General features: G+C 42.2%; 3 protein-coding genes and 3 long non-coding RNA genes across 9 annotated transcripts; 3 read left to right on the top strand and 3 right to left on the bottom strand.

Annotated features, from left to right (window-relative positions):
- Positions 1–7,632: 7,632 nt before the first annotated feature.
- Positions 7,633–10,756, bottom strand: LOC311427444. 2 transcript variants are annotated; one of them, XR_014687366.1, is made up of 3 exons: positions 10,459–10,756; positions 10,145–10,286; positions 7,633–7,854 (listed from the first exon to the last, which is right to left on the bottom strand). It is a non-coding gene; the product is annotated as an uncharacterized lncRNA (long non-coding RNA). The 2 variants fall into 2 exon arrangements; XR_014687367.1 differs by lacking the exon at positions 7,633–7,854 and adding an exon at positions 7,972–9,156.
- Positions 10,757–38,130: 27,374 nt separating this feature from the next.
- Positions 38,131–50,634, bottom strand: LOC311427184. Its single transcript, XR_014687240.1, has 4 exons — positions 50,493–50,634; positions 47,460–47,539; positions 45,399–45,490; positions 38,131–39,238 (listed from the first exon to the last, which is right to left on the bottom strand). It is a non-coding gene; the product is annotated as an uncharacterized lncRNA (long non-coding RNA).
- On the top strand, positions 50,302–60,339 carry CCDC112 (coiled-coil domain containing 112). Of its 2 annotated transcripts, XM_084504346.1 has the most exons (10): positions 50,308–50,388; positions 51,004–51,122; positions 52,942–53,063; positions 54,845–54,934; positions 56,300–56,375; positions 56,971–57,361; positions 58,203–58,619; positions 59,285–59,380; positions 59,544–59,659; positions 59,744–60,339. In XM_084504346.1, the coding sequence occupies exons 1-10, from the start codon at positions 50,320–50,322 to the stop codon at positions 59,772–59,774; spliced, it is 1,527 nt and encodes a 508-aa protein (XP_084360472.1). In that variant the 5' UTR covers positions 50,308–50,319; the 3' UTR covers positions 59,775–60,339. The 2 variants fall into 2 exon arrangements, with proteins under 2 accessions (XP_084360473.1, XP_084360472.1); XM_084504347.1 differs by lacking the exons at positions 59,285–59,380; positions 59,544–59,659; positions 59,744–60,339 and having other exon boundaries at positions 50,302–50,388; positions 51,007–51,122; positions 58,203–58,881.
- On the top strand, positions 59,912–97,435 carry PGGT1B (protein geranylgeranyltransferase type I subunit beta). The gene is given in 10 exon segments (XM_084504349.1): positions 59,912–60,066; positions 65,410–65,528; positions 73,525–73,592; positions 81,121–81,272; positions 84,133–84,265; positions 89,652–89,697; positions 91,226–91,410; positions 91,684–91,792; positions 96,728–96,859; positions 96,862–97,435. Coding segments are annotated over 10 exon segments (1,116 nt in total). The 5' UTR covers positions 59,912–59,941; the 3' UTR covers positions 96,909–97,435.
- A 15,981-nt stretch (positions 97,436–113,416) lies between these two features.
- On the bottom strand, positions 113,417–114,386 carry LOC311427785. The gene is made up of 2 exons (XR_014687561.1): positions 114,336–114,386; positions 113,417–113,917 (listed from the first exon to the last, which is right to left on the bottom strand). It is a non-coding gene; the product is annotated as an uncharacterized lncRNA (long non-coding RNA).
- Positions 114,387–116,651: 2,265 nt separating this feature from the next.
- TRIM36 (tripartite motif containing 36) lies at positions 116,652–135,500 on the top strand. 2 transcript variants are annotated; one of them, XM_084504433.1, is made up of 10 exons: positions 116,652–116,852; positions 117,500–117,734; positions 124,799–125,124; positions 129,151–129,297; positions 130,415–130,510; positions 131,415–131,668; positions 132,279–132,403; positions 132,554–132,847; positions 133,137–133,434; positions 134,965–135,500. In XM_084504433.1, the coding sequence occupies exons 1-10, from the start codon at positions 116,826–116,828 to the stop codon at positions 135,317–135,319; spliced, it is 2,157 nt and encodes a 718-aa protein (XP_084360559.1). In that variant the 5' UTR covers positions 116,652–116,825; the 3' UTR covers positions 135,320–135,500. The 2 variants fall into 2 exon arrangements, with proteins under 2 accessions (XP_084360559.1, XP_084360558.1); XM_084504432.1 differs by having other exon boundaries at positions 124,781–125,124.
- The last annotated feature ends 8,312 nt before the right edge of the window (positions 135,501–143,812 follow it).

Below are 143,812 nucleotides of genomic sequence, written 5' to 3'. Positions count from 1 at the left end.
CAGGTCTTTCTGCTTCTGCCCTGCCAGCACACCAACTGTGCTGACTTGCTGAGGCACAGCAGATAATATCATCTGCAGCTCTTCAGCAGGGTCCCACAGGCATAAGAGACGTAAAATGTCATTGCCAGAACGTAGGCATGAATAAAAATAATTGCCCTGATTTCTCTGCCATAACAATCATAATTTCTAATATAAATCACATTAACCTCCTTCCTCTCATAAGAGCTGTTTTAACCCTTAAGTGAGAAAGAAAAGTGACAGACTTCAACATATGGTGTTTTAAAACTAACCAGTTCTCCTAGAGTTCTCTCCTCTTACTTCATTTTGCTGATCCTGCAAACCTTTATAAGTGACCAGCTTCCTTTCAGAGCAGCCTGGGGTGGCCAGGTATCCCCACCCGTGCTCCGGAGCAGGCCAGGTGTGCCCCACCACCTGCCCGGGACGTGGGTTCAGCCATCCCCCTGCTGCTTTACACCAGCCTTCCAGTTGTTGGCACCCATTGCGCACTGAGCACGCGTTTTCTAGTGGAGCAGCTGATCCCTGTGCCAAGCATGCACTCGAGCACCCGCCGCCAGCTGCACCACGTGCTGGTTCATGCCGTACCCCTTTAGGTGCTATATTTGGCTGCCCTGTCACTCACTAGCACAGGTGTCTCGTGGAAGACCCAGTTAGTCCTCTGATGGACTCCAGACCTCCTTCTCGCTGGCCCATTATCCACTTGTTTACCAGTTGCACTCTCAATCACACCACTGTATTAATTGCAACCTCCCAATAATTAGGTTTCCTGTTCTTCAGGCTTGCACTTGAGCCAGTTCAGGCTATTATTTCAGCCTGCAGCCACACAGAGATGAAGAACAAGCGCTGCCAACTCGCATCACATGCTGAGCAAAGGCAAAGGGAGCAGATTTCCTGGGAAAGCCACAAAGTGCTGTGAGGGCACTGGGCACTGTGGAGCTCAGGCTCTAAATGCCACCCCTTCTGCACAGACACCCCCACCCAGGGGGAAATTAAACCCCATCCCTCCCAGATCTTTGAACAATGGACAACACATTAATATTTTCACAGAGCTTCTGCACTCCATTAGAGGTTTGATTTTAGAAGCTCCAAAATCACAAATGCAAAGGGACGGAAACAAGGCAAGACCTGCAGGAACTGAGATTTCCCAACCCATTTGCTAACTATATCACCAGTGTGGTCTAGTCACATCTCCAGCATCTTCAGTATTTATTTTACAAATGCAGGAAATACAAGATCTTCTGGAAATCTGGAAAGCTTTTCACCTTTTCTGTTGTTGTTGTTCCTTTAGCAAATAACGCCATTCACAAACAGTTGCTATATATATATTCCTTCTGATAGGAATCATTTGCCATAGCATTTTATTCCTTTGGAAATGTATTTATTTCCAGTAGGGATAATTTGCAATAAACACATTTTATTTCACTTTATTTGTCACATTGAAAAGACTCTCAGGCTTGGATATTTTCCTGTTCTTGTGTGAAAATTTGTGGTATTGTTCAGGTTTTGAAAATACTGGAGAATGTATTCAATGCTAAATTAAGGCTATTTACACTCAACCACACCCCCACCATGCTCACCATCTACATTACCAGGCTTCCTACACCTTGAGTGTTTATGCCAATGAAGTTGGTGGAGCAACTCTTTCTGCCGAATGAAATCTCACTCATTAAGCAGCAATTTGTTGTTATATTTATCACTAGTTTTCTCACTGAGCAGACCCCGCCATGTGTCCCAGAAAGTACCTGTGGTTTCTGTTGGAGCTTGGCTTTTTTTGCTGTAGTGAAGCTCTGACCTCACCAAAGCCTGCTGTGCATGTTCTCCATGGAGCACTGAGTGAGAGCAGAGACAATTCCAGTGAATCTTCTGGGTCAGATGAGTCTGCAATTATTCCAGCTCTGGCAAACAAACAGCAGCATGGTAGGCCACCAAGGCTGGGAACATCAGCGTGGCTGACACAGGAAAATACCAACCCCTAAAACTGGCAAGGGTGCCATGATGGGGCAGGTGCTGGGGACACTGGGTGTAACCACATGCAATGGGTTGTGCTGGAGTGTGAGGTACAAAGAAGTGGCAAGGACCATTAGAGCCCAGGCAGACCAGCTGGTGGGTGAAGGAGGGGTGGAAGTCATTCTTCATAGGAGATCTCAGCTCTATGGTTACAATGTCTTTAGAAATGCGTCGTTATTCACTGCTAAAAAGAGCCAAAAAAAAAATTAAGATAATGGTGCCTGCTTTAGTTCTGGTTCTGCAAAAATGAAAAATTGAATTTTGGTCTGAGCACACTCCCTGCTCCTACCAAATATGCAGCATGTTTCCTACTCACCATATCTGCTACAGCACCTTTGAGTTTCTTTTTAAATACCCCTCTTACTGGAGGAGTATTTAAAGGTGCACCTGGTCAGTTGTGCTATGGTGACATTCACATAATCACAGAACTACAGAATATCTTGATTTGGAAGAGACACACAAGGGTCATCAAGCCCAGCTCCTGGCTCCACACATGAGCATCCAGAAATTAAATCACTGAAACCCTATTTTTAGGCATCAGGATTTGACCCAATCTGTTCCTTCTCCCTTGTTACCATATGCTCTGGTTACTCCAGTTGGCCACTTCCTTCACTGCACCAGTTCCATCTTTCCAGCATTTCCACCTACATTGCTCTAACAGTTGTGAGGAGCACGCATTTTGGATCTCACTTGCTTCTGTGAGGCTGGTTTGAGCTCTGAATGCCACACAGGCTGAATGCCTGAATGAGCTCTGAATGCCACACTGGTAACACTGCAGTACCAGCAGAGCATTTGTTCAGCTCTGCGCTCAAGACAAGACCTGTGGCCTGGTTTTGCCAATGTCTGAGCAAACCACATATATATGATTTGGAGGCAGAAGGGAACCTGCTTGCCAGACAGGCTCAGCTTGGTTGCATCTGCTACTGCTCTTGCTCTTCCAGATCGTGGCTGTTTTCTTTCTGATGTTTTGTTTTGTTTTGGTTTGTTTTTTTTAATTTTTTTTTAAATTTATCATTATTATTTTAAAGTTAATTCTTTGCCTTCAGATTTCACAGAACCCCAGAACAGTAGATCACAGAAGGGCTGAGGCTGGCAGGGACCTCTGAAGGCACCTGCTCCAATCCCTGCTCCAGCAGGGCCACCTGCCAAGCTGCCTCCCAGCTGAGTGGCCCCAGCACGTCATGGTGCCCATGGTGTCTCCTCTCCATGTGCAGGACTTTGCACTTCCCCTTGTTGAACTGCACGAGGTTCCTGTCAGCCTGTCTCCAGCCTGTCCAGGTCACTATGGATATCAGCATGACCCTCTGGCGTACCAGCCACTCCTTCCAGTTTTGTTTTCTTGGTGGTTGCACAAATAGTGAGCCATTTATTTTTCTGCACTACTGGAGCCCCAACAACAAGCTGGGGCTCAGCTGAGTCCTACTGTCATGTTGGCAGTGAACTGAGAAACCAGGAGCAGCCACTTTTTTTCTGCTTTCTTCCACAACGGACAAAACTATGAATGGTGGGGTCATCTCTTTGTGGGGACTACTGCCCATAAGCCACTCCTCCTTGCCTGCAGTATGAGACATGCTCCTAGGGAGGTTATTTTCACCTGTAGAAGTATGAAAAAGAAAATCTTCAATGTCGGTAGAAAATCCCATTTCCATTCTTATCAACCAGAGCTGCTACCTGTCTTTATCCTGCAGTGCATCTTGGGTTCAATGCAGTCATGCCGTGTAGAGAAGGCTTAACTGGTGGAACAATAGAAAGGTCACAACAAAAACCATAAAATGATCACAGCTCCATGGGAACCAGTTACTAAATCTTTTTTTAAAAAAATCTACATACATCAGCACTGAGCAAAGAGCAGTCCCTTATTTCAAAAAGTCATTAATGTACAGAGTACCAGAAGAAGCATTTTATTAGCACATTGGTTTTTTTCATATAACAATTTTACAGCCTAAATGCACTTCAGAAGCAATTATCTCTTGTAATTTCAGCTCTGGATATAACAGAGACAGAATAAATGTCTCCATAATTAATGATAGTTTAAAAACTTCTGCACCAGCAGCTCTTTGCCTGCAAGTCCCTTCACTTGCTGCTCATGTCCCCAGCCTGCTGCAGCTCAGGCTTGCCAAGGGGCTGTGTGGCTGCTGGCTCTGCTGGCCATGTGCCCAAGTTGCTCTGGGGGCATCCCCTCTCCTGCCATATAGTGCTTTACAAATCCCACCGAAATTCAGATGACTCTCCACCAGGATGTGGGTGCTGGTGGAAAGCTGCCGATGCCTTTATCCCAGCAGTGCTCTCAACCAGAAAGGCTCTGAAGGCAAGCACCACTCCTGCCCTCTGGGCACAGCACGGGCAGTGAAAGTTAGTCTTTGTTAACATCATCTTTGTCCAACAGGGTCTAAAACTACCATGTAATCACCCATTGTATTTTAACTGCCATGTAGCCACGTTCTTTATGCACCTTTTCCTTTAGGCCTTTTCTGTGCTGGGACAGAGGGCTCACTCGTGGGTGTCAGTCCCATGCCTGCCTGGGGGCACTGCCTGATGTGCCTGGGGGCACTGAGATGGAACTGATAATTACTTTTTCTTTTTCTTTTTCTTACGAAAGCTGTTGTGAAAACTGGGAAGTTGTTTTACACAAAACAGTGCATTAAGCCCCTACTTTTGCAAGTGCACAATGTTCTTAGGCTATTCTATGACTGAGCATTTGTTGTTAACCAAATTAGTGGTTGCAAACGCAAGGCAGGAATGCAATGAGCATCTGGTGCAGCAAAAATCAACTGGAGTTGGAACAACCTGTTGTGATCTGTAACATTCCTACAGGAAAGGGTAGAAGTCACAAAGGGCTCGGAGCTACTTACAGAGGTAAATGTTGGGTTACCATACACTTAGCTAAGATAACATGAACAGAAAAGTGCAGGGTGAAAAAACAAATTCCTCCAAGTTTCTAAAGACACTGAGATATAAAAGAGGTTGCCTGGGTTTATTCTCAGCTGCTCCTCTTCACAGGGACAAATCAGCAAACACACTGCTGTGTTGTCTGTGCTTCACGGAGCACTACTCAGAGAAGGTCTGTAATTATTTCACTCAGAGTCTTCCCTCTATGGAGGGAGCTGAAAAACAGCTGCAGCAATTGCAGTGAGAAATTGGACTGAGGGGAGAGAAAAAACAGGCAATCACTGACTTCTTCTCTCACCTGTTTGCTCTAATGATACTGTGTGGCTTACAGGCATGCTCGGGATAACTAGGTGGCTCCCTGAACTGGGTATTTACTCCACACAGCCGTGGATCACACTGTAATGATGAGGTGAGGTCAGAGCAGATGCCTGGTGCAGATAAGGCTACTTTGATCCTCTGTAAAGTCTCACTTTTGTCACAGAGCAAAGAAGGCTGAGGCCAGACGCATCCTGAAGGCAAACAAACTGGTGACTTTCCACCCATTGGCTCCCAGGAGCCCGGGGAAGGCTCATTTTATAAAAATGTGCCTGCTGCATGCAGGTTTAGGCTGTGCAGGTTGCTGGTGTCAATGCCATAGTGCAGCACTGCGGCAGAGCTCATCTGCCAGGTGTCAAGGAGGGATGTATTTCTTTTCTTTGAATGAAGCTTTTCCCTGCTGGCATGCAAGGGAAAAGGCCCTTGCAAAGCACAGCTCATACCAGAGCTGCAGGCAGTAATGATGAAGAGTGCAGAGGTGTGTTATAGAGGTGCAAAAACCAACAGGTTTTGTTTGGACAGACAGGAGAAGGCCTGAGCAGAGGTAGGTATGTGCTTATATCTGGGTGGTATTTCCATTTCTCCTTTAAATATTTGGTCTTTCTTAACCATATCACACTGTTAGAATTGCTATGCTGAAGCTGTTGTTAACACCTCTCGGCTAATTACCAGCTTCTCCAACCTGTATGTAGCGTAGGTTTGCCCTCCCCTGTCTCTCCTCAGTTCTCCCAATACAGGATTATTTTGTGTGTGTGTGTGACGTGGCACCCCTCCGCTGCGGAGAAGCCTCCACACGGTATCCCCATGGGGTTTCTTCCCTCAGAAGCTCTAGCAACTTTCTCTCTCTGTTTTTGTACTTCAGCTCTATTCTCGTTCAATCTTTTTATTTTTTATGATGTTGCCAAGCAAGGCACTGCAGCACTGAAAGCTCCTCCAGCTCTCATGTTCCTCTCAGTTGTGACACTTACTCTGTGAGCTTTAAATACCTGTTTTTGTCTTTACCCCACTGCACTGAGCTTATTAAACGATTCCGCTATCACTGCCATGTCAAAACAAGTCCTAAAGCTCATGCAGTGGAAATCCCTTGGTTCTTTCCTTTCATAGTAGTCGTTTCATTTTACAAAAGAATTCATTAAAGCAGTATTTCTGCTTACAGTATCTATGTTAACTTCAGCATTCTTCCCTCTTTCTCTGATCAGTGCTTTCACAACTTCCTGTGCCACTGAGGTAACGTGTCTTGTCCATTCATCTGCTCTCATGCTCAAAACCACATCTGATGACTGGCTGTGCCAGGACTCCCTAAATTTCTCTGCTGTTACCTTCATCAAGTTTTGTAATGAAACTCCAGTGGGTAAATTCCTCATATAAATATCCTTCTGTATCTTGGACAAAATGTTTACATCCTTACTAGCTGCACGGTTTGCACCAGTATACAGAGTTTCATCCAGACTGGGCTAGTACAAAACATCCATGAAGATCTGGAGCTGCTTGTTGCACAGAGCCTCCCCTGAGCACAGAGACGACCCTGAAGAAATGGGATGAGGTAGGGGTGCAGAGCCCTTACACCTGGAGGGACTCCTTCTCCAGCCACTGGGTTGTGGCTCAGCCCAGCTGTGATGTTCATGCTGGGAACTTCTCAGGTGGTCTCTTAATGCAGGTGCAGTTTTGTTTCCTTCTGGGTGGTGACACATTTCTTAGACAAGGTGGGCTGACTTCTAGATGCACTGTAGATTAGGGAGCTGCCAAATTTAAGCACTGACCTTTAGCTTTCCTACCGCCTCCACTGATGCACAATTTAGTTTCACTCATAGTGAAATTAGCAGAATTACCCTGGGTAAGAACTGAAAACATTTCCATCAGTCACGAATCTAGCAAACAGGCTGATTTGGTGTTTCACTTGATGTATTTTAGAGGAAAAAACATCACTGCAGCCAATTTGGAGGCAATTTGTCAGCTACTCTTGTTTGCTGTATGAGTTTAAATTACTAGACATGTTTGCTGAGGTTCATAATATTTTTTCCTCATGGTGTGGAAAATATACCTCTTAAAAATATTATAACTAAATGTTTTGATTTAACTTTTTCTGCTTGAGGAAAAAAAAAAAAAAAGATATACTTAGGCTTTAACTAAATGTGTTCAACCTAGTTATCAACAGTATAGCCAGGGAGACTAAGTTAGTGGTGAAGTTAATGTTTAACTAATCTGAACCGTAATAAAAATCTGGAAATTAGGCAGTACTTCAGTGCTGTGACATTTGTACTGTAAAAATTCAGGTATGAATGATAACTAGAGGTTCAGCTCTGATTCTAATAATCCTTATTAATAGGTGGCTGCACAAATCTCTAGGCTGTGACAGCACAGTGAGTCACTAATGCTTTGTGAACATGTGATGAGTTTATTGGCTTCATTGGATTGAACCCCTGTTATTTGTTCTTTGACAATCCTTTCTTCCAAACACCAATATTTGTGCATCAGAGAAGGTCTGGGAGGTCTGTGCAGTCATTCATCTGAAGCGTGATGCTCAACTGGTGTAGCTGGCTCACTGCCATTCATTCCTCCTTGCTGCATGGCTTTCAAGCAGCCAGTCCCTGAGCACAAGCTTCAGTAAGCCTTGGGGAAGCAGTGCTGTGAAAAACGGATAGCAATGAGCCAAAGAGCCTACTCAGGAGTAACCCATGAGTTAAATCAGCTTTAATGAATGCACACAGAAAAAAAAAATACAATTAATTCCTAAATCTTGAATCTGAATAACATCTCAATTCATTAGGCAAGGCAAAAACAAGTAAGTCATTCAAATAGGATATGTTTATTTAGCAGAGAGAAATCTCCAGCATTGTTTTTGTGGTAGAGTTTGTCACAGATTGGCTTGCTAAACATCTTCTGAGCTGTACTGATATCTTCAGTTTTTATATTTGTTAACATTTTTGTAACTCTTTCCTCACAAGATTAACCCTAAGTTTACTCATCCTCTGAGTTATTTGTAGTATTGTATTATTTTTTTTCTTTATTGCCTACTTAATTATGAGCCATTATATTCAAATACAGATCTTAATAATATTTGTGAATAACCTATTGAGCTAATAGTGGCTCTGCAATACCTTATATCTTGTGGCTAAAATCCTGAAACATCTGGGTCTGACTTTCATCCCATTTTTCCTGGGGTAAATCTCTAACTGGCATCACACATTGTGTCAGCTCCTTACTCATACTGGATACATAAATCTCAAAGCTGCAGAAGCACTTCTTTTCACATTGCAGGAGCCTCAAAGCCATCTCCCTTCCTGCTAGATACACAGCTGTGCCATGGAGGCCCACGTCCCATGGGCTGTGACCCCACGGGCATGATGCTTTATGTGCCTGGCACCTGGCAGTGATCCCACAGCAGAGGATGTTGCTGCACCCGCTGGTCTCAGTTGTTTAGACGACATAGTAGCATCAGCCTCATGCTGTGATTCCTCGTATTATCTAAAACTAAAGCTCCTAGGCTAGATGCTCAAGGCCTACATGGTTTGGCTTGAGCATCTGGAGGGTTGAAATTGATAATGACAGTCAACCCCATCTGCTCCTGAGTTTGGATGACAACTTTCACCAGAACATCCACTTAAAACACTCTCTGAATTATGCTTGCACAGGGAAGTCAAACTAATTGAGCAATGGGATGTCAATCCATGTGGCTGTGAGAGGGACTCCAGCCTTGGGATCCTCCACGTGTATGACCTTGCTGTAGCTGCAGGGCCCTGTGTCCTGGGAGGGACTGATCAGTGGAAGCATCCCAACCTCCTCTCTGTGCTGCTTGTGGTGCAACTTCTGTGAAATGCAAGAATCCCTCTTCTTAGACATGTCTGCTGTGCTTTTAGCAGAGTTGGATTTTTCTGGTAACATGTTAGCAAACCAACCGTGCGTCAAACTTGGAGAATAATTGGCAGCCTATAAGTGCAATTTAAAAATAAAAAAATAAATATTAAACATATCTCGTTGCTGTTTTAGAGGACCACATTAGCTTCAGTGAAGCATGAAAGAGCAAATAATAAAGGTGAAAAGCAAGTCAATGTATGTAGGTGGCTAAATGGAATTAAACATGTGATTTTGTGACAGGGGGTATGGATATGAATCACAAACCATGCTGCCATTTTAAAAATGAATGGCGCAGTGAAATAGACCACACTATCATTTTAAATGACATAAATGGGGCTTAACCTTGTTTCTTTCTATCAACATTGATTGATTATAACTTTTTAAAGAAGTAGTTAATTGCTGGGAATGCATTTTGCTCTGTTTTTCAGAGCACACTGCTGATGAAGTATATGATGAGTCACCTAATTGAACAGAGATGTGTGTCATTATATAAGGGGAAAAATGGATTAGAATTACCACCCAAATGCCAATGTGTATTTTGATTTTGATTACAATAAATAGACTTTGGGATGTTTTATTTCATTAATGTAAAATATAAGCAGGCTGAAAATTTGGCTAGGCTGAGAGATTTTGGACATCAGTTTAAAAATAAACAGACAAACAAGGAAGAAACAATACTCCTGCATCTTCTAGCCCACTGAAAATCTGAATGTTCTCTGGTATTTCTGATATGGGAAAGAATAAAGTTCTCCTCCCTTTTCTCAACCACTTGAAGAAGCTGGTATTTCCAAAACACCCACCGAGAAGATGCTTGGAGAGCAAGTGAAGTTGCTAGTACAATTTCCAGGCACTAAAGCTGAGTATGTTTAAAAAAAAATAAAAAAATACGTGTGAACTGTAGCCCTCAGGTGAACACGCAAGCAGTGCAGCTACTTGCGTTATGTGGCTAGGTGTGCACATACCACAGGGTTAATGCTAAAGGCAGTGCCCTATTATCCTTTCAGTAAATCCCTGCCTGATAATGATGTCAGAGCCATTAAAATTAACAAACTGCCCTTACCTCACGAAAGCCATGAGGTAGAAGCAAAACTCATTATACAGCATTTCCCAAGGAGCAGGAACAGTTCTTTCTGCACATGGAGACGTTCAGCATGCTGGCACCGTTCCACAGGGCCTGGAGGTTGCCACCAGTGAGCCTGCCCCTGCGGAAAGCACACCCTGAAGTTACTGAGGACTGACCTTTCTGCACTGGACCAGATGGCCCTGGCTTTGCCCAGCATGTTCTCTTTCTGATATGAGTGGAAAGCACCCAGGGTTTTAGGACGGGCCCTCTGGGCCTGTGGGTGGGGGGCTCAAAGCAGTGCTGCTGCTCACCTTTCTCACTAGACGTTGCCCAGGCTGACTCCTGGCTCTCTATTCCTTTTTATTCCCTGGAATAAAAAACAGTGTAAAAACTCCAAGTTTTAGCCCACAGTCAATTACCTCTGCTGGCACAACCAGCTTTCATCACTCTGGAGGCTGCCACGTGTCCTGGTGGCACTGGGAAGGCCCACACCAAGCAAATGCAGGCATCCTGCTCAGACACTGGAGGGGGCAGATGAAGGGGGTCAGTGGGAGAGGGGACATCCCTCTGTAAACTCTGTTTCTGTAGGAAACTACAGCAAACAGTGCTTGGACGTGGAGGCCTGGCTTTGCTGCTCCAACAGCTTTTTCTCAAGAATTTCTTCTCCCAACAAGGGAGCCAGGGCTGCGGGCTGCCCACCCTCCCACCGCCCTTTCCCCCATAGGAATAAATCCTCCTGGGGAGTTTCCACTTGCCAGGCTTCAGGCTGACAAGGACCTGCTCTAATATAGCCTGGGCTCCTGCAGACCACTCTTCTATTAATACCTTCTTGGTTGTTCCAGGGTTTATGGCCCCTGATACTTCTCAGTAAGTTATATTTATTCGGTACATATATGACGCAGCAAGTTTGTAGAAAGCCACAGCTGCATAAACAGTCTGTAGGGATCAACTGGTTGAATCCAACTGAGCTCTTCAGCCTGCTTTGAAAGGAGCTTGTACTTGTTTATACAAATTATTGTTCAGAATAGCAAAACTTACCTTGGAGTGTCTAATGTTCAAGAGACAGAGAAGGAGAACATAAGGGCATTCCTGGGCAAAACTGCACACGTAGCTTGATTCATTCCTACATAGATACCAAACCGCCCACGAGAAACATTGAAAGAAAACATCGGACGAAAGCCGTGCTGAAAAATGCATGTAGGAATCGGGTATGTGTGCAGGCCAGGGTTATGTCAGTGTGAAAGCATTTGTGCCTGGAAATACTGACTTGTGCATACAGCAAGGAACACTTGCGTGCAAACAGAGACAGCCAGACGTGCGCAGGCTTTGCACAGATCTTGTAGGGCTTGACTTTCATATTAGCCTGACCTAACCTATAAATACCAGGATCGAACTTCTATATTAATGATGAAATGTTGCTTGTTTTAGAATGTGATTAGTTTGATTGGTTAATTAAAAATAATAACAATTTGACAGCTGCCAATTAGGAAATTAATTAGTCACATGGTGAAGTCTCACTTCTCCATGTGAAGAAGCTGACTTCAAGTTGTCTTGGAGGAGACTGGCTTTCTGCCAGAACCAGTGAGTATGATCATACAAAAAACAGACTCTGATTATTGATGAGTACTTTTCTTTTGAATAACAGGAGGTCTGTACCCTCAAAGAAATAATTAACTACAGCCTCTTCATAATAGATATCCACCCTCCCTCCTTCAGCACAACAGAGCTTCTGTGAGCTTCTGTTCATCAATACCAAAAAAGAAATGCATGAGAACAAAATTAATTAGAATAAGCAATACCAAAAAAATAAATGCACGAGAACAAAATTATTTAGGGTAAGGAAAGCTAGTCCTTTGTTGATGTGATTTGTTGGTTTAACCTCCTTTGTTCTCTAGTGCATTACATAGTGGCCTGAAACTGCTGCTCTTTGGCCAGTAAGTGAAACAGTGAAATGTCCTACCCACCTGCATCATCCCAACAGCAAGCTACAGTTAGGAAAAATGCAATTGCTCTTGGAGCTCCATGGAAATAAACCACTGTGCTTATGATTAAGTCAAAAGTGTACTAAGAACCAATGCAGCTTCATAAAAAAAACATGCCACCATACAGGGAACAGCTCTTGGTGGCTGTGAGGTGCAAGGTACCAAGTACAGACAATGTGTTAATTATAATATTGGGAATGCAAATACACAGGTCAGCCTGGTGAAAGCCCAGGAAAACAGAGACCCTTGTGATGTTAGTGCAAAAATTATGTGGGATTTATGAGCTAGCAGAAATGACAATTTCCAGAATTGAGCTAGTCATGTGTATTACTCATCTGTACCCAAAGCTCACCACGAGAACGGAGGGGAAGATCTGCCCCTGTATGTGCATGGATGTATCACGGTGCCATATACCTAAGTGGGCAGTGATGTACAAGTGAGCACCCCAGGTGAGCTGCTGTGCCTGCCGTATTGCCTGAGATCACCTTCAATGTGAAATGCTGCAACGACTTCACCGTGGACAGCAAACCTTGTGCAAGTACTGGGACAGGAAGAATACCTAATTAAAACCGTGAAGAACAGGATTTAGGCAGGCAGAATGTAATCCCTCAGTCCAGGCTTACAGTTAAAAGTGATGGCTCATTCTCTGTCTACATGGAAAGTCTGAAGGGATAATGATGTGGCTGGCATCTCTGGTGAAAGGTCGTGCTTCAGAGTTATGCAGTGGGCGTAGACGTAGGACTGGATGGGAGGGAAATAGGCAATTTGCCACACCTCTGGAACTGTTTTTAAAGCACACATGCTTAATGACGCAAACAGGTTCTTGGCTCCAGATGGTGCATGCCAAGTGAGACTGTCAGTCAGGACAGGTATCAAGACAAGTCTCTATTACAGCTTATCACAAATCTTTGTAAAGTCACGTTCAACAAATTTGAAGGGCCTATAGAAAAGCACAGTTTACACAGTGATTCCAGACATTGTTAGTAGAATGCTAGTTTCTTTTTGTTGTTTTTTTTTGTTTGTTTGTTTGTTTTCCCCACCCCAAATTTAAGAACATAAATCAATCTGTGGATATTTCAAAGAACCTACTGAAGCTGCAGGGAACCAAAACCTCCAGCAGTCAGATAACAAAACCACGATCTTGTCAGCATTTTGTATCTGGCATCAGTGTATCCGTGTGCTTTGAAGATGCAAACATATTCTGTCAAAGTACAGGCCAATGCCAATGCCACCTGCCCTTCTCCTCTCTTCCAAGCATCAGCTCAGTGGCGCGGTGGCAAGAGATTACCTGGTATTTTAGTCACTAGGAAGATAAAAGGGGGTTGCAGGGGTGGCCTTTGTGAGAGGAGATCTGTATCCCATTGGAAGGACTGTCACTGGAGCAAACATGAAGGATGGCATCCCATCGGAGGGACCCCATGCAGGATGAGGGGAAGAGCATGAGGAAGAAGGAGCAGCAGAGTGGAGCTGTCGAGGACTGACCACAGCCCCTGCACCACTTGGGGGCAGGAGGTGGAGGGGCTGGGAGTGAAGCTGGGCCTGGGAAGAGGAGGGGTGGGAGGAAGGTGGTTTTAGTTTTATTTCTCACCGTTCTACTCTATTTTTAACTGACAATAAATTAATCTTCTCAAAGTTGAGTCTGCTTTGCCTGTGATAGTAATTGGTGAGTGATTTCACTGTCCTTATCTCAACCCACAAGGTTTTAATTGTATTTGCTGGGGAGGGGGCGAGAGAGAGAGTCTGGGTGGGCACCTGGCAGCCCAGGTCAACCCGGGACAGCAAGGTAATGGCTGGAGACACACAAACGTACTCACACACATTATTGTAGCTGAAAGGAAATGATTCATTTCCAATCTGTTACCCAGTTCTGACACCTGTTTCTTAGAAAACAAGCTGATCCCATGCCCTTTATCTGAGACGTACTCTCTTTGATCCTCCAGCAGAAGAGCGATGGAGCCTGTATTAAAAATAACAGGAGGTCAGATTTCCAGCCATGGCAAGCCAGAAGCAGCAGTGCTGTGTGGATGGGGGGGAGCAGGGATAATGCCATGACAGGTGTGTGTGCACAGCCTGGCACGTTCCTGCCCTCTGAGGCTCCTGGCAGCAGCAGGCAGAGCGTCTCTCTGGCCCTGGGGAGATAAAAGCACAGGTTTTGTACCTGTTGGTGGGTACAGGGGTAACAGCGGGTGCTTGCTTTGATGGTCAGGCAAACAGTAAGCTCAGCTTTCAGTGTGGCAGGGCAGCAACCCTGAACACTTTGTGACAGCTTTGTAAAAAAAAAGGCACTGCCTGGACTGATGTAGCAACAAGGTGATAACAACAAGGCAGCTCGTTTGAGAGTTGGTAGGGGAAGATTAGGGCAAGGAAATGCAATGTAATAGTTCCAAGGGTGACAAGATTATGAGCTTAATACTGTAATTAATTTTTTATTCTCTAGATAATAAATATAAAATTGATCTTTTCTTACAACCTGTCGTAAGCAGGAAAGAAACAGAACAATGTTGTCCTTGTACCCTCATGGGGCTTGGCACTTCCCACCCTTCAAGAAAGGCACAAGAATTTGTAATTTTGGGTTGATATGCCAACCTGTGATGGATGAAACTAGCTCTAAGGATCTTCTGAAAACCTTCCTGAGGTAGAAAGAAAATTTGTGCTGGCCTCACCAATCTCATCAGACTCCCTTGGCATCTTACACAGGTAAAGTCTTTGAAACACTTCTTTGGTAGTCTATGCTGTGTGAGTTCCAGGTAAAGTTGTCACCGAAGGATGGCAACTCTGCAGCATTTTATATTCCTGTGGGCTTTGTGCCTAGAACCAAGAGGAAAAGGAAAGGGTTAGGCTGTGGTGAGCACAGGCAACATCCTCTTAACAGACCTCTGTGATTACTCAGGTGTACAGCCTTTTACCAAATATTTCTTCAACCATGTAGTACTCCAGTTCTGCCCTCCAAGCAAAGGAGCCAAATCACTGCCCAAGGCCTGTTTTGCACAAGCAAGGCTTCTTGAGGCAGGGGTGTGGAGTTTGTAGCGAGCCTCCAGCAGTGCCACAGGGAAGGCAAGCTTCGTCCCTGGCTGCTCTAAACCAGTCCCTCACCCTGGCAGGACTCAGGATGTAGTAAATCTTTACACTTTTACCACCGTCTGGGATTGAGATATGGATGGACTTGGTGTCAGATTAAGTCTGGGAATGATACACAGAACTTCTTTAGCCACCTGGGAAAAAACAGAGGGAATAAGGACCCTGCAGTGCCCTAAGTGGGGCTGAGCTCCTTTCTGACATGGGCTGGCATGCCCTGCACTGTTATCTGGGTCTGCCCAACTAAATTGGTTGCTGAGGGTATGGCTCATAATGTATTTCTGAATAGGCAGTGCCTCAGATGATAACTTAATGAGTACAGGTATTTACCTCTCTTTGCTATAGAGCGCTGATGTGATTTTCAGTTTATTTAATTTTGCTCAATTAATTCGCAGGCACATCTGTGTGAACTTCTTCAGGTAACAGGATCAGTCCTGCAGAATTAAGTATGTCAGCTGTGTAATCTTCCTGAATCGTTTTGAGAAGCTATGGCCTTCTTGTGCAACTAATAAACCATACCCAATATATCTCATCCACTTGGACTAATGCAGATACAGGACCCAACAACTCATCTTCTGCCTTGCGTCCTTGAGTCTCTTTCACTCTGCTGAAACCACAATTTAAAGTCCACAGATCTGTTTTAGATCCTGTTCTCAAGAAGTCAAAAGCCTGTTGGGTTCCCTGTGCTGGTATGTATGGAAGAAATGACTGCACTTTGCTTTTGTGCACTCTGTGAGCCGTGGTGAGGCACAGGCTATGAAGACTGGCCTTTTGGTGGTGTCACCATGTAGTGGAGCTTTCTCCAGAGATTTAGCACCACGTTGGGCATTCATGATGGTCATAAAATATTTGGCTTTGTTTCAACATTCATGCAAATTACTTTTTTTTGTTTTGTTTTGTTTTGTTTTTAAGAAAGTTTAATGTTTCACATTAGGAGTACTCCCAAATACCTCACAGAAAGCACTCTAGTTTACAAACTCCTAGCAAAATTATAACTCCTACTGTGTGCCCTTTCTTTCCTCAGCTTCACACCAAAGGGACATTCAGGACAAACAGGAGCACTTATTTTGCTTGAAGAACTTGCTTTTCACAGATACATATTTTCCACTGCAGCTGCCACCACTATCCTGGGATTAAACAATCATTTCAAACAATTGAAAAGTACAAGATGACCTTTTGTTTTCCCTGTACATAAATAAGTTTTCTCCTTAAAATGCATGCTAGCTAGAAAAATATGACTTTAGTCTAATATGTCTCCAATGTCTGTTGCTCAGGTTGATAGTAGATTATGTTGAATGCAGAATTTCTGCTTATGCGAGCTCTCCTTCCCTGCAGGAAAACAAGCTAATTGCCTTGTCATTCCCTTTGTAATAAAGAAATCACAGTAACAGACAAGAACAACTCCCACATATTAAGAAAATAAAAATACAAATAAAATTAGTAGAACTCAAAGAGACAGGATCTTCTTGGGTGTGCAGCAGCTTCAGAAGCCTCGGACTCCAGCTGCAGTGGACACACAGATGGTGTCTGTGCCCAGCAGGACAGTAAGTGCATATGGGGAGGGGGAGGATGGAAGCTGATGACTTTGGCAAGAAGGCTCTTGCTTCACCAGAAGGCCTGCAGCTATGGAACAAACCACTGCCCTTGAGGCCGAGGAGGAACCAGCCATGCTCTCAAGCAAAGTTTCAGAACCACACGAGACCCTGAACCATGCAGGACCATCAAGAGGACGTGATGAAAAGCAAGTGACAGCAGTGGGCATCAGAGGGCAGAGACACCCGCCTGACAGCCTGACCTGCTGCCTTCAGACATCTGCTGCTTCCTGGGCACAGGATTGTGGTGCTGTGGGGAGACTGATGAGGCTTATCCAACCATCTGAATGTTTTCTATGATGTTGCTTCATGTGGCCACCAATGCCACTGCCAGGGGCAACCTGCACAGTATCTAAAGTGGCTACAGTGCTCTGGGGAAAGTAGTCAAGGTGGCCCAGGTGATGCTTTCCTCAGTCCTTCTGGTGAGGGGAAGAGCTGTGAGGAGGGCACTGTTCTCTGTCAACAACTGCCTGCACAGCTGATGTCAGCAGCAAGATTTGCTTTCTGTGAACAAGGGAGCCTGTCTGAGGATCACCACCTGTTTGGGAGAGATGGGATCCTCCTCGTGAAGTCAGGCAATGATATTTCACTGGAACAATGGCCAGCCCAGTGAGGAGGGCTTTGAAATAGGAATGACAGGGGAGGGAGAGAGCCACCAACCTCCCTGTGGGGCACTGAAGTGCAGGGTCCAGAAGCAGAGGGCCTAGAGTGGTGTGACAGGAAGGGACCACAAAATCAATAAAACAGGGCTGAAGCAGGGCTGCCGTCAGTGTTCACAAGGAAAATTTTATTTGGCACCATTATTAACAAACAAACAAAACCTGATGCTTTCTGAGAAACCAGCATGCTGGGGTGCCCCTTTGCATGTACTAATGCAGTTAATATACATAATGAGTTAGAGGTTTTAGACTGAGGTTGCAGAACTATGATCTCATTAGGATCATGGAGACGTGGTGGGATGCTGTGGAAGGATTCAGACTGTTCAGGAAAGATGGGAAGGGAAGATGAGGAGGGGGTGTTGTCCTTTATAGGGCAGGGTAGTTGGAGTACATGGATCTCAGCCTGGGGATGGGTGAGGAGCCAAGTGAGAGCTTACAGGTAAGGGCTAAAGAGCAAATGAGTATGGGTGGAATTGTAATGGGTGCTTACCGTAGGCCACCTGCCCAGGAAGTACAAGTGGATGAGGCCTTTGCAGACAGCTACTAGCAGTCCCACATTCAAAGGTCCTGATCCTCATGGGAGACTTCATCCAGCCTGATGTCTACTCCAGCAATCTCAGACGTCCCTGGAGAACAACAGTGATATCTTCCTGACCCAAGTGATTGAACAGCCCATGAGGAGAGGTGCTCTGCTGGACCTCATGCTCACCAGCAAGGAGGGGCTCATTGGCGATGTGAAGGTCAAGACCATGAGATGGAGGTATTCAGGGTCCTGAGAAGGGGGAACAGGTCTGAAAGCAGGATCACAACCTTGGATTTCAGGAAAGCAGACTTTTTTCTTTTCAGAGACTTCCTTGGGATAAAAGAACTCCCTGGAGGGAAGAAGGGCCCTTTGATCTTCAAGGACCATCTCCTCCAAGTTCAAGAATGGTCCATTCCAATGAGCAGAAAGTCTGGAAAAAATACTGGGAAGCCTGCATGGGTGAACAAAGAGTTGACCAAACTCAAGCTCAAAAGGGACCAAAAGACCTCTAGAGTCCCTGCTAACCTTAACAGTTCAGTGATGCTGTAAATAAAGCCAAGGTAAAAAAGATACTGTGTAATGTTTCTTCTATATACCCCAAAACCACATCTCCGCTTCTCAAATAGAATTGTAAAAGATTTCACATAGTGAAGAATAAACAAAAAGGAGGGAACTGGCATGTGACAAGAAGTGCGCAGTGACTAACTGCACTCATCTAATGTAGATGGTTGAGGACATTAAGGCAGCACAGTTGGAGTTAATGAAGAGTTCCAGTCATGATAAAATGTATGCATACAGGTTTCTTGCCCAGTACTTCTCTTGTGAGTACTACACAATTACTCTGCAAATATTCTTCAGTTTAAGTTTGTCTCTAATCCCTTGGTGTTGATGCTAGATCTATTATTTCTCCAGTGACTTTCTCCAAACTTTAGAAAGCCCAAAACTCCAGGCAGATTCTCAAACCCCTTTAAAACAAAAGCAGCATAGCACTTAAAAAAAAAAAAAAAAAAAAAAAAAGAAAAGTCTTTTGTTCAAAGGTATAACTATCTATTTAAACTAACAATTATTATACAATTATTATTTCCAATAAAAGAGGAAGATTTTTTTTTCAGTGCAGAGGGTCAACTGCTAAACTAAACATGATGAAGACCGAAGTCCACTTTTATTAAGTCTGGAGGAAGCTCCTCAGACAGTGCTGGCACATGTATGCTGTGGTGTGACCAACATGATCCGACATTTTGAAGGCCCAAATGGACTGCCAGAGTTCAAGGACCAGAGGAAATATCTCCAAACAGCCACTTACTAGTGTATGTGCTGCCTTTATTTGGGTGTCAGCACTAAACAAAGATTTTTGGCTGTGCAAATAAACATTTTTAAGAAAACCCCATCCACTACAGTCACTATTTTAAGAAAACCCCATCCACTACAGTCACTATTTTTCTGCCAGTGAGGGGTCTTTGTCTCACACTTTGGTCTTTGCCAAGATTTCTTCTCTTTCCTGCTCCTCTAACATAAGTACATTTCAGCTTTTACATAACAAAGGTAAAATTAACATACGAAAAGAAGAGTTTACATGCTACAGTATTGTTTGGTGGAATTCTGGTCTAGTGGTAAAAAGAAAAGTTAATGTCACAACTGATATCTAGTATTTTGCATAATATTAATAACAACATAACCCCAGCAATGCTATTATTACTATCAAGTGTGACTAATTAGATACATAAAAATAGCTTTTCTTATCTCTAGAATGCATTTAGATTCCTAAAATACCTCTTTTATTTCAGATGTTGAGTACTGAACATGTGAGGCAATTTGACAGCTAAGAGGATCACTTGTCAGTGAAGACTGGGTAATTTTTGCAGAGCTGTGGGTATGAGAGAGGTGTTTTGCAGCCTGACTGGGTTTGTACGGTGCCCAGGGGACTGAGCTCCCCTGCCTTGCGGTTTGTTCTTGCCGACAAAATGCAAATCTGAAATCATTATGCTTTATGAGCCCCTGAGGACCAAAAGCTGCAGGGTCCCCCTGGTGCAAGGGCACCACACAGATGGGCAGACACCAACGCCCTCACTACAAAAACAATGATCTTGGCAGTTCATGATTAACACTAGGAGCAGTCTCTTCCACAAGTCTCTGCTTCCAGGTCTCCCAGGGCAGGCCGGAAAAGCCCTGGTGCGCTATCTCTTGCTGAATTCAAAAGGGCTTTGGGATGCATGGAACAAGAAGGATGGTTCTGGAAGAAGGAATGGCACCCCAGGTGTAAATTGAAACGGCTCCCTTGATTTCAGCAGGACTGCAGCAGTGTACACCAGCAGACTGTCTCTCTCACTGTCTCATCCAATTTAGCCTGGCAGTGCCAACGTTGTTAACAGTGTCGTTGAAATGTCTGATAGCAGGCAGAAAAAAAAGTGTGCATTTAAAAAGTGTGCATAATTTTAAGCACTTGTGTATGTCAGTGTCTAGAACGTGATGTCAAGGAAAAAAGAAAAAAAAAAAAAAAAAGGAACGAAAGAAGAAAACCTAATAAAAACTCCCAGACTTCAAATTCCCTTGACTTTTTCACTGACTTTTACTGACAGCCTTTTTCTGATGCCTTTTTTATTTTTTTTAAGTGACAGTAAATTTATTGTGGCTGTCACCACAGCAGGTGATTGGTATGCTGTACGCACTGGGGAATGGGAAAGTGGTGGGTGACAAAACTGTACTACTGTGCATAATTGTGGACTGGAGCAGAGCAGGCTGCCAGAGAGCTGCAGCAGGTCTGAAAACGCTCCACTCCTTCCCTCTCCTCCACACTTCTTCCAGTCCTCCTGCTATTTCAAGGGTGCTTCAAGATTGCCTCAGCCCCTTGTCAAAGCTCTGCCTAAAAAGTAATTTTCATATCACATCCTTCATGGTAGAAAAATGAAAAAACAAAACAAAACAAAACAAACTTCTAATGCATGTGCTAACACAGGCAATTATTCCCTTGGTGCATGGTGCTAATTATTAATGATTTAAACCCACTTAGCACCTTGGGTATCAATTTCTGCTGCTTTCTGCAGTGGGTATGAGCCCTTTCCCACCGAGTCTGATGGTTTTATTCAACGGAGTTATTCACATGCTGTGGCAGAGTGAAAAATCAATAAGGGCTTATTTTTTTTTTTCCCCTTCCTGAGATTTGTTTTTAACTACAGGTTGAAAAAACAAAAAACAAAAAAAAAATCACCAACCCTGCCCTTTCCACCATCCCTCCCCAAGAAAAAGCACCAAACACTGCTACTGACTGACTACTGACAGCCATAGCTGTTATCAGTAGCTGTCAGAAAGTTTGCCTTGGTTTTAAGCCTTTAGATTTTTTTTTTTTTTTTGTCAAAGACATTCAGTATAATAAATTACTGCAATTTAGTATAATAAATGGGAGTCTGCTTTGTATATTTCATGGGCACTCACTACCACCTCTAATCTCCCTCTCCTTTTAACGTACGAAAAACGTTTTATTGAGTGGGAGGTGGCAAAGATTATCTAACATTTAACCTTACCTGTCAGTCTCCCCCTGTTTGAGGGTAAAGTTTATTCTTGTGGGGAGTCATGCTGATTCCAGTAAAATCCATTTGCCTCCGCTGGGAGCACCCAGTTCAGCAACTGCAATGAGGACTGCATCACCTGTTTTCTGCCTCATTTTTTTCACTTGTTTTTTTCACCAGGGATGAGGCTTTTTTGGACATCTGAAGGATATGTTGTAGGATCAGGAGATATCCACTCAGTTGTTACCCTTTCTTAATTTTCCCAGATTCCCATGCAAATAGGACTTATTTTCACTTGACATAAGGAAAAAAGGAAAGGACCACCCGTGGCTTTCCTGTACAGACCTTTTCCCATCTGCTGCACTAAAAAGAATGGATTTCAGCTTTATGCAGTACTTCCATTTTGCATTCCCAGGTGCTTTACAAAACGATAATGAACAAGTTCAGTGCAGTGGCTCTAAAGGCAAAAAGCAGGCAGCCACTGACACGTCGTTTACACATCATTCTACAGTGAGACTTCCCTCACCCTCCAAATTCTCTGTTGCTTGACACATTTTCTTGTCATCTGAAAACAGCTATTTCTGTCCCCAGGAAGCCAGGTGTTGCCACAGCTCTGGGAGCCCCTCGCCCTTATCTACCTCCTGTCCATGCCCAACCCTGGCTCAGGCTGAGCGTCACCTCCACTTTCCGTGCTGCAAGACTCCTGGTTGCACCCACCACCACCCTGAAGCTTCCAGCACAGTGTGCTGCCAGGTGGGTGGGGGACATACATTTTTCTTGGGTCCAGAAACATCTCTGGCAGGCTCAGTAATGCCAGTTTGCATTGCTGGTAACACCAACACTTACATCCCAGGGGCAGCTGCTGTATGTCGCGTCAGTGCTACTGTTGGGGACAGTCCCTGACAAATTCTACAGAGTGATTCAAAAGCTTATAAAAGCATGGGTTTCAGTAAAATCCTATAGGACTTCCCTATGCATATAATTTTTGCGGTGCTTAAAATGTCTCAGTCTGGTCCTCAGGCTTGGTGATAGATAACATCATACAGTAGAGTGTGGGGAAGCTTTATTTTTGGTGGCTTTAATCAGCACTGCTTTAAATATATTATGCAGATGAAGGATGATGCTCATAAGCAAGCACAGTCCTCCTAGTCATAGCATGCATTTGCCTTGGTACGTATCCTAATTGGGAGTCCTTTAATGACAGCGAAGTTTTGCTGGAAAAGGTCAGAATATAACTGCACAGCTCAGAAAATTCGAGCAAAATCCCAGTCCATCGGCTTCCTTCTTTCCTGTGCTGTGCACTGTTCATCTCCAGGCAGGATCACGCTTCAGCTTTCAGCTGCCTGTTCTCTTCCTGCCACTCCCAAATAACAGCAGAACAGCCTCCCTCTTCCCTAATTGAGCTTGGCTCCGGTGATGCTGAGTATGTCACATTTTGTCAGAGAGTTTATAGCTATTGGCATTCAATTTGCCAGAAAGAAACACTTCAAACAAAACCAGTGCATTGTGCATGCAAGCAGCAGGAAAGGCATTTTGGACAACATGGTGGTTGTGTCTGCAGCCTGCACATCTTCCCAGCTGTGAAAGCACACCTGGGTGTTGCTGACTCCCAGAGGAACAGTCCGGGAGGTAGGAGAGAGGAGGGAAAAAACCTCTGCATCACAAAGCGTGAGATGGGGAGTGCTGCTCCATCATGTGGATCACCCATCATCTCAGTTCATGAGGTGCTTCCTTTTTACATTGGCGAGCAGCTATGAGGAGTGTCAGAGCACAGGTGGTGGTGCTCTGCTGCAAGGCTGGCCTTCAGGCATTGCAAGTGAGAGGGGGATGTGATACCCCTCCCAGAATCCAATCCTGAATCTCACTTTATTCAGAATGAGGAAGGGAATTAAAGTAATGACAGTGTAGTTTTATTTTTCTTATTTTTTTTTTTAAGAGAAAATAAAAGCATATTTATTCTTGTCACAGATGTGAAGAAAATCTGGAAAATACAACCCGAATACTGCCCTAAAGGTTAAAAAAATGAACCCAGGGCCCAGGCTGTATTTTAATCCCCTGATATTTTTTCTAGTTAATTATATTATTGTGCTGGGTTTTGCAATTTTGAAACACCTGGGATGAGCAGTTCTCGTCTGCACCAGCCACAGGGCTGTGCTGCATGCAGCTCATCCCCCTCCTTTGGGTTTTGCTCAACAAAGATGTGCACATGAGGACAGTGAGGCAAGTCCAACTCTGCTTGTGCCTCCTGGGGCCTCAGGTGAGGAGAGGTGTGGTGAGAGGGAAGGGCAGAAGGAGTCTCAGCTCCCCCCTTCAGCCCCCTGCTGCCTCAGGAGCAGCAGTACCAATGCTCAGCTTTCACACGCAGCAGAGCTGCTGCAGCTCCTGCCTGCATCCTCAGAGGTGTTTTTGCTTGGTTTTGTTCTGGGTTTCCACAGCCAGCATCTGGCAGACGAGTGCTCAAGGTGCTGACAGGCTGCACTTCACACTGGGTCTCACCACACACCTCTGGCTGCTCCCTCAGATGCTGCAGACTATATAAATGGATAAATTATGATACAGGTGAGACCACCTGTAATTCAGGGCCATTTGTACTTTCTTCTGGCTGCAGAAGTGAGAGAAAGGGCTGAATGACAAGAAATGATTGAAAACAGGCTCTGAAAATGAGGGAAGTCATCCCCAGTTGAGCTGAGGCCTCCTACGGTGTCTGTAAGGTGTGCTGACACAGAAAGTCATCTGCTGGGGCTCAAGGCCACACACCTGGAGAGGAGGGCCTGCAGGAGCTGGTCCCAAATGAACCCAGCAGGCTGCCCCTGGGTAAGCTTCGTGCTCTTATCAGAGCTGGATATTCTCTTCTCCTGAACACAGAAAGCAGTAACAGGAGTTTCCCAGTCCCACCACTCCTTCAGTGGTGCTGTTCTAAGAATGGGGCTTGTCAGCTCCTATCTGTGAGTGCCCTGCACAAACTGGGTCTTTGCAATGGGGCATTTTTTGACTCAAAGTCATACAGTGGCTGGGCTAAGCAAAGTAAGTACCCTGGGCTGACTACTAATTTGATTTTAGTTCCACATTTTGGTTCATCTGTATCCACACAACTGCTGGAGCTGGTCACTGATCTGAGAACTGATCAGGGAAGTCCTGGCTGTGCAGTATGGATCTTTGCTTTCTTCTTCACAAATGAAGTAGAACCTAGCCCAGAACATTCAAAAATCATTGACTTTTGACAACTCCTTGTCAACAGAACAATGGGATTCACTTTAAGGTCATTAAAATAGCAGAAGCTCCTTCTACCTCCTCCTAAATTCCCAGTCCTCAGTAGATGCCCAGGTTTCCCTCACACTGGAGGCCTGACAACTCCCTGAGCTTGCAACCAGAGAGTCGTACTGCCACCTTGTCACCTGCTGTCATTTGCCTGCAAGGGGCGTGCATTGCATGACTGCCCACAGACAGATGGATGGAGGGCACACAGGGGTGCACCACGCCACCATCAGTGCTGACTGGCCACCTGATGCCAACCCTCCTCCCACCAAAGCCAGTGCAATTTTTGTGCCTGTAGAGATACCGTGTTTATATTCAGACCATTTTAGGCTTGTGTTCTGCCGTCTGCCTGAGAGCAGTGTATGCATACATGTGCATATGAACAGGCATATGTGTGTGTGTGTGAACCTGCCAGGTCTGCCTAGAGCCAGGGCCGGGCAGCTCTTGCCCTGTCTACTTCTCACCCTGCAGGTGACACCACAGAAAGACATGCAGGTACTCGGGCAACCTGGTCTTTTAGTAGATTATACTCTCATCCCTGGACCAGAAAATCTATCTACAGAAAATTTTAACTGTATATGCCAGTCTCAGGCACACTGCAGAGCTTGTGTGTGTGCATGCAGTCTTCTGTGTGTGAGTGCGTGCTGTGGGGAATACTAAAACACAGTGCTTTAAAACAAAGAAGACATCTTTTTCTTATACCAATTAGCATTAAGATGCTGTATTTCTTCTTGTTTTCTTATTTACTTCTAAAAATAAGCTATGGAGACTCACAGACAGCTCCTGGGCTGTATTTTTTGCCACTTTTCCTAAGCCTAAGAGTTTGTCTGCTCTTGAATATTCATTGAAACAATAACTCTCAATAATGATGATGGTTTTACATTTATAAAAAAGCAACAAAACAAAAAAACATTGCCAGGCCTTGCTCAGCTACACAAAACAAATTAAGGGAGCTAGTTATCCATACCACTTGACTAAAAATTTCTTCTCATTTTTACATGTAACACAAGCACCCTGCTGCAATGGAAAGCTCCAGACTGAAACATTTTTCCTGGCATTTTGGCAGTTCTCACTTCTTGGTGGCAGCAAGTAAACTGCAGTGAAAACATGAGGAGAAATTGTTCCTTTGTGGTTCTTTTGAGTTTACTGGATGCTATTTCAGTATTTTTCCCCCAGCACTTCTTATTCTTTGCCTAACCAACCTAATTATTAATTTTCTTTTCATTACTGGTGGGCTTGAACTAGCAACTTGCATGAAAACATGTCCAGACTCAAGCCGTTTGCCATAATCTCATTTTAAGAAATGATCCAGCTTTATGGAGACAAATTATCAGTCTGTGATTCATCATTGTGATTTTAATGGGCAAAAATTACACCTGCAAATGAAAATCCTGTTAAGAACTAGGGTGCTTGAGACCGTGATCTAAATTTTGCAGCGTGGGTTCCACTTTGACATTTTTCATATTCTTACAATGGCTTATCTGGGTGAGAAAATAAGTCCCTTGGACAAGCAAAATGACACAGATAATTTGGTTTAGCTTTTTAGAAGATAAGTTGCCTGTGTGTGCTCTGTTTCCTTGGATACTAGAGATTTCACATCACAGTTCAGCCACACACACATTTTCTATTCCATTACAACTTGGAATATGAATGAAAAATCCTCTGAAATTGTTGAGGCGCTAGCAAGACTTGAGGTATAACTTCATGCGGAAACATCCCTGACAGGATCAGATAGCAGTGGACAGGTAAAGCTGAAAGTTCATAACTTGTGCAGGTCTCTCAGCTGTGCTCTGCCTTAATTTTCAAAGCAGGGAAGACTTGCATGGTGATATTTTCTATTCTTCATCATTCTGTAGCTGTAGATGTTTTGCTTTTGGCACCGACCCGGATGACAGATCAAAATATGACAAACAAATTATACCACATGGAAAGTTTGGACTAAAGGCCAGGCCAGTGCAATTTTCAAACCAGTTTTCAAATCGCCTTGCACAATTGTAGTTGTGTGATACAAACCAGAAGCTCCATCCTCAAAGCTACATTGAGGTGTGCAGGTTGACCTACTAGTATTTTGAACTGGTTCAGAGATGGATTCACACTTTCCAGTTGCTAGTATGATTATAGAATCTCTGAATATTTGTCCACCATTTTCTACATCTTTTGCATATCATGGGTACTTTCCCCAGATAGATAGATTTCCAACTAACTACAAGTCATAATAAACTACAAGTAATAACAAAACAGCATCTTTCAAACTATCAACAGATAACCTTTAATGAGAATTGTTTTAGTCTGGATGAAAAGGCATGGAAGGGATTGCAAAACCTGGCGAATACTTGTAGTGATTTTTATGTTTAGTTAGACTTTAGTTAGACTTTTTTTAGATGGACTTTTCCTATGGATTTGTTGAGTTATTTTGTGAAACCCAAACAGCACTTACCATTCACAAAATCTTGTAGCAAGAAGTCATACAAGTTAATTGTGCATTGTGCTTTATGGTTTGGGTGATGGAGCACTAGAACAGATTGCCCAGAGAGGCTGTGGAGTCTCCTTCTCTGGAGATATTCAAAGCCTGCCTGGATGCCACCCTGCACAATGTGATCTCTATGTGATCTCTAAGTGGCAGGGGGGTTGGACTGGATGATCTTCAGAGGTCCCTGCCAACCTCAAGCACTCTGTGATTCTTTAATTTGGCAAAAGCCCACTTCCTTTTGCTCATTGGAGCCTGCCTATGTTTATTTTGGTCAACGTCTCTGAGTTTTGTGTCAGAAGAAAACATGAATAATGTCCAGCTCCCTGACGTCACTCAAGATTTTACAGACCCTTGAATTTGCTCCTTGCTAGGCTGAAGGTTCCCAAGTTGTTTGAACTGTTGTTGTAGAAAAGTTGTATTCTAGCTTCAAAAATCTTGTCAGTCTTCCCTGTAAATTTTCAATTCATTGACTGTCTTTCTGAGCTGTTTCTACCCAAATGCACTGTTCAGGATGCAGATGCATCATAGAGTGGCATGATGGCATTCCCTCTTTAGTCCTTTACCTTCTTCCGAACAACTCAGATCTACCTCTGCTTTACCATTGCTGAGAACTAAGTGGATATTTTCTCTGGATGCACCTCAGCTTCTACAAGTCCTTTTCATGTTGCCAAAAGGAGACACACTTCATCATTAACTTCCTCACTTCAATCTCTAAATTAATACAATGAATTAGGTATTAAAACCTTGTCTGACAGAATCTGCAAAGAGAATTTTAGGCAGAATACAGCAGAAAGTCATTATTTATGTTCAAGTCTTGGCAAGATACTGATTTTTCTTGTGCTGCTCTCCGAATTTTTTTATTTTCTCTTCCAACTGCCAGTTCAGGCCCACAAAGCTTTTTCTCCATCTCTTTGCATTTCAAGCTTCCTTTGGAAAGAAGGGAACATGTGGGAGCTGGGGGTGCCAAGGCTCTGCACTGATTACTGAATTCTGAAGACAAAATGCCATTACAGGTGGCAGGATTTTGTTTAAGTGCTGGGGTATATGTTATCTCCTTCTTCACATCAGTGATCGCTGATGCTTGGTGATGAATGTTTTTGCTGACATTCTGCCAGGGTCTCTCCACCAGCAGTGCCTGCATGTCCCTTGTGCACAAGGATTTTAGTCACACTGGAGGATACTCTTGGGATGCAATCTGGCAGATTTGGAGCCACTTGGCAACAGCAGTATCTGCCTAAAGGGGGCAAAGGGCAGCATCAATGAAGACACTGTAGAGAGAGGCTCTAACAAATCTTCCTAGCTGGATTCCCAGATGTGTTGTTGCCCATGGAGTAGGAATATGGTCTGGGAGAGACCTTGGTGGCCAGCCTCCTGCTCCGAGCAGGACTGCTGCTGGCACTAGGGCACAACTCTTTTTACCAAAAGGCATCAAGCCTCGCAATGACTCTCAAAGCAGTAATATTCTACAAAACGCACTAGGAACCATTTCATACCTAGGCTCACAAACCTTATTTTTATAATTTATATCACAGAAGAAGTCCTAACAAGGATGACAGCCCCCGTTGTGCTAGAAGAATGAAGGTCTGTGGTTAGAGAGGGCTCCTGCATTGGGAAGGCTGTTTAAAGGCAGGATCATTAACTCCGATCCCCTCCCAGCAGAGCAACTTGCTTCATGACTAACGCTCAGCATGGCTAAGTGGCACAGCTAGAGTTCTTGGCAAAGCAACATATGGTGTTTTCAAGCATTGTATGTGTTTCACAGCATATGTTTTCCACTCTGCTACCCTGCAACACTTCAGGGCACCTCTTTGCTCTGTTTACCATTGCTACGTTAGTCCTCCTTACCTTTGTTTTCAAATGTTAATTATTTATGCTACTGATGCTACAAATTTATAACACAAGCATAGATATACCTGTGTATACATCATTTTGGAGGATTTCTGATAATTAAGACTCCAAACTGTGTAAAAGCTTTCTGATGCCAAACTCTGCTGTTACTTTCTGTCATATTGTCTGTGTTACTCACGAGTCGGGGACTTTTGTGCAAAGCACTGAGGCCTTGGTTTTGTGCCAGCCAGAAGCTCAATGCATTTTTTTGACTGCTTTGGATGAACAGCATTTTCATTTTCACAAGTAGCCTTGACATAAATAGGCTTGGTTTGGAGTCAGGCAGAGAGAGATATGCATGTGGAGGAGTAAAGCCAAGCCATTGCAGGCAGCTCCCCTGCCAGTACAGTGTGTTTACTCGGGGTACCTTGTTTTGCCCTCTCAGGAACAGCCACTGTGATATTTTCTCCACACTCTAATGAACCAGGCCCAGAACAATCCCTGTGAGTCATCAGTTTCTATTTGCACAAAGCTGGTGTTAAATGAAATGCAAGGCTGGGACACATAGCCTGTTTGTGTCCACAGCACCGACGCCACAGAGAAATGCAAGGCTCTGGGGGGGTCTGCAGGAGGGCAGGCTGTGCTGGGCTGATGAAGTGGATGTGGGCTTGCCAGAGCAGTCATGTGGCTGTAACATTTGTTCTCCTACTGCACCGGTGTCCCGTTTATTTCCTGAGTATCCACTGATGAACAAGGAAGGCTTTTTATGCTGGTGTCCTCTCAAATCTGCTAAGCTTCTCACACTCTGAACGTGAAAGAGGACATAAAAGCTGAGCAGGAGTCTCTGACAGATGTACTAATGTTAACAGGCACACTACTCTGGGGAAAATGAGGACCTTTGTGGTTTTTTGAAAAGTACCTGCTGCCCAAATAATTGAAAAATTATTAATACGTGATAACAAATCCATCACGAAAACTAAATAAATGCAAGGTGCCACTCTCTGCTGTGTGCCAGCTGCTCCATCCTCGTTCAGCCATGTCACGCAGCTCTCCAGCAGCCACATGCTGCTCTGGGGAGGCCCCTCATGTGCAGCGAGTCCTGGCACTGCCTTTGCCTCTCCATTCTTGCTCACTTCAGAGAGGGAGGCAAGAACCAAGGGACCCTTTTGCACCCAGAAATTCTTGAACTGATGAAATTGTCCTCGGGTGGTCCTGATAGCAGCCACAATGCACAGATACCAAGTGCGAGCTACATTTTGGTGGGATGAGACCTACCCCACAGTGAGCAGATGGCAAAAGTGGCCCAGAAAACTTTGAACCTTGATCTTTGCAGCATATATCCTAGATATCAAACCCTCAGGCCTTCTTAGGAGAGCACGAAAAACACAGGAGCCTCATGACCTTGGGGAAGTCAGGATGGCCATTGCCTAAGTCCTGACTGCAGTAACGTGAGGAGCTGGGGTCCCTCTCGAAACTCTCAGGAGGTCTGGCTGGCCATGGCCCCAGTCCTGCAGCAGTCACAGTGGTTTCCAGCCTCTCTTCTGATGCCTTTTAAATCTCTCAGGATGGAAATTAAATCTCTCAGGAAGAAAGTAAACATTCATGCTTGAACTAAACCAAACAACAACAACAAAAAACACTACATGTTCTAGTGGGTTCCCCAGTCATGTATTCTATGAATGAATCTATCTTCCATTTTTAAGGGAGAACAGTTGAAGAGGAATAAAACACAAAACTAAATCAAATGGAACCAAATCCAATTAGATAGTGTCACTGCTGGTTCAAACTCAAACTGAACCATTACTTTTGACTGCTCAAAAAAGCCATACAGGCCTGTTCAGTTCACACAGACAGCTTTGTTTCCAGAACTCAAGTTTCTTGATTTTTCAGATATGGAAATGGCAAAATCTAGATTGCTCAGTCACTACAGTATATGCTTCTGAAGTTTCTGCTTTCTTCTTGGTTTACGTACATTTGCAATGCTTTGTAAATATATAAATATACATATATGCATATTAACTCTTAATTCAAGTTTAATTTGAAATGTGTCAGATCCCCACAGAAAAAAATAAAAGGTTCATGATGTGAACAATTCCAGTAACCTGGTTGTGTTCCCTTATAGCTGATCAAAGTTCATTTTATGTTCAGGCAGCACTTTATGTCAACCGCTTGCTTCACTCACTAGATAAGCTTCACAAACGACATGATGCGATCAAAGCACAGTGAGTTGGGCAATGGCACTTGTTGATGCACATTCCATCTGATAAACGTACGCTTGTACTTGTGCGAAGTTCATTTTCTGCAAGTCTGAGCTTCATAGCCGAATGGTACTTCATTTTCCCACCTCAAAAGCACAGGGCTTGCTTCTGTCCTGCCTTTTATATGTGTCAACAAGGAATGCATTTGTGATGTAAACAAAATCAGGAGCATCTTCGTTCAGACCAAATGGTGACCTCCTTTTGGTTTCCCAGTAGAAAACAGCCTAGTAGGTCTGCAGAGAGCAGCACACAAGCAGTGCCGCCTACATAGAGTCTATTTCTGGATGGATTAGCCACATGCATGCCAATCTTAAACCATAAATGCGCCTATGGTTTACTAAATATCAGATGTTGGAAAAATACCCTGTAATAATAACACTAGCAATACCATAATAATACCACATTAATGATAATGTTACAAAATTAATAATAATAATTCCACATAATAATAGTAATGCCACATAAATAACAGACATTGGAAAAAATCAATACAAAACTGTCTCCCCATGAAAAAGGAACTGACACTGACTAAATGTGTGATACATATATACACACACATTCACCCCAGGCTAGCTTTGCCTGGCTGGTCTATTTTAGCACACTCTACATATTTCTTTTCCACTTAAAGCCAAAACTCTGTGGTGTATGGGTTACTGCAGGCTCTTCCTGTGATTCTCCTAAAGAGCTTTTTTTTTTTTTTTTTTTTTTTTTTTTTTTTTTTTTTTTGTCAGAGGAGCTCATCAGCCTTCTGAAATGGAACAACAACATTCAGAACATTCAGCAACTTCTACATTGTTTTAGAAAAAAACTCCTTTGTTTGGATGGAAAGGATGTAAAGGAAAACACATACTTAAAACTAAACACTAAACACATGCTTAAGGTTTTTTCTTGTGGCAGGTCCTCATGGCTTCCCCATCAGCTGAGGATGTTTCTTTTGTTGGAAAACTAGTGTTTAATTCCTTCATTTTTCTATAAAAATAAATACACCTAGTCATCAGTAAATATGTAACCATCACAGCCAGACCCCTAAAACATTATTTATGGAGCTCTAAGCATCTTCAGAATATAAATAGGTTATAAATAGCAGGTCAGTACCCACCAATATGTACTGGTGGTTTTACCAACATGCGATGATCATCTTCTGGACCATCCACAGGGCTCTCAGAGGTAAGCTGCCAGACCACTGCCAGTGATGCTGTTGGAACCACTGGGCTGAGTGAACAGGCAGCAAGTATTCACAGCTCCACAGACAAGGAATTTCTGAACTGATGACTTCTTTCTTCCTCTGAGACTTTTTGACACAGTGGACAGAGATTTCCCATTATTTACGTTGGAAAGACTATCAAAATTGCATGTGGGAAACAAAACTTGTAGACCTTTTTTAAGCCATGAATTTGTCACTCTGAATTATTAAAGTGACTTTTTCCCACAGTCTGGAGCTGCATAGGCAGCTTTAACAGGTGAAATGGCATCTATAGCACAACTGCTGTGTGTAATTTGAAAGGTACACCATGAAAATGCCTTTCTAAAGAGATCTCAACATTCAGCCCTTAGAAATGTTACAAGACTGAAGCCTCAATGCAATGATACTCATAGCAATTGTGGATTACTTGGAGAACATATTTAGATTCATTTGAAATGTCTTTCCATTAGGAAGAGAAGGACAGAACAGTATGAGGCTTTGCATTTAGGTCCAAGTATCTGAAGGATTAATACCTTCACTTTTATGTTGTGTTATCTTAACCTAAGAAACAGACTGTCTTTTTGAGAATAAATGAAATTCTCTAATGAGAAAAAAAAAAAAATGTATACAAAATCAGGAAAGGCATTACCATAAAAATATGCATTCCAATTTCCAAGTTTCAAATTGCTTTACCCGTCCTAGCTTTTACTCAGGCTAATCTCTGTGTGAGCATGTCTGAAGATTGTGTATGTAACTCTGGTAAGGTCCCGTGAATTTACTTGCACAGGAGATGCAAAATGACAGGTATCTTTATTTGGTACTTATATCACAACTTTATAAGCCTGCTATGAAGAGGTAGAGATTGTTATTATTTGCTGAAGTAACATTCCTTGAATGCTTTCTAGCTACTACTTGAGTCTAAGGACATGTTGTAATAAAGCCATGAAAAGAGAATTGCTGCACCCAGAACATGTTGGATCAGGCCCTCCTGATACGTTCTCCGATGCCACAACATTTGAGGCAGCACTTGAATAGACATGGCTATTTATTTATTCATTTTTTTTTCTCACTGACACTGCATCTGCCTGTGTCAAGCTCGCTTTGTGGCTGCAGTCCATAATCCCCCAGCTAACATTAAACCAGCTCTAACTAACCACTGGGAAATTAGTGTGACTCCTCAGGTTTCAGCAACTTAAATAGGATTTCTGGCAGATCTGTGCATGTCAGGTACATCCTGCTGCAGCTGCACTGCTGTCGGTACCCAAGGGCTTAGCATGCAGAACAGAGCCCTTAATTGTTTAGTCACTAGCTATTGAGATAACCAGACCAACTGTGTAGATGTCAACAGGATAATAACAGCCAAGAGATGGTGCTGATTAAATCAGAGAAGCCCACTGTGTGCCCAGGAAATGCATGCTGTGAGGCTAGGGAAGTGTCAAATATACCTGAAAGTTAAAACTCTGTTATCGGTTCTTCAGTCAAGCTAGAGGAAGATACTCAGCACATTTACAGCCTCCTAAGGCAGCAGAAAAATTGAGCTGAAACATATCATTATATGCATGCCACAAACTGTATTCAATTCTGAGGGAATTGAAACAATCCATATTCAAGTATTTATCCTAAGTAATTTTTTTGTTTTACTAAGGAAAGCTAGGTTTGGCCTCCAACTTCTTGCTCTGCTGGCACCCAAGTTCTGAGCTTAAAGAGATGTCTTGGGCTGTTCCCTGTAGCAGTCGATAGAACCTCTCTGTAGAGGTTCCCCTTGATAGAGAAATCCATTTCCCAGCCATTTTTCTTCAGAAATTGAATTGCTTCTTGATTTGTTTATGTATTTATTTATTTATTCAGAGAAAAAAGGCAGGATATCTGTCCCCTCTTTTCCTTTTCCCCCAGCTATTTGAAAAACCATACATGTTGTTTCAGATTCAGGCTTTTATTTTTCCTTTGGAAACAATGTAAATTGGATAGGAACAAGAGAAAGAAGTGTTCCTGTTGCTGCCATTACAACTGTTTGAAATGCAGCAGACCTCTTGCTCCTATGGAGGTGCAACAAGTTGCTTATTAGCCACTTCATTAAATCCTTACAGAAACTGAGAATAAAAAATTCTTTGCTGTTTGGTGTAGAGAAAGATAAATATTAAAAAAAAAAAAAAAAATCATTTCCCAGAGAAGCACGGGCAAAAGAAGCATTCTTGCAAGTCCAAAGTGTTTATTCTGGGAAGCTCTGCTCTCTTTAAAATTTCAGAGCTCCAGTTTCCCTTGGGGAACTTTTGCAGATTAATTGACCTAATGGTAAAGGACTGGCGAGCGTTATCTACAACCTCAATTCAACCCTCATTGGAGTTAATGGATTTACTACTGACATTAAAGAATGCAGGATGGAGCCTGCAAGGCCACCTCTCACGGCACACAGGACTCCAGACAGCGCCGTGGGACACGGCTGCCTGGGCTGGAGTCGGGTGAGAACTGCCTGAACATCTACCTGGGCTTTCTGCTGTGCTTCTTGAGAGCCCTACCCACTCATTGTGCCTATCTCAGTCCTAACTTACAGCTTATTTCATGTTTGACCTAAGCTCTGAAAGCTGAAAATGTACCCTCGCTTGGTCCGTGCCTGTGCCTCGTCTCTCTCAGGAAACATTGCCATCCAAATGTTTGCTGGTCTACGAGCCCCAGCCAGAAAAAGCATACTTTTGCTGGCAAGTCTTCCAGTGTAGACCAGCTCTAACAAACAGTGCCCTGATCTTTGCCAGGGCCTCTGCTCATTGCTGCAGTGCTGACAAAAGCAAGAGGAAGAACGTGGAGCTAAAACTGCTGATATTTGTCTCTCCCTTCATTTGCCCAGCTGAAGAGGGCTGACAACACCTCATCAGCAAAAATCCTCTGAACTGTTGAGGATAATTTGAATAGGGTCTTGTTTAAAGAACGCCTATTATAACTACACATCTGACTACTTTTATTATTTTGTGCCCAGAAAATGAAATGCTGAAAGGATATGAGGGCATTGACATGTTTACCCATTTGGAAAAAAATATCTCCCAGAAGGAAAAAAGCTTAAAGGGCTCCAGATGGTAAAATAAAATCCTTTTTTTTTTTTTTTTTTTTTTTTTTTCAGTTAAAGAGATCAATAAGTGAAATTAACAGATGCCATTCATAGCAGAAGTTACATGATGGGGCAGACAAGAGTGGAGCCCTTTTCTGCAAACATCTGTTAGATGTACAGGCTGGTAAGGAAAAGATACCTGGCACGTGTATACTCAGCATGTTTTCAGTCCATTCCTTTGCTCTTGTCCTGATGTGAGTTTCCAGGCAAAGGCAGGCACTGTGCTGTATGGTGGTCATTTTCCTGTCAGCTCTGACTGTGTTTTACCAGCTACCCTTCCCTTCCTATTTCCCTCTCTGCTTTTCCCTTCAGAAGCTCAGTCAGTACCTCTAAAGGATTTGCAACACGCAAGGGCAGAGGGTGAGTCTTGTCTGCTACAACTGTCTCACATGACATGAATATTATCATCTTATGGGGACAATAACTTCTGTAATTGACTAGTTTAACACATTTACTATTTTAGTGTATATTTAAATTTATTTCTTTTTACACTGCAGCAGTAAAAACAAAAAGTAAGAAAGCAAAGGCCCATGTATTTATTTAGATAATGTAAGCAGCTGTTTAAGCATTGTAATGTTTGATGTATTTTAGAGCAGATATCGTTGCTTTTGTTTAGATATCATGGAATAACATCCTAAGTATCCTAAGTATCCTAATATTCTTCTTTAATAAAAGGTTCTGAAAGACATTTAATATATCGACAAAAGCCAAGAAAATGATAATGCCCCCAAGACTAATAAAACAGATTATTTGGACTGAAGATTTTAATTTTCCTCTTCCTGATCACATCAATACTAATCTAAGGTGTTATATTCTTACTTTTATACAGCCAGAACTTTAAAAAGTACACAGAAACCAAACTTTTGCTGGTACCAGTGAGACTTAGAGGCCTGTACATTTCAGGACTGGGCATAAAAATTTCATTAGGCAAAAGTGCAAGCTATCAGTCCAAGTCAAATTAGATTATTTAATTGAATGTTATATCAATATCAGATTATTCCTTACTTCTATTTTCCAGAAGAGAACTAAAGTTTATGCAGCCTTAATTTTTTATATTGATCCTTACGTTGGATGGTATTTTATTCAAAACATAAATACTGTTATGCTCTAGTCTGCTTATAATCTAGGCGATTATGATGATAACAGCAGTTAAAACTCCCTAATTCTGTATGCACCAAGTGTTTTCAGTCTGGTTTATTTAGACTAGCTGGGATATGGCTATGTCATTAATATTTTTGGAGTGCACAGTGTTCTGGAGAAGTTCTGCAAGCAATGCATAAAATCTGTAATACTGATCCATCCTTGGCTTTTCGACAACTGGGTTTTGCTCAGTCATTTCAATTTAAAATGTAGCAATTATTGCTTAAAATCAAATTTTCAATTATATTCACTACGAGTAGTGGTGCAGATGTAGGGAAATACACGATTATTCCTGTTAATAGTCCTGGTAATCAGGGGAAGATCTCTTTTAGTTTAAGCAAGGAGCAATTGAATTTGGAGCACAAGAGGCCAAGTTGGTTATACCACCCACAGTGCAGATTTGAATGGGAATAGGAACACAGCCCTTTAGAAGTCTTGTGCACAATAACATGCCCAAACTCATCTTAAAAGTGTATTTTTCTACTTGTTATGGGTATTAAAAAATATGATCCTCATATGCTCTTAGCATAGGCATCTGAGACTCAGTAGGTGTTGTCTATGTTTTCAAGTAAAAAGTCAACAATTCTTTTGACATAAAGTCCACAATTGTATTTCCCAAATACCACTTAAACACAATAAAAGGTACTTTAATTTAATTATTTCTTGCTTCCCATAGCAGACCAGTTCTGTAAAATTATGTAACACACTGAAATGCACTGGGTATAACACACGCCCAGGTTTCTAAGGAAAGATGTTGCTTCCATTCTGTAGTTTCCCATACAAAGCTTTCCCTGTGGGAGGAGGGCTCAGGTGACTGCAAGTGTCACGTAAGGCAGCTATGACACAGGTCACCTAATACAATTTTGCATCACATTTACTTGCAGACCACCTTTTGGGTCAGCTGGAGGCTAGTTCAGAAGAATTGTGTATTGTGAACGATATCTGATTCACTGGGAAGCACATTATGAGTGAAACTTTAATAATTTTGTTGCTGTGGATGAAAAGCATTGAGAACTGGATGTTCATGTTTTGGATTACTATGAGTTCCTTTGTATTGTGACTCAGGAGATGCACTGGGGAGACACACAACCGTCTGTAGATTACCTTACCATTGTTCTTTCCTCTTTGCCGATCATCACCCAAGCAAATGTCTTTTTTTTTTTTTTTTTCTCCCCTTTCTCCTTTGGAATCATTTTTGAGAGGATTTCAATTTTTCCCTTCTGCAGAAAGTAAATCTAAATCTGCAAGAAGACAAAATGCATATCTGAACTTCTAATTCATATTCCTGATACACAAAAATTAAACTGAAATTGTCTAATCACTCTTTAAATATAAATATACAAATATAACTCTCCCTTCTGGCTAGACTCACAAAGTTCAGTAGTAGGTTAGGTATGTAAGAAGAAAGGAAAGGTAGACCACAGCTTTCTTGAATTTATTCTTGCACACTAGACACAGCAATAGAAGGAAAGAACTTTGATGTTGCACAACAAAGAGAGATAAGATAGAGGTGTTAGATAGCAAATGATAGGCAAGGTTATTTTCAGGAGTGTTTGAAACCATATTTATGTATCAGTAGGTTTCTGAATGAATATGTCTTGAGGATAGCTATCAGCCCTGGGATAGGGATTGTGTAACATTCTCCTCAATATCTTGGAGTCCAAGACTACAAATATTTGCTTTGCGGGGGACGTCCTCAACCTTGTCAAGTTACCTATGCGTGTAACTGGTTTTGGAATTTGGCACTTGGACTAGGATTTACATCTGAGACAGATTGCATGTGACACGATCCAGCAGACAGGAACAGGCTCAGTCTGAACGGCTCTCTCTGTGGCCATCAAGCAGCTCTTCTCACATAAGTGGTCCAGCAGCAGTGGCAGGACATTGTTATCATCTGCTGCTTCATCTACAAAGTAAAATCTCATCTGATAAAAGCAAAACAATGTAAAAGCTGTACAAAATGAAAGGGTTAAAGTATATTTTGGTCACTTCTTATTTGGTTACTTCTAAGACTAACTTCTGAGGTGACAATTAGAGACAGATTTGAAAGGCCTAGCTTTTCATTTTGACTTCATGGCTGTGGACACAGCACTCTGCCTGTCCCTTTAGGCCTACAGAAATCTGTGTTCATGTAAACATGACAGGAGCAATTGGCACATGAAAAATAACCAAACATCTAGACAGTCATATCACATTCGGTGCACCCAAAAGGAGACTGAAGGCAGAATAGAAAGGAAAACCACAGATGCTGAGGTGTAGATAAGCCGTGCTCCCCAAGGGGGTAACTCATCAAGCCAGATCCCCATCAAGCTCAGCTGCTCCCAGGTGCGTGGACTCCGACACTTCCAAACATCCTTCTCCTGCAGCCACGTGCCCTACGCCCGCAGCTGGGAAATGTGGAAGAGACATGGTGTCAGCTCTTTGCCAGATGGGACACTGATGCATATAGAAAATCCTTCAGGGTAATTTTAGCCAGCTTTGGGAGAAGACTCAAGGTGACCTTCATGCGTGGTAAGATCTAACACTGCAGACAAAAAGTAAAATGTTAGGATTGCTTTTGTATAAAAGGAGGTACTGATATACTAATATGTACACGTAGATGTGTTAAAATGTGCCTCCAACATAAGATCAGACATAAGCATAAAATAATGGGACTTTCTGCCCCACTGCGTGTCCTTTGAGCCACTCAAGCCATAGAGAGATAATGGAGAAGCCACGCATCTCTGGGCAGTAGTGTTCTCCAGGTGGGTGAACTACTACTACTACCTCACACAAGCATTGTCAGAGAGTACATGTGCCTAATGACATGCTCTTTTGCCACATGAGTTATCTTTGGGTTCTATCAAATGGTGCACTCATTTGAATGCTTACTGTACTGCTTTCAAAAAAAAAAAAAAAAAAAAAAAAAAAAAAAAAGTTAATAGAGGGACTATAATCTAAAAAAAATAAGAAAGGGGGATGAGGGTGGGGATGAAACAACTCCTAGTACCCTGTCATGTACATTAACTGTGATTAGCACTTCAGGATACAATTAGGATACTAAAGGTTCTCTGTAGGGTGGCACACCATAATAAATCGTATGATGCATCTGACCTACAGGAATGGTCAGGATCCAGATTTTCTCTTCTTGAAAGAAAACATAATTAATGGGAATAGCTCTTGATAGATGTCAGAAGTAAGATGATGGAACAGAGGGAGCATATCAGTCCTATCGGAGTTCTACAATAAAACAGCAAAATGACAGTAGGAAAAAAAATACCTTAGCTTGGAAATGGAGAAGGTTGCCTGAGAAGGTCTCTCAGAGCATATAACAGTTTGTTTAGTGGTGTAGTTGCACAGTGAAATGATTTCCAAGGAGAATATTGATCTTGAGGGATGTGTTCCAGCCTTACCATATGCCAATCTGGAACACGTTATCAAATAGACTTTTCCATCCTCTGTGGTTTAATGCCTCTCCCTACACAGATTCAGCAAAACATCTGCAAAGGATGCCAATCTGCATTTTGTTGTGCTTGAATAATAACTACTATTCATTCATCTACAGGACAGTGACAGTGTGTGTGCATTGCCATACAGACATGTGCCTTCTGACAAGAGCAAACCCCTGGAGTCCTGCAGCTCGCTGTGGGTTCCCTCTCCAGTGGGTATGGAAGTGATCAGCCAGGAAGCACGGAGGAGAGCAGCACGGGCAAGAACAGCTTTAAGCAATCTTCAGTGCTCCCTCAGCGCTGGGGATTGCTGATGTGAATGGAGTTCAGAAGTGTCATGTAAATATTTACGTGTGAAGTGGATGCTGCTTGTGACTGGTACCCATGGGAAATACACCAAAAAAGTGGAAAGCTGTGGTGGTTATTAGCAGCAGCAGCGCTACGGAGCAGCCTGCACTGTCACACATCTGTTTGGCAGCTGCTTTTGTGAGCATATTACTCTTACCACATTTAAACCACTTGTAACATGGCCTTGACCTTTAGATTTTGGTCTGTATTCATACACAGTTAAAAATATGTAATTATCCTGGTCTGTCTCCTGATGAATTATCCTTGCAAATTTCACCATTAACAGTCCCACCTGCTTGTATTATTCTGAAACTGCAGTTTACTGCTCAATGTAGTTTTGTCCCCAGACTGCCAGAGAGCTCTGTAAGTTATGACCAGGCTTCTCCTCTTCCTCATACCTCTCATTTACCAAGAGTATGTAAGGCAGATTAATTTGTGTCACACATGTAATTAACAATGTTACCCTTACATGTTTCATTGAGGGAAAAAAAAAAACACCTTATGGATTTCTGCGTTTCCTTATCAATTGCCCAAAGTGTGCTTCAGCCTGGTACAAGATACTGTTTGTGAGGGCTAAGAACCCCTCAGTTTCTCTGTTCTGCCCCACTACTTTGTTTGTTTTTTGGTAGAACATATTTCTGCTAATTGGCTAACTAAGGACTGCTGTGACCTCCAGGCTTGCAGTCTGTTACCTAGCAAGGACAGGGTACTATACATGAACTCTACATATGTTTGTGTATTTTTTTTTCTAAATCACATATTTTATAGGTGTGATTAACAGCAGTTCAGGCACAAATACAGATGTGACTACTTACTCGATCTTGCGTGCTGCAAAGTGAGTGGTTAGCAGAATGTTGACTCTCAGGTCTGTCACTCCTGTGGCACTCAGCAATTACCCAGCACTGCCCACCCAACCTCTCCAAGCACTATGCACACACAAGGAGTGTGTGTTCCCAGTGCAGGGAGGGGAGATGCCTTTGTGACCTGCCACCGGTCCCTCAGCAAATTGGGGGCTGTGCTGGAGGCAGCAGTGACGTCCTCCGAAGCTCCACTGCAGTTCCATGTCTGCTGCATTGCCCTGCCTCCACCATGAGCTATTCCAGTCCAGCCACCTCCAGTGCCTTGCATATTTGATACCGCATTATGCATGTTAAAACATTCTGCACCTACATGTAAGTGACTGTGTTTCATACATCCTGATAGCCCATCCAATTTTGCTGAAAATAACAGCTTGGTATTTTACTGTTCTGCCAACGTGCAGGGACTAATCAAAAGTGCTCTGCATTCATTTTCTGTTTGGAAAGGGACAAGACTTATATCTCAGGAAAAGCAAGCAAGAAAAAAACAAACGCCACAAATTACCAATCTCAGTTTGACCCTGGGATACTTGCTGATATGGCCTTCACAACTTTGGTGAGCACAACATTTATCTCACAATGAAGGTTTCTGACAGGAGAGTACTACTAATATTCCTTGGATTCAGTTTCACTTTTAGCTACTTCCAAACTTTGTCTACTTTCTTTCTACTGCATGTAGAAACCAATCGTGCCCATGCTCATACTTCTAAGGTAGTTAACAATCTAAGAAAAAAAAAATAATCTTCTCACTTGATGTTCCTTGTTGGCCAAATACGGAAGTCAGTGTCTTCAAACAGACCTGCAAATCATCTGTGCAGAGTATTTTTCAGGTTCTCATCACAGCCTCAGCTGCTGGGAACAACAAGACCAGTGTCTTGGAGGCCAAAAGGCACTGCTACAGGCACAGCTTTGCTGGAATGCCAAGTAGGCTCTCAGATCAGTCCCTGCGAATATCAACCTGCAGTATCTCCTCGCCCTATTTTCTCATCTGCTTCTGCTTGTAAGGTTTTTCCACTGAGGTTCTTCTGGCTCCAGGTATTGTGTAAATTGTGTAAATATTGTGTAAAAATGTCTGGCTCTGGACAATTGTGTAGATTAAGGGCTTTGCAGCCTCCTGAACTCTCTCTTTCTTCTTGTGGCTTGTGAATTCTGCTTCTCCAGTATTTGTGATTGAGACCTGACCACAAGTACTCCTAAAGCCCAGAGGTAGTGTTACAAGCCTGAAAAACCTGTCAAAAACCTAAGTAAAATGCATCAAGTTAGACAGAAATGGTGTTTGTGTCAACTTGTTCAGTGACTTCAACTAGTTCTTATCTCATGTGGAGTGTACTAAGTTGTAGGAGAGATCAGTGGTAACATGGCAATGTGTTGAGGATCTCCACCATATCCTTTCCTCTAAAATTGTATCAGTATCACACCTTGCACCCACAAAAACCTACTGTTCATTTTGGCAGACCACTTATTTGAACTGATATAGGTACAGACAGGTACATTCTTGCAGCTCCTGTCATGTGTTAGAGTAAACTGTTCTGAAGCCAGGTGTAAAACTAGACACAATGTTTAATACCGTCTGGAAAGTGTTTCTCTTTCACAAATCAGTACAGATCAAAGAATACTCACTAAATGTGAGTAAAACCTGCAACTAAACCACTTGTTTTCATTGCAAGAGCAGATCTGTGAAACCCTCAGTGTTTCTGTTTTAACTCAGTGTTACTGAAATTTGGAATAATCTTTGAGATTAGCATGGCTTTATGGTGGGCATGGCTATATTAACTGTTGTCCCCATTCAAGCAAAAGTTGTGGCTGGGATTGGCTGTGCATGTTGCTGTACTGGTCTGTGTAGTTACATTCCCAGTTGACACACATGCCCAGCTAGCTGCTTAAGCATGGGAAATTACAAATGAAACAAATATTAGAAATGTAGCTTTTTAACTCTGGTCTCTACTGCTGTAATCACTGAACACCTACAGCTACCGCAGCAAGCTGTAAGGACTAGAAGTGAGAAAAGTTAGACATAACAATTTAGAGCTTTATTGCGTCCGTTATGAAATTAGTGCAAAACTCTAAAAAACTTTGTTGTATCTATGTCAGGCCATAAATCTGTGACATTATGTGAGTGATTATCTTTATGGGGGAACATCAGTTTTGCTCTTGTACACAAATATCCTCGCGCTTGCTCAAGGATATTTGAGCTCAGCTCTGCCAGCCAGACATTTTCCTGATGTACTCAGGAAACTTTCTATTTCTGCAGGGCACACTTCCCTAGAGAATCTTCATTATAACGTTACTGCCTTCTGCTTTATCTGCCTGACTTATCTGAGGTTTTTGGAGTGCTGCTGACGCTGGCTGGAGTTAGTGGATGCTTAGCCTTTAAGTGACAGAAGGAAGTAAAGCCCCTGACAGGCCAAAGTGGGCAGAGTTTTTCACAGAAGCTGCAGAAAAGGCCAATGAAAGGGAATGCCTAAGAAACAGCATTGCAATTGACTGCATTAATAACCAATTACAGAAAAGTAACATAGGAGCTGATAATTTAAAAACTCACAATGAAACAGAAGTGGCAGAGACAGCTGCTGAGTAAGGTCTTGAAGCTCCAGCATGACTGATGCTGTCAGCAGTGTGACCTATGCAGTGTGCCAGTTTCAAATACAAGCAGCTGCTAAGGTTGTTGATTGAATATACAAATGTGTACCAGGGAGAGCATTCAATCTCAACATTGCTGTGTTGAGGTTTGGCCAAGCCTAAAACTGTCTGTAATTTTGGCAGAGCACACTTCTATCCTCTGCTTTCCAGATCTAGGATGGAAGATATTTTGGAAGATGGAGCTGAACTTAGAACTATCACCTTAATTGCATTCAGAAAGGTTTTTAAAAAGCCTTTGAGACAGAAGAAACAGATTAGGAAGTGCTGCATTTTACTGGTCTGCCTACTACTTCTTGTTGTGTGTTTGCTTCAAGTATGGTTGTGGGAAACATTTCTTCTTCCTTTTATAACAATTGAGGGAGAAGAACAATGAAAGAATCACAGAAGAGTCAGAAACTAAGAGAAGATGTGAAAATACATGAGTAAATTCTAAAGAATGGGGGGGGGGAAGGGGGGAGGACATAAAAGAATTGGAGGGGAAAAAAGGAAAGAATAAGATGAATTATTAAGGGGTCAGTACTTCAGTTCATTTGGGAACCTTGCATTTGCCAAGTTTATTTGTTCATTTTTTCATTTCCCTTTTGATCTTCCATTTTTTTCTATGATGTCTAGACTATTATCAGGGTTCAAGTAAAGGTTTATTTTCTTGAAAGATAAAGTCTATATTTCACAGAAGGTAACGGAAATAGTTTAGATGAGCAGATATTACTGGGGATGAAATAAAGACTGCTCTTTTATCTTTCTCATCTTTTCTTTCATTTTTCTTTTTTTTTTTTTTTCTTTATCACTGTCATCTGTATTCCATATCTAGAGACATTTACTAAAGCTAACCTATTGATCAGGCCTCTCTCTGCATCTTGTTCTCTTTGGAGAGTCCTTCTGCACAGAATGAAATGTGAAAGCCAGGCTATCACTGCCTACCGTTGTGCTACCACTCAAGTCTCTTCTACCTAAAACACACATTTACACAAAAATGAGTTGGGATGAGTAGACCAGGTACTTGTCTGGGGATCAAAAAAGGGGGTCTTCTATACAGCTACATCTGTACAACTGTCTAGCCTGGAGCTCCTCCACTTCTGGTTGGAGAAGGCCATGGGGCTTTGGGCAACCTGGTCTAGTGGGAGGTGTCCCTGCCTGTGGCTGGAATTTGATGTCTTGAAGGTCCTTTCCACCACAAGACATGCTGTGAGTCTAGACACTGAGCTGCAGCTACGGAGCAGCAAGCACCTGTGTGCCTGGGCCACCTCACTGCTAGCCCTGCAGGACAGCTCTCAACAGGAGAGATGATGACAGCTCTGTGCCCACCAGATGAAGGGGAGCAGATGGCTCCAGTACAGGGCCAGGTCAGATCATTCTGTAAAGAGGGATACAGACTGCCACGGGGCTATGTTACTATGTCCATGTTACTTACAGGCTATGTTACTGCAGAGTTGCTGTTGGTTGCTGGAAAGAAAAGATGACGGCCATGCCTTCAGCAGCTATCAGGTGCTTCTCAGATGACACCTGGTGGACAAAAGCGAAAGCGATGAAAGGCAGCCTGAAAGCAGACTGTGCTGTGCAGAGCTGCATCCTAGCCGATATCTGCACTGCTGCACTTACTGCTGGTGTCCTCGGTATCCTGATGCAGCACCTCAGAACAAGCGAATATGCACATATCATATCCGTATCTGCCACAGATATTTCTTTTTGCTTTATTTTTTTTTCATATTTGCATTTTTTCATATTCTGTCTGATGCTCAGAATTGGTTTAATTCTGACCACTGAGTATGAGGCTATGCTATCAGAGTAGGCTAGAATGAACATGTTTTTAGGAATAAAAATACAAGGAAAGCCCATGCTGTTACCAGTGACTTGGTGCTTTTCTAGTTCAGAATACCTAGACAATTTTATGGACCCTTATACAAGTGGATATTTGTATCCACAAGGCTAGAGACTTTCATTTTCTCTGATCATTAATGCACACTTTCCTTTTTAAATTACTTCCAGTTTTGGTATTACTTGTCTAAAAAACCTGTCTTTTCTGCTTGGTGCTTTACAACTGCACTACAGCATTCTTGTTGATGACCTGGGGGAACCAATTGAAAAAAAAACAAAACAAAAACACTCTGAGTTCACTTGGAAAGAAATATCTGCACAGGCAAGTCTTTTTTTCTGGGGGTCCACACCAGGTGCGTGTGTGTTGATGTCTCCTGGTAAGAGAGGTGGTTTCCCCAAGGATCGCATGGGTGGCAATACAGTGTTATTGCACTGTCCTTTTTCTCTATTTGGCTTGAAGGATTTCAGGAAAATAGGAGATATTGGTCAATTAACACTGTAAGAGATGAGGCTCCTTCCATACAGCACTGGAGCTGTGATCAATGCTTTCATGGCCAGCACTGCATCTTCCAGATGAACGGGTGTTTTTTTCAGTTGTTTGTACTTTTTTGTTCTATGTGTAGCCCGTTCCTTTAACGTTTAACAGCTTTATTGTTTCTCTGTGTACTTCCATGTCCTCCCTCACTACATTAAGTGTCCATTCTTGGGGCTACAGCAGGTTAAAACTTCCTCCCCTCAGGTGCTCTTAGGTCTTACGACACCAACGTCAAAGAGACCACGTAGTTAGTGATATCAAAGTTGTCACCAGTGCCAGAAATAACTGAGTGTAAAGTGGGGTCTGTCTGTGAAAACGAAGATTGCAGCCCTTTCCAGAACAAATCCAGGCCAGGATACCTCTACTTTTTGAAGTGGTTATTTTTTCAGCCCTCTCCCGGCAAGGTAGCAAGGGCTTTTATGGCCTTTTTTTTTTTTTTTTTTTTTTTTTCTCTTTTTCTCAGAACAAACATGCCTGCCCAAACTGACACAGGAAATATGTGGCAAAGCGAAGAAGCAAACCCAATTCTCTGAAGTCCTAATCTCAGTTCAGATGCCTTCTGCTTACAGTTATGAGAGTGACAGTGTTCAGGCTCTCTCTGCAGACTTCTCTGTATGCAAGAGTGAGGTCTGTCACTGCTATCCACAGCTGCCAGAGCAATGCAAACATTTTCTGCAAACAGGATGTCGTATGTCCAAATTCAGAAACAGTTTTGTGGTTTTCAATCAGATTTTGCCCAGAGAGAGGCTGTGTGAAAAACCTCAGGATGTGGCCTATTCTGCTGAGATGTGAAATGCTATCATACTGTGCACCCGAAGAGATGTACATTCCAGCATATACAGAGGATTCAGATAACCACATTAAAACACTGGCAGCTGCATAAACCCTGTTTACGCTTGCATTTCAGCCTCTGCAGCAGTTGCATCAGTGACAGAAACTGCGCTGGACAGATTAACCAAAGGAGCTTGTAATTGCATGAGAATTCTACTTGGTCGAACACAATTTATCACTTGCTGGTAGGAAGTATGGTTTTCAGTACTGTTTAACTCCTATGCCTTTACTAGGAGAATTGTCTGCGTTCAAAGTAGTTTCATTTTCTATTCATTTTTACTAGATTTTTACCTTAATCAGCTGCTGGTCCTGCCTGAGCAGTTCCTGACTTTTCTAAACATCCCTTCACCAGATCTTGCCATCAGGTTTAGCTGGGCACAGACATGGTTGGGAAGAGACGGAGACAATGCACAGCTTGTTTTGGATTCCCTGAACCCAACCATTGCCATGCCCAGACCCTAACCCTCTGTCATGTGTAGGCCAGCCAAAAGCTCTTCAGAAGTGCTGAGCATGTTCAGCTTTGCGGGATTTCAGCAAAAGAAACAATTGCTTAACCACATGGAAAAGTACAGAAAAGACATCTCATGCCAGCAGCCACAACACTGAAGCATTGTACATCCAAAAGTTTTGGCCTGAATACCTCCACCACTCAAATCTTCTTCTCCACTTACAGGTATTGCATCTCACTCACTCTTAAGAGAGAGCATGAAACTGCACTATTCCTTCCATGTATTTTTCCTGCTTAATAACTAATAGCAGGCAGTAAACAAAACTATTCTCCTCCTTCTTGGCAAAAAGGGGGAAGGGGGGGCAAAATCTTGAAAGCTTTTATCAAGCACAGCTGTCACAGAAATCAAGGGTTTCCCATAGTAGTTCAAACACCAAACTAAGTGGAGAAATAGAGAATGTGCAAGAGAACAGAATATAATTATATCATGTAATTGCCTAGCTGTTTTCTTGTGGATACAGATTAATAGTTAACAAAAAGTACACAGATGTCACCCTCTGTTGTGCCACATTTTGACTTGGATGAGTCCTGTCCCATACAGGAATGATCTAAGGTCCTGGCTCAGCTGAAAGCCAGGGTTTACCCCTATACCAGTTTTACAGCTTGAGGCCTGACCCCTGACAACGCTTAGAACTAGCAAAGTCTAACTCTGTTCAGACACCTAAAATACCTTTGCATATGATTTCAGACATCTCCTACAAAGCCCTCAGGATTCTGAGTTACTCATGAGTAGTATGTGTGGCAAACAGTAATAACATGGATTCACCTTTCAGAAACTGGTGAACTACTGAAGTGTTTGAATTACATTATGAGCAGAGCCATTTTGATAAAACTGCTTGCAGAATATGGTAGCATAATCCCTAAGCAGTTATCAGTTTGCTGATCCTAATATCAGATACTTTAATACGGCTCACCAAAGAAAAACAAATACAAACAAGTTCTAGAAGATACACTTCCTTCTCTTGCATTGGATAATGGAGGAGAAGACAAAGAAGAGTTTGAAACACTGCTATGGAAAGAACACTTCTATAAGCCATTTCAGGTAGCAATCTGTGAGAACAATCCTCTTTAATTTATGCTGATGAATATTTTCAGGTTTTGAAATATTCTACTTTACTTGTTAATTTCTATTCAGCAAATACAAAGAAATCAAATGTAAGCACAGCCATAAAATATAAAAAGGAAAAATATATCAGGAAAGTGCTTTTAAAAACATCAATTAGGCAATAAAATGTCTTCAGCTTAGGCCATTTGGTTAGCATCTGTGAATGCTTTTGTGTTCTACAGCTGGGAAAACACCAGATCATAAAATCTTTTTAGCTAGCAAAGCCACTGCATGAATAGCTTATTTCTATTCTGCAGAAATGTTAATTAGCAACTCCTTAAAAGTTTGATTGGTATATGTGAGTGAAAAACAAAATCTTGAGATTTCAAAAATGCATTGAATAATATGAAGCTCTTTATTTCCTGTCAGGATAATGAGGATGTAGTCTGGTCTTCCTGAAGGAAGTAATCAATACAAAACCCTAAATCCTGACATAAATAAAACCTGAGCCGGTCATAAGTATGCTCCATGAGTTTGAAAGAGTAAGAAAGAGACTGTGTTTAATCAAACATCCAAGACAGTGAATCAGTCGTAGCCAAATTGCAACCATACACGGCTCGTCCCAGTTAAAACCAGCCCTTGAGGGAAAAGCAGGATATGGTGACACCAGACAGCAAGCATCACTTGCTGCTCTGCATTTGATGGATCTTCATACACATGTCCCTAGATGTGTACACACCTCAGGTCAGCTTTGGCTACTGGATGTTGAGTACATTGCTCTGAAGAGACTCCTGCTTGTGACGTTAGGTCTGTAGCTTCAGCTCATCAAACAAGCTCAGGGGAGTTAAATGGCATTGGTCAGATAGTCTGGGGCCTTTGGAGTCTGTTGTCTTTTCCACACTGTCATCAGCTTGAGTATACGCCTGCAAGGCTTGGAAGGTCATGGGCACTTCGGATTACAACTTTCTCACCCAAAGCAAGGGTGGCTGGGAGCATAACGTAGTCACTGTCTGCTGACAAGGTGGTGACGGCCTTTTGAACATTCCCCCCCCACTTGCTTCTTTTGAAATCCCAGGATTTCAGGCCTCTTTCCTCAGGTCAGATTTCCCTTCCAGATCCCTGTAGGCTCTGGGGCTTTGGGTGACCACCACTCCCTAAGGAGCCAGCAGGTCTGTGTCAGGACCGCTTGAGTCCCCCGTCATGTCACACCGCTTCTTATAAAGCCACAGAGAGCTGGCCAAGCTCGAAAGATGGCCACTGTGGAACCGCGTAAACAGTCAGGGTTCTGCTCCAAAGTATTATAATTTATTGTTGTTGCTGTTGTGGCTGTTGTTAACTCCTTTCACTGCCCCCTCAGGCAGCGTGGCTAGAAACGCCTCCAGGGACGCCCTACCGCGGCCAGCCTTTATTACTACGGTAACTACTAACGCCAGGCACTCCTATCCCCACGGAGCCCGGACAGACACCCAGACACCGTGGCAGACAGACAGACAGACAGACACAGCCAGAAAGACAGACACGGGGGCTGCGGGGCTCCCCGCCCGCCACCATCTCCCGGCGGGGCGGGGCGGGGCGGGCGGCGGCTGCCCGCAGCCAACATGGCTGCGCTGGCAACGGCCGTGGCGGCGGCGGCCGGCGGGCAGCAGCAGCAGCAGCAGCAGCAGCAGGTAAAGGCTGAGGGCTGAGGCAGGGGCCGCTGGCTCGCCAGGCTGGCGGTGTGGCAGGGAGCAGCAGAGAGAGAGAGCAGCAGCAGCAGCAGGCAGTGTCATACAGAGCCCGTGGCTGTCAGCAGTCCCAGTGTGTGGTGTCTTCAGGATGCTTGGGGTTGCTGTCAGGAAGAGGTAGCAGTCTGCAGGGCGGCTTGAGCGGATTTCATCATGCTAAGCGAGTGATTTCCTCGAGCGAGATGAAATGGGGGTAGTCCGCCTAATGCAGATTAACATGTAGATAACATCAGATTATATAGTCAGGTAGCGAGTTACCTCCGAATCTCCAAAAAACAGCTATTTTGATTTAGCGTGATGCATACTGTGATCAGCAGCACCCGCTAAAGCAAGTTGATGTTGCCTTCTTTCCATTTTTCCTTTGAAGAACATATTTTTGTATACACTCATCATCACTTCAATTTTACACCCATGTGACTTAAAATTATTTTAATTACTGTAGTGTAAAAACAGAAGTAGTGCTTTTGTTATCTGCACTGTGGTGTTGTCCGCTTAAAAATAGCCTGAGTATTTAAAAATAAAATACTGTTTGTGAATAATACTCCATTTTGTTGTGTACAGAATGACAGCTGTTTCAGTACTGCAGGTTCTGGTCAGCAGTGTCAGAATTGGAAGATGAAAGCTGAACAAGCTAAGAAAGCAGAATTCATAAGAACAGCAGAAAAGCTAAGAACTCAGTAAGTAAAAGACAACCATAACTGTATTTTCATGCTGTTCTGGAGATAATATAACTCAAGGTTTAAGGTAAGAATTCACGGTAGTAAAATTTTAGGCAAAGGTTTCCTTTTTTTTTCAGGACTTCAGGTAGATTATTACAGTTGTAGTTGTTTAGGATAGAGTCATGAGCTTCAAAATCACCCGTTTTTCTAATTACTACCGGGACCTCAGTCAGTTATTTTCTGTAGTTTGCTGTTGCACCAGTTGATAACACAAGAATCAAAGTGTCCATGGCGTTACTTAGTTCCCAGCTTTCCTACTCAGCTGTGCAGTGCATGTGGCATTCTTGAGTTTTTAGTTTTCCTACTCAGCTGTGCTTACCTTTCTAATGAACTAAAGCCTATAAAAGATGTCTACAAAATGAAAATTGTAGCAGCACTACAACAGCTTCCTCAGAGAAGATTGAGAGTGCTTCTAGATTATCTAGGCCATTGCTTTGGAATATGGGAGTTCAAGACAGCTCAAGCACAGACGTGATTTAAATGTGTTTCCCCACATCTTGAGTAATGACTTTAATAACTATACAGGTAGTTGAAAGAACAGTGAGGTTTCTGCATGCACAAATGAGCTTTCTGAGGAAGAGCTGGCCTAGCCAGTGGGCTCAAGGAGGCAGTTTTGTAGTTAGGAATCCTGAATGAACTGTGAGATTGAAGTCTCATAGCAGCATTTTACTCTGACTGAATCCTCTTAGTTCTGGATCCTGGGTAATGTCTCAAAAAGTTGACTGCTCGGTAATGTAGAGATTCCCGAGCAGCTTTAAATGAGGCAGTTTGGATGCCATTTAACTATGGCAAGTTGTCCTTCTGCAGTTGTGCTCTTAAGGCTTCTAGTGCACTCTCTGAGATTTTGTTACTCAGGTTGGTTCACTCCAGTGAACAGCAAAGCATTTAAGTTACGAAGGCATCTTCATGTAGAGGATTGAACTATATAGCAGCAATAGTCTACTGTAGAACCAACCTCCTACTGAGAGACAGAGTATTATGCGTTGTCAGTAGTGACACTTAACATTGGGAATCAACACGTTCTGGGTGGCACCAGTATTGTGCTGCTCTGATCTCTTAGCATGGTGGCACTGACCTACACAGATACGCTCAAGGCTGCAGTATTGGTAGTCCTTTTGCATCTACAGTTCTCTAGGTCAAACTCTAGTAGACTGCCTATCTGCAGCAAGGCAAAGCAAATCCTACTGTGAGTTGTATTCTAAGGCTTCTGACCTTAGTGAGGAAGCAAAAGTGACCTGTAGATCCATATATTATACATAAACTATGGTCAGTAAGGTAGCAACGTTAACATCTTGAAATATGCTGACAGTAATGAACTTGAATTCAAATATTCAGTTGCAGTAGTACTACCGTCAGTGTAACCCTGAGGGAATGTACTTGATTTGTCTGTGCTGGGGCTCCATCTGTGTGTGCAATAGCAGTAATACAGCCTGTGTCCCCTCAGTGCTTTCCAATGAAAATTCTCATAAGGCTGCTTGGTAAGTGAGCATCATACAGATAAAATTTCATGCTGTTTCAGTGTGTGAAGCACTGCTTGTCTGTGAGATAATTCCTTCTTTAACATCTGTATCTTGTTCAAGTTCTTGGGTTAATTCGGTGCATGGTCTTGTAACTACAGAAAGGTTTTCCTTGAAATCAGCTCTAGTAGCAAACCAGTGACTTGGATAATATCTAAGATGGTCCTGCTGACACAGCATCAGCTGGATACTAACCATGGAAAATCTTGTGCTTTGATAAGTATTTGCGGCTTGCTCAGTGTGGCAACCTTGTTTTCCAGGCTTGCAAATATTGAAAAGGACAAAAATGGACATCTTTACAATAGGAGGAATGATTCCAGGGTAGAATACAGCATACTAGAAGAACTGGAACATAAAATGACTGTCAACAGGAAAACTGAAAGTAAGTGGGTTTTCCTTTTTTCCTTTTTTTTTTTTTTTTCCTCCTGTTGGTTTACTTATTTTTACTCTACAGTTGTTTTCTTAAATGTTTTATCAATCAGCAATATGGAGAGATTAGTGTGGATGGGAGGTAGATTCTGATAAAAGTGTGGTATTTCACCATGTGTACTGCTTATGAAGAAGAATTCCCCAACTCACTTGCAAAATTCAGAAGCATAAGCATTTTGGGTCTTTTGTGTTATCATTTTCTTTCAATCTTGAATGTATCAGGTACTACTCACAAAAAAACTTGGTGGAAATTTTGTGTTTTAGAAACTTAGAAGCAATTTTGGATGTGTACTGCAAAATGTAATGTCGTCTAGCTAGGTACTATAAATAGGTACTTAGCATAAAATAAGTTTTTTCTACACTGATTACTGCCTGTAAATAGGCTTTTGAACTCTTCAGTTCTGTCCTGCATTTTTCAACTTCTGAGATAATGGATATTCGTAGTACAAATGGTGCAGTGAGATACACAGTCCGTCCTCTATTATCAGTTCAACTGCCAGACTAATTAAACAGAACAAAAGTGACTGCCTGGACACAGTACCGAAGTAATAAAATAAATCATGCTATGCCTTCTGATAAAGAAGATGAAAAAATTAAGTTGAAGGAAGGGGAAAGGACTCAGGGAGACAACTAAAAATACCTTAGAAATGTCTATGTATTAATGTGGGTCTTTTAAGTGAGGAATCCTAAGATATTTTTTACATCTTAAAATCATTAAAAAATATAAATATTTCTGTGGAATGACTAAGCTAAAAAGTCCAGAAAGTTTTCCAAGTGTACAGAGGAAGCACAAACATATGGGTGGATGTGCTGGGATATACTGCTATAAGATTAACAACAACAACAAAAACACACACAAAAAAAACACAAGGAGAGGTATAAGGTACTAAATGTGAGATGTGAATGAATGTTAGAGTCTTGTAGGATGTGTACTAGAACCCCCACGCGTCTCATTTTCTGTGCTGCTGTGTTGAGGTCTTTGAGCACAATCTGTAAGTTTTTGCATTTTAAATAGTTATAGTTTGAACTAACAGGGTCATGTCATGGCTCTGTTTTGTTACACTTAGGTGGTGGTCTCTGTTATTTCTTCTTTAAACCAATCCTGTTAAAAAGACAGTCTTTAGACTCCCTAGTACCTTAGATGTACCCAGAACTTCATTCAAATCAATACTTTATTTGTAAAGTTGTGAGGAATCAATTGGTTAATAAAGCAAATAAGCATATGCATGCTCGGAGTTCCTGAAAACATTAATTCTACTTCACTTAACGTGACAAATATATAAATCATGTTGAAGTAGTAAATTCATACATGCTTTTCAAGTCTGTTTTTTCTCCATTGCTGAGTGTTTTGAGGCTTAGGTAAAAGCCCTTTCAAAACTCTAGAGCTGTTACCTGTACCGGCAATATTGTTCTCCAAACTCCAGTTACCTCATAAAAGGTTTGAGAAAACTGAATTAATCTCAGTGTGACTATACTGTTGAAACCTTTTGAAATGGAACCACTAATTTTAAATTCTGATGGTGTGTGGGAAGATACACAGCACATGCACTCAGCTTCATGCAGTTAGATATGTTAAGATACTTTGTATTACAGCAGTTTCATATGATTAAACAGATTTTCTGTTTCTTATTAGATGAAATCCCCAGTTTAGACACTTCATTGTTTGTTGTTTTCTATTGAATTAAATGCACAAAGACACTGTTAGAACTATCATCACCTTATTTTGTTTAACAGAAACTAAAATCCTGCAGCAGCTATCAAAAATACGTAATAATGTGAAGAAACTTCAACAACAATTGAAAGATGTGAAGCATACATCAGAATGTAAGTCACACTGACAGATTTTAAAACAGTTTTGTTTATAGACAGGTTTCTTGGATAGTTGTACTTGCGATTCTCCTGCAGACTTGGGATACTCCTTCTGTAGTCTGTCTGCCCTTCCAGGAATCTGGGAAGGGGATTGTGAGGAGGGAGAAATATAAGGGTAAAACCTCTTGCAGTTCTCTGTGGGAACAGATAAACTTGTTCTCTATTAGAAGTGATGTGTGTTTGTTTGTTCAGGCTGTTGAGAGTCCAGTATTTTCTACATGCAACTCTTGACCTTATGCAAAACAAAGTCAGTATTGTAGTGTAATATGTAGATACAGCTCCCTTTCATCCAGTAAGCGGTCACAGAGTATGGTCTACATGGAATTGATTCCTAGTCGCCCAGAAGTCACCTAGGTTGAAGTGTAAGTTGGAATGTTCCATGCAAGATGCTGAGACAACTTGTTCAGCTTGCTTGTTTTGAACCTCTTGGGAAATAGTGTCACAGAATAATGGTTCCTGTACTACCTACCATCTGGAACTCAGGCTTCAGGTCTGCTTCTAGCCGAGGACCTCATGATGCTAAACAAAATGCATGTCATTTCACGTATTCAGTGTCTATTCTATAAAAAATGTATTATCTTCTTAAACTGTAAACGTATCATCTCTCTTAAAATGTTAGCAAAGGTAAAGGAGCAAGACATGAAAGCTGAGCTAAAAGTTTTAGATGATACAACGGTATCAATTCATTATTTTTTTTAGAGCCAGGTTAGTTAAAATGTTGATCAGTATGTGTACATAGAGATGTACTGGTTTAAAACACTCAGGTTGTAAAATGTCTTTCTACCATTGCAAAATAACTGTCTTTCTCTCTCTCTTTCTCCAAATGAGGATTAAAGCATTTGAAGTGCAGGATATGAAGTCTCACTTTGAAGTTTCTTTGTAAGCCCAGTTTTGTAGAAAGTAGTGAGATGTAGGCTACATATGGCTAGTGCGGCCTGGTAAAAAACAAAGATTTGATTGTGCTTCTTAAGTCACTTACTGCATTGTTATGAGAGACAAAAGTGGAAGCCCTTTACTTTAAGATAAGGCTGTTTCATTCTGTGAATCAGTTAAAGATTACCAGAATGAGAGTTTTTGTTCAATTGAAATAAACATTTATACTGGGATTTGCATCCAGTTAGCTAAATCACTGTGAAATCACACCTTTTGAATAAATGAGTCTTTCTTGTAAGAGTGTTTGAGATGGAAATGTAGCCTTTTTTGTACTGTGAAATAAAAGCATCCCAGAATTCTCTGCAAGTGCTTCATTTCTGAATAGTGCTGATTTACTGGTAAATACTCTAACCTTCTTAGGTGATATGTTCTTCTTTTCGTTTTTAGTTGTTGACAAGCTCAAGGAAATGATGGAAGAAATTGAAAATGCAATCAATGCTTTTAAAGAAGAACAGAGGCAAACGTATGTTTATACATGCTTCAGCTACAAAAAAAAAGTGCTTTCATAATACACAATGACAACTTTGCATCAATCAAGTAAACTATTCTCTTGATTTTTCTCTTCTGCCCATGATTCCTGTTGTATGTCAATCAAAACTCAAACTATCAAGATTTTAATCTTGATATACAACTTTTTAGAGAGGCTGTTTATATAGCTGCTTCACTGACTCAATGTAACAATTATTTGCCTATGAAGAGGCTTTTCCAAGAAAAGCTGCAGAACACATTATATTGTTCTCATGTTTTTTGTTTTTTTTAAGTGGGTGGATTTTTTTTTTCCCTCTTTCTTCTCCCTAGTGGTGTCAGGAGGGGACTGAGTTAATTGTTTGCATGCCATAAATGTGAGCTTCCACTAAAAGGGTAACTTAATTCCAGTTGTGTAGTGCTTTATTATGGGATCATTACAACTATGCTGTCATCTGTGTTAGTTACCATTTCAGTTCTTAATCTTTTAAGAATGGCTTTTGTGTGGCATTGAACAATTCCAAAATTCATTTTCACTGAGCAATGAATGCTGCATCTCTTTTCGTACACTCCAGTGTTTGTTCCCTTTTTAGATATGAACAGCTTTTGAAGGATGAAAAAACTGCCGCTAATGAGCTCAGCGTCTTTGAGAAAAAAGTGGAACTGTGGGTGTTAAGCAGCTCAACAACAGAAAAAGTTCTGAAGTTGCCATCAGCTAGGATCTCAGTTGATAAAACACTGGAAAATCATCTACCTGAAGAAGTAGTAGAGTTTGAAAGATTTCTGCAGCGAACAGGGGGGAGGCAGGGAGGCTGGGATGATTATGATCATCAAAATTTTCTGAAAGTGTGGGCAAAGCACAAAGGAAAGCTGTCCTACATGGATGAAGCCCTTGAGTATCTCTGTGGAAGAACAAAAGAAGAAATTGAACAACATGACAAATGGTATCGAGAGTATCTAATTTTACAAGAAAGAAAAAAAGAGGTAAAATGAACAAAAACACCCCCTTCTAGGACTATTGTAGCTTTTATAAAAAAATGTTTGTTTTTAAAAAGCCCACACTTATTTTTGTATTTGCCTGTCTGGTCATAATGCTATGTAGATTTCTGTTACAGTTGGTGATACGTAACTGAAGTCTTCTTTAGCATCCTTACCAAAATATTTGTCTTAAATGAATTATCAGTAAGCATAGACCTAGCAACACACTGACGTGGCCTGTGTATTGTCAGCATACTTTGCAAATGCTTATAAATGGAAGTTGTCCAGCAAGTCAGATGTCAATCCCAGAGCAGTAAGTGATCCTATTTGAAAAACACAACTCTTTGCTACACATCCTGGAGAATGTCTGTCCCACTGTATAAGCGATACACCTATCAATTTCTGCTGTAGATAATTATGGTTCCGTGTAGAGAACTGATGCCTTCCAGAACTATCCACCTGCATGCAAAAGATGTACTGACACAAAAATTGGGGTATAAAATAGTGAGTGGAATTGTATTTCAGGTCTTAATTTTTTCTTCAAAATAGCATTTTCACTGAGAAAAACATTTTACACTAATATTCCTAACTGTTTTAAGATAATATGGCATAACCTAAAAAGTTTCAACTCATGAATCTTAAACCTGCCTGTATGATGCATAAAATAGAAAATTTGATTATGACAAAGCAGACAAGTGGTCTTTTGACTTAAGTTTTCCCTTAAGTAGATTTCCAATTCCTATCTTCAGTTTGTATTGTTAGAGCATATGTCTTTATCAGATGCAATTAACAGGAATGTGTACAGTTTTTATGAAGACATTGTTTATCTCCTGCTGTTCTCTTGCAGTCAATTAAGAAATGGAAGGAGAAACAGCAGCAAGAGAAAGAAGGAAATTTGAAGAAGAAAGAGAAATCAGAAAGAATGCTCAAGAAAGAATGGCTTCAGCATGAAGAAGCTCAGAAGCAAAAAGCAGAGGAAGAAAGAAAAAGACAACAAGCAGCAATTGAAGCATGGAAAAAACAGAAAGCAATAGCATTTGCGATGGAACAAGCATCACAACTAAAACTAGAAGAAGAGAAGGAGAAAAAGCAACTAAAAGAACGCCAGCGCCATTGTCACATGAAGTTACTCTTGGAAAGGTATACCTTGCAGAAGAAAGAAAAGGAGGAACTTGAAAAGCTTGAAAAGGAGAAGAGAGAGGAAGCTGAAAAGGAGGAGAGGAAGAGAACTGCTGCAGCAGAAATTACAAAATTTCAACAGCGAGTATGTAAATACCTCTCTACTCATCCATATGATTTTTTAAAATTTGCCTACTTCCTTCTGTAATCTGCTAAACACTTTAAAAAAAAAATCTAGATATCCTACTTCTACTCAATCTGTTTTTGATTCACTGTGTGTAACAGCATCTGTCTACACCCAAGAAACAGTATGAAACTTTATTCCAAAGCATGATGTTCCTTTTCCTCAACATTTAAAGGATTCTTCAGGCCTGTATTTCCTTGTAAATATATGATGGTTTTGTTTATTTCCATGTGAAGATGATTTGGGAAAAACAGCATGACTGGGTTGCTCACCATTGCTAAAGAAAAAGCTGAGATGTGATGATTGTATAAGGGAAAAAAAGCTTTTTCAAGATCTTACAGGCTTCATTAGGTGTAAGGTCAACCTAGGTCCCATCTCTATATAAACACAAGAACCAGTATCACTGTCAGTGTTCACACTAAATTTGGGGTGAAATGAACAGGTTGAATGACTGCAGTTTTTTGTAATTTTAATTTGGACAGGAGAAGCTTGTAGCAAGTAGCTACCTAGTGTTACTTTACACTATGGCAAAAGGATTAAAAACAAACTGCTGCATGCCTACATATTTCAGAGTATTTCAGAATACGTTGAAATAAAACAGGCTTTTCCTCTTTTACACGTTTCAGGATCTACATAAACTTCAGCTGAAGATTCAACAAAAACAAGTCAAAGAAGCCGAGAAACAAGAAAAAGAACGAAGATTGGCGAAATTAAGAGAGAAGGTAATGTATGGTGTTTTGTTTTGTTTTTGTTTTTTTTTTCAATCTCGGGTGGGCTCGGCTTGCTCATTCAAACGAGTTGTGAACGGGCGGCCCCTCGGGGGCCACAAACCCACCTTCCTTTCTCTTCCCACCCCCTCGCCGCCTGTGTTCTCCCCTCCCTTAGGTCCACGTCCGTGCGGCCAGGGACCCGTCCCGCCTGCTGCAGCCGACGCGGGGCTGGGAGGAACGCAGCAAGGCGCCCAGCCCCGCAGCGCCGCCGCCTCTCCACCTGCCCCGGAGGTACGCAGGGGGGCAGCGGGCAGCGGGCAGCCGGCGGGGGGCATCCCCTCTGAGCGCCCTCCCCGCTGCTCCCCGTCCCCGCAGGGCCGTGCCCGCCTGGCGCCGGGGGCTGTAGCGCGCCGGCGCCACCAGCGGGCGCGCCGGCGCCACCGAGGCCACGCCCCCCCCCGATCCCGCGCGCGCGGCCGCGCCCTGTGACGCGATCGTGGCGCGCCGGCGGCAGCTTTAGCAGCAGCGGAGGAGGAAGAGGAGGAAGAGGAGGAGGCGGCGGTGTCCGTGAAGATGGCGGAGTCGCCGTCCTGGGCGGAGGCGGAGCGGCTGGACTTCCTGAAGGAGCGGCATGTGCGCTTCTTCCAGCGCTGCCTGCAGGTCCTGCCCGAGCGCTACTCCTCCCTGGAGACCAGCAGGTAGCCGCACCGCCACACCGACCCTGCCCCGGACCCTGCCCCTCCGCCTCTCCCCGCCCCAGGGTGCCCGGCAGCACGGGGGCTGTCCCCAGGGGGTCGCCTACCCACCCGCACGGGTCGCCCTGGGAGGTGTGCGCCCTGCTCACCCCAACGCCCCCTGCCCGCGAGGGAAGGCGCGCTGATCCTTTTTTAATCTATTTTCAGGCTTGTTCTTCGCTCCTTTAATCCTTCCCCGAAAGCCGATTTCGGAATAAATGAGTTAAGCCTTCTGTAGCTCCAAGTGGGCGCTCTCGTTAATGTGAGAGGAATCGTTTAAATCTGCATTAGCTAGTACAAATGGTAAAGCAGTTCTGAGAGATGTTATTCGCTGTAATGCAGAGCCCCATTCATGGCTCAGGAATGCATTTGTTTCGCAAGGCCAAGTGCACGGTGCTGCACATGGGTCGTGGCAACCCCAGGCACCAGCACAGGCTGGGAGAGGAACTCACTGAGAGCAGCCCAGCAGAGAGAGAGTTGGGGGGTTCTGGTGGACAAAAAGCTCAACATGAGCCAGCAGGGTGTGCCTGCAGCCCAGCAGGCCAACTGCACCCTGGGCTGCATTAACAGAGGGGAGGGCAGCAGGTGTAGGGAGATCCCCCTCTGTTCTGCCCTTGTGAGGCCCCACCTGGAGTGCTGCGTCCAGGTACAGGGCCCCCAGCACAAGAAGGATGTGGGGCTGTTAGAGCAGGTCCACGGGAAGGACACAAAGATAATCAGAGGGCTGGAGCACCTCTCCTGTGAAGAAAGGATGAATATCCCTAGCTCTCAGCTTTCAGAAGAGAATGCTCAAGGCCGACCTCATTGCAGCTCTTTAGTACTTAAAGGGGGCTTATAAAAAAGATGGAGATTGACTTTACACAGGCAGAGAGTGATACAACAAAGTGGAATGGTTTTGAATTGAAGAGGGGCGATTTAGAGGTTAAGGTGAAATTCTTTTCTCAGAGGGTGGTGAGGCACTGGAACGGGTTGTCTGGAGAAGCTGTGGATGCCCCATCCCTGGAGGTGTTCAAGGCCAGGCTGGACGAGGCCCTGGGCAAGAGGGTGATCTAGTGGGTGGCATCCACTATGTGCCCCCAGTGGCAGAGGGGTTGGAACCGGATGACCTTTAAGGTCCCTTCCAACCCAAGATGTCCTATCATTCTGTGATTCTTAAGCTCTTTACATAAGGTAGTAAGTTGTCTCTGAGGCACTGGAGGATAACTAATTTGATTTTCCAGCAGTCCTTTGTCAAAAAAAAAAACAAAACTTGGGGGCATGTAAAAGATTTTATATCTTATTAACCAATAAAATTATCTTTCACTTTGTAATTACTTGGAAGTCATGCTGTCAGGAAAGCTCTAAGACTTTGGTCAAGCCTTGTCAGTACAAGCTTTCCATCAGTTCAGAGCACACTTCACAAAAACATGCGTTTTTTAACCTGTGAGGACTAGTATGCATGTAGTGTTGAGCTGTATGTATAATAACATGTGATTTGATATTTAAAAAGAATGTTACAAATTTTTATCTTGAACGCTTGTGCAATACTGAGAAATAGCTCTTTTTTGAAAATTGGGACTGTCATTTTGAAACTATTTCATGACACCTTAATTTTTGGCTAATAAGCATTCTCAAGTTCAAGCCTTCAATTAGAATAAAAATCACTCATCTCAACTCATGCTTTTTTTTTTTTTTTTTTTTCCTAAGTTGTGAAGTTTTTACGCAGGAAGAGATTTTTCAGTTCTCCTACACCAATTCTTAGATCATTATTCTGGAGATATCTGTGAGCAAAATTGAAGTTAGTGATTGAACCATAAATATGTGGTCCCTGGTTTGACCTTGAAGGTGCCAAGTTCACCTTTTTGATGAGTTCAAGGTCACTGAGTTCCCCAGACCTGCTGAACTGGCCCTGCTGCTGGACGAAAAGCTGCTACCCTGTCCTTGCCTCCTTTGTTCCTGCATTTGTGTGGTTCCATAGCGATCAAGAATGAGAACTTCAAATATATTAAAGAGCAACTGGTGAAAAACCTTGTGTTTATCAGTGGGATTGGTTTGGGGTCACTGCAGCGGGAGCAACTGCATTTGTTGTCCAAAGGCAAGGTGGTAGAGGGTGAAGTTTTCCACACAGCACTGGTCTTTAGCACTTAACCCTGTAGTTTGTCACATGTTAAGGGAGTAGGCAAAGCTATAAAGAAATCTCATTTCACCTTCCTTGCTGAAATTACTGGCCCAAAGCCTTCATAATTATTTTTGTCTTCACTTAGTGCTTGCAACATCAACAACAGTAGATTTTAAGTAATCTCATACTTGGTCACTCAGTGCCATCAAGTTTGGTGGGAGAACAAAAAACTAGTCTCTGAAGTCTTTCAGAGTATGATGTTTTATGTTGCTCTTTGTAGCATGCTTATTCAGTTTCTCACATCAGTCACTTCAAACTGTTTTTGAATTCTACTGAGAAACTAGTTTTTCTCCAGGCCTGAAGACCAAGAACTCTGAATCTGTCATCAGAAGTACCTTTACTCGTCTGTCTGGGATGGGAACTTAATACACGATACCTGTTTCATAAGCGTTCAGTAGGTCAATTAACAAATACATTTCAGCTGTCAAACTTCGATGTTTCACTTTCTAAATTAATATACACACAGTAACTGAAGTGGTAGAAGACAAGAAGAAAAGATACAGCAAAAGTGATGCCAAACCCGGGGATTGTCTCCCAAAGGACTGCCCTCTGTGTGAAGCGGTGTATGTGAAATGATTTGGTTTCATGCTATGTCAGCTGATATCCTTTGTCTCTTAGTTTCAGAGAGTGTGTATGTGTGTGCATTAATTCTCCGTGAGGCAGGGTGATGGAGAGTCAGATGTAGTGTCCAGATCGCCGTGCCAGGAGCTCGCTGTACCCAGTGGTGCCGGCTGCTCCTGGCCATCCCGCACAGACTGCTCCTTAATGACGGTGGTACTGCTAACACAATCTGCTCTAATTAAATAAAATGAAACGTATCTACGTCTATAACCACTTGTTACCTTCATTTATTGGACACATTCATATCTTAGTGTAGATAGGGTTTATTGGTTTGTCCTTTACAGCCTTCTGGTTTTGAACCTAGTTTGCAGCAGTTTCTAGTCCTGGAGTTGGCAGGCTCATGCTTTGCTGGGAGGAGCTTAGCTTAGCTAAGTTGGGCAACATAGTATGAAAATGCCATTAAATATTTGCAGATGAAGATTTTCAAACGTAATATTTATGAAAATCAGAAAATACCACGTGCAGGGTTTCAGAAAAGTACTATACTGTAGCTGAACTGTCTTTTTATTTTTATTTTTACTTTTATTTTTGTTTTTAATAGTGGTTTTGTTCAAAGTTGTGGGTTAGCCAGAGTGAGATTTTGGGTTACACAGATCTGATCAATGCCAAAAGTTGATACAAGCCTTGAAGTTTTAATCTTGTGCTTTGAAAGACTATGTCATAACAATCATGTGGCTACAAAAGTCTGTTGCATGTAGAAATACCGTGTGCAACATAGTGTTTTTGTCTCTGTGTACTCCAAAAAACATTATCAGTAGTAATAATAGTAAAGAGACATGTTTTAGGATACAGTGATTACAAAGTAAATACACACTTCTTTCTAACATGAACACTTGAAGTAATGGGGCTGTGTGTTATTCTGTGTTTGATATTTTTCATTAAGACCTTGTGTTGCATGAGGGAATTTTCTGAACAGGGAGTGTTAGTGCTCAGTACCAAGCAGACGACAGGTTAAAGCCTTTTGCGAGCAAGAGTGAATCGAAGAGCAATGCAAAAGCTCAGGGTGGAAGTAAAACGAAGCGTAAAATGATGCAACCTTAGCTTAACAAGTCACCATTCTTTAAACAACTTGTGTCCACCACTTGTAACGTGTAATCCTAGGTGATAACAGTTTAGAAGCAGAAGATGATGGCACTTGCGAATGGCCACGCCATGACCATAGCAGCAGGTCAGCCCACTGACGGGAATGTCACCCTTCAAGGGTGTGCCACCATGTTGAGATGAGTGTCTGCTGCATCATCATTTGGTTGCTGTTTTAATTGGAAGAATTCCCTTTGAGCTGTGCCTTGAGCTGACTCACATCACCATTTTTTCTCTGGCCTTTCTGTTTGGTTCTCATGCAGAATCGCAGGCAGAAATTAAATGGCTGTAAAGGCTTCTGTTCACATCTGTCCTCACCTTCAGAGGTGCCCACTACTGGTGGCCAAGGGGGCACAGCAGCCTGTGAGGTAACTGCAAATTGTAATTTGTCTCCTAAGGAAAGCCAGCATGCAACTGGTGGTTTTCCTTACCACACTAAGCAGCAGTTTCTGTCTGTTTAGCAGCTGTTTTCACAAACCATCACCATATCTGGTAAAAAGAGAGCGAGAATTTCCAGAAGTTTAGGCAGGTGCAACCATGAATGGCACAACAGATGTTCCAGGTACCATCATGTGAACATTTCCTCTGTCTCAATATACAAGATACAGTTCCTACCGCGGTGCCGTTCCCTTGGTGCTCTGTCAGTGCAATTCATGCAGATTCACGTTCAAGGGGCTGTTCTAGGTCACTGAAATGGTTTGAGGCAAAAACAAACCCCCCAAATAAGTTGTCAGTTAACAGAGTAGCCTTATAAAACAGCTGTGATAGCACATGTTTACAGATGGAAATGAGCTGTGGGCAAGAGAGAACTTCAGCATGCTCACTCCTCCAGACTTCATTGGATACTTGGATTTGGCATGCCTAATTTTACATGCTCAATTAAGTTAGTCATCGAGGGTCTTCTGTACCAAAGGACAGGAATTAAATACCTCTAGATGGTAATTAATCCTGTCTCCCTGTTTGCACGTTGATGGGTTACAAAGGAAGCCTCGCTGTTTGACAGCTGGCTTCTGAAAGTGGGTTTAGGACATGGTGAGCATCAGCTCGCTTCAGTTCAGGGTTACCTTGCGTTTACTGCGTATTTGTAGGATTGTTTGTGTAAGAATTCATCACAGAGAACTAGTACTCCAAAAGTTAATAACTTACTTTACTTTGGTAGTCTTTCTCAGGTAAGCAGGCCTTTAGGTTAACATCTGAAGTGTCATATCATTACTGTATAATAGGAGGGGTGGCTTGTACAAAAACTCTTTTGAGACAGTGAAATGATTACAGCACAAAAAACACGATTTTGTCCGGTAGATAAATTTCATGCTTTCTGAGCTAGCCTCTATGCCTTGCACCGCTCTCAAAAGGCTGAGAATTCATAGATAAATCTGTTTCTGCAACCGTTTGTTAATCTCCCCATGATATTTATGGTGGGAAGTGTAAGTCTTATCTTTTTCTTTTAGGTTGACAATTGCATTTTTCGCACTCTCTGGTCTGGATATGTTGGATTCCTTAGATGTGGTGAACAAAGATGATATAATAGAATGGATTTATTCCCTTCAGGTCCTTCCCACAGAAGACAGTGAGTGAGTTTTTAGTTTTTTTTTTTAATTGATATTAACTTCTTTACTTTTGCTTTTCACCTGGGGGAATAGTGTATGGCTTTCGTTCTTTTGTAAATACAAGCTTGACCTTCCAGAAGTGCTGTCCTGATAATTTCAGGTAGTGATGTCTATCAATTCCTAGAAATAGAATAGGAATTCCCTCTACAGAAATGAAAGTAAAAGTTAAACTTTTTTTTTAATGTATTCAAGGTAAAGCTATGAAATTAATACGAAGATAAGACAGTATAAAATAATAATGAAGTTGCACCTTTAAGCATCTCAGAGAAATGTTTGACCTGTTTCTAAAATAAATGCATGCTATATTAGCCTTATGGGTCTATTAGTGATTATGTTGACATCCACAAATTGTAGCTATGCCAGGAGCTCTAAGCACAGGTGTGTTTATTTAAAACAGGTTTTGGAAAAGGGAGGTGTAAGATTAAGAAATGAAAAGGATAAACACAGCTTAAAAATGAAAAATCTTTTCTTCAGATCAGTGACTTTAACTTACCTGTGTCCTGGTTTCAGCGAGGACAGAGTTAATTTTCTTCCTAGTAGCTGGCTATGTTTTGGACTAGGATGAGAAGAGTGCTGATAACACCCCGATGTTTTAATTGTTGCAGAGCAGTGCTTACACCAAGCCAAGGACATCTCAGCTTCTCAGTGTCCTGCCAGCGGGCAGGCTGGGGGTGCAGCAGGAGCTGGGAGGGGACAGACCCAGGACAGCTGACCCAAACTGGCCAAAGGGGTATTCCATACCTTATGGGGTCAAGCTGGGTTAAACCACAACAACCTGACATTTTTAGGAGTAATGCTGTTGCTGTGACCCAGCTGTCCTCAGGCTGGGTGGCGCACAACAGATCAAGCAGGGGAGGGACCACACTGGACCTGGCTCTCTCCAGGTGACTGCCTAAGCAGAAGCACAGGGAGGTGCTGTTTCCATGGGCTCCTTGGTATGCACATTTCTTCTGTGGCAGTGCAGGTGAATGGCTAATAGCAGTGGAGGGAACTGCAAGGAACAGCTGCAGGCAAGACACTGCTATTTTATGACAATAGGTGTTGGCATGTTCAGTGCTGGAGTGGGGATAGCTCCAGGCTGGTTTTAGAGCAGAGGTAATTACAGATGCCTGTCTAAGCTGTTCCATGAATGAAAAGCATTTTTATGAAGTGAGCATATGGAAGTCAAGCTTGCTGATGCTTGATTTTTACAGTAACAAAGAGATCCCTTTTCTTGTTCTGGCAACTTGGAAATCACCAGATCCACTCTAGGCACTAGCTCTAAAAGATTTGTTTTTTCTTGTGTTATATTTCAGGACTAATTAGGAAAAAAAGAAAAAAGTTTTGGATCACATGATTGTCCCCACAGTGCTTTTAATCATGAGAATGTACTTACCCCTCAGTGTTAGATTTTTTTTTCCAGGGTGTGCATGCTTTGTTGTGGGAGTTGCACACTTTTGATCTCTATCCCAGTCTTCAGGAGTATATTTTTAAAACAAAAGTGAAGTCTACAAGTTTGCAAGAGATATAGAGAGATATAGAGAGGAGAGAGAATAGTCATTTTTTGTTTATTTGTCTTCGATACAGTATGCAGTAATTCTCAGTGATTTTTTTTTCCATACCTAGCCAATATTTGGGATAGTCCCATTGTCAGGAGCCTTGCAGGGAGGGCAGTATAGCTCTCAACATGCAGATGCAAAGTCTAACAATCCAGGAAATAGATAAGACATCCTTTTTTTTTTCTTACCCGTCATAAAATTACAGGACAGTAGTTCTGGGGAGGATGCTTTTTGCAGAGCATTCTGTGCTTTTAAATATGTCTCTCTTTCTTAAGAAAGAAGACCAAAGTTCCCTCAAGTCATCTATCTTTGCATCACTTTATAAAGAATCTGTTCTTCTTACATTCTCTTGTGTCTACAAACAACAATACTGTGTGTGTTCGCTTGACTCCTCTAAAACTTCAGCATTATTTTTATTCCATTTCTGTGTTGTCTAATAGATGCTGTAAAATGTAAATGATGTCAAGAGCAACAAATTGCATACTGGATGACTAAATGTTTAGAAGGGAATGTGTAGCCTCCTTTAGAATCTACTTTCCATAAAATGTATTGACTTTTTATTTTTAATCTTGGGTGTGTGCAGTGCTTGTTAGTGGGCAGCATTCCAGCAGTAGAGCTCCGACTCCCTCTTTTGGCTTCTTTGGAGAAGTAGCTAAACTCTGGTAGGCTGCAGCACTGAAGTTTTTGGTTTCAAAGTGTTTGTACATCTCTAGTTAAATAAAAGTTATCTCTAGTTAAATCAAGATTGCTAGCTTAATGCATCAGAAGCTTACCAGGTTAAAAAATGAAAGTCTCTATTCTGCTTTTAAAGAGATACCTTCTTAGTCGTGCATGCTGATAGATCTCTCTTTCTGGGGAAAATTGTTTTTTAAACATTTAAATTATACCATAGTTAGGAGAAAAATGATGATAAATGCGTGGCTGTGCCTTTTCCTGAGTACCAATTGCATGTGCACGTTAGTTTATATGAGGTGGATAAACATCTGCCTGCTGATGGGAAGTAGTGATAAATTCCTTGCTTGCTTTGCTTGCACACACAGCTTTTGCTTCACCCAATAACCTGTCTCTGCCTCCATCCACTTGTCTTCCCACCTTCTTCCCTTTTTCTCCCCACCACACAGAAAGGGGGAATGTGTGACTGTCTGGGGGGGGGTGCTTGGCTGCTGGGCAGGGTCAACCCACCACAGCCAGGTATTACAGAACTTGGAAGATTCAGCATTTGGTGTTCTGGAAGGCTTGAGTTCAAGTCTCACAATATATTGTGAAAGTTCTGAGTAGTATGTTTCTGTTTACTGGTGTGTGATGTTTCAGGTGGCTAATGAAAACTTCACAGGATAGTAGCCTTTGAAAATTTTACACAAAACTAAAGCTCATTAGTGCAAGGTAGGGAGACCTTAATCTTGCTGACTAATAAGTGAAATGTGGACTTTGTCAACCAAACTGAAATGCACAACAGAAAGCTAAAGATTAAATTCCAACAGGACAGGTTATATTCTTTGGTGGCTTTACTGTAACTGTGAAACATAGGAGTTTAAAACAAATAATGTCCTTTTAGGTACCATAACTAATTTCAGCTCAGATGTTTTAGAAACTGACACAATGCCAGTTATAAGGAGGAGAAAATGGTACCTGACACATCATAGCTGCCCCTCACACAGAAACTTACATAGCTGAATGCTTGCTGTCCTTGCTATCTTCTACTTACTTAAAGGGCCCCTGTCTTCTATAACTCTAGCAAAACTGATTGACTTTGTCTTCTGTGGATTTTGGCCATTGTTTCTTTTCCTTCACATTTACCAAGTGCTCTGCTTAGATGCATGGCTAATACGTGTGCTTGTTTGGTTTGTGTGTTCACTTTTCTTTTTGCAGTGTAAGGGGGTGATGCTCCTTTACAAGCCTTACTAGAAATGATGTATAAGCCATACTTTTCAGTCTTAGTACAGTTGGAAGAGGATTGACAAAAGACCTGTTTCAACTGCTTTTCCTTTAGATTCTTCTCATTTCAAAACTTTGCTGTTTTCCCTCTCATAAAGCAGGTCCTAGACAAAGTTTAGAATGTATTTTGACTATCTTAAAGTGCAACTCTTCGCAATGTGAGAAAGCTGTAACCTACTATATTGCAGATGACATTTAAAATTGCACTTTTGAAAGACAGGGTGGACTCAAGAAGTGTTAATTATGGACAGACAGTGGAGGAGCATTCCATGGCCATACTCATCCACCGTCCTCCCCCATAGCAACACAGACATCTGTTTGGGCCTGCCTGGGAGCTGGTTTCGCTTGCTGAAGTGGCAGAAAAGCATGTATTTATTGTGTTGTGTTGGTGAACCTAGTTGGCGGGGGGTGCTAGTGCCAGCCCAGCAGCGGAGAGGGAGCAAGATTGTGTGCTTTGACACCTGGATGTGTCACTGGCTTTGCTGCCCTAAGAAACTGCACCCTAAGGAGAGCTGAAATATCTTTAATTTGCTGCTTTGAACCCCCAGGATCCATGTCTATCAGGCTGAAATCTGTTATCAGGCTGAAATCGTGTCTATCAGGCTGAAATCAGGCTGAAAACTGTTACACTATATCAGGAACCTAAAAAGCTCCTTATATCAGGGTCTGAATTTAGTTTAACAATAATGCTTCTTGCTTCCTTACATGTCTTATCAGTACTGAAAAAATTGGGAAAGTGCCACTGACTATTTTTGAGATCATTGTTACATGTAGGCTTTTCAGGTCATGAGTTTCCTGAGTAGAAATACGAATTCTCCTCCAAAACAACCCTATTTGATGGTTACTTTTGAAGTATTTATCTGGATATATCATTGGACTGACATTGGAGAGAATGCAGCTTTGCATTTTATGACATACTCTATTGCTTTGATTTGTAAGAACAATTATTTTTAGATCTAGTTCAGTAAGAATTGCTTATGTTTACCTTTCTGTAGGTATGCTGACTGTTGGCCAGTGTTACAGCTGTAATTTTTTTGTTTTTAATTTTAAGAATCTAACAGTGTGTCAGATTGCTACTGTGCTTAGCAAAAGGAGAAAAGAAAGCCTTAGAACAAGAGAAATGCATAGAGAATGCAAATGGGAAGGAATAATGGTAAAAGTTACCTCTGTTCTTACCCAAGGCTAATCATAGATGAAACAGACGAATAAGAAATGTTTCTTCTGTAACATAAATCTCCTAGCTTCTAGGATAAGTCACCTAGGATAAGTCACCTGTGGTTATCCCTTGTAGCTCTGGTACATGCTCTAAGGAGTTCCTGGCCTATGCACAGTTAAGTGACGTGGTCTTCAAGGTAATCTCAGCTCTTGACGTTAAAGTGTGGAATTATTTGGTTTGGGGAGAAGGTCAAATTTGTTTATTTCTGAATCATTTTTCTAGGCTTTTTTCTTTTTTTCTTGTTTTCTTTTTTTTTTTTTTTTTTGTATCAGCTTGCAACAAGCATGCACTGATTGTTGTAAAGTTTTTGTTTTTGTCAGGCTATTTCAGAAAGTATGCTTAACTCTGAAAGTGAACACTAGGTGGTACCATTTCATAACTGCAGTTTTCCTCAGTGCTTCAACTGGCTGAGCGTGAACTTCTCACTCCAGCAATTTTTTACAAGGGACACAATTTATGATTCATACACTTTTAAAGAGGGTATGTTTAATTTTCAAATCTGATTCTGGCTGTCTCCAGTTCAGAAAAGTAGGCAAGAGTTTGACTAGCACTACTAAGGTGTTTTGAAAGATGCAATACGAGCAGCTTGCAGTGAGGTAGTAAAACCAACTTCACAGAAAGTGAGATTATGAGCTTAAACTGAAAGACGGAGTCTTTTCCCTTGTTCCCCTTTAGTTCAGAACCCGTATGTGCAACAGGAAACGAGAAGAAAAGTTGAGACGTGACATCAGTGTGGCAGTCATCTGTTCAGAAATGGGCTGTTTTCACTTCCTGTTTAACGCTTCCTTTATCAGCTCAGCACTGATACTGTAGTTCAAGAACTGCAACCATAAACTTTAGCAATTCCCTCACAACCCTGAAGCTCTTGGGAGAATCTGTTATGTCCATATTAATGATTTTTTTTTTTTTTTTTGAGGAGATATAACTTCATTTTGGAGATTATGCAGTAGTAGGGGCACTGTAAACACAAACTGTTCTTGTGTTTCTTCTAGAAGCCAGTGTGTAAAGCCTGGGACTGGAGACCAGAAGTCACTGAAATGAGTAGTCAAATTTTTAAATCAATGACAGCAATACAGTTAAAAATCCAGCATCTGAAAACTACCCTTGCTGGTTTTTGGTTGGTAACAGTTCAGTGGTGTAAGAAAATTTTAAAACACTGCCCCAAAATAGAACAGCTGAAGGGAATAATAGATTCTGATTTCCTTCAAGTAGTTCATTTTTGGTTTCTTTTTCATAGTGCCTGTCATATAAAAGCAAGTCGAGGTAACCCACCAATAGCACACTTTACGTGGGATTCATGCTGCCATTTCTGTGTTGGGGATCTGTCTTGTCAGGTTGAATCCTTCCATCCAGCAACTAGAAAGTGTATTCTGTTTGACTGCAAAGCTGTCCTATTAGGAGCACAACTTTTTTTTTGCAGCAGGTCAGACTAGCTAGTGGTGTCAGTAGGCTAAAAGCTCTCTTCTGGAAGAAGGGTTTCCATATTTGTACCATTTCAAAGTGTGTTTTGTAATTTACTTAAGCACATTCAACACAGGTTGTTTTTTAATGAAAATGGGACAAGTGATTGGTGATTGTTTCTACTATGCCATCTAGGAAGTTTGTTATTTAAGAAATAGGAATTCTATTTCTCTTATGGATTCATTCCTTCCGTGTCATTTTTAAAACTGTGACGCCTTTGGGGTAACAGGACCATAGGTTAGCCTTACAGAATAATATTTATTGTACTTTCTAGAACCTGTTGCATCACAAAACATGAATCTTAGACTCCAGGAACTAAAAGGCGAAAACTGCCAGCTGATAATATTCAGATGATAACAAAATGTAATGATTATGGTTTTTTGTTGTTGTTGTTGTTTTTTTCTCTACAGATACAGATACTCTTTTTTTTCTTTGTTAAGAAAAAACAAAGGACTGTAGCATACGGATTTTTTATTGCAGGCTGAACTGACGTTACAGCTTCATTACACCTGCAGAATCATTAAAAAGTACTTATGGTTGAAAGGTGAAAGAACTAGAGAATTGCAAGTATTTTCCTCCTGATGAATCATAATTCATTCCATGTAAATTAGATCAAAAGATCAAATATTAGATAAATTAAATCCTACTGGTCTCATAGAGGAACTCAGATACTGCATAGAAGTACTTATACTGACACAAGCTTCTAGTTTAAATGTTACATACAAACATTTATGGCATTTACAGTTTGAAGTGAATGTGTCAAACTATGCTGTAGTTGGTAGACCACATTGCATAGTGATCGTTTCAGGACTTTAGGCTTTATTGTTGTTCAGTTAGTCTGCTGCAAATTTCCAAAATCTCCATGATTTGTGGGAATAAAAGGAAGGGAAGAGAACCTAAGGACACCTGAGTGCTGTGAAACTCACTAGGCTTCTGCATTCAGAGGATGAGAGGTAAACAATTGAGCTTCAGCTGTGTTGAAACAGATTTGAGCCCTGAAAACTGTGCTTAGCTCTAAACAGTATATGGTAAACACTTCTGTATACCACAGGCTTAGGTATTGTGATACTTCTAAAAGAAATCATACCTGAATGAAGGTGTTTGATAGTTAAAATATTCTTGTACCTGTGCTTCAGGTAAGAAAGAAGAATGGTTTCAATTAAAAAACTGCTTTTTACGTTATCTATCTGTATCTCTCTGACAGTGTCAAGTTAAATCAGTGCTAGCTGAAAACTGCAAACAGTTTGTCCTTGTATATGTTGCAAAGTATATTAAAAACAATTCTGCTTGGGAACAGATGGTATTAACAGGCAGGAATCCAGAGAAGGGATAACAATCTGTTATCTCTATGCACTTTTCCAGGGGAATAATCTTTTTCTTTTTTTTTTTTTTTTGTCGTCCTCTTTTTTTGTCCTTTTTTGTTTTTTTTTCCATGACTCTTAAGAGCTTGGAATACAGTTCTGTGCTGATATGAACAGCGTAGTTCCACAAAGTTAAAGAAAAAATAATAATCTGTTGCTTTTCTTTTTCATTACAGCAGGAGTTGAGTTTGCCTGTGACTTTCTTTTGTTTGTTTGTTCATTTGTTTTTTGTTTTGTGGTGGGTGTTTTTGGGTTGTTTTTTTACTAATCAGAATGATAATATCTGAGGTTGGGAACATACTGAAAGACACATGCAAATTCTGGTAGTCCCAAGAATGATGTTGAATTAGTAGGTCTCGAACTTTACTAGAGATTTATGCTTAATAATTACTGTTTCAGCAAAAGCAAATTAGTTGAATTGTTTTTTTTTTCCTATCTTTTCTAGGGTCAAACCTGGATCGCTGTGGATTCAGAGGCTCTTCATATTTGGGAATGCCATTCAATCCCTCCAAGGTCAGTTATGCAAGTGTGGGGAGGAACTTTTTCAATTAGGTAGTAAATGATGATCTTGTGTCTTTTTTATAACAATAACTAAACAATCGTGGATTGTCTGGAAAATGGGGATTTTTGTGCTGTTAATGCATTGAAACATTTGCACAGCCTTTGGGAATTAAAAGTACTACTAAAATGGTGGTGCTTGTATTTCAGGAGCAGTGAAGAAAGTGAAATACAGATTGTGGTTTGTTTTAGTGTACTCTGCTTTTCTGAGCATGAGTAGGAAACCTTCTGTACCTCAAGAACTATCAGCAAACTTGGTAGTGAAGGGCAGAACAGCTCAGCATTCAGTGCCTTCCTCAGTTTTCCTCTTCCTATGATGGCAAGTGGATATCTGATTGCACCCACTCAAACATAGGCAAGGCTCTGCTCATCCCAGTTTGTCAGTGTCTATAAGAGAAGGATGCTTCATAGCCCATTGAACTGAGGTTCAAGAGAGGTAAGTCTACACAAATAGAAAGTGCCAGCAGTACACGGTAAAAAAGAGGCAAGCAGAGGCTGCTAAAGATGATACAGAAGGTCTGATACGGTTGTAAGAAGGATGTAGATGCCAGTGTGCAGGAAGGACTGTGAAGCAGAGTATTTTCTATGTTGTGCTTGAATATGAAGAGTCAAACCTCATTGAAGAGCGGATGAAAAATCTGTAAGAATACCAAATTATAAATACTCAATTTTTCTGGAGGACATATAAAAATTCTTAAATGTGACTGAATGAATCCTGCGATACAAAATTGAGAGCAAAACCAAACATACTTATGATATACTTATGATTGTAGTGGAGATTAAAAATGTTTGGACTAGCTTGAGTGTGAGGCATGCTTTGGCCTCGTTTTTATTTACTCTTAACAGCATAACTTTATGCTTCTCAGTAGCTTGTAGGAATATTAATCTACACTAGATTAGCAACTGTTTAGCCACTTTCGGCACTGGGAGTCAGCCCGGTACTCATGGCAATAATGTTCAGAGGTTATGCTTTCTAACAAGGGAAAAATATGAGGAGGGTTTTTCTACATCTCTATACCAGGTAGTACAGCAGCATGTGATGGGCAAAGTCATCTGTCTCTTGGTTTGCTTTGGTATTTATCCCTTTTTACACTACAGATGGTGTCTGCAGTGAGCTCCAAATGTAGTAGTAAGATGAATTCATCCTGTGTTTTAATTGGAATTAACCTCAGTGGCAATCCTGCCACCCACTGTGCTTGGAGGAAGGAAGGAAGCAAAACTTCTGCTTAAAAGCTAAACTAATTTGGGATCTCTAGTGGTGGTTTACTGTGGTACTTCGTTAAAAATAAAGCTTAAAAACAAAAGCGTAGACAATCATTTCAATAGTTATATATTAAAACAAAGACTGGGGTTAGTGAGAAGGAAACTGGTTGTCTTCTTTTTTAATAAGTCACATAAATAAGTTTACAGAATCATGGAACATCCCGAGTAGGAAGGGAGCCACAAGGATCATCAGGTTCAACTCCTGGCTCTACACAGGACCACCCAGAAGTCAGACCCTATTTCTGAGAACATTATCCAGATGCTTCTTCAAGCTGATCCCCACACGTTTTGCCCTCCAGGCCCTTGACCATCTTCATAGCTCTCCTTTGAATACCCTCTCATAGTTTTATGTCCTTCTTAATCTGTGGTGCCCAAACTTGCACACAGTGCTCGAGGTGAGGCCGCACCAGCACAGAGCAGCGCAGGACAATCCCTTCCCTTGGCTGGCTGGCAGTGCTGGGCCTGATGCACCCCAGGCTATGGTTGGTCCTTTTGGTGTCCATGGCACACTGCTGGCTCATACTCACCTTGCTGTCAACCACAGCCCCCAAGATCCCTCTCTGCAGGGCTGCTCTCCAGCCTCTCGTCCTGCAGTCTGTACACACAGCCAGGGTTGCCCCTTCCCAGGTGCAGAATCTGTCACTTGTTCTTCTTAAACTTCGTATTATTGGTGATTGCCCAACCCTCTGGTTTGCCAAGGTCCCTCTGCAAGGCCTCTTGCTCTCAAGGGTGTCAGCAGCTCCTCCCAATTTAGAGCTGTTTGCAAACTTACTTAGTATACCTTGAAGCCCTGCATCCAAATCATTTATGAAACCATTGACAAGAACTGTCCCTAGAATGGAGCCCTGGGGAATGCCACAAGTGACTGGCTGCCAGCCTGGGGTAACCCCATGTGGTCTAATCTGAGCCCAACTCACCAGCCAGTTTTCACCCTTCTTATTATATACTTGTCTAGCTATACGATGGACATTTTGTCCAGAAGGGTACTTGAGGACAGTAAGTGCCATACAACATTGTGGAATAAAAGCATTACAGAATGAATAAGGACATAACTTTGCCAAACTGAGATAATAAAAATGTTCCATCATATTTTGTCAGAGTTTTGGGTCAGTGCCATGCAGTGTGGTAAACGCAGCAATCCAACAGCATCTCTTAATGAGCTAGCCTATCTGTAGAGGGAACAAAGTGGTCGAATCGTGTAACCTGTGGAAATTAGTTAAGTTTGTTTATTACATCTGGAAAACCATTTGCAGATGGTTGTGCTTTTTATTCAAGCCTTCTTATACTTTTCATTGCATCTATGTTAAAGGGAACAGATTTGCTTGATTTGTTTGGTATACAGAGGTTTAAAGGACCTCCAGCACTGTTCACATAAACTGTTCTGAAATGACAGAGGAAATTAACAACTTGGAAATCCATTGTAATGACTTTGAGTTACTTTAAAGGTCTGGTCTTTTTTCTTTATTTGTCATTATCCCCAGTGCTGTCTTAGAGTATGTCTTCAGCAGTGTTTTAGTTCATATCATCGGAGAACTTGGTAAGTGCATTTAAATGTGCTTGCACCACAAGAGTGAGGCACACAAACTGGATTTCATGTATGAAACCGAACTGGAAGGAGCACACCAAGTGCACTTATCCATTAGTGGGCCTACGGACCAAGGGTATGGACCACAGCTGTCCCAAATTCCTCAGTGCACATGTTGTGGGCACTGGGACACCAGCACAGTGTTGCTCTGCATTTATTCCTTTGTGTAGACATAACCTTAGAGGATTAAATATATTTCTTCTAGTTGTTTAGGCTGTGCTTCACAATCGTTCCACAGTTTAACAGCTTTCTTGTTGATAGTTTTTTTGACAAGTAACTGCTGTCATTCTTAAAATAACTCCGTGTTGTGTCTCTTGGCCCATGAAGCTCACAGCTCCAGGTGATGACAGCAATGTTCTTTTCGTGCCTAGGCAGATAGTTTGCGTAGTTGCTGCTGTTGCTTTGGTTTATAGTGTCCAGGGAGCCAAAACAGTTCTCTAGCACTAAAAGTCAAGAGACTAGTCTTTATTCATAGTATAGAACTTAAAAACAACTTCTTTTTACCAACTCTACAGGTGCCTGTTAAAAGTCAATTGCTTTGACTATAGTGTCGTTGTTAAACTTGGGACAGGCTTTTGCACAGTGTCTGACTGTCCTTTACAGCAGAAACAGTATAACACCACTTCCTCTTAGCCATCCAAATTTTACAGGTATTAGCAGTTATCTCCTGAAACCTTTGAGACGTGCTGTCATATTTTCTCCTAGAGAAGCCGCTGCAGTCCTGCTTTGTGATGTCATGGGGCTGATTTCTACAACTACTATGAATTCTCAAATTTTGACTCTTCATATGAAAAAATAGTTTTGTTTAGTTTAGTGGGTTTGTTTGTTTGTTTTCAATGAAACGTCCAATTCTTCTCCGTAGTGTCCCCTCAGAGGCATCCTGTAATCTGGGCTCAGGCGTGTCTGTTGCAGTAGCAGGTGAACATACTGATGATGGTATATTGGTGTATATACGTACAAAATAAAGTCTGATGAGTAATATCACAGTGAGCTTGAAATAATTATATGGAGTCTTGAAGATAAAATGAATTCCAATACACTTAAAAGTTGGATAACTATGACTAGGGAACAAAATGTATTGCTCTTCCGGTGCATATCTGTATTCGTATTTAAAACAACAATAACAACAAATCATGTTGCAAACAAAGATCTGTTATTCCATCAAAAGCTCCCCAAATCCTACCATATTTATACGTATAGAACTTCATCTTGGCCTTTGCAAGTATGCCTTGTAAGTGATTCCTGGATGATCTCATATTTGATTTCTTATTCTTCTGTTTATTTTGATTCTATCATAATACTGGCTATATTTATTGGGATTTGGGACTCTCAGGCAAATGTTTTCAAGTACTGGCTGTTGGGCCCTCTATCACTTCCGTTGTTTTTTTTTCTTAATAATTACATACCAAAATATCTATCAGTATACCAACTTATTATGTAAAGGATTGTTTTATTTACCACAAGATAATCCTTTACTAAAGGAGAGCTATTAGTAGTAAGGGTAGTTGTATGACTTGCTAGCAGCTATTCTCAAATGCCAAGACCACCTTCCTATATAATGATGTTTGGAAATCATGCACCTGAACAATCTTTTCTGTATTACTTGTACCTAAGTGTTTGCATGATCTTCAAAGATAGAAGGGGGTAGCAGGACTAATTTAGCTGTGAACTTCATGACTGTATGTACAGCTGACAGACTACTATTTGTTTTATATGCGTCAGGCAAGTATAATTTTTACGCCTTTTTAAAACTACCTCACCTGCAAAAGTTACACAACTCTGGCATTGCTAAAACACTGTATTTGGAGAAGCAGCGTGATACTGCTACATGTTGAAATGTTTGCAAGGAGAAGGAAGTGGGGAGAAAATTTGTACATTATCCAGATGGTGAAGTGATTGATACAGTTTCGGGGGGAGGATGCTATTACTTAATTTATTGACCATACAGTATATATGCTTATAACACTTCTTCTGCAGCCTGTTTTTACTGCAGTGAGTGATACTAGAAATACCTGTATTCAATAAAGAATAAGGATCCAGTTATTTAAACATGTTTGTAGGTTACCAGAACTTTACAGGCAATATGGAACTAGTATGTGTATAGAAAAGTAAAATAAAATCTTGTGAACCAGGAGTTTTCAGTTACTTTATGTAGATACTGTATGAAAAGTTGCCACTTAAAGGAGAGTGTTGGTAACTATAGATGCCTTATAAAATTTCCTGAATATCCAAGCACACTTGTATTAGAAGATTTTGGTAGAATTTTCATAAATACGGTTTTAAAAATCTGAATGTCCTTAGAGTAAAACTTACTTGTTTAGTAAATGTAGAATTCCTCTGGAAGTAATGTTTTCAGAAGTAAAGTTGAGCTGTTTCACTGTATCTGCTACTGTTCAATTATTCCTGACATCAACATTGCTGTGGAGATGGGCTAGCTATAAGAACATGTAAACAGGGTAGTGGTGCACAGTTAATATTGATTTGCAGGCTCTGTGTGCTCCGTTGTGTGAAATCAACAGAGGCATCTTCTGTTTCCAGGTTATCCCAAGTAAGGAGAAATTAATTGTTCCCCTTATTCCAGTTCAAATTTAGTTTTACAGGTATTTGGAATCTTAGCTTTGTTCATAGCTGCTGACTGGACCTGCTGGGACATTCTGTAGGCGGTCGGTCCTAATAACAAAGAATCTTTGCAAATATATTTTCAGCTGCTAATGTGTGTCTCTCATTTCATTTGACAAAGCACATGAGCAGTTTTAACTACAGGCCTGGAACACTGAGAATCTTTTCAGGGCCAGAACTGCTTTAAGTCTGTGTTTTCAGAACAGACACTTCTTTTCCTCAAAAATAAATTTATCAGCTACGTTAAAATGAATAGTTTTTGTGTGTCAGAACAAGTTTGTATCACCCCATATACCTAGGTTTCTGGGGCAGAATTTTACAGCTGAAATATGTTGGTGCATCACAAGCATTAAGCTGTTATAATTACAATTTTTAAGGGGAAGGTATTCTGAGAAGCAGATTTGGAGTTCTGTTAGATTTATAATGCCTAAATTGGTATGATAGGCCAAATTGTTCTTTCTGGGACTATGTCCTGTCATACACTGAAGTTAGAAAAATGCGTTTGATGACTACAGTAGTTGTCAGACCACTACAGCTGTTTGAGCACATGGCTCTCCACCGCCCGTGGAGTGCTCCGTGGGGAAGCCTGTCTGGGACTGGAGCATCTTTTCTGGGGAGAGGCTGGGAGAGCTGGGGCTGTTCAGCAAGGAGAGGCTCAAGGGGGTCTCACCAAAATACACACATAGGTGAAGGCAGGTGCAAAGGAGACGTGCCCCATCTTTCAACAGAGATGCCAGGTCTGGAAATCAGGGAGTGAAAGATGCAGCGCTGGGCATTCCCTTCTTCCCCTTCTCTGTTGCTTAGACAGAGCTTTTTCGGTGCTGTTGCAGCCACTTGTACTTTGCTTTGTGCCTCCCTTTCCCAACTGTACGTGATTCCCTAGTGTGAGGACAGTCCCTTGCTGTCTAGTAGGTAGTAGGCATTTTTCTCCCAGCTTCTCATCTCGTAGAATAATAGTCATTTAGGTTGGGAAAGACGTCTTAAGATCATCTAGTCCTCTCTTGAGATCATCTAGTCCAACCTTTATTTGAAGTAAAGCTTCCTGGCTTTGGAAATAAGCATGATTAGGCCTAAAAAATACCATGTACCTGCAATGCCATCTTATTTAACTTGTTTTTGTACCATTCTTTGCATGTGTTTGTAGGATGAATTGCAAAATAAATAAAAAAAATTGCAATTAACAGAGTCCTTGTAAAGTGTGTTTCAAAAGCTTGCTTGGCACGGATGCTCAGTATGGAAATAGCTTTTATCATGCTTAAAAACAAAGAAAAAGTCATCTTCCTTTTTCTACAAACTGGGTCATCCCAAGTACTCAAAGCCATCCTGTTATATGTGTTTTGTGTTGTAATGCAGTGTACAATCCAGGATGTACCTACACCGCAGGGAAAAATAATAAATTTGGTGCAGCTGCATTAATGTCCCCTGACACCCATTTTGTGATTTGTACCATGTGACTACTCATCATTTAACTCTAATTGAAGCTTCTCATTTGACTTTATTTGCTTTCTGAATACTTTGTTTAAGCTCTGGTTATTGTTTTAAAGCAGAGATGAAAATAGCTGAGGTGCTAATTTGTTATTGCTTCCATTTACAAGAGAGATTACTAGTAATCCCTCACACTGCTTTCTACTTGTAGATCATTAGATTCTAAAATGTGGAAAGGACTTCTGGAGGCTTGGATGTTTATTAGACTGCTTCCTCAACTCTCGGGAAGCTCATGTCCAGTGTGCCAGAGCAAATTTTGGTATAGATGACGTGCTGAAAGCTTGCAGAAATACCGGTCTTTGCAAAACCTTATTCCAAACCTTGCTATTGACCAGCTGCTTACAACGGTTGCAAACTGTGCAGTAGCTTGGTTTGATTCAGAACAGTTGAGCAGCATGCTTTCAGTTTAACCATAATTAGTCAACAGAAATGAACTTTGTTTACCTATTTATTTATGTATTTATTTGATTGCCTGACTGCAATATAAGGGCTTATGGTGTATCAATGCTTTGTTTCTCCTTTTTTTTCTAGGGTCCGGGTATATCTCATCCCTACGATAGCGGGCACATAGCAATGACTTACACGGGTCTGTCATGTCTGGTTATTCTTGGAGATGATTTAAGTCGAGTAAATAAAGATGCCTTACTGGCAGGACTGAGAGCTCTCCAGCTGGAGGATGGAAGGTAAAAAACACTTTATATTTTACAACACTTTGGAAGATTAATATAAAACGCAGATGTGGAATGAAACATAGTAAACACGGTTCTTGTGAAAACAATCTTACAATATCATCTTTCTGTCAGTAAATATTTTGGCAAGTGTTAGTAAGAGAACACATGCTAGTGTACAAGACCAAACAGTACTTTGTGTCTATTTTTTTTTCATATGTATAATGATGATGTTTGCTTACAGCTGTGGGCACATATGATTGGAAAGTTAATGGATTGATCTTATTTTTTTTTTGTGCTGTGTCATTCAGGTAAGTGAGGTGTTTATATTCTCTGTTTTGTTTTTTTTGTAATTCCCCGGAGTACTCTTAAGATAGTGTTTGCTCTGTTTTGTGGGACAAAGACCTCCATTCAAATATGAAGATTTCACAGATTTCACAGATTCAAGATATCTATGTACAGGATGAATTAACCTATATTACTTATAATAGGAACTTTATAAAGGTATTACTAAACTTCCTTGTGAGATTCATTTACATACATTTTTTAATAGAAGGTATATACCACTTGATCTACTTCATGTTCTTTTTCATGAGTGGTGGTGGGCATTAATGCAAACCGAAGCAGGTAGCTAATGAAAGCTTCTGCTAGGGCCCATGATCTGTCTGCTTTGAAATTTTACTGAATAATTTTTGAAAAAATACTCTAAGAAATTCAGAATTACAGAAATTGTTGGTCTTGAAGTAATTATATTTCACTTCACTAGGAAATTGCTGTCATTTACTCGTTATGGAGCTGTTGTTCTGGTCAAAAGACTTTGTATTGTATAGATGTTTTCTGTAATTAAAAGTTTTTCTTTAATGGAACGGAACTATTAAAATGTAGTGTAATGTGTGCACAAGTCTCCAAAATATTCGGAATGTAAGTGGTGAATATGAGCTGTATGATGCACCACAACCTGTTATTTGCAACCGCAGACTGACTTTAATGGGCCGCAGGTATATGTGTAGAGATACATATATATATATATATGTTTTATATATATATATATATACATACAGATACGCATATATGTATGTGTACATGCAAATATTTGTTAGTCTGCCTTAGTTTACAGTTTCTTCAAGCACATGGAGGTGCCTGTTCGATTCCTCTAAGCATTCATATTAGATACTGGACTATTGTTGTTAAAGAGTATCCAAAAGCTTGACAAGGGGATGAGGTGCTCCCAACACGCTGTCATCTTCAAGCAGTTGCTTGCTGTCTTGCCTGATCACAGCAATGAGCAGTATGCAGTTAACCTCTTTTACGTGTTTGTGTCACAAATGGTTTTAATGTGCAGACTTGCACTCACATTTGATGCGGTGTTTTGTATTTGCTGCTGAAGATAGCCAGCTAGACCCTAGAGGTGTAGGAGAGTGCTTTGCTTGTCTCAGGTGTAGAATTGTTGGGCAGGAGTCAACTTCTAGTATGACACACTTTCCTACCTACAAAAAACACTTTTACTGCACCAAAATGAAAGTATGTGTGAAGGCACTTGCTACATCTTGTCCAGGTAGAAATATCAAATAACCCAAATGAGGGAAACAAATTTTCCTGGTGTTATCCTAGTATAAGTATTCTAGTCTTTGGATTTGTTTCTTGTATTTTATTAACTAAAAAAACAGGGTTTTAAGTGTTAGAGTAAATATTTAAATAAAGGTGTGTGTTTGCGTTTCTACCTTACCTTGGCTGAATGTGATTTAAGTATCTGGATGCGCTGTCACCTAGGGGTGGAGAAAAGCTGTAAACCACAATGCTGACGCATCTCAAGAAGTGTCCTGGTCCCCAGAATGTCCTTCACCATATCCAGAGAGTGATGGTTTTCATCCCCCATCCGAGCTGCAGAGAGTAGGGCCTGGCATCGCTGGGGTTAAGAGAAGTGAAAAGATCTCCCAGTAGATACTGGAGGCTATTGTATGCAAAAAGATAATAGGGTACATGCTGGAATCCCAGGGGCAAAGTGGGAGTGTCATAGTGGCAATGGTGGTACTTGAAATTCACCTTTCTGTCTTTAAAGTCAGAAGTGTTTTTTGTTTGTTTGTTTGTTTGTTTTTGTTTGTTTGTTTGTTTTTGAGAAGAGAAATGACAGGAGGACTGATCAAAATATTATTTTTATTGTTCTGGCTTCTTGCACCTGTTTAATTCTTAAAAAAAAAATATTCCAACCAACCCTTTGAGTGAAACAGAGACTTGTCACACAGCAAATCACAGCATCCATCCTTTTAGGGATCTCAGCACAGGATCATACAGGACAGCACAGGATAGCATAGGTGCAACAAAATGTTCTTTGGAAAGAATGTAGCCATAAGAAATCAAAGCCTGTATTGCAGGTAATTTTCAATATTTGTATTAGAAATAATGATGGGAGTACTATTTATACATATGTGGGAATCTGATCCTGAAGTTAGAGTCAGAAAAGCTATGTAGGCTATGAAGATTTCTAGGAATGCAAAAAAATCTGCCAAGAACAGCAAGTGCTACAATAGTAACTCATATGTCAGTATATCGTGTGATAGGTGAAAGAATGTAAGCATTCATTAACATCTTTGGATAAATAAAGACATTTTGATAAATAAAGTCATTGCATGTTGCTGGAAACAGTTATGCAAGCCCCTAGTTGTTAATAGTTCTGTTCATTCTGTTTGACTTAGAAACACCCTCTGAAAAGAAAATCTAGTGTACCTTTGGATTATAGTTGTATGAATACTGTAAATAGAAGTAGGTAACTTGTTTTGAAAGGAAAGGCCTTAAATGCAATTCCTTAAAAGGCAACTCACAACTTCTAATGTGAAAAGCTATACAAGATATGTAATGAGAGAAACCTTTCTTTCAGTTTCTGTGCAGTGCTGGAAGGAAGCGAGAATGATATGAGGTTTGTGTACTGTGCTTCCTGCATCTGCTACATGCTTGATAACTGGTCAGGCATGGATATGAAGAAAGCGATAGACTACATTAGGAGAAGCATGGTGAGTATTCAAAAAGCGTTACTTCTTATTACACTTTAAAGTTATTAGTTCTATTCCGTTATGACTAAAAATCTGTCCATCCAAATTCAAATATTAAGCTAGTGTTTCTTTTCTGTTCCTACTTCAGTGAGATGAAAATGGAAAAGTACTTTCCTTTGTGCATTTTTATTTTCATTGTAATATGTATACTTAAAAAAAATAATTTGTTGTTTATGAGCACCTCAAGTTAAATTAACTCTGACCCCTTTTCTCTTTAAAACTTGTTCTGAAGTTGAAAGCAAGATTTTAAAAATGGGGGTCTGAAGCTCCTACAGCTGACAAAAAATGCATAAAAGATCAGTAAAATCCTCAAATATAAATGAGCTGTAGTCCTGCTTTTTAAATGATACACAGAATCAAAGCAAAAACTAATTATTGCCATCCCTTCAAGCTGCCAGTCATGCACTTTCTTTAATTATTTATTAGACATTTGGAATGAAGGAAAATACTAGTATATGACTTTTTTTTCTGTGTCTGTGCAAGCTGTTTTTGTTTGGAGTGAGAGAGTTTTTAGTTGCGTTTCGTGTCAGTTTGGGTAGTAGGTATTAAAAGACCATGTAGCCTGAGTTGACTATTATAATGAGAGGCTGCACATGCAGAAAAGCTGAAGAACTAGTGTTTTCTTAGCATACAAATGATGTGAGACATGATCTGTGTGAATTGTAAAGAGAAAGAAAAAAACCTTGAACACAGGGTGGAACTTTTGAAGGTACTTGGCAGTAAACTAATGCTTAAATTCATTAATTCTCTATATATGGCTAGTTCATCTAAATTACTGTGTAACTTAGTTTAAATATTAAAATTACACGATACCTCTAAATACATATATCCAGCAGACTTTTGGTATATCCGTTAATGAGCAAAGATAATTTTTAAATGATGTTTTTGTTGGTTTAATTTTATTTTCCAAGATGAGAATAAATGATTTTCAAAGAAGTGGAAGACTGCCTCTCTCATCCACTTTGATCTTTCTCAGCTGTGTTCCTTTCCCTAACCATCCCGTAATGTGTTTGCATACCCCTGCGTGCTCATTAAAGCATCCCATAATAAGTTTTATACAGACACAGAATTCTCCTCCCCTGCATCCCATGTGAAGCCATGTAATCCCTGCTTAGCGCTGGTTTCCAGGTTGAGGATATCCCTGCAGACTCCACTCAGTGGGTTTCCCACCAGGGACAACAGTTTTCCTGATCTCCTTTGATAGCATGAGGGATCAGCCGAGTCAGGGTGCTCACTTCAGAGCAAAATCTTCACCATGTTGCTCCGTACATCACATCAGTTGTAAGTTACTATCTATCTTTTATACCTGAGTGTGATTTTGGTCCCAAAGGATATGGCAGTTCTAGGAAGAACTAGTTCTAGTTTCTTGAAAAGAAAGCTTCGTTGAATTGTCGGAGGTATGAAGTGGCTTTTGTGTGGGGAGAATTTAATATACTATTACATGAGTTAGTATGTTAGTATATATAACTAGTACACTTCAGAGCAAATCTTCACCGTGTTGCTCTGTACATCACATCAGAAATGAGATGATTACATGGAATTGGGCAGAAATATGTATAGTAAAAAATGGCACTGAAAAACAAAGTAAGTACAGAACAACTGTTTGTTTTTAAAACGAGAACTGGGGGGTATCATATGGGGCTACTGATAAAGCAGGCGTGTGGAAAAACCTGGAGGGTTGCTGTCTACAGTGATCTTGAAATGAATTGACAGACTGCTTCCAGACTCTTGGCATTAATTCTTTAACCTGTGAATTCCAACTTCTGTGATTCTGCTGGGAAAAACGACCCACTAACATATATATATATATATATGTATATGTATATAGAAATTGAAGCCTGAACAGAACAGAGCAAGAAACCTTTTCCTCTTGGAAACACACATATTAATACTTCAGTCAACCAGTGAAGTAAAACTGGACAGTAACATGGTAAAAAGTAAAAATGGTCAAACTCCAGAAGATGCTGTCAAAAACACTAGATCTTTTCAAGGCTAGCTAAGAGAGATTTAGCCCAGGAGATTTTGTCAGGCAGCAGTCTCCTTAGGGCATAATAATGTGTAGCAGGAGATAAAGCATTTCTGTCCACGTTTACTGTAAACTGGTAAATTGACCATGTTCTGTGTTCAGTAGGACTTACACTTTTTAAAAGTGTTGGTTTATTGTGAATGTACAGCAGAGTTGGTATACACATGCACAGTAGTTTTGTTTGGGTTTTCTGGCTGTGCTGCTGAGTGGCCATACCAGTATGTATCTCAGTGCACTAACTGGGTGACAAGGCGCTTCTAGGCAAACACACAAAATCTTGGCTTCGTGCTTGGTCACATGGCAGAGCTGAAGATGTGTCCAAAGAACGCTCAGGTGTATTGAGAGGGAACCCGTTGTGAAAATCATTTTACAGTGGTTGTGCCTCCTTCCTCTCACTCATGTCTTTCCATGACCTGCCTTGAGATGTGCTCAAATTCAATTCAATCATATGAGCCAAGTATCACAATGTATAAAACAGATAGATTTATTATTCCTTATTACTGTATTACTATAGTATAGTTATTATATTACTACAGACTTTCTTGAAAATACTTACTCCTGTTTTCCTACAATGTTACCTCGTCTTGATGCTTCTATTATTAATAGAAGTGCATAAAATGAGAGTGCATTGCTTGCCAGTAAGCTGCTAAAGGTATGATTTTGTTTGACTACCCTGTGCCATTGGCAAATAGATGAAACAAGTGTAGTTCACAAACTTTTTTCAGTTATTCAAATTTGCATGTAAGTGAATTATTGCTAATTTGTATGGAGAGTAACATCACTGCTTAGACAGTGAACTGTAAAAAAAACCTTCTGGATTCCTCTTTAGTGGTGCAGTATCAGAATTCTGACATACATAACACAGCTAAAGGACAGGGAATCCATACAGATAGGTGCATCAAGTAGAGCAGCAAACTGTAACGTGAAATGATGGTGTTGCTTTACTCTGTAAAGTAACTGTCAAAAAGAACGAAACCTCTGTACAGAAGATTATTATCAATTGACTAAAAACTGTTTATACAGTTTTTATACAGATCACAAAAATAAAAAAGATCATTTTTAATGTTATCAGAATTGTCAGGTTCTAGTCTCACAGTTTTTATCAGTATGAGTCGATTTTGGCTTACATATTCAAAGGTCAGATGTATTACTAATTTAAAAAGAGCAGACACTCAGATGCTGAAATTCTGAATGACTTCAGCAAACATGCGTTCTTAAATGCTACAGTTTTCACCGTTTCTTGATTTACCGCAAATGTGGCCTTAAGTAGATATACTGCAAGAATTTAAGTGTAGCATCTGTTTTTCCTAATACAGTAGAGTACTCTCTAAATGCAGGTATATATGTCTGTTGATTAATTGTGATATAGTAGCTGGTTGTGAAACTTCTGGAGTGAAGGTTTAGAGTGTGAAGTAAAGATTGTCCTAACTGGATCTACATATTTCCTGAGGACAGTATTTTATTTTGTAGCATTCAAGTAGTAGAAACCTCGGCTTTTTTTGCATTTATTTTCCTAGTCCTGTTCAAAAGGACAAAGAACTAAAAGTATTTCTGTAGTGCTTTAACACACACATGTCCCCAAAGAGTAGCTGCCACCTGTAAATACATAGGTACCAATCAGCCAGAAGTCCACTATTACCTATTAAAATTTCCAGCTAATTCTACAGCCCAGTAAGTGTGCATCCCAACAGCTGTCTGGGATGCTTACTTAACAGCTTTTCTGCAGAGCTAATTACTTTGTCATACATGAAGTAAACCACCTCCTTTTACAATTACTGTTTGTAGAGTTAATTAGCTTACTCAGTTTAGGTTTGCTAATCAGTTTGCCTTTGCTTAGCAATTAATGGGCCCATGGAGTGAGGTAGCACGTTTGGATTGCCTTTGCGAAAGGTACTGCAGAGTTTAAAGTAAATTTGCACTGTGTTTTAACATTCAGATGTTGATGGTCATTACTTAAAGTGGGTTTGTACTTTGGAAGTTCAAGCTGCAGTTTGAACTTTGTTGCTTCTAGTTGCTTCAACTTGCAGCAACAACTCAAAAACTGAGAAATACAGTTTTGTGTTGCTTCCACATCTGCTTTTGTTTCCTTTTTCTTTCTCCCCAGTGTGAGCCTTAAAAACAGACCTACAAAGTAATATAATTCTTAGGTAATAACTAAGGACGTGACAGCTGCTGTAGCCATTGTTTGGTTAGGACTATGGGAGTCATTGGTGGTCTTTCAAGATGTCCTGTATCTTCTAGCCACTATTAAATGTTTTGAAGAAAACATGAAAAATTCATAGTCCAGAAAAAAAAATAATTGTTCTCTATCTAATCAGAACATGAAGCAATCATTAATTGAACTGCTGATACGGAAGGAGTAGGATCTGTGTAATTTAACTTTGAAAGTTAAACATAAAAGGTTGAATTATTTTTCTTCCCACTAAACACTTTGGTATTTGTCCAGTGATAATGTATTGGTTATTAAGTATTCAGTAAACACTTGTAAAATAAGCATGTTCCATTTTATGAATAACTTACTGTGTTCTCTTGTTCCTTATCATGCAGAATACTTTAGTGAATTTGTAGTGAAGAGAGATTGTTATTCTTACATTTACAATATTACCCATTCTTAGATTCTTGCTCATAACAGATCTGTACTATAATATTTCTGCTGCTTTGTTTGTCAGAGTGAAGCTCCTGATTCTTCTTTCACTTAACAAAGTGATTTTAGAGCATTGTGAATTATTTTTTAACAATCATATTTTACAGGATAGATTAAGTTTGGTAAAATAGCATGCCTTATTATGTTGCTGCTTCTGGTCTCCCCTCACTTCAGTCTTCAGTTTATTTAAAGCCTGGTGTTCTTGCTCCTAACTAAAACATTTCTTATACTTCAGTGTTGTGTATACAGTATTAACGTGCATTTTGTTTTTTAGTATGTTAATGAGGTTTTGAGACAGATTTCATTTATGTGTTTAATTTTGTTTGGAATTACATGAGCATTAAAGAAAAAATTAAGCTTTTTCATTACAAAAAAGGAAAGTGGATATCTATCTGCATCATATGCTTTCCCTTTTTGGCAAAGAAATATTTACCTATTTCTAGACACTTAACTAAAATGAGGTAAAAAGTCATAAAAGCTGACTTTAATTGTACTGAAACAAAGCTGATCAGTTAACAATATTGTGCCAAGAATTTTCTTGAGGCATAGGTTCAGAATTTAACTATTTTTAAATGGTCATTATAGTCTGATAATTTTGCTAGTAAACTGAGAAATTGCAATGTCTGTAAAAGTGATTTGGCTCTGAAGTAACTGGTTTGTACATTTTTTTTCTTCAGTCCTATGATAATGGCTTGGCACAGGGAGCTGGACTGGAATCTCATGGTAAGAATGTTAAAATACTCTCTTTTTAAGACTGGAATTGTGAAATGCTGTAACAAGTTCAGGGTATGTCATGCCTTTCCTTCTTTTTCTAATTTTAAGGAAGTGGGATGAGGAGGAACAAATCTAAAACATGCCTCACCATACTATCTTCCTACTTCTCTTAGTTTCTGCTTAATATCAGACCAGATTGACACTTGATATACCAGCTCCGATATTTTTACCTCATGAATGTTTTGTTGAAAGGTGTTAGCTCTCATGTCTTGATGACAGAGCAAACCTTTTCATCGTGTACCATTGCTACTCTGTGGATTTATCTGCATGAGATTTTATGCAATACACCTGATAATCTCCAGTTTCAGCACCTTTTAGTTAAACCTAGAAGCATTTCCTCTGACAGATTGCACCACCCATTGGAGGCTCAAATCTTGAAGACACATACTTTTGTAAAAAAAACAGTAACTTTGAAGATAGGAATTTCCAAGAGACTGATATTTTTAAGCAAAGTATTTTTCTATGCTATGAAGTAGTTGGTCTCTTCCTGACAAAGAAAGTTCTTACTTTTATGTGACTGATACTAAATCTCTCAGATGTTTGTTAGTTTTATCCTTGGAGTCGAAATTCTGAAGTATTCCAACTGTCTTCTTCCTGCAGGAAGGAAAACGTTGAAAAACTTAAACTATACCCCAACATACTTAACTAAATTACTGTAGAATGCTGATAACACACAGCATTATTTCAGTTACCCTTCCTGCATTTCAGCATCAGAAAGAAGATAACCTTATAGTTGCCTGTGGTCTTCTAGCACCGGAGTAGTATAAAGAACTTTGAGCCCTGAGTCATATATCAACATCTCTCCTACGTTCTTTCCCCAGGTTGTAACTTTATCATTGCAGATAATAGGCTCAGAATGAGTTTTAGTGGGTTTTAAAAAGTAATAGCAATGATGCACAAACAACATGAATTTTTCTTCCAATTGCTTACAGATTCCTTGACAACAAAAAATTTTGTAGAAACATAATTTGTGTTGGTGACAACCATGAGAATCCAGCAGTCTTTTCATCACATTAACCATGTCTTAATTTTTTCCTAATACTTCTGGGGCTTTCTGATCATCAGACACTTCTGGTTTTCTTCTCTTGGGCATTGTATCTGAAATTGCATTTGGCATCTCTGCTTCAGTTCAGTTGCTAGCTTCTCAATAGTTTTCTTGTGTAAGTTTAATATGAAGAAATGTTTTCTGCTGCATTTACTCATCCCCAGGCTGCTGTGTAATGTAAATTATGCAGCACTGAAAGGCCCTCCAAATTTAGTAAAATGAATTCAGATTTATTTGTGCAAGAATTGTTTATTCGTTTGTTTGTTTCCTTGATATATGTACTGAAGTATTTTTATTTGGATTTTAGATGTAAAAGATGCTTTCATACTTGCAGAAATCTATTGATGAAATTGTCACTACTCTAATTGAAGTTCTGACTGAACAGGCTTCCCTGAAAAAGTGCAACAACCATTAACAACCATTTCTTCACAGGTGGCTCTACATTTTGTGGTATTGCATCTCTGTGTTTGATGGGTAAATTGGAAGAAGTTTTTTCAGAAAAAGAACTGAACAGAATAAGAAGGTGGTGTATAATGAGACAACAGAATGGCTACCATGGACGACCCAACAAACCCGTAGACACTTGCTACTCCTTTTGGGTGGGCGCCACATTGAAGGTAGTGTACGAAACAGCCACAGGATAGTTACTGTTTTGTCTTGGTTTCCTTAAACATCATACCATTTCAAAGAGTTACATCTTTGGCATCAGTATGTAAATATGCACAGAAAACTGTAAAGGTTTTATATCGTGCAAGAATGCAGGATTTGGAGGTTTACCGCCTTAGTGCTCTATTGCACTGCTTATCTACATAGGTAGGCACTGTATTTTAGTATTAAAAATACACTAAGGTTTAGTATATTACTGTAACAGTCTACCTTCTTCTTTTCAGCTGTTGAACGTATTCCAATACACAAATTTTGAGAAAAACCGAAATTACATCCTGTCAACTCAAGATCGCCTTGTTGGTGGATTTGCCAAGTGGCCAGATAGCCATCCAGGTACATTTACTTTTCAAAATCATGCAAGTGTGTTAAAAGCTAGAAGTATGTTTCCAGCAGTCAGATATTTGAGAGGTGTAAGGGAAGTTTCTTCCCCAGTCTCTTTCAAAAAGTAAATTAAAAAAAAATACAGTGGAATTTTCATGATTTAAAAGAAAGACAGGGGGTGTATTTTTTTCTTGTTGAACTACTGAGCAAGTGAGCTATTGTTTAGACTAACACTGAAAGAGTATCACTATCTGTTCAGAGCTGGACAAGCCTTTCTGAATGTGTTTAACTGTTCCAATTAAGGAATGCATTGTACAATGGGTATCTTCATAAATGTTTTGATTAAAATATTTCAGACCATTCGCTTTCTTAATAAGGGAATCCTTTAAGCTTATGCAGAAGTCATTGATGTGTTTAATCAACTTGAAGCATAGATTGTTATGATTTATATATTATAGTGACTCAGAAAGAAGTAGTATGTCTGAAAGTCAATTATTGTTATCATCTTGCAATTGTGTAATTTGAAATAACAAAAAGCTTGAAAAGATAAAAAAAATCTTTTCATTTGAAATAATTTCGCAAGATGCTAGAGTGCAACAAAGGTATTGCAAAGTTGTAAAAGTCAGGCCAGTAATGTTGCTAAGTGGCATTTTGTACAGGGAAGATAAACAGCCTGTAAACTCAATAAACAAGAGAAAAATGCAGACGTAATGAAGGATGAGACCGTTTTGAATCTGTGCAGATATTTCATCCTTTCGTCACTTCACTTCACTCTGAGCAACAGTTGAGAATTTGTTGTGGTAGACCAAGACAATGTATGTGATAGATACGTTCCCCCTGTATCCCTGAAAACCTGCTTAGGTTTCCTGAGGACTAAATATCTTTTTTCCTACAGTAGGTAAACAGTCAGTATCACTTGGAGAAAATATTTCTGTTTATGTTGATGAACCATTTACTTAGCAGGCTAAGAAGAACGTACCTGCTTAAAATGCCAGTCATGTGCAAAGTTCCTTAACCCAGCTTTTAACATAGCTGTGATTGAGATACCTGAAAAAGGCAAGACTTCTTACAAAGCTGTTTTGCTTTGATTTGTGTGATGTTCCTGCCTGAACACTGCTGTTTCCTATATAGCAAGCTTTTGCTGTCTCTTACATTTTCTCATGAGAGTAAGCTACTTTTGAATGTCCTTTTGAATAAGCTACTACTTTAATGTCCTGGCTGGTCACAGAAATGCAACACAAGGGTTAAAGTAGAGTAGTGATTAACTAGGTTGTTCTATGAACATACAGAAACCTTGCTGCTATTCCAGATTTTTTTTCTAGTTTGCTCTGACAATTCATACAACACATGTCTTATAAAATTGTCTATCTTCCTGGATTGTTTTTGGGTGGTATTATGTTTGGTACCACTGAATTTAAGTGCTGTAGGAATTTTTCAGGGGCAGGGGAAGATTTGTACTTTTGTGATAGGTGGGTTTATTACAGGATTCTTTCCTCAGGCAACTAGTGACTGTAAGTCTGTGTTCAAGTTTTGAAGGAAAGAAAAAAAAAGCTAACTGCATCTTTAATCTGAAGAATGACTATAAATGCAGCATTGCAAATTTTTTTTCTATGGATCTGTAATTTCAATGTCATATGTGCACAGTTAAGTTTCCTACAAGTTCAGTCTAGAAACTGGAAGGGAAGCTGTCTTTTTGAATGTTGTATGTCTGCCACAATTAAGATTTCACACTTTGCTAACGTGAAGCATCTGTGCAGCTCTGTTGTTGTCAAAAGCATGCTGGTGGTTAAGTGTACACACTCATGTTGAGTTAATGTAAATTCAAAATGAGAAGGTAATGAGAATGGTATGAGTTATCTTGCAAACACGTTAACACATCTGGTGAGGGTCAATATGAAATAATTCACTCGCCTTGAAGTATTTAGAGTTTTTAAACATTTGATAATAGTGGCTTCAATTTGTTTTTGTTACAAAACTCAGATGTGATATAACATTCAGTAAGTAAGTAGTAAGAATGTAAGAGTGTGCCAAGGAAAGGTTTTTATCTGATGAATCTTCTGGATATCACTGTAGTAGTGTTATTACTGTTGTATAAAGGGGATATATATGGACACTGGCTTTCTAGGGAGATTCATACTTCAAAACAGAATTGCATACCTACTGTATTTGTTCAGTTCTTTATTTACAACTGTCTGATAAACTTATTTGAACATGTCCGTATGAGGCAGATGAAAGCGATATTTTCTTTTTTCAAAGTTTCATTCTTAGTAATTAGATTTGCTATCTGAGGTTAATGCCACTTGAAACAAACATTAAACCCCCAAATCCTACAGTCCTACAGAACTTTTCCTTTTTTTGTACTGGGTCTGGTGGCTGTGATAAAGTTAATTTTCTTAGCAGTAGCCCATATGATGCTGTGCTTTGGATTTGTGACCAACACAGTGCTGATAAGACGTCAGTGTTTTAGATATTGCCAGACAGTGTTTACACAGCAGCAACAAGGTCTTCTCTGTTTCTCACACTATCCCGTACCATATGGCATCATAGTCAGCAATAATAGCTGGGGGAATGAGGAAGGGAAGACTGTGGCATTTAAGGTGTTCGTTTCCCCAAGCAACCCTTACGTGTGATGAGCCTTGTTTTCCTGAAGTGGCTGAACACCTGCCTGCTGATGGGAAGTACTAAGTGAGTGCCTTGTTTTGCTTTACAGGCAGACGCACCTTTGCATTACCAGTTGAAATTTTTATATCAGCCAGGGAGTTTTCTCACTTTTGCTCTTCTTTTCCTCTTCCCCCATTCTGCTGGAGGTAGAGGAGGGAAAGAGAGGGAGAAGCCATGTGATGCTTAGCTGCCTACCCAGGTTAAACTGCAACATTTTGCTAGAACATATACATAAACATATATTTTTTTAACTTGAGCATAAATCACTACTGGATTTAATAAACTTATAAACTTTTTTTTAAGTTGCTAGATGCACAGCTGTATGCCCCAGGAAGTCATGCAGCAACTGTTATGCATCTTGTTTGTTACCTGTAAATGATAGGCAGTAGAAAAGGAATGGAAGCATGTGTGAATTACACATGCTGCAAGAGAAGGATGAAAAGATCTAACATGAATAAAAAAAGAGAGCAAGAAGTTGAAAATGTGTGCAATTACTAAATGTAAAACACTAAAGTGAGTTTTTGCTGTTATAGTGCATACACTTTGTTGTTTTCTATGCTTTTGAGTTGCTCATGAAATATTTGGACAAATGTATTTCAGCAGTGAAAAAATGTGTTCTTTTATAGCTTGTAACAGCGTAGTACATAGACTCCATAAATGTGTTTTTTCTAGAATGCGAGTGTTAAGTTGGTATGGGTTTGCAGAACAGTTGAACTTCATAGCTAAACTCACCATGTACAGGTAGCTAGATTTGTATATGATTTTTAGTACATTTATTACCTCCTGAAGCTGAGTTCACCTTGCCTAACTGCAGTGTTTTTAGTCAGCTGGGCAGCTGAGCTCCACCACAACTGCTATCTGACTACCCCTCCACAAAGGGAGAGGGGAAGAAAATATGACGCAAAGGTCTTAGGGGTTGAGAATAGGACAGGAAGATCACTCAACAATGATCATCACAGGCAAAACAGATTCAGCATAGGGAGATTAATAACATTTATTACGTATAGCTAACAATCTAGAGAAGTGAGAAAAAAGGGAAAGAAACTAAAACCACCCTCCCCTTCCACCCTCTCCCATCACCTTCCCCCAAGCAGCTCAGGAGAATGGGGCCTGCAGTCAGTCCCTGACGCTTCATCTCTGCCGCTCCCTCACAGTCCCTCTCTACCCCTGCTCCACGTGGGGTCCCTCCCACGGGGTGCTGTCCTTCCTGAACTGCTTTTCCCAAAGCTCTTCAAGCACTGCTCCCACACGGCTCCATCCCACGGGGTCCATCCATCCATCCATCCCCCAGGAGCAAACTGCTCCAGCACAGGTGCCCCACGGGTGGGCGGCAGCTCAGGTTTTTTTCCCCCTTTTCGTAAATCTGTTCTCTCAGAGGTCCCCCTATCATTTTAGTCAGATATGACTTCACTTACACATTAGTAAAAGATTACTGCATGTTGAGAACTTATAATGTACACATTAATTTGTTAATACTCTCCAAATTTAGTCTGTGATTTCTTGGTCAGATATTCCAATCTAATGACTTGCTGTTGCACAGGGTGAGGAGGTTCACTTCTCCCCAGCTGGCCCAAGTACAGGTGCATTCTCCTTTCCTGTTTTTGCACTAACACTGGTGTATATTGAACCCTTCTGCAAAGCAGTTTCATTCACTAAAATGTCAGAAAACTGTCTGTTTACACTTGCTTATGTTTCCTGAGTTGCTGTATGTCATGGAGGTTCAGCAAGCTTTAGTCCCTGTGTAAGGTAGGCATCAGGAGCAGAGTGGGGCAGGGGAAATAAGAGCTGTTAGTCATCTGTTACAGTTGATCAAGCCACTTAATGAATTCCTGTTCTTAGGGTATTTGCTCAGGAAGCGGGGAAGATAGGTAAGTCTATACTTCTAAGTCTTGCTGTCTGTCAGCTATTAGTATTTCTTTAGTCATCAGTCCACCACATAGCCAAAAAAATCCTTCATATTTGGGGAAAAAACATTTGCTGTCTTGAAGGAAATTATTTCCAGCTCCTGAAACTCTTTGCTGTTTGGCCTGAGCACTCGGAAGTATAGTAATGGGCAAGAATTGTTATAAAATAAAAATTATTCTAGTCTTAGAGATTGTAGACCGTCAGTTCATGCTGGCAGGTTTGAGCAGAAATTGTTTTATTGTGGAAAATATCAAATTTAAAATGTAACAGCTGTGTGTTTTCCTTGGCTGTGATTATTCAGGGGGGCTGAAACCCAGAATACTTGACTGCTACAACTGAAAGACACACAATTCTATTTTTCATATTCTGTCCTCCTTTCAGATGCTTTACATGCCTACTTTGGGATCTGTGGCTTGTCGTTAATCGGAGAATCTGGCATCTGCAAAGTTCATCCTGCCCTGAATGTAAGCACAAGAACCTCAGAGCGCCTTCACCATCTTCACCAGATCTGGAAAACAAGGACTCTAAACAGTGTTCAGATGACACAGACATCTCTACATGACTGATTTACACTTGAATTTAGTTCTGGTAGCATAATTGTAGCCCAAGGTTAAAAGCCATGTATAACCAACGTGCTCTTTTAAGTGCTGGAGTCATGCAATCAGATCTGTGTTGCTGGCATCACTTTGATAGGGGATTATCTTCAGCAGGTTACTCTGCATTATGAAAAAGGGGATATTTTGATTATGTAGATGCTTGTAACCACAGACTGTAAATGGCTCTTCAAATGGCTTTATGTCTAAGAAATCCCTTGAGGCAATTAAACTTCATTTTTATTTTATTTTTTTAAATTTGTGCATACTGTGTCAAAATATATAATGGGAAAGTATTTTCAAAATCTGTTTACATATCATACAGTATAGCACAGAACCTTGGAGTTCTTTATGATCTTGATGTCTGACATATTTTTGGGTAGAGAATATTCCCATATTAAATCTCAGTTATCGTCTACTTTCAGATTCCATAAACTTTGTTAAAAAAATAAAATCAAGTAAATAAAAATAAAATTATTTTATTCAATATACTGGACTTTCAAAGTTGTGTGGCATCACTAAATGAATTTCATGGTTCTCCTGGGTACCTTCTATACATATGCGGTGGATTGTTAGCCAAAGTGTTTTTATCTGAAATACCATCTTCATGGGATATTAATGATTGTGTGGTGTTTTGATATATGGTATTATGCTCAAAATAAGCTGCTCTAAGTAAGTCTCTGCTGGCAGACAGACCCAGTATTGATACTTTTCTGGCTGCGTGAGGAACGCTGCATTTGATTATCTTGGAGTAAATCCATACTTGCAAAATCTTGAGCTGTGGCTCCTGAGTTTCACTGCCTGTTAACCGTGTTCTCAATTATAAAGAATAACAGGGTAGAGAACCAGAAGTCATGACATAACAGTGAAAACTCATATTCTGTGGAAAAACTAGTTGATTTCTCAGTGCAAGTAATTTAACCATGTTTTATAGGGCAAAAGCAGCTAATTCTTTTTTTTGTTGTTGTTTTGTTTTTGTTTTTTGTTGTTGTTGATCTGTAAGCTACTATGCCTATATGGCTTGTTAATACATGTTTTACATTTCCCCTTGGGCACCGGTTCTTCTACAACTTTTTTTTTTTCCTGGCTAAATAGCAGCATCTTTCTCAGACTGAATGTTGACAGCAGAGTTTCCCTTTTCTAAAACCTGCAGAAGGCGTATTTGTTTCCCACTAACTCCCACAGTTGTTTTTCAAGCCAGCAAACTGCTTACACCTCTCTGGCATAAACAGCATTTTTTGACTTCTTTGGAATCTTTAATCTTTTTTAAGTTGACAAAAATATGTGTTAATAACCAACACTGCATACATGATTTGCCATTCTTAACATCAAACAAGCAGGTGATGGCCATTGAGTGTGCCTGTGAAGTGGCTGTTTTGATCCTGACTGACTTCTGTGGTTAATACTAGACTGCATTGCCTTTCACATTTTTGCAGTTACCATGTCTTCTGACTAGAAAATAATGAATGATAAGTTGATAGACAAAAAATTCGTAGGTAATGACTTAAAATCCCTTTAAAAACTGAAGTTCAAATGCATGTAAACTTGTATGTGAAATGTAAAATGTAAGCATAGCTACAAAAGCTATCCGTCAGATTACTTCCCACCTGTAACAATTTTGCATTAACCACAGTTTTACATTGCTGAGGCTGAACCTAAATAAGAAATTAATTACTTCAGTGACTTTAACATGTCCTCGAGGGTGTAAAATGTCTTGGCTATAAGGGCTTGCTTGCATTAATTATGTGGAACAGCTACATTGCCACAACCTTTTGATGTTCCAGCAATGGTGTGGTACAACAGACCCACTCCTTTATTCTGCCTGCCTGTCAAGACTGTATTTATAAAATTAATGCCTTACGTAATCCTCATCAGCACTCAAAGCTCGGTGATGTTGGCTCAGCTGACAAATATATGTCAGCTGGATGCCCCTATCACTGATTGTTCACAAACAATGTCTTCAACTCCTATTCTAGAAGAACAGCTTTGAAGTAGCTTGTTGAACGAGGGGAGTTAAATGCATCCTTTCAATAGGATCTGAGGACTGAGGTTTTAAACATCATCATTAAGGCTTTCACAGCAACTTTAATCTCTTGTATGTAGCTGCTGGCAGACATGATAGAACCACTTTGGAGAACTGTTGCTAAGTATGTACATATTTATTTATGGGCTTTTCATCTAGAGGAAATTTGGTTCTAAATGGAACAATTACATGCTATGAAAAAAAATGACTAACAAGTAAATTGGACATTGGAGGAACATCTGAAGTATGTATGTGAAACGTAATAACAGGCTTCCTTGCTCTGTGTTCAGTGCCCCATAGCAAAGTAAAAGACAACTTAAAAGGAGCTGAAGAAGTTAAATACTCTGCTCTCAGTGGAAGCCAGTATCAAAAATGAAATATCCCTTTGAAACAGTAGTGTCCCCAGAAAAATACATTTAGCTTTGTAGTGAGTCCTTAGCCATTCTCTTAGGGGTTCCATTGTGGTAGAGGGTGAAGGATTTGCAAAGTAAGAGCTATTGTGGACAGCCCAGGAAGAACTCTGATATTGGTAACTGCTTTTGGTGCCACTGATGAGGTAGAAGATACGTTGTCGGGACATGAAAAAGAGAAAGAACCCCCAGGTAAGCAGATCCTCCTGGAGCATCTAAAACACGAAACATCTCTGAAATTCATCTGTTCAATGAGAATATTGGTCTGTTTTGGTTAGTGTTAAATACTGCAGTCCTGAAAAGTTCTTGGTTTGCTATTGCAAGTAATGACCATTTAAGCAGTTCCTCTCACTTCCAGCAACCACAGGGTAAAACAGAGTAAGTGTCACTATCTCTATACTAAATGACTACTAAATCACTCTACCAAGTGATAGCAGTACACTATAGAATTACACTTTCAACACACTGTTCTAAAGTTTGTCTTACTTGTCTCTATTTGTCCAATTAGTTTCTGAATTCAATAAAAATCAATGACCTGTTGTTTTGTGAAACAGGAAAAACTTATTTCTGGTGAGCTGTGTCTCATGTTGGTGGGTTTTTCCAAACCAGTCACATGCTCTGAGTGACGACTGCCCACACAGCACCTTCTGTGGGCACTGAACGTGAAAATGTCCAGAGGCTTTCAAGTTGCACCACCAAGGGCAGCAAAAATCCCACACTACCTTAGTTTCTGAAGCACTGGCAAAACGCCTTGTTTGACCACTGAAGTGTGTGACCACCCTTTAAAATGTACTTTTGTAGGTACAGACCCTGTACTTAGGGACAGGATAAAAATAATTACTATTGCTGGAGAATGTGCAGGATCCCAAGGAAGGAAGAAGCTCTGTCTCAACAAAAATGAGAAGTTCATCAAGGAAGAGAAAATCTATATGAGAACAATCTGCAGCAGCAATCTGAGAATTTCAAAATGTGCCTGGGAGGGGAAAGGTTTGTGGTGAGGACATTGCGCTTGACTTGCCAGATTAGGCTGTTTATGTTAAGCTCGCAAGGGAAAGGAGGGAGATGTGTCTATATAGAGAAGCTTGTGTTTTGGCAGCCATGTATTCATGCAAAGGTGGCTTCTGTGTTAACTCGTAGTGTTAACAGTTGTGGTGACAACTGGGCTCTGGTTATCAAGGACCAGGAGGCTGCCCTGTGTCCTGTTAAACAACCACTTTGTGAGCTAGCAGTGACAGAGTTCAAATACCCTTGTGAGATAGCCTGGAGGCCTTCATGAAGCTAATTCTGCAAGAGCCATCACTGAATTTCCATCTGGATCTCTCCCCTCGTCCCCTTTGATACAGCACATGTTACACAGGCTTTGCCTCACCCCTGTGACCATTTTATGGGGAATCAGCAAAAGGGATGACTTGGCAGGAAACTGACAGAAGAGAAATCAAGACACAGCTTTTCACTGTTCATCACCTCGGTGTTTGTGGAAAAGGAGTGGTGCTTATGCTGCCTGGAAAGCTAAATATGCTGGAATGCTGCTAAAATTGCATGCTGCCCTTGGGTAATTTGAAGGTTTTCCTAAGCACAGAGCTATATTTGTTTGGTGTTGTGCTGCCCATTTAGCAACTTTCTTTAAATCATGACCGTACCTTACAAAAACAGGCTCACTTTACAAAACTACATTTTAATCTTGAGCCCAGCCTTTTTACTGCTTATTATAACATTTCCATAAAAACCTTATTCAACTTCAAACTTATTTTGGAGGAGCATTGCCCTGAAAGGCATCTCTGTAAACCTATTGCCCTGGGGAAGCTGTGGAGTTTTCAGTGAGGCTGTCCTTTCACATCAGGTTAGACTAAGCCAAGAATGACACAGGGACAGCTTATCCTGCCTCAGGACAGTTTGGTGTACTCTTAAGGACCCTCCTGGCCTATTTTTTTACCAAAACAAGGTATTCAGTGCTGCTTCAACACACTAATTTTTTGCTGGTAAGACTTAAAATACTAAACTGCAAGGTGGGGGATGTTTCTGTAAATAATACGAAGATAATCTAAAGAAAATCAGAAGTTTTGGAAGAACTGAGCACATTTGCACACCAGCCTTTGTACTCACATGTTACAGATCAGCAGTCCCCGGGCAGTGCTGCCTGCCCAGCATCCTTCTGATGGTGCAGCCAAGGGCAAGATCCTGATAGAGATGTGTCTGGATGAGGTTTTCCAACATGATCACTGGACTTTTCTTTATTTTTGTGTATGTCTCTCTATATGGCTTGAAGTGTATGGCCAGGCAGCACACATCCTTCAGTGTTGATAAAAAATGCCCTCTGTGGCTCCCCAGATGCTATAGATAGCTTCATACGCAGGCTGTGGAAACAACCTTACTGGTTGTTTCCAGTACTGTTACTGCTACCAAACTTTTCTGATGGCTCCGTGCCTTGACTTTTGTTTTCACTGTGCATAGCCCGAGCCTTGACCAACTTCCTCTTGCAGAATCTGGCACTGCTGGTAGTAGTAGGGCCTGTGACAGCAGACATAAACTATCTCTTGGTAGGAAGGCTGCTGTGTAGGTGGTGACCCCAGCAAGCACCAGAGCCTGCTCCATGCCCTGTGGTGTGCACTCTTACCACGCTTCTCCCTCTGTTCTGGGCGCCCCTTGTCCTGCATCAGGCCTGAGGGCTGTAGCCCTCACTATTGCAGGCTTTCACACACCTTGTGTGACTCCAAGTCACAGTTCCCAAGCTCCAGAACAGGGGGGTGTTTACAGGTCCCCGTGCAAAGCAAAGGAAAACACGCTGATTTTGGCTGTGGCAGAAACCTAAGCAGACGCACAGGCTGGCGTTTGGGATATTACGTGGCATATAGTCCCCAGGGAGGGCAGCTTTTTAAGCCAAGGACTCCATGGGCTATGAGGAGCAAGCGTTCCCACGATCTCCTTGCTATAAAAGGATATTAAATTCTGCAGCAGCTGCTGATCTGGTAGCCCATCTGGGCCGGACCCCCCTCCTGTCCCCTTCCTGGCTGGCCAGCCTGCTGCAGCTACCCATGGGCCTGCTTCTGCCTCCGAATAAGCTGAGCCTCGAGGTGAGTTTTGATGCCAGCTAGATTTGGAGTGAGCAGGAACACAGTGAAGGAAGTCTTTTATTTTATTTTATATTTTATTTTATTTTATTTTATTTTATTTTATTTTATTTTATTTTATTTTATTTTATTTTATTTTATTTTATTTTATTTTATTTTATTTTATTTTTGCCTGTCAGAAATAAATGCTCTGATGTCAGCCACTGGTGGAAGTCTGTGCACTGCACTAGTAAGGGAAGACCTCAATCAGGAGCAGATTATTCTTGATTAATTTAAACAGGGGGAGCGGGAATCACACCAGACAAAGATGTCCTTTTCACCAACATAGTTTATTTTGCCTTTCACGGCTCTACATGAAAACAGTAAAAAGGTAACAAATAAGGCAATATTTCTAACTAGTGGGAGAAAGGTTTTTCTGGTCTTGAACCACTTTGAAATCCTGGGCTGGGCGCTGTCTGGGGAGGACTCTGGGAGGAGCCACCCCTGGCAGAGCAATGTGCTTTTGACTTTCCTCTATTCACAGCAAGGCAAAGCAAGTGGGCCAACGTGTAAGTTGTGCCTTACAGCTGAACCAGAGGGAAACCCACTCCCCTCTGTCAGGCTGCTGCAGTACAGAGGCCTCTTTAAACATGCCATGGAGAACTGCTGAAGACATCAAGTCAAAGGAACGAACCTTTAGGAGCTATAGGGTAGCACATTAAGCAGCTGTCTGCCCACGGTTGGACCCACAGTCCCACCAGGAGGGGCTGTGCTTCTGCAGATCTGTGTGACAGGACCTTTCTGTGGTGACCAGGTTTGTGGTGCCTTGCTCTGCCCTGCAGAACATCCTCCAGAGGAACTGCCGAGCTATCTTATTGCATGGTCTCAGCTTGTCGTGGTGCTCTGCTTGCACTTGCACAAGCCAGAAGTGGGAGGCTTGGCCTCACACAGTCCCTGCCCAGCCCTGGCATCCATCTCACAGCTGGGGCTGGAGCTGCTCTACCCCGTCCCCTGTGTGCTCCTCACAGCAGGACCAGGGAGCAGGAGAGTGACTGCTCTTCAGTGCTGACCCTTGGCTTTCTGTCAATACAGCCAGAACATTTTGCCCTGCTGTGACTTCAGACAACCTCCCGCCAGTGGCATTTTAGGCCTTTAGCTCAGCGCTGCCCATCCCTTTATACACATGAGCAAACTACGCTGGTGCTGTAAGCAGGTGGCAGGGCCTGGCCAGGAGGACCTCAGGTGCCTGTGGGACAGGCAAGGAAAGGGACACGGCAACCCTGGCCTGGTGCAAAGTGGGGACGGGCAGCAGGTGTCCAGCAGGCCTCAGGGCCTGCACAGATGTGCAAAGCCACTCCACAGTGAAACTGAACACACTGTCAGGAGGGATTAAAGATTGGTAAAAGCACAGGGCAGAGTCATTGAATGAACACAGGGCACGCTACTCTGTGAAAGGAAAGTTAGTCCAACCCAACCCTGGCATAGTTAAGTGTCGGAGCACAGCTGCTGCCTTCAAACCCTGGACACACAATTGGACAAGCTCTGCAAAGAGATGTGATATTCTCTGAAGGCCAGCTGAGTCTAAAAAGCTTTCAGGGCTCTGCCCCCCTCCTCAGTGCCTGCACTGTTTCAGACATGTCCCCTCTGTATCACATGCAAAATTACTGAAATATGCATCACTGCATTCGTATGCAGAGATCGGTAGGGCTCATCTTTCCCATATCTTCACCCAATTTCCATGTCTCTGATTTAATTAGACAAATTCTTTTAAGTAAATCAATAGGCTTAGTAAATTAGTAGGCTCAAGCCTGCTGTTTTACTCAGTATTTGTTAAAACTCCACATATACACGAAATTCTCTTTACATTGTCAAACTTGATTAACTGTAGTTGTAGCAAAAAATGGCAATTGCATTATATATTCATGGTATGTATCATTATGTACTTTAGCTGATTCCTTATAAATATATAATAACATACTCAATACATTAAATATTAATAATAATCTACATACTTAACCCATATTTCTTAAATAAGCTTTTTCCCAGGGGTGTGTGATATTGTGTTAGAGTCATATGGGAAAGTCTAGACGAAATCATACATAAAAATAAATTTTCATGTGGCATGGATGCATTTTTAGCTCTGTGCTTTATTTGTGTGTTTATACCTGAAAAGTATTGGGTAGAGATATTCATGGTATTTGAATGGAGCTCTCTAAATGGAGCATTGCCATTTAGAGCCTAGAAGGAGATACCTACCTGTACCTATATCTAGATATCTGTATAGATAGATGTAGAGAGATATATATCTGATACAGATTTATACCTGTAGATACCTAAAGGTGACAAAAAGTCTGAACACAAGTTGCAGCTGCCCTCTGTTGAACATAGCAGAACAAAACATCTGGCTCCAAAACATCGTGGATTTGAAATTCACCTTTTAATTTTACTAAATTTGCCTTAGCCAGAGGACTTGCAGCCAGAAATAAAGGAAATGTGAGGTACAGGCTGAAGGTGAGACTGTTTCTTCTGGCCATCAATGATGGACAACATCACACTTAGCCTCAGAGCAGCTGCAGAACTGTGCTATATTCCGTGCTACATGTTTAGTGATCTTTTGGGGTTTGCCAGTATCTATCAGAATGAGGTATGCAAAACTCAGTAAAACTCTGTTTCAGACTGTGTTGGTGGGGAATAAAAATCAGATCGCTAAGGAAGTCTAGACTGGAGACGTGGAGGAGGCAAAATCACATTCCCCAACATGAAGCAAGGATGTGAATAGTCAGCTGCAGTGTGGAAAGGGATCTGGGGATTCCCAGGAATCACAGACTCACTCCAGACCCAGTACAGGGGCTATTAACACCAGTGTCAGAGAGTGGGGCAGGAGTTTGTCTTCTCGGGGTGGCTTTGGTGGAACCTCAGCTGAACATAGAATGGATGCAGAAGTAGACAGCTCCCTGACTGCTTACTAAAAGGCTTATATGGGGTTTATCCCCAGAGCAATGAAGGTGGGAATGGAAACAACCCTGTGGTCCCAAAAAGAACTAGTAGGGATGGGTTTTGTTGCAGAGAGAGCTTTAGATCTGCATGCAGGTACTGCAAGCTTTGAAATAGAGTTTGGTCACATTTGTCCTGCTTGCAAAATCTTTCCAATCATCAGGTCTCATCTGTTTCAAGGCAATTTTTCTTCTTCTTCGTGACAGTTCCCGTCAACATTACTCCCCATGGAACGAAACAGTTTACATAAAATTCATAAACTATTTACAGAAAATCTCTTCATTATTGCTCAATTCGGATGTAGGCCTCTAAAAATTGTTAGGAGAATTAATGCACGCCATAGTCCTTACCACAGGCAGACATCCCTGGATATGCATGTTTTGTGTTTTGTTTTTTCATGATTTCAAATGTTTGCCCAAATGTACACTTTAACACTGAGGTAGGTCCTAGTGAATGTCAGCACACTTTTCCACTACCTATTGCATCATCTTTCTTGCCATCTCTGATGTTGAAACTGCTGGTGACATCTGAGTCCTCTGAGATGGCAGTGCACCTACACAGATCCATTTCCTCCATGAATACCGTAAAATAGAAGCATAGCACTTTGTATCTCCTTAGTACTGAAATATTTGTATTAGCCCCTTCTGTATGGCCACCTGCAGCTGGTTACAAACCTGCCTTTGAGTAGATTTCCTCAGGTCACGATGGCCAACAACTTCACATGTGGCATGCAGCGGGGCAAGGCCCCTGCTGAGGGTGATGCTGGACTGCTACCACAGGTGTATGTTTGAGTGTATCATCTGTACTGTGTAAATGGGAAAACACTTTACAATCCTGGGGGAGCAAAAAGAATATAGTGTCAGGCTTCACTGTGCAGATTTAGTTAGGAATTAGAAACTTAGATGGAGGACATCAACCAGAAAATCTAGAGCTGTCACTGCTGTCCTGGGAGAATCAATGTAATTCACAGGTCAGGAAACATAAATTTCCTTTACAATTTATTTTCTGCATTAGCGTGTCAAGGCAAAGCATTGTGCCGTGTAACATTTCAGGATAAGAATGCAGGACCAGATTTTCCACTGGTATAAAACAATTAGTGCATAATTGGGCCAAGAATCCTTGCTTTTTTGGAGACACTTCCAGTCTAAGTGATATGAAGGAAATTGAATCATTCTACTGATTAATTTCAAGAAAACATGACGTGTTCTGACGTTGATAATTTCCTGATCACCAAAGTTTTGGATGCATTTTTGGGTGTCGATGTTCCATAGAAAGGAACCAACCTGAGACAGAAAACTGGGGGAGGAATAGCAGAGAAAGCAAATTCATACCAGCGATTTATGTGGAGCAGGTGAGGCATTCCCCACTATTTCTGCCATACAGCCTACCTTGCAAAGGTTGCGTGAAACACAGCAACCAGATACCAAGTGTGGCTAAAGCCCCTGGGCCACCAGCTGCAACAACATGAGGCTTCTCCACCTGTCCCCGGCCTTCCAAGCACACATTCCTCTGTCAGCCCGCAGCCGCTTGAGATAAAGGCTGGTGCAAACTTTCCTCTGTCCCAGGGGAGGTAGATAGGACCCCTTGGGATAGCCAAGGGAATCAATATCTGCTGCAGGGAGCAGTCCCAAACCCCTGGCTAGTCTAGATCTGTGGGGATAGCTCATGTGAGTGATTCCGACCCATCCATGAGGCCCCCAAGCCTTGCAACAGTCTGCGGGAATACCCCCTTCTGCAGGGCTGATGGCACACAGGGCTGTTGTACAGGGATCTTTCCACAAAGAGCCACCTGGGAGGATGCCACTGCCAAAGATGTAAGATCAATGCAAAAGCAGGCAGTGACCTTGTCCTGCTTGCCTGTCACTGACAGCCACCCGAGCCCAGGATGCTAACAGAGCTAGTGCTGAAACAAAACCGCTCCAAATAGATGGCATGAAAGAACCACCAGCTTTGTCCTTCTTCTCCTGTATCTTCTTTGCCCTTCATGACTTGGGCTACATTTACATCTCTTTTGTAAGCAGCAGCTAGGTCAAAATACCAGTGTGATTCATGGCCGAAGGACGCTGGACAGACGCATGCCACGTCAGAGCACGGCCTCGCAGGACGCAGGGCATCGATTATCACGAATGTGACAGCCCTGCCACGAGGTGTGGGTGCAGACACACCTCCAGCTGAAGGCAGCAGTGAGGAGCCATCATTTCCTATATAGAGCAGGAAGGGCTGTAAATTCCTCAGCTTTTTGCATGGCTCGTCATTACTGACCAGCACGGTCAAAGGTATGTTTGCTGCTGGGCTCCGGTTATCGTTCAGAGGTTGATGCCGATGCCACGGTGCAACCCTCCCTGATGCCGGGGTGCTGCGGCTGGCAGGGAGCCTGGGTGCAGCCAGGTGAGGAGCTGCACAGCCCTCATACCCAGCCCCTGGCCGTGCTCATACCCTCCAAAACCACAGCATCAAAGCTTCCCCACATGGCTGCCACTTGTTGAGCTGGAATTAGATCAGAGGAGCAAAATATCTCGGTTGGAGTTAAATTATATATCACAGGCTTCTCAGCTGCGTGGGCGATGACAACTGACTGTCCACCGTGCCACTGCCCATCGTTTATTCCGATAAACTCTTTGCTACTTGCACAAAAGCAATACGGGGAATACTGAAAGCTTCCGTATACCCCAATAACAGGCTATTTGATTAATGAGTCATCTGATATATGTAATTCTACAGTATCTAGTAACAGAAAAGGCCGGTGGCTATTCATGAGTCCCATTTCCTGAGAAAGAAAGGTATATTGTTTCTGTGAGTAACCTGCCGAGAGCATACGGTGTAGCATTACTACTGTATCAACAAGCTTAGGAAATACAGCCTCCGAAGGGATATGTTATCCCGTTATAAAACACCCTTCGCTATGCGTTCACCACGCCGGGGTGATGTGCCCCATGGGCCATCCGATATCCGAAGGGTAAGCGCGGCTTGTCCCCTTCCACCCCTTGGTCCGGGGGAGAGCTGGCGAGGGACCAGGGGAGTAAGAAGTCATCTGAAGTGACCCGTCCTGCTCCCACCATCACTAGCAGGTGATTCCAGCTGTGGAGAGCGGAGGCCCTCACGGAGCAGGGCTGCGACACCTGCCGTGCCTCAAGCACCTATCGCCGGCCACCCCACGGGGTGCCCTTGCCCAGCTCTTCTGGACGGCGTTTTACAGAGTCCCTCCTGCTAGCTGCCCCGCTGAACGCCTCATCAGACCCCGAGGATCTCCTCCCCAAGCAGCAGGGTGCCGGCACCCCTCCCTGTGCCTCGGCAGCCTCCAGGCACGCCGCATCCCCCCCGCGCGGGCGGCAGCACGGCAGGCAGCACATGCAGACCCAGTCCCACCCTGCCTGACGCCCCCCGCAGCCATGCAGCCGGCCGGGCACCGCTCTGCACCGCATGCCAGCAGCAGCAGCCCCCTGCACAGCCCCTCGCCCACCTCCCCACGCCGCCCCCAGCCGCCCGCACCCCGCCGTGCCCCCCGCTCCCCCCCGCCGGCCGGGGCGCTGCCGCCCGGCCGCCGCCGCTCCCGCAACGCCCCCGGCGGCTGCGGCATGGCGGGGGCGGCCGAGGGCGGCCGCTTCGGCTACATCGCGGAGCTGCTGGAGCGAGGGAAGGTAAGGGATGGAGGAGAGGGGGGCGCGGGGGGCCGCGCCGGGACCCGCCTGCGGCCGGGGACGGGGCGAGGGGCGCGCCCCCGGGGTGCCGCCGGGCTGGGATGGGGCGGGCGGTGCCGCCTCCGCCTCCTCCTCCTCCTCCTCCCGGCGTTTCCCACGTCCCCTCCGCCTTTATCTCACCTTATCCTACGTTATTTTATTTTATTTTATTTTATTTTATTTTATTTTATTTTATTTTATTTTATTTTATTTTATTTTATTTTATTTTATTTTATTTTATTTTATTTTTTATCTCATCTCACATCTCATCTCATTAAAATTATCACTTTTAATTTTATTTATTCTATTTTATCTCATCTCATCTTATTTCATTGTTATTTTATTTTTATTTTATTTATATCATTTCATCATATTTTATTTTGTATCATTTCATTTTATCATTTTTCAATTTTTATTCATTTTATTTTATGTATATTATTTCATTCATTACATTATACTTCGTATTATTTCATTTTATTTTATATAATTTTATTTTTTATTTTTGTTTTATGTATATGATTTCTTTATGTTTTGTGCTATTTCATTGTTATAAATAATATACGTGCATTATAAATAATAATGCATTATTATTTACTATATCATCCTATATTATTATAACCATCATCATTGTTTGATTGTTTGTTTATTTATTTATTTATTTTGCTTGTTTATTGACGTGCCTCTGAGCGCGATGCATTATGTACGCCCGCTTCGCACCCGCAGCACACTCCTGCGGCTGCCGGATGGAGGCCCAACAAAACCCCAGCCGTGCGGGGCACTGCTGGGCCCATCAGCTCGGCGTCTGGCACTCGTGCGGCCCGTCCCTGAGCTGACCTGTGGACGTGGGGCTCCAACGGGGCCGCACGTGGGCTGGCAGGGTGCTGGGTGCTTTTCCTGTCACCCACGGTTGGGCTGGCTGCGGGCAGCGCCGGAGTGGGAAGTGGCACCCGCAGGAAATGATTCAGGGCTTGAAAATATTTTGAGGGAAAGTAGCCAGTGCATTTCTCACAAGAAGGGGGTCATAAATCCAGCTTCTCGTGTTTGTGAGCTGCTGGTGCATATACAAAGCAGAAGGAGCTTCTTCTCCCCTCCCCTCAGAGACTCCGCTCTGACAGGTTTAGGAAACACGAAGCAAGCGCTGCATTTTTAGCCTTAAACCCAAGAGTGATAAACAAAGGGGTTATTTGGAAGAGTCTGCGTGTTCTGCATGCGTCCTGTGTCAGCTCCAGAGGTGCCTTTGCACACTGCTGTTTGTGCCCACCACAAACTCCCCGTCCCCCTTCCCTCTTCCAAGTGCAGACCCCTTGGGCCTGGTTGAGAGAGGGCCTGCCCCAGTCATCTCCTGCTTAAGGCCCAGCAGGAGCCATGCCGAGGGCGCCTGGGTCAATTTGGATGGCCGGGTCTTGTTCCTGTCCCATCCATTTTACATGATACACAAAATCATGAAGGGTTTCAGTCAAGAAACCCCTTTTTGCCCATGATTTCCCTGCAAGAGGGTGACAGCCTGTGCCGCCTGTGCTGGTAGCTTGGATCAGACTTCCCTCCACGAGAGCATATGCCTCGATAGACAGCCGAGTTCGCACGTTGGAGTGAAATGTGCATGTTTACTGCAAACAGTGCTGTTCCTTGTACGCAGAGCATCGCATTGCCAAGTCCCAGCCCCAGGGATGCTTGACGTGTGTGAAGGAAAGCGGAGCAGTAGCTGTCCTGTGACCTTTACAGACTTTCCATAGTGGCGGTCACTCTGCCCCCAGCTCTCCAGGGGCCACTTCGGAGGCCTCCTGCTTTCTGTGTTTTCCGCTTGCATGTCCTTACCTCCAGCCCGGGGTTTAGATTACAGCCCCTTTGTAATTTATTGATGTTATCCAGGAGCTGAGAGATATTCTGCTGCGATAATGAAGCTTCTTTCTCGGGTGACATAAATCATGCTAGCGAAAGGATGCTTCTGTGTGGTAAACTGTACGTGCTTAGGAGCAGGGTATTATTGCTTACAGATCCCATTACCCCAGTTTTGCCTTTCCAAACCTCTCGCATCAATAAAGCTGTTGCAACAAAGCCGGGGAGCGTTAGCGTACTCTGCATTAACTGCTAAGCATCTGGTTTTCTCCAAACAAAGAGCTCCTGTTAGGGAAAGAGGATATATCACCAATTCCTTATTCCCGCACGCTCCTGTCTCTGCGGTGTGACATCCCAACAGGTATTAATTCCCTCCCTGCACACCAGTGCCTGCACCCTGGGCACGTTATCTCTTTTGGCAGTCACAATGTTTTTCCACTTAGCTTGTCAACCCTCACACCAGGGCAAATGATTGCATATTGCTGTCCCCCAGGGGAACATCACTTTGCCAACTTGTTATCTTTCCTAATGATTTGTACTGATTATTCCCCTGTGACTCTGTTTCACAAGTTGCACATTATACCTGGGACACAGAGACGCGGGTAACACTTCTAGCCCCAAGAAGGCAGCCCTCGTGTAATCCATACACCCACGACATCTGCTTAGGCTCAGTACAATGCTCTGTGAGATATCCTAGGCCCCCAAGGCACCTGTCACAAACGTCACAGTAGCATCTGAGCACTCCCAAATATCCCTGTGAGATAGATTAACAATCAAGTGCATTTTATAGCAGAGGCACTAAGGCATTAGGAGATTGTATGACTTTCTTTCAGGACTCTTAAATCCCAGTTCAAATCACAGGAAAGGACTGTCATAAAAGTGCCATAATATTATAGAAAGGGTTTCAACCTTCTTTCCTTCTCTTTACTTCTCACTGTGTGTAAGTTTCCTCTTGCAGCAGTCAGCCACATGAACACCCCTGCAGTTATTCACCCTCAGTCTACTCAGAATTGTTTTACTTGCACAGCCCTATGTTTCCTTCATTGGAATTCGTCTGTGTCTCTTGTAGCTTTAACTTCAAAGTATTTTTAGATGCTGTGAATAAATATTTGTGTCTGATGGTCTGATTGATAATAATACTCGTCCCTTCTTTAGAGCCATTTCAGGCATTTTCCTGCAAGTGGAATAAAAATCAGTAAACCAATATACAATAGTGTGAATTTCAGAGAGAGGACAGCAATACTGGCACTGTCCTTGTGCAACAGCTATTGATTTTGTTGAAATAAGGATCTCGGTATACTCTGGTTTTTAATCAAATCCCTACTCTTCTCTGTTTTTATCTCATTCTTTTGCTCTGCTCTAAGATGTATTCCTGCTCTCAGTATGGTTTGCAGAAATCAAGAACTTGTCATTTATGAGGAATGGAATAAATAACATTTCTCCAGAAGAAGCATTTAGAGAAATGGACAGTACTAGAAACAAGCCCCAAATCCCAAATGATATGAACATGAGAACTTTCTGAGAATAGTTTTAAAAGTGTTTGAAATTCTGCATGTTCTCCACCAGGACCCTGCAGGTGACACCAGTTTCTGTCCCTGTCTTCTGCCTGGTTTTATATAGTGATTGATACACAGCTCTCTTGTGATGGCATTTCTTCTTTCCCCAGGTGGGGGTAAGGGATAGAGCTGGGCAGTGGTACAAAAATGAATCACATGAGGAGCTGCAAAAAGGAAATAAGCAGAGATTACTGCTGCAGGGACTTGGAGGTTTGCTCTGAGCAGCCTGACTCACGTGAACCTGATGAACCCCTCATCCTTCAGAAGAAAAGCTTTTCATATCTCTTGATGAGCAGAAAAGAACTTGTCTACATTTTGAGTCCCCATGAAGACGCTTTGCTTTAAGATGAATTTTACTCCTCACAGAGCATCAAGATGAGTGTTTGATTATGTCTGTTTTGAGAGGAGTGCTTATGCAGGAAGGTGACTTGGGTTGAAAGACGTGGGTTAAAAGAGCTGTAAAGGTAACGTGGAGTTCAGTTTCAGGTAACAGCTTAAGCCAGGTATTGTAGAGGAGCCTGAGTTTGAAATCCAGTGGCTAAGAGGAACTAAAATCCAATTTGCCTGTCTTTGCAGCTTTTAATCTGAATTACTTATCTGGGCTAGTCAGCCTGTGTGTGGAAGGTGTGTTTGCGGGCCTGCCCTCACTGTTTTGGCAGTGGTTCTCTGAGGAGCTGACAAGAGCAGGGGATGTGAGGGGGCAAGAGTGGGCTGCCCCTGTGCGATGGTGGTGGGGAAAGCAGCCACCAGAAGTGAAGGAGGGAAGGCAGCAGGGCAGAACAGCAGCCCACCCTCTGCCACGTCTGTATTTTTCGTGCTTTTCACACCATATCTTATATAACATCAGAAACCGAGCCCATGGGTGAGCTTCCGGTAATTTGGATTTCTTATACATAAAGTTCTAAATCCTTTTAAAAATAAGTCCTATATTTCATTTCTGTTAAACAGTAGTATTTATTCACAGGTATGCTTCTCTTCCAGAATCCTGTAAGACAGAGCTAGAAGGTATTTCAGTCTGAATTCTGTATTCTTTTAGGAAGCCTTTCAGTTGTAATTCTTTCATTTTCTCAGCAAGTAATTACAAGTAAGGAAGGGAAACAGCAGTGTCTTCTGTGCAGACTGTTGCCTGTGGCTGCTCCTTGGATCCCCTGATTCTGTTGCTCGCCACACGTCCTGGACGTGAAACAGAATACTGTACACACTGCACAAGGTGGAAAAGCCAAGATATACTGATCCAACATAAATCCTTTCCAAACCCGAGCACAGTCCTAAAATGCTGGCAGTTTGATGAGCACAGTCTTTATTGGCTGAGCACTCTGTGTGCAGCAGCAGCAGCTAATGTGACCTTCCAAACTTGTTCGGTCCAGCTGATCAGGTTATGGGATTCGTTAGGAAACCCGTCCGACCATGAAGGCTGTGGGCACGTAGCACTTCTCTGCAGGGCAGATAAACAACCAGAACCAAAGGATTAGGGCTTGATAGTTTTAAATTTATGCCCAGAAATCCTCAAGAGATTATAATTTTATTTTCAAACACCCGAGGTCTGTGGGCTCTTGCTGGCTGTTTGGGATGATGCAGCTGAATGGTAGCTGTCAGGAAGACAACGATGAGCCTGTATTCCTAAGCCAAAATGGACACATTTGTCTCAGGAAGCATAAAGTCCAGCCTTATTGCTGAGCTAACCATGTGTCTTTCAGCCTGCAGGACTGAGTAAGTCCTGGGGAAAACAGCGATCTTCAAGGCTGAACTTCTCAAGGCTAAGTAGAGAAGCAGATTTCACCAGTGACAATTTACAGAGAGATGTAAATATGGTCTAAAACCCCACAGCTTCCATCCTGGCAGAAAATACTTACCATTGCACGGAAAGGAAGGTGTCTGTCCGCTAGCTCAGTCCCCAGGACTGTGCCTGTACTATCGTGTGAGCTCAGGAACAGGTCTCACACGGCATCCTGTTTGTTTCTGCTGTGTACACATTGGCGGTGCTGTGGTGTGACTCTCCTGCCAGCCAGACAGTGGTTCGGTTCAGGAGACGAGTGCAGGATGCAAAAGTAGTGCAAACAAAATTGTCTTGGAAAATTTGGTAGTGACTTTGAGCATGGCTGCTGAAGGCAGTGAAGGCATTGCCAGGATGTCCTGAGCTCTTTGGGTCAGGGCTGTACTGCTTAAAAGTGCAGGACCCTGATCACAGCCCAAATACTGTCAGAGAAGTGCAGGATTTTTCCAGCTAATTGAAAACTTTGCTCATCTTTGAATTGCACTGATAATTAATGCAGATGAGTGCATGGGAGAATGCTGGGTAGTCCTGGTTAAATGAACGAGTGCGTTCAAGCTCAGGGAGGTGGCAGAACAGGGGTGACAGCCCCTGCTCCCCTCCAGTTTCATCTGCAGCTCCCAGCCAGGCCCCCCGGCTGAGGGTGGGAGTGAGCTCTGCAGGGTGGGCTGAGCCACCTTCACTACTTCACAGGGACTCCTTGGTGTAAAAGAAACCCCTTGCTAGCACAAGAGGTGTCCAGCTGATGAATGCGTGTCTCTCTGGAAGCAAAGCAGACGGGTAGGGCCGACACCTGTGGCCACGCTGGTCTTACCATTCCCTTCCACAGAGGCCAAGAGCAGGAGCCCCTTCTGGCCGTGGCTTCTGCTCGTACTTCTTTAACTTACCAGTGATCCCTAACTGTTCTTTTCTCTCAGCAACTCAGTGCTAATGCAGCTTTTGGCACATGTCTTAACATGGTGGTGGAGTAGGAGGAGGTGGTAATTAAAATCCTGCTCTAAAGTACCCTGAAGCCAGAGCAAACAGACACAAGCAAGTTAATGCCTTAACGATCTATCAGGGGATTGAAGAGTCACCCACATGTCCTGACCGTAAAAGCAGCTTGCACGGGGATGCCCCTGCGGGGCTGCGGGGAGACTGGAGCCAACGCGTGCCCCAGGTCTGCCTGCCCTAATGTCAGCCTTTGCTGGCATCACACCACCGGCATGTGGAGCAGGGCGGTTTTCCTGGCCCAAGGCAAAGTCCTTGACACTACTGAAGGCAGCAGCAGAGCCAAACTGGCTTCATTCTGGTCTGCGGATGAGAATTTGCTCATTTGGACCCAAGTTGACCACGTCCAGTGTCGGCAATGAGCAATGCGCTAATGCAGTAAAGGGCTTCTTAAAAGCAACATCCTTTAAAGCCTGCCTGTAACATTTAGGGATAATAGCGGAGATTTGGGGTTGACATTTTTACTCACAAGCTCACAGGTGGCTGCACAAAACCTGGTGGGGAGGCAGACAGCCCAGCACATCCCTGCCAGCCTGTTCTGCCCCCTCGCTGGTTAGGTGGCGTGTTTCGGCCTGAATACACATACTGCCCGTCACTGGCATTGGCAGCCTCATTGCGAGAGCACCCATCTACTTTGATGAGTCTGGTTCTAAACTAAACGTGAAATCATTTTTTTTTTTAACGTGTGTTCTCTAAATAATGTTCTTTGTAGTGCTCTGGCTTCGTAATCACCTCTGATCTTCCTCTGATCTTCCTCTGGCTTCGTAACTCCAGAGTGAAATTTTCCGTTCAGACCTCACGGCCAGGCTGCTGAAGCTGCCATGTAACGACCAGAACCCAAGCAAGCCTGATTTCAAGCCTGTTTTATTGACTGACACAAAGTACAACTCTGAGAGCAGAAGTGAACTTCTTATCCTTGCTTCTGGCCTCTCAGGCAGGCTATGCAGTAACGCGTAGGTCAGTTTTAGGGCTTGCTGCGTGGTCAGCGTCTCGGGATTGCCACTGTCCACCTGTTCTCATGGACTAAACCTCCGCTTGTGTAGGGCAAGGACACCACATGCCTCAGCTTGGAGCCTCAGAAATAGCCTCGACAAGGCGGTTGAGGGGACCACAGAGCCCTGTTTGCCCCAGCTGTGGGTGCAAGGGGTGCACTCGGGGTGCCGCTGAGGCGAGAGGCAGGCTGTGGGGACGGGACGGGACGGGACAGGGCGCCACGCTCCCGGGGGGCTCTGCCGCCGAGGTGGGGGGGGTCCCTGGGCGCTGTACCCCGAGGTGAACGGGCAAATATCGGGCTGCCCACACGGCAGGGGTCGTGTGGAGGGGGCCGAGCCCAGCCAAGCCGCGCCTGCCCCCTGCCGGGCCGCTGCCGCCGGGCGTGGCCGCCCCCCGCGGCTCCAGGTGCCGCCGCCTCCCGCCCGCCATTGTGCGCCGCCGCGCCCCGCTCGGCGGCAGTGGGCGGGCGGCCTCTGTCCCTCCGCCGCCCTCGTTCCCTCCCTCCTTCCCTTCCCTTCTCCTCTCTCCTTCTCTTCCCGGCCTCCGCCCTCCACCGACGCCCCGACAGCCGCACAGGGAGGCGCCGGCAATGGAGGGCGACGGGCTGGAGCCCGAGGTGAGTGTGAGTGCGGAGGGGGGGGGGGGGGGGGCGGCGGTGTCGCCATGTCGCCACCGTGCCCCCCCCTCCATCCCCATCCCCTCCGTCCCCTCCGCCCCGTCTCGTCCCGTGCGGTTGGGGCTTTTACGTGTTTGTTTGTTTGTTTGTTTATTATTTATTTATTTACTTTTGGTGGCTTCGAGGGACGAGCGAGAGCAGGTGGCCCCCGTGGTGCCACCCGGGGGAGCTGCGGGCATCGGGGGTCAGGTGTGCAGGGCTCGGGCTGCCGGCTGGGCGAGTGGGGCTGCTGCTGCGGGGCGACACGGTGGCTTGCATCTCAGCAGGTCCCCAGGTGGCCACCCGGGCTGCTCCCCGCCTCGGCTTGCCTCCCCCTGCAATGCAGACGTGACCCAGAGATGAACCGCGCAGGGTAGCCGCCTGTGCGCGTCGCCTGGAAGGAGTGCTGCCACTGCGTTCATCAATGTTAAATAAAGCTTTGCTGGCGGCGATAACCAGGGCAGCACCTCGCAACACCTCGCAACACCTGAAACCATCGCTCGGCAGAGCTGGGGTTTGGTGGCATGCACGGGCGCGACACGCACCGAGCCCCAGCGGCTCACGCCTTCACCACTCACGCCTGTTTTTCCCCTCTTTCTGTCATGAAGGTTGCCACAAAGAGTATTGAAAGAGAGCTCATCTGCCCAGCATGCAAGGAGCTGTTCACCCACCCGCTGATCCTGCCGTGTCAGCACAACGTCTGTCACAAATGCGTGAAAGAAATACTCTTCACACTTGAGGACTCTTTCGCTGATGGGGGGTCTGAATCCTCTAATCAGAGCAGCCCTCGAATTCGAATCTCTTCTCCCAGCATGGATAGGATTGACAGGATTAGTAGATCAGGTATGTATCTGGATTTTGCACATTTTTCCCATTTTGTGTGTTAGGCTGACTCGAGATGAATGGTATCTGCATTGGTAAAATCTCTTCTCACTGCTCCTGACACAGTTGAATAGATGACTTGGGGATAGTGCAGGTCTTGTGCATTCTGTGGAAAGAACAATGGGAATGTTTTAATTTTAAGGACAATGCACTCCATTTCATACAGAATACATTTGTCTTTGTGGCATCTCGTAAATGCTTGTAGTCACTGTGTTTGTTTATTCCTTTATTTCAATTTCTGTCGAGCATCAAGTTGTAGATTTCAGCAATGTTGTCAGTAGCACTGTGCAGGCTGTTCTCCCAGATTTCGGCCAGCCCAAATTCTGCAGTTTGGACCTGCCTCTGAGGCTTTGCAGACTTTCCAAATGATAGTGTTCCCTACCCATTTCTTGATATTTGCAGTAAGTTGTTTTCCACAGATGGTGATCATTGTGTGGTTGAAGAACTGGAAGACTTGACTGTGAGAAGAAAGTGCTAACGGTTTGTTTCAGCGTGGTCTGCCTGAGCCTTTAAGGAACACTTAGCTTGAGAATTCATAATGCTCTTTGTGGTATCACAATATACAGATTTTGACTCTGCTCAGCTCTCTAATCCGTCAGTAATATGATCGGCTCTTACACATATACTGGAAGTACTTTGTGTGTGCTATGCTTAACAGAAACCTCACCTTGGCTTTTAGGCTTCATGCTGAAAAAATCATCTGCTATAAAACCACACTGCAGTGCTCTGGGAAGTCACTCGCAAGACACGCCCTAAATCTGTATCTTGCACTTCATAGATCACAAAAAAATCATCTTCCCCTTCCCAATTCTCAAAGTTCAAAATCACTGTCTTGTCTTAAACAACACCTAACTCATTTATACAGATACTCTTTCAAATTAGTCTAAGAAGCGAACGCTGCGTCTGCCATTGCTTGGCTGACTGGTGCTTATACAACGTGAAGGAATCCCCAGATGGGGTGGGCAGTTATCCCCATTCCAGCCCTGTTTTCAGGGAGTGGGATGGGTAGCCCTGTGGTTGATGTGGCCACCACACGCAGTCCACCCAGCGTTTGTAGCTGCGGCTTGACACAAGCTTTGACTGAAGGGGCTCCTGGCAGCCTGGGAGGTAGTCCTTGCTCCCCATCAGCCAGTAGCAGTGAGGACCTGACACGCTGCGGTCCTTCCATGGTGCATGGCACAGCCCACACCCTGCGCACTGAAGGAGGCAGAGGCTCAGCTGAGAAGCTGACACTGAATTACTGCAAGGAACCAAATGTTGTCGCATCCTCCTGTGTGTGGCTGTAGTAGAAGGGAGGAGCGAGGAATCTCAGAGACTTGAGAATTAGGGTTTGAAGAATAGAGTTTGCAGTTCTGCAGTAGTTGTTGACAGCCTTTTTCATGAGGTTTTGTGTTACTGCTTTGTTACATCCTTAACAGCAGGGCAGGAAAGACCCATTTTTGGTGCTCCTGCCCCCTGAGATCTATGCAATCAGTTTATTGCAGGCATTGTCCTCCTCAAATCCACAGCTGTCGGCCACCATCCCAGCAAACTGATAGGCAGTAATGTGTGGTATCTCCTGAACTGACCTGTTAGCTGAGGGAGAGAAATGCTTTGCTGACATCTTTGTCCCCGTTTGATGAGCAGCAGGAGAGTGCTGGTCCCTCGAAATAATGGGCTTCACCCCGTTCCCCCAAAGAGCATTGGGCAGAGGCACATCATAGGAGAATTACCATCCTAGACAGTTCAGATTTGCAAAATGAAAAGCATATGGAAATGGGAGCTTTAAAGAACACGTTTGGACATTCAGGTTATGCTGTCTTTGCTTCTGATGTTACAGGTATTATAGCTCTTTCACTCTGTGGAGTGTGAGCTCTGCCCTCACAGGTTTGGTACCGATAACATCCATCCAGCTTGCAGCTTACATTTGTACCACTCACGTCCTGCGTCTGAAGAAACTACATCCCCTCGCTTAATTCGTTCTGTGATCCTCAGTGGGATTGATAATGGAACAGTTTCATAAGAGCACAGAGACACAAGGCAACATCCAAAGTGGGGCTTCAAATGTATACCAAAAACCACAAGAATGTCTCATAGGGGTGTGCAGGGCATGTCACTGTCAAGTCATCACATTTGACAACGTGTGACATCTTCCTCCTGTTGTGTTTTTTTCTTTCTTTTCTTTTTTCACATAAGAAATCCTTACTAACTTCACGAGGAGTACAATCTATTTAAAATGATTTTGGCATTTAAATGCTTGAGTCCCAGAAGGAACTGGTCCACGTTCTGTGGTTCTTGTGCGCACACAACTTGCATTTACAAATACAATTTATCTTAAAAAGGCCACAACTCGTAGTTGAAATGGAGTGCGTGTTCTTAAAATCTAATGTGCTGGTTTAAAAAAAACAATGTGCTGTATATAAAATAATTTTGACAAGAAATTGCTGTATACGAAAAGAAAATAAAGGGTATTTCATACTGCTAATCTGTCGTAATGTTAGTGTAATTAAAATGTTGGTGTAGTTAGAATAAAGCATGTGATGCGGTTATGTTGACACTTGTGCAGAATTGATGGGCGATGCAGAAATTGAATGTTTGAAATAGATCTTTTTTCCTCTCCCGTCTCTTCTTTCTCCCTGTTTCTTTTCTGCCTAAATGCTACAGCTGTGTCGTCGTTCTAGGAAATTAAACGCTCTTTCATTTCAGCCCTGCAGTGTTTTATCAGCTCCAGGAGGGAAAACAGTTGATGCTCTTCATTTAAGCCATTGTAAACCAATGGTATATCTTTTTTTTTTTTTTTTTCCAATTTCTTAACAGCTTTCTGTTCATTGTTCGCAGCCTCACAGAGGAGGTCTTTTGAGTGGAGAGGTAGAAATGCTTCACTTCTTGTATTGGCTCTAGATAGTTTAGTGTTTAACTCTAGAGTTAAATATTGTTGGTTAGCATATAGCTTTCTGTCAGTGGTCAAGTCCACAAAATGGCTTTTGCAGTGAGCAAAGGTAAAGCAACAGACTTCTATTAGGAAAGCTTTTCATTCTGTTTAGTGCTGACTTAAAGGTCAACTGGACTGAAATTCAATTAAGGGTTGTTTTTTTTCGTGTGTGTATGCATGGCTAAACATACTTTGATAGGTGCAAGTAACAAAGGTTCTCTCTTCCCCTTAAAACAAAAATGCAGGAATTTACACACTCAAGTTTCAGTATCTTTCTAGTAGTGAAGTGTACTTATTTTATTGATTGTTAACTATTAAGAGGTCATGGTTTGCTGTCACTTCTAAGTGGAAGGTAAAACCAGTTCTTCACTGTATCTGAGCTCTCTTTAATTGCCTCTGATAAAGAAGCAGACTGAAATTTACACCTTGTTAATCTGAGTAGGTAGTTCTGGATCTGGCAATTCAGTACAAGGCCTGAATGCATGAGGAAAACTAAATATTTCAAACTGATACCCTTGTAGTGTTTGGTGTGCTTAGTGACACAGTCAGGTTGAAGGAATAGCCAGTGTCTCTTGGTTTGAAATATATCTAGTTACTGAAATTGAGCTAGTCTGAGCATCTCAGCCACTGTTTGGGCTTACTATCGTAAATATTTTTTCTTTGGTGTCAAAAAAAAAAAAAGCTTCATAATAATGGCAGACACATGAGCAATTGTTAAAGGTACTGTGTCCTTTGAGAAAGGAATGAACAGAACTAAACACAAATCCAAATTTCATACTTAGTGTGAACAGCAACAGGGCTAGTAGGACGGGGGCATTCATTTGCCTCAGGTGAAGACTGGAAGTGTCACAAACCAAAGGTAACACAGGACACGGACAGTTCTGAGAAAGCTGTCCTAAATTACCTTTTTTTTGGAGAAAGCACCGTGGATATGGGGAAGATTAAAGTATCTGAAAATGATGCTTTGCAGCTACTGACTTAGTATCTTTCTTTTTTTTTTTTTTTTATTTATTCCTTCCTAAGCAACCATCCAAAAGCATTAATTGAGTTTGGGGTGGCCATAGACATTTGCATTTTTAAAAGCTTTTATGAAAAATCCAGTTGACTTTTAAAATATTCCTTTTTTTTTTTTTTTTTAACTCACACATTTAACTTTCATGTCTTCCATTATCATGAAATGCTGGTGATACTGTTCACTTGGAAAACACAATTTTATCGTTAAGATGTCTTATCCCTTTGCAAACCCTGAGGTTCAGGTTGGGCTTCTCTGCCTTTGAAGTGTTGGCACCTCTGCTTGGTAAGAGGAAGTTTAAGTGTAAGGCATATGCAAGGTTGCTCTTTGACTCGAGTCTTCATATTCTAGTATTTGTGGGTTTGGAGTCTAAGTCTGAGCACATGCTGTGCTTATTTTTTAGGTTGCTCATAGAGTTACTCATTGCAAGTGAAGTGGTTTGTTGACAAACCACAATGTGAGATTTCTTGTGGTGCTTCCTAATATTTGTAAAAAAATACATACTTGTTGGAAACTGGATTGGCAAAATGTAAAAGAGAATATGGGATGGATCTGAGTTTCTCTGAGCCACACATCTTGAGTAGAAAACTCCAGTTTCTTGCTGTGTGAAGTGCTTGCAGCTCAGTTTCAGGAAACTGAATGCAAGGCAGATAGGAGGGGTATGCTCCAAGTAATTTATCACTTCATCAGCGCTTTCTTTTTAACATACAAGCATATGAACCTCATATGCTTGGAGAAAGCAGGCTACCTCATGCTGCATGTAAGCATTAGCACCTGTTGGAGGCAAAAAAAAAAAAAAGGATGTTTCCCTACTGTGAACTGCAGAAGTGGCCGGGCACGCAGGAGAGCCGAGGAAGCACGCTCTCAGGTTTTAGAGCAGGAAGCAGCAAAACTGGCTCTCAGAGAAAAGGGATGAGACATCTTAAGACTTGTGTGGGGCTTCCCTGTGCAGAAGAGTGTCACCAGCTGCTGCCGAGCATGGCTCGTGACGACAGTCCGGTTTTGTCCCACGACTGGCAGAATGAAAGGCCTCAATTGGACTGCAGCTGAGCTCACCTTTGCGTTGACAAACACCAGTCCCACGCGTGAGCCGCCTGGGCCAGGCTTCCAAAGCATGCTCCTGGAGAAGAATTTCGGATTGTATTCTTAAACTTGACCACTGCACCATGTTGTTTTGTTTTTTCCCCTTGTTTTCTTGCTTTGTCATTGCTTGCTCTCTGCTGTAGTAAACTGCTTGTAGGCAGTCCCTGTACATACAACAACCGTGCCATTATTTTCTTAGCTTTAGCAAATGTAAGTGCTCTGAATCCCTTTCTATAGCGATTGACTGCATGGCACTGCATGCAAAATCATCCTTTTGTTGAGGCCATTGTACAAGTCTGTGTAGAAGGTCTCTGCGTTTCTGTGCACAGTGCTCGCTTGGAGCATACGTTCAAGACCCAGTTTGTGTTTCACTGCTGTTCTGTGCATTGCATGTGTGTGTTGCTGTGTATGCCAAGTTACAGGTATTGCAGGACATGCAGTTTGGGTAATTAATACACTGCAAGTAAGTACCAGAAAAAAAAAAAAAATTAAAAAACTTAAACCCACCAATCCTCTGCTTCCCTTAGCCAGAGAGTTGTGCATGGTGACTTGGGTCATGTGTATGGTGTCCTGTAGACGTGGTCGGGTGGTTCTGCTCAGAACCTGCAGGAAGGTGTGGGACCAGCTGAGGTGTGAGACTGCCAGCTTGTGCGCTCTTATTCATGCTTCTGGATGTGGTTTCTAAGCTGACGATCACACATAACTATCATGGGGCACATTTCAAAGGCGTTCAAAGGAGCTAGTTCCTTGTGGGAGCGTTGTTGGGTTTTGTGCGTGTTGGTTTTCTTTTTTCTTATTAGAGAGACTTGAAAGGGCACGATAGGAAAGGGAGTTGTGAAGTGCTGGGTGAAGCAGCGGCAGAAGAGCAGTGCAAAGCAAGTGTCTTTTTGTCTGGTGTCAAAGGATGCTTCAAAAAGAAATAAGGCATCAACATTTCTGAAGGGAAGGTAATGACTAAGTTTAGATAAGAACAAATTTCCCTTTCTGAAGAAGAACCCATTTCAAGACTAAGAATTCAGGTTTGTCACCTCCATTCATGAACTTGTTAGTTACAGCAGCATGCATTCCTCTCAAAGGGATTTAAAAACCATGGTCCAGCTGCAGAGGATGAGTTTTTTGCTTCTTTACAAGGGGAAGCAGAGAAGGTACACATTAGGCCTATATGCTGGCTTAGCCTGTTTCAGAAATCCTTAAGTGACTGCTTTTTGATCGTCATTCCCCTTGGGTTCAGGTAGCTTTAAGAGCATTGTGCTTGCTGTAAATAGCTTTCAGGTCTGCATGAGGCTCCAGAGGCTCCTTTCAGCTTGCAGCTTGACTCAAGCCTTCAGTCGCTTTATTTGAGAGAGGAGGAGAAAATTGTGTGTAGTTATTTGTCCGTAGTTATGGTTCCCTAATTCAGGGTGGAGGAAACTCTCCAACTTCTTCATCTCAGTGTCTCCCTTGGTATTTGGGGCTTATTTAGCAGTCCTCCTTTATCATGGCCTTTCATCCAGGGAAGGGCTAGTCCCTGTGCTGTGTGTAGCTAACATAAATGTTCCTTAGGTTTGGGAAGGCATAGATTTACTGCTGTGCAAAGTCTCTGGCCGGTCAAGGCCACAAGCTGAGGCAGTCCCCTCCACCAAGGATGAGCTCTGAGCAGGAAAGGACCTGTCTGCACTCGTGCCTGGCAGTGCAGTGCTTGCTCTGAAGAAGAAGGTGGTGTCACTGTTCTGGCACTGCAAGAAACAAAGCTGCAGGAAGCAGAAGGTAGAAGTGGAACAGTTAAATCTGCCTTCACATAGGATTAAGTTTTAGAGTAGTTTGTAGCGTCCCCTGGACTCAAACGTGACAGTACCTTCTCATGGCAAGCTTACCCTCTTTGGCTTGGCAGAGTGTGTATGAGTTGGTGTTGATCGTACTGGTCTGGATGATGTGCTACCGTAGTTTGGAATTGGTTCATAAGCTCCCGCGCTTCTACCTTTAAAACCTAAAACTCTTCTGTTTGTGCTCCTTCTAAATCAGGATTTGCTGTCTACACAGGCAGAAAGCGCAATTCACTGACTCCTAGAACAACTCTGTTCCCTTGTCCTGGCTGTCAGCACGATATTGACCTTGGAGAACGTGGCATCAATGGCTTGTTTCGCAATTTTACGTTGGAAACCATTGTGGAAAGGCACAGGCAGGCAGCCAGGGCAGCCATAGCTATCATGTGTGACTTCTGCAAACCTCCACCTCAAGAATCCACAAAGAGCTGCATGGACTGCAGCGCAAGCTATTGCAACGAGTGTTTCAAAGTACACCACCCCTGGGGAACCCTCAAAGCCCAGCACGAGTATGTCGGACCAACCACCAATTTCAGACCCAAGGTGAGTACACTGTACCTTTTGGAATTCAGATTGCTGTATTCAGGTATTGCTTCTGACGAGTTTGTGCTGCGGCAGGGCCTTTCAAGGACCAGCGTTGCTTTATTGAGTCCTGCGGTCATTTCTGGAGTGAATCGTAAGCTTTTGTTTTTTTAAAGTAGTTGCTGTTGAAACATACATTGAGAACACGCTTAAAGGCAACCCTAAAAATAAGCGTTTGGAATTTTATTTTATTTTATTTTACTTTGGTAATGGATTGTGTTAATTGTCATTTGAGATGCTTTTTCTGCCTTTTTTTTTTTTTTTCAAGACTTAATGATGTTGAATATCTAGAATTGCAATAAGGGAGCCGACCAGGAGAGGTGCCCCCTGGATTTGTTGCTTGTGAATGGAGAGATCTCGTGGGTGAAGTAGTGATTGGTCACATCTTGGCCACAGCCACCGTGAAGTAGCTGAGCTTCAAGGCTTTGGTGACAGGAGAAAAACTGCCACTAAAACTTCAGTCCTGGGTGTGGGGAGAGCAGACTTGTGACTGCTCAGGGGACGAGTTGGTAAGGTCCCTTGGGAGCTGCTTTTGAAGGCACTGGGGTCCATCAGTGCTGGTCACTTTTTAAGTACCACCTCTTCAGAGTGCAGGAGCAGGTTGGGCACCTCACAGATGGGGATGCCAGTAAAACAGGGATGTTTAATGCCTTCTTCCCATTGTTTTTAACACCGAAGATGGACCCTGGGATCTCAGGAGCCTTAATTCAGAGGAGCGTGACTGTGAGAATGACAGACTCCCAGCTGGCTCTGAGCTTGTGTGGGATTTGGTGCATCAGGCACAGCACTGCCAGCTGGTCAAGGGAAGGGATAGTCCTGCTCTGCTCTGTGCTGGTGTGGCCTCACCTTCAGTGCAGTTTTGGGCATCACAGTATAGGGGTGTAAAACTATCAGAGAATGTCCTAAGGAGGGCAGCAAAGATTGTGAAGGGTATGCCAGGCATGTGAGGAGTGTCTGAGGTCCCTTTGGATGTTTTGAGCCTGAACTTGATCCAACACAAACATCTTTTTCTGGCCTTTCTTCTTGCATCTAGCAGTGGCTGAGGATGGGAGTTCAGGTCTCAGTTGAAATTACACCGTGCAATTCTCTAGCTATAGTAAGAGAGACTGATGTAATGGCAAAATTTCTACTTCACACACTGCTGCTGCGTTCAGACAAAACAGAGTGCCTGCAAATTGATGTGTTGTTTCTCCTGCAAAGTGTGATGCAGAACAAGGCTGTGCCCTGGTGCATTTGAGTTGCGTGATAAGAGGAATTGTCACGTCTGCCATCCCTCTGGCAAAAGACCACAGCAAACCTTGGTGTCCCAGCATTTGCTGCATACCTGTGGCTGGTGATGAGGAGAGTGCGGTGGGCTGATTTTCATGGATTTCCTTGTGGCAGTGGTGCTCAGGGCTAGCACTTGCTGGAGCAGACCAGCTGTGCTCACAGCTTGCTGGGTCTCGGTCCCATGCAGGTGGCGTCGTGGTGCATAGCTCTACTTGTACATTTTGGGGCAGGGCATAGGGGCAAGAACAATTAAAAGTAGACCCAGTAATGAGCTAGTTTCTAGCATATTGTTCCTGTCCCTAATTTAGAAGGGATGTAGCATAAGGAGAGGCATTTAAGGTGAAGCTAACATACCTTTACTCCAGGCAAACATTCCAGGTGCTCCCAGGGTCTATCCTGAGGGGGGAAGGATTGCGTGCCCCGCGAGCAGGCTGACCCAGGTGATGAGGAGAGTAGGGTCTGATGCACAGTGTGCATTGGCCCAGGTGCCCCTGTGTCCCTGAAGGTCCCACCGTGTTCAGGGAGTGCTGATTCACTTCATTAAATTCAATGTTGTGGGTGGTGTAAGAAGCTCTTTACTGGTGCTCTGTCTTCTGAGGCTGGAAGAATTTGCAACTCAGGAAGTAGCGAGCTTGGAGATGGTGGATATCTGGAATTGTGCAGTTCTTTCTAACATATCCGTTCCAGTTAACAGCAGCCCTGTGCTTGAAATGCTTTGAAATGGGCTAGAAGGTGGTTAATTTTGTGAAACGCCACTTTATTGGGTAAAAGTGAAACTTGGAAATTAGGAGTTTGTGTGCTATCTTCTACCTGTTGATGTGAAATGCTGTACCACACCTAAACTTCGCTTCTGTGGTATCTCAGCCCTCACTGCAGCAGTATTTCTACTCAAAATGCCAAAGCCATCTGATGGTCTCTGTGTACTCCTGCAGGTACCACATGCTGTTAAACTACATCTAGATTAAAACTAGGTTTAAAAATCAGCAGCTGAATTCTGAATTCTGCTGAAGGAGGGCAAAAGGGGAAGAAACAGTTTTGATATCCATGGCATTGATAAATCACAGAAATGCTTGATGTAGCTCTTTAAAATTATGAGTGGAAACAGAAGTATTTTTTAAAAAAATAAAATTGTAGATACAAAAGTACATTTATGTTGTGTAAAAATGAATGTCCTAGCAGCAGCAAATTAACTTCACTTTTTTTGAGGAGTGTTTGATTTTAGTCTAAGTAAAGTGCATTTTTCGTTACAGTCCATTGTCAAGACCAGAACTCAGTATGCGGAGTGTTTGTTAGTCTCCTAAGCAATGTTCCCAGTCATAACTTAAAACTAGATTGCAGAGCAAATTGCAACACTGGGGGCGTGAGGGGATCATCCACCTCTTCTACCTCTTACAGCTTGCAGGCTGTAAGCTAGATTTACCCAAGAGGTGAAGAAAAATGTGTGGTTCCTATTGAGCGTGGCTGGACGCTGCTGTGGAAAAATGACTTCCATGGACTAAGAGATGAATGCAGTTCCTTAGAGATAACCTGCTGGCACAGTTGATTTTCCCAACAGTTTTCTTTTTTATTTTTTTTTTCTTTTTTTAAATTGACTAAACAATGAGATAGATGCCTTATCATGTGTGGGATGGCTTATTGTGTTCTGCTTAATGATTGCCTGATGAACCAAGGTGCTAGTGAGACTGGTGTCTCTGGCTTCTTCCCCATAGTCTAAGATAACATTTGGGGTTTGAGAGTTGGTTTCACGGATGGTCTGCGGTTTAGTTTAGTGTGTCCAGGTTTGTGCCACTGGCAATTTTTTTCCCCTCCCTTGTTTTTTTTTTTTTTATGTTAAAATTAAGAGATGATATTTTTAGTGGCTCAGCTGCTGGCCATGATGTCTTGTCCTTTCTGTTCCTGTGACCCAGATGTTGTCTCGCAGTGCTTTGGAATGAGGCAAAAGGATTTTCTTAATCTCTTCCCCTCTTTTAGGTGTGTGTATCTGTTGTTTGAGCTTGGAGTTGAGTTGCACTTCCCCTCCCCTCGTTGAGTAGTTATTCCAACATATATGCTCGGTTTTTGAAAGATGATTTCGCGAGCACCAGATTTTTCAGGCTACTGCTAAAGCTGATACGTGGAGTAGAACTTGGCACGAACAACCTGTAATTGGAGTCAGAAAAAATAAATGAAACACTGGAGCCTTTTGTCTTTAAACAGACAGGGACTGGTGGCGGAGGTTGTATTTCACTCATTGCTCCAAGACCAGTGGCCCTGTGGCTGAGCCGAGTCTAGTTTAGATGTAAATCATCACAGTCTTAGAGCAACTCTTTACTTTAAGAAAGGGATCACGTCAGTTTCAAGACAGAACTGAGGTGCTGGCCTGGACACGGTTAAATTTGAGAGGGTGGGGTGTGTTGTATATTGCATTTAAAGCCCTGAATGTGAGTACAGGGAGCTTAAGGCATGCAAACCACTTCAGGGATTAGCAAGAGGGTTAATTGCGGTATGGAGGCTATGGGATGTGTACATCGTCATTGCTACATATTTACTTACTGTAGACCTCACTGAAACTGTGTTTCATCTCCTGGATGAACAAATATAAAAAGACAGCAAGTAAAGTGAACATAAAAATAAAAATCCATTGTGGCAGTCAGATGCTGTGGGATTGCTGTTTGTTTTAATGCTTTGCTTTTGGAAACACACCTTCATTCTTTGCTTTCTATTTTTTTTTTTTTTCAGATTTTGATGTGCCCAGAACATGAAATGGAAAGAGTAAACATGTACTGTGAAATCTGCAGAAGGCCTGTCTGTCATCTTTGTAAACTGGGTGGATCTCACGCAAACCACAGGGTAACAACGATGAGCACTGCCTATAAAACACTGAAGGTAAAAGTAAATGTTGTTTGACCCAGCCTTAAGAATAGGAAGAGCACTGAGCTTCTGTTGTGAGGACAAACTGCCTCTGGCAGGGAGCCTGGACATGTGCTTGGGGGACACTGAGCTAGTCGTGAGGCATGCTGTTGTGCAACATCTGTTAATGTGTCTATTAACATGACATGGCACATGCCTGAGAAAGCAATTGTATATTCTATGGTGGCTGAAGCATAAACCACTTCAAAGGGCCTCCACCTTAATTTAGCCATCTGTGCAGCAGTGCTGACCCTTTCAGAGAGTTTAAGATGTTAGTGCTTTACAGCCTAGCTCACGCCACTCAGTGTTTTCAGGTTGGTTTCCTTGTGTGTTGGGTGAACTGACACCTTAAAGGCACCCTGGTAAAATATGAAACTGAAGTATCTGTTGGGACATGGTGTGTTTCTGAAGCTGTATAGCTGTTGATTCCCTAAGCCTAGTACAACAAGAAAGACTTGCAAGCAATATCTTGTTATTAGCGAATGATTTCAGCTACCTTCTCTTCTTCCTTTTCTTTTTCCCCTTGTTCACAAAAAAGAAAATGGAAGAAACAAAAAAGAAAGTGGAAGAAAGGATGAGAGAGGACAGAGGGGAAAGAAAAGGAAGAGAGAGGATGGAGTTGGGGGGACGACCAAACCTTCCTGCCTTGTGCTCTTTGTCCTCCTTGCCTGTTTGCAAGGCTGCTCCTGTACTGATTAGAACTCTTTCAAATGGGGAAGTGCATAAGATAGTGCTCCATACCGCTAATTTCTCTAGCAAATGTTATGAAAAATGAATTAATCAATAGCAAGGCTTCTTTGTAAGTTGTAGTAATGTCCTTCAGGCTCCTGAAGTTTGGGAAGGAGTGAGCCAACTTAGGTCACTGTATCTTGCATGTGCTCCCTGTTTTGCTCAGAAAAGTCACCTGGTCTCCCTCCTTGCTCATCCTTATTTATCTAGCAGTTCTCTGCAGTGTTGCCTTCTGTAACTGTTGGCAGGCTGTCAGCCCTGTAACAAGATAAACCGAATGCTTGCAGGGTGACCACCTGTGCTGGTGGTCAGTTTGGGTGGGAAATCCTTTTTGTTCTGCCATTTTGCCATTTTATTTTGACAGGAAAAGCTTTCAAAAGATATAGAGTACCTCATCAGTAAGGAGAGCCAGGTGAAAGCTCACATCTCACAGCTGGGTCTGCTGCTGAAAGAAACAGAGGTAAGAATGATTTGTTGGTTGTTAGGGGATGGTCCTTGAAGGCATGCAGCGGGGATTGGAGCTGTTCCTAGCACAGCTTTTTATTAGCTAACTGAAAATACAAACAATTTCTGTACAGTTTGTGTTAGTCCTGAACCACACTTTTTCTACAGTAAAGAATTCAGACAACATACAGAGGGAAAGCAAGTTTTAGGTGCTAGTGAAAATCTAATTGAAATAAAGCTTATTTGATACCTTACCCAAGGAAAGCTGGGTTAAACTTCAAGGTCTGTGTATTAATGGCAGTGCACGATTCCTGCTTTCTATTTCTCTTGAGGATGTTGCAATAAAGTCAGAATTAAGGACAAAAAATCCCCACAGGAGAGTCAGAGCTGGGGACATTCTCTGCATACAAGCTGCACAACTCTGTGACAGAAATTGCAGGAGGTCATGTCCCAGCCCATGTCTTAGTGCAGACCATACCTGTGCTTTATAGTTCTTTTTTAGTAGTTGTGGGGTGGGCCTATTGCTGTAAGGGCATGCGAGGGAAATGGGTGCAGGCTTCTGATGCAAGATGATAAGGGAAGATGGAAGAGCACCAGCCTCTTGGGCAAGGAGACTTCAGAGGCTGACCTGCTTTTATAGTGCTTTTCCATGAGCTGTTTAGGCAGAGGAATGTCCTGCATAATTCAAGGCGTAATCAGAGGAATATTTTTCTCCCCTTCGTTGGCTGTGTTAAGATGATAAATGCTTACTAGTTTGGGTGCACTGTTGCTTGCATTTTCAGTGCTTAACAGAGCTCTTAAGTCTTGTCACTCAAACAGATGACTAGATTGCTGTGATAGCTTGAGAAACCTTAGGTATGTTTCTATACAAAGCCACAGTCCTGTGGAATCAGTCTGAAATGTATTTTGTTCCCTCCTAGTGCAACGGGGAAAGAGCTAAAGAAGAGGCATCTCAGAGTTTTGAGAAGTTAATTCATGTTCTGGAGGAGAAGAAATCTGCAGCTCTTCGGGCAATTGAAGCATCTAAGAATTTAAGACTGGACAAATTGAGAACCCAGGCAGAAGAATATCAAGGTCTTCTGGAAAATAATGGCCTCGTTGGATATGCTCAAGAAGTACTTAAAGAAACAGATCAATCCTGTTTTGTTCAAACAGCAAAACAACTTCATGTCAGGTACCTCAATTATCTCCTGGTTTAGATGCACGTTCTGTTGTAGGATGTCTGGTCAAACATTCTCTTGACACCTGCTAGCAAGGTTCTGAGTGCAGCACCTTGTATTGCAGAGCCCTGTGACCGGTCCAGGTACAGCTCAGAAGAAATTACCGCATTACAGTGTGCGCTGAATGGGTTTTATCCTTCTGCAACATCCAGCCCTGCTTAGTAAAACTGCAATGGGAAGGTGGTCCGTTCAGCTCACTGACACATTCCTTTGTTCAGTGATTATATCAGTTATTTGCAAGTTAATCAAACAGGTCTCTTCTGGCTTTAAACTTTTGATCTTAGTAGTTGTTCTCCATTAGCACTTCACATCTACTTTGTTCTTTGAACATAATGCCCCAAACAGTCAAAAATACTCTGCCATCTGTTTGTTATCTTCACATGTGTATACAAAAGGCTTTTAAATTTCGAATTTAAATTCTGTCTAGTGAGACAGATTCCTGGGAGACTTCAGTAAGTACATGAAAACAGAACAATTTTTAAGCAAAACCTAGCAATTTTATTTTTAAAAACGCACACAAACTCCCTTTTCTCTCCTTCTGCCCTTCCATTCCTGTACTTTCAGAATCCAAAAAGCTACTGAATCTCTGAAGAGCTTCAGACCAGCAGCTGAATCTTCTTTTGAAGACTTTGTGGTGGACACTGCCAAGCAAGAACAGATCCTTAGCGACTTGTCCTTCTATTCCAATGGTAAATTACACTCTTTACCTGTGTGTTCCAGATTATTTTTTTCTCCACTGTGCTAAGCTGCTGAACAAAGGCTTGTGTGGAAATTCTAAAATAATGTATATCTAAGTATTTAAACTTCAGGAATTTTCTCCTTAATGTTTGGCATTCCAGGTCTGGAAATACCAGAAATCAATGAGGAGCAGAGCAGAATATACAACAAAGCTGTGATTAATTGGGAGTCCCCTGGGAAGACAGACGCAGCTGATATCTATGTTCTTGAGTATCGTAAGTGTAATAGAGAAGAAGAGAATGTAATGTGGCAGGAGATCGAAGTTTGCAGCAAGAGCAAAGTCATATCTGATCTTGATGACGACAGCAGCTATGCTTTTAGAGTTCGAGGATATAAAGGGTCCATCTGTAGCCCTTGGAGCAAAGAAGTTATTTTGCATACACCTCCCGCTCCAGGTATTGCGTTTTCTTATATCCACAAGGTGCTGAATCTGTAGGTACTAAGAGCTGTTAGGTGATTTACAGTAGCTCCCAGACTTCTGTTTCATTATTGGTTGCATACATGTGTATAAGCACTGTTAATAAACAGGTTAATTTGCATACCGAAACTATTAGCGTGCATGACATTCCTGGTAGCTTTAAGAAATGAGAATTTCTAATGCTAATGTGTTAAAATGTAGTTTATAAGGGGAGAAGGAAAGAAATATATAACTAACAAGAAATTCTTGGAATATTGTTTTTTCAGTTTTTAGCTTTCTTTTTGATGACAAGTGTGGGTACAACAGTGAACGTCTACTGCTCAACCCAAGAAGAACTGCTGTGGAAAGTAGAGCTGGATTTCCTCTACTGCTAGGAGCTGAACGCATACAGGTTGGATGCTACACAACCCTGGATTACATCATTGGTGACACTGGGATTGCCAAAGGGAAGCACTTCTGGGCCTTTCGTGTGGAAGCCTATTCCTACCTGGTGAAAGTGGGAGTCGTTTCTAGCGCCAAGATACAGAAATTGTTCCATAATACCCATGATGTGACCAGCCCAAGGTAAATTGCAGGCTTGTGCATTATATGTTTTATATAAGGAGATGACTTTTAAAAAAATTATTTTAAAGAGCAAATCTAGTCTCAGTTAATAACCAACATGAACCAAAACAGTGGAAAATAGCTTGAAGCAATATGGTGTGTGCTGGTTGTGCTGTTCCTCTCCCTGCTCCCTGCCATTAGTAGAAAAGTGTTCTGGTTACCCAGGTTCCTTTTGTCTTTCTTTTTTGGAAAGAAGTCAGGTTTGTACAGATGTCAAGATGTGTTAGTTAAAGCTAAATGGGGGTAAAATCCATCAGTTGCAAGGCTGAAGCAGTGCTTAATTGTCACTAGGCTTAATTCCCTCAGCATGCTGGATTTGGCAGCCATTCAGAGGTGCAATGTTCACCGCGCGTATCTGTGTATCTTCGCTGTAGCTTGCGTCACTCACGATGCATTCCAAGCCACTGGTTTCTCCCAGGCTATACGCTTACATATAGCACTGGGAGTGCTACTGAGCACAAGCCAAAGTACAGAGGGCAAGCCAACACAAAGGTTTCCAGCTCTCGGTTACATCTGTAGTAAGCTTGGATGTATGTAGGAGCTGAAGGCTGGGAGAGTATTGCGTGGGGACTCTAACTTTTAATCTAACAGATGTATTTGCTTTCTCCTATACAACATACTGAACCTGAAAAAATGCCAGTGTCTCGAGTTGTTTAGTCAGATGGAGCCTTTCTGCAAAGTGAGAAATTAGATTTCCGTTTTTTTTTTCCTTCCTTAGTCACAAGAATATCTGGAAACCTTCAGCTATTGGTCATCCATAAAGATAAATAAATCACCACCAGAAATGCAAATCTACATAGGACTTGTCTGCATAGAAGAATATTTGCTCTTGTGCTTCTCTGGTCTATCTTTATCTGGTGACAGAGGCTGGAGGAAAACGTGTAGACTGAGCAGATCTGGCTACAGATTTCCCCCAGCTACCTGCTGGGACACAGGTGTTCAGGGAAGCCTCCAGGCAGAGTGTGATTTTCTTTAAAACTTAAAATATTAATTGTTGTGTTGTGAAGGCAATAAAGTATGGCAGCAGCATGAAAAACTCACCAGACAACATTGATGTTAAATGTATTTATTGATGTTGTTTAACATAGTGTGAATAAAGTTAAACCTATCCTGCCTGTAGTGGTGAGTCATATTTGCTAAATTACTTCCCAAGTTAACTAATTTGCTACACCTATAGGCTCTTTAATGATTACCTAGCGTAGATACAGTCAGATAAATCTGCAACTTAATAGTTCCTTAGTAAAGCCTTCTGTGGTCTCATTCCAATTAGCGTTCAGCTCTTATTAGGTGTTTCAAGTGGCCCAAGTGAGCGCTCCCCTATGAAATGCATCTTCCCTTCCAGCATAGGTGTATTTTTGCCCCGTGAGGTTTTGTTAGTGATCATGGGTTGTTAGCTGCCTAACAGAAATATTTTCTCTGGTTCACAGTGCTGGCAATGTGAACAAGTGCTGCCCAAACCTGACAAGCAAATGGTTGTTTTTTCCGTTCCAGGTACGAACAAGACAGTGGCCATGACAGCGGGAGTGAGGATGCCTGCTTTGACTCATCACAGCCTTTCACGCTGGTCACTTTGGGCATGAAGAAGTTCTTCATCCCCAAGGCCGCTGCTGACCCCAAGGACGCAGCGAGCAGAGTCCTCCCCCTGCCCTCGTGCCTGGGGATCTGCCTTGACTGTGACAGCGGCAAGGTGGGTTTCTACGACGCTGGCCGCATGAAATGCCTCTACGAGTGCGAGGTGGACTGCTCGGGCATAATGTACCCAGCGTTTGCCTTAATGGGTAGCGCAGCAATTCACCTCGAGGAAGCCATCGCAACAAAGTACTTGGAGTACCAGGATGACCTATAGGGTGGTGATCTCCTCCTGTGGCTGTTTTGAGATGGAAAATGAGAGCAGAGGTGTCCTACCCTAGTTTTCAGTCCTGATTAATTACATTATACCTAAGTGCTGCACACAAGCCTTTGGGTCATGTTTTTGTGTTTGTTTTTTTTTTTTTTTTCTTTTTCGTGCTCTTTTTTTTTTTTTTTTTTTCAAGCAAATGATCCAGACACTTCCACCAGTAGGAAATGTTCTTCCAGGAGCTCTCCTGCCTTCCTTATGACCTGTGCAATGCTGATCTCCACAGACTTTCCTCCCAGGGGGAGGTGGGGAGGAAGCTCAGCTAGCAACCAAAATCACTTGTCGGGGTGAAAATCTGCCTTTTATGTAACTTAAATCCTTACACAGTCAGCTTTGCATTTAATAAAGTCAAAGCTGACAATGTGTGATTGCCATTATTCTTTTAAGAAATCTGCCTGAAGCCTCTGAGGGGTGCAATGGTTTCTGACTAAACAGTGAGTACCCTGGAGGTGGTTCTGTGAGCACTCTACAACTCTTGCACAAATACAATACAAAGCAGTGAGAAATGAGAATTGCAGTGGAACATTTAGGCTGTTTTTGGAAGGAGGAGATTACATTAGAAACTGTATTTCGTATATGTTTAATGTGACTGTAAGCTGAAACTCTAGTTCTGACACCTGTTGTATAGTTGGTGGTATAATGGTAAGTTTCTGTACTCTTCCAGGTTTTTAGTGTAGGCTACATAAAATATATAAAGTGCAATTTGACCTTAAACAGACTTTAGAGTCCAAAATCAGAAGTATTTGCATGTGTGAGTAATAGTAACCTGGTATTTAGGACAAAAGCAAAGAACATGACTAATAACATGCAAACTTTTAAAAATTCAGGTACTTCTGTTAACGTGTTTTTAAGTTAAATTTTTAATCTAGTAATGGCTTGTTTTTAGTAATAACGATAAAAATGCACTGATTAAGTTTTGAGACTCAATTTCTGCCTTAAAGGATGTTTCTGTTCAAATTTCTGTTCTTGTGTTTAAAAACTGTATCATGAAGTAGTGCTTGCATCTGTTTGGAAGTAATCTATGTAAACAAAAACCAAACAGTTGAGTACTTGCACTGTTAATTTGCATTGTGGAAAAATAACATCTAAAGTGAAGGATGTTTCTAATACACACTTGGTGCTTTCTGAATTGGGGATATCACGTCGCATCTTGATGAATGTGTGTGAAGTATGCTTACTAAGTACCTGTATATAGCTGTAGAGCAATGAACTCGGACCTGAAAATCACAGTACACTTAAATGAATGTAAGTCGTAGTGCAAAACCTTAGCTGTGCTTTGCTGTCTGAACTGCTGTGCTGACGAGTCTGCCCCGCTCAGTGTCCTCTCTCCTAAGCCTCCATCCAGTGACCACTGTCAGAAAAAAATGTCAGAAGGGAAAACTGGTGGGAGGTGAGCACGACAGCTCTTTGGGGGCTAGAAAGGCTCAGCAAGGGCAACCTCTTGTGTGTGTCTCACCACAAACATTTTCTGCCTTATTAATGCCGTGTAGAAGCAAATTCTAGAGCTTTTTGCCTGCTGATGAGAGAAACACTTTGATACCTCAGGCAGCAGTGCTGAAGCAGCAGGTGTCTCGTGGAACTTTCTCTTGAAGGAGAAATGGCAAATTGTCCCTTAGCTGTTACTCTGTAAGTCTTTTCCTTTTGTAATAACTGTCATAGCCTTTCTCTCCTGTTGTACCCATCCCTTCGTATTTTGTAGCCTGTGTAGTTTCTCACTAAATAGAAGCAATTCTGTCCATGTGAGCATCCTGCTGCCCTCTCCTTCTCTTGCCTTCTGAGACTGACTCTGTACAGACACTTCCTTCTGTGAAGAATGACAAAAGTCCTGGGATTTGCTTCTTTCTGTAGTCCTAAAACTGTATTTGCCTTTTTTTTGGCCAATATTAATATTTGGCCAAGTATTAAGCTGATGTGCATGGATTTACTTCTGCAGTGTTTTCCACACAATCCTTATGGTTAGCTGTGAACAAGATGTGCACATGCAGGGCTTCTCCACCTGATGCACTAGCTTGCATTTAAGGTTGAGTTTCATCTGCCAGCTTACCTAGTCACTTCATACTGCAAGTACCAAGGGTGATTCTCCAGTCACTTCTAGTCTTGATTGTTTGGAGAAATTTTATAGGGCACACAACTGCAGTCCATTTTGTTTGCTTCCTTTTCCAGATCTTGTAACAATTTATATTGTAATGGGACATCAATTCTCTTCCCCTCTGTTAAACATGTACCATTCCTTCCATTTATTAAACCGTAGTTAATTACTCAGCTATTGAAAACCCTTACATTTTAGTATGCTCTGACTCAAAGATCCATGTTCTTGTGAGCTCAGTAAGTCAAACAGACTCAGGAGACAAGATTCTCTTTTCAGTAGCTGTGACTTGTCCCAATGCATAATTGTCATTTTTACATTTATCTGCTGAATCTAGTATCAGTTTAAGGCTACAGATTATAGGATTGGATTTCCCAATCTTGCCCCTAGATCAAATCTCTTTCTACAGACAAATATGTCATTAATTATTATTATTCTGTTTCAGAAATTGGTCTACATTACAGGTTTTATGTTTGTTAGCTCTCCACAATTCCACATTTGGATTCTTTGGAAGCATCTGGACCAATATCACCAGGCTTTAGCATTTTGTTACTTTTTGAAAATATTCATAAACTATGCACATCATCTTAGATACATAGAGACTGTCCCTAAGGCTCACTTACATAAAAAAAAAAAAAAAAAAAAAAAAAAAGTACTGGTTTGAGAATACAGAAGTAAGGGAAGAAGAATTCCGGGTTGTTTTCTGCTGTAGCTTTACCTTACATTCATTTAAGGTGTGCCCTGCTATGCAATTACTTATTTTACTGGACACAGACTGATGCTACTTTTAACATTTATCTGCCTTTTGATATGTCTGTTTGTATTTATCTCATTCTGAGTTTAAAAATTGATAACACTTCTGGTGTTGAATCCTTTGGATGTGTTCATTGCAGTACTACACGGTGCTTGCTCCAGCTTATTAAATGTCAGAGGCAAATTATTAATGTCAGAGGCAAATGATGTTTTTCCTCTCCAGTGGGAACGTCACCTTTCAGAAATACAATTCAGTGGTACTTGCCTATACAGATACTTATTTTTCCAAAACAAGTTTCTTCATACAAAACAGCACTTTACGATGTAGACTAAGCTAAGAATGGTGTGATATTGTGTGGATCTTTGTGCAATATAGCTGTTGGTGACTACTGTGTGATTTGCAAAGCTCCATGCAGGTGTGAATAATGTAGACTCTTTTTAAATATCTAAAGCTTTAACAAAAAGGCCTTATTTAAAAATATTCTGAAATGTAAATGTGTTGTCTTTTTCCTTTTTTTTTTTTTTTTTTTAAATAAAAGCTGAAAATACAGTAGTTTGGCTGTTCATATTATTATATACATCTCTGAAGTACCTCAGCTGAAGTAACATTTCTGGGAGTAGATGAAAACAAGTGACTTGGGGGAAGAAAGCAGTGCTTGTGGTTTTCAAGTCTGCACCTACACCTACCCGGTACCTCTGTTCTTCAGCTGCTGAAGGAAGGAGTGTAGGTAGGACCAGCTGCCACATCAGGTTCCTTAGATGTCAAGAATGTGGGTGCCCAATACTCCCTCTTCAGTTAGTGGAGGGGAAAAGTATCAGGAAAGAAAGGCTGTTCAGTGTGAGCAGCCCAGACAAGCAACTTCAGTGAGGTTGGGTGGATCCAGCACCGTGCTTGATTTGGTCTGCAATTCTGAAAACTGGTGCCAGTGCTCAAACCTGCATCTCTGAACGTTCATTCAGTGTTTGCAAGGTAAGATGTTACTGATTCCAGGGTGTTGTAAGTTACAGCTTCTGTTGGTTCCTGCCTTTGGGTGTGTTGTGTGTGCAGCTGGAGGCTGTTTGCAGTGAGTGTCTTGTGAGCAATGTTAATGTAGTTAAAACACAGCTACGGTGTGTGTGTCCATGCTTTTTTATGAGAAAAGGGCTCACACTGCTGGGAAAGCAGGAGCACTGAAAAAGAAAGGCAATGTGCTGCTGAAAATTCCCAACTTTCTGATACAACAGCCATTCTCAAGTACGCTGTTCAAAGGTAAAAATGACAGGTTTGTTTATCTCTTTGAGTAAAACTGACACCATAAAGACTAGAAGGGTGGCTAAGGAAGCTTGAAAAAAGACTCAGGCTGAAGAATATTCTTGGAGGCACATCAGCACATGAATAAGGAGTTTACTGACACTTCCTGAAATGCTTGCCCTGAGGGGCAGGCTAAGGTGTTGAGTGAGTGGTCTTTGGCTCAGCTCTTGCTCAGCGCCAGTTTTCTGAAAGCTTATTTTAAGGTTCAGAGAAACAAACTGCACAACGGCATGAGAGAGAGCTTCAGTTTGCACGGGAGTCTCAAATTAGAAAGAAATGGCTTTGACTTGGCCTGGAGGATATTTCTAGCTCCTTGCCGAAATAATAAGGCTTTTTGTGTATTTATTGCCCAACTATAAACATTGCACTGGGAAATCCAACTTGGCATGAAAGGATCTATTTGTTTTAGCTAGCCTGCCTGGTTTGACAGGCTTAGTCCTTGTTCTTAACCCTTGCATTTCTCCTGCCTCTTGCTTCCTGTAAGACATTGGTGAAGAAGAAATGGGAGGCTGGAACAGTTGAAAATAGCATTTTTTTTCTAAATCAGTTCTTTCCTGCCCGTCAATTAAGTTCTGCCCATCTCTTTCTCCTGCTCCATTACAACCACATCAACTTGGCTGTGATGCAGTTACTGCATTTTCTGCTATGTGCTCTCAGACCTGGAAACAGCAGCAGCAGCCGTGTCTTCTGCTCCTCCATGCAATGTAACTAATGTGGGAAGGAGGGAAAATATGGTTGTCCTTAAACCTTGCTGAGGGAAATGGAGAGAAAGTGCAGGTAAACACTTAGCTTTCATCCAATAGAAGGTTTCAGAGGAGACAGAAAATGGCTATTTTCTTCCCCAGGGGTTGTGACTGACCATTTTGTGTGGGTGGCTGAACAGAGCAGGCAAATGAGGTTCTTGCCCAGTGCTGCTGAAAACGTACAGCCCACAGGCACATTGGTCAGAAATGGTTATTTCTGGGGTTGGGAACCTGCTGTGACCTGGTAGGCTAAAACGGGGAAGTTCAGTGCATTCCTTCATAAATGTCGTAATGTAAAACGATTATATTTGGCCAGCTGAAGATCACAGAATCATAGCGTGGTATGGGGCAGAAGGGACCTTCAAGACCACCTAGATCCAACCCCCAGTTAGGCCAGGTTGCTCAAAGCCCCGTCCAAGCTGGTCTTGAACACTGTCAAGGATGGGGCATCCAGAACTTCCCTGAGCAACCTACAGCTTCTCTGGGCAGCCCACAATGCCCACATACAATGAAAAACTTACCTGAATCACTGCACAGATCTCTCTCCATCCTGTATTAAACAAGAACTGCAGTATGAGCTTATTTATATTAATACAATATAAATGGGTCGTCATCCTTGTTTTTAGTTACATTATGCCACAAGGCATCGTAACTAAACCAGTAGAATAATTAAAAAAAAAAAAAAGTTCCTTTAAGATGTAGCCTCATAAATACTCCTTCAAAACCAAATTAAGTGATAAATTAGGATGAAGAATTCATTTGAGAAATCATTTCATGAGACAATTGCAAGGCTCTGAGCCAGCCATTTGGCTAAGGAAAACTGGAAGCACTTCATTTCATTTATCACTGAACCTGCCGGTACGTAGCCATATGGATATATGCATTTACATGTTTGCACATGTCCCTTTGTTTCTGGAACTAAGCTAATCATTGATAAATTGTTAGGAAACGCTGACATTCAAGCGATGCTGGCAGCTCTGAGGGCCCTCTTGTTTGTGGTGTCGCACATTGTTGGGCCGAGCACACACCCTGCACCTGGTTATTTGGAATATGCAAGGTGGCAGAGAAGCATCCTTTTCGGGTGCTCCTGGGGGTGTGTTTGGTGAGGGGGCTGTTTGCCCTAGAGGCACGAGGACCTCGGGCGGTGCTGGTGGTGCAACTTCTCTGGTACCCACGAGCTCTAAGCCAGAGGGGATGTGGAGGTGTGACAGCACACCTCGGCAGAGCCAACAGGATGGTTTTCTTCAGGATTTCCCCACCTGTCAGGCACCTGCACTGTCAGGTACCTTCTGAAGTTTCAGGGTATTCATGCAGGTGTGAATTCAGTCTTGCTCCAGGTGTTAGGAAAACTTTTTCCTGCCTGACAGGGGAACAGGCAAATGGTTACACAAAGTGAATCCGGCTCAAAATTTTGTTGCTTTTTCTTTTCAGGGACAATGGAGTCCATTTCAGAGTGCTAATCAGATATAAAAGTAGGGATGAAGAGGGACTTGTTACGAGAAAAAGTTATAATACCACATTGGCACCATTTTAATTTCATTCCAGAGCATTTTGTTTCTTCTAGACACAAAACCTTACAGAAAGAGCATTGTCAAGACACTAGCAAGGACAGGATGTACTGGTCAGACTTCTCTCTGCAGATCCTAATTCTCCTTTAAATACCCCAATTCGCCTGCCCGTTCAGAGATGTTCCTAGCATCGTGCCCTTACACTTGCCCCCTCCACTTCCCGGTGCGCAGCCAGCGCCTGGCAGCGCCGTGCTCAGCCTGGCTTGCTGCTGCTGCTCAATCAAAGGGCAGTAGCACACAGCATGCAGATTTGTGGTGTAAATACATCAAATGGCATTTAAACATGAGTTTATCTTCCTGCACCCCTCTTTTAAGTTGTCGTGGGAGCAGCCGGTATGCCAGCATGCATGGGCCCAGGGGGCTCTTCCTTGGGGCCATCCCATCATTTGTGTTGGGTCCATGGCAGTGGTTTTGGTGCTGAGAGGGCAGACCCTGACCATGCAGGCAGGCTTTGCTTTCACTGACTTCCAAGCATCTCCCCCTTTATTTATTTTTTCCTTCTCCCCAGGTTTTCTTATCTAGTTAGTAGCTAGATTTCTAATGTTAATGCAAGCAGAAGGATGTTTTTAGAGAGGCAGTGCAAAGAACATGCCCTTGGAGATCACATAACCATTTGTAGAGTGATACATATGGTAAGGAGAAAAGCCTACATATTTAGTTGCTTACTTATTGCCCGTTTTAGTATTTCATTATTTACAGCTACTCAAGGAAAGAATAAAAAAGACTTAAGCCTAGCTTTTTTATTTTTTCTTTTCAAATTTAAAGGCCTATCACTACCTTTTTAAATTGTTGTCTGTATGCTTAAGAAATCCTGATTTCTTCACTCTGACTTTAGTTCCAGTCCAGCTGTTAACCGTGCCAATTTCCTTTCCAAAGAGGGGCTGATGGCACCCAGCGTTACCCCAGCGCTCAGCCCTGGTTCCTGTGGCCCTGCTGCAGCGCTGTGCTTCTCCCAGCTCACCCCCGGGCACTTTTGGGGAGATCTGTACTCCTGGGAGTTCTTGTTGTGGGTGCACCCCAACAGGGCTGGTTGCACGTGTTTGTGAGGCTGGACCGTGCACCAGGGCAGCAGGAGGAAGCGAGGAGATGTTTTAAAGCGCCCATAATCGAGGCATATTGACTGAGAAGTAGGCATTAAAATAATGAGGGGAGATGGGCTGTGTGGTTCCTCAGCAGCCATTGGCAGCATTTCCTGGGAGACAGGCCCGGCCTGCTTTGTGAAGCTCATGTATAGTCAATGCGTGCTTTGCTTTGTACAGTCCGCAGTTTCACAAACACCTATTTGCTTCTCAAGGGAGAGGCACAGGATTTAAGACCGCGTGAGGTGCTCTTTGACATGGGACCAGCCTGGGTTTTAATGTGTTTTCCGACACCGCTGGTAGCATCGGGTTATCCTCCGTGGAGCATTTATGAATGCGAAGGCACAAGGGCTGGCAGCTTTGAAGTTAATCTGGGAAATGGTTCTTCTTTGAAATGCAAACCTGGTGGAGAAGCCACTTCTCCTCCGGCTGCCATTCCTTTTGATATGACACATGCAATGCAAATGAATGTTGGAGAGTGACAATCAAAAGGCTTTGAGAAGCAAAGGACCAGAGAAAACACATTCTTACTTTCAACATCTTTTATGCTAGGGAATACTTAGCCTGTTGAAAGAGAGTAGGTCTGCGGGGACCGACTTGCTGGAAATTAAGTCAAAAGCTTGCACTTCCCCAATGCTACTCAGAGTCAATGATTATACCGTGTTTCACGGCTGAGGTCAGTACTGCTCACATTTGGAATGTGTTTGCAATGACAAATTTAGGTTTGGTTTTGCCAACTTCTACACAGATTATTGAGAAATCTGCTGTAAGTTCATAAATTGTCATTAAGATGAACTCTGGTTTAATAAAAATATTCTTTATCAGTAAGAAAAAGTCCCTTCTTACTCATTTGTTGACATTTGTTGTTTTTATGCTTTAAGCAAGATACCGATTTTCTTATATTTACTGCTCTCTTTTTTAA

Source organism: Aythya ferina, assembly GCF_964211825.1.
Source record: "Aythya ferina genome assembly, chromosome: Z".
NCBI lineage: Eukaryota > Metazoa > Chordata > Aves > Anseriformes > Anatidae > Aythya > Aythya ferina.
This window is presented reverse-complemented; position numbering and strand designations above follow the sequence as displayed.

Excerpts from the sequence above, each read along its gene's own strand:
- CCDC112 (XM_084504346.1), top strand. The coding sequence starts at position 50,320 with ATGGCTGCGCTGGCAACGGCCGTGGCGGCGGCGGCCGGCGGGCAGCAG. Across the intron at positions 58,620-59,284 it reads TTACAAAATTTCAACAGCGA|GATCTACATAAACTTCAGCT; the intron begins GTATGTAAATAC and ends TACACGTTTCAG. Across the intron at positions 59,381-59,543 it reads TGGCGAAATTAAGAGAGAAG|GTCCACGTCCGTGCGGCCAG; the intron begins GTAATGTATGGT and ends CCCCTCCCTTAG.
- TRIM36 (XM_084504432.1), top strand. The coding sequence starts at position 116,826 with ATGGAGGGCGACGGGCTGGAGCCCGAG. Across the intron at positions 117,735-124,780 it reads TGACAGGATTAGTAGATCAG|GATTTGCTGTCTACACAGGC; the intron begins GTATGTATCTGG and ends CTTCTAAATCAG. Across the intron at positions 129,298-130,414 it reads CTGCCTATAAAACACTGAAG|GAAAAGCTTTCAAAAGATAT; the intron begins GTAAAAGTAAAT and ends TTATTTTGACAG.